Source organism: Neltuma alba, unplaced genomic scaffold (genome assembly GCF_004799145.2).
Source record: "Neltuma alba isolate B1F8T4 unplaced genomic scaffold, ASM479914v2 tig00012563_pilon, whole genome shotgun sequence".
Taxonomy (NCBI): Eukaryota; Viridiplantae; Streptophyta; class Magnoliopsida; order Fabales; family Fabaceae; genus Neltuma; species Neltuma alba.
Window position 1 is genome coordinate 8,180 of NW_021637018.1, and position 121,896 is coordinate 130,075.

At 36.6% G+C, this 121,896-nt stretch overlaps 14 protein-coding genes, 1 long non-coding RNA gene, 1 other non-coding gene and 1 pseudogene across 20 annotated transcripts in view; 5 read left to right on the forward strand and 12 right to left on the reverse strand.

Moving 5' to 3' along the window:
- The window catches only part of LOC114728616 (B3 domain-containing transcription factor FUS3-like), a 3,144-nt gene extending 2,744 nt beyond the window's left edge, over window positions 1–400 (reverse strand). Inside the window, exon 1 of the mRNA XM_028915535.1 lies at window positions 71–400. Coding sequence (XP_028771368.1) covers window positions 71–400 — 330 coding nt within the window. The remainder of the gene's footprint in view (window positions 1–70) is intronic.
- Window positions 401–13,651: 13,251 nt separating this feature from the next.
- On the forward strand, window positions 13,652–16,982 carry LOC114728617 (protein AUXIN SIGNALING F-BOX 2). The gene is made up of 3 exons (XM_028915536.1): window positions 13,652–14,737; window positions 15,489–15,984; window positions 16,072–16,982. Exons 1-3 carry the CDS (start codon window positions 14,286–14,288, stop codon window positions 16,837–16,839), a joined length of 1,716 nt encoding a protein of 571 aa, XP_028771369.1. The 5' UTR covers window positions 13,652–14,285; the 3' UTR covers window positions 16,840–16,982.
- An 876-nt stretch (window positions 16,983–17,858) lies between these two features.
- On the reverse strand, window positions 17,859–20,633 carry LOC114728618 (cysteine-rich and transmembrane domain-containing protein WIH2). 2 transcript variants are annotated; one of them, XM_028915538.1, is made up of 4 exons: window positions 20,460–20,633; window positions 20,262–20,305; window positions 20,029–20,231; window positions 17,859–18,291 (listed from the first exon to the last, which is right to left on the reverse strand). In XM_028915538.1, the coding sequence occupies exons 1-4, from the start codon at window positions 20,503–20,505 to the stop codon at window positions 18,240–18,242; spliced, it is 345 nt and encodes a 114-aa protein (XP_028771371.1). In that variant the 5' UTR covers window positions 20,506–20,633; the 3' UTR covers window positions 17,859–18,239. The 2 variants fall into 2 exon arrangements, with proteins under 2 accessions (XP_028771371.1, XP_028771370.1); XM_028915537.1 differs by having other exon boundaries at window positions 20,029–20,305; window positions 20,460–20,631.
- Window positions 20,634–23,111: 2,478 nt separating this feature from the next.
- On the reverse strand, window positions 23,112–25,666 carry LOC114728598 (translocon-associated protein subunit beta). The gene is made up of 6 exons (XM_028915508.1): window positions 25,377–25,666; window positions 24,438–24,536; window positions 24,222–24,330; window positions 24,068–24,139; window positions 23,922–23,927; window positions 23,112–23,532 (listed from the first exon to the last, which is right to left on the reverse strand). Exons 1-6 carry the CDS (start codon window positions 25,565–25,567, stop codon window positions 23,416–23,418), a joined length of 594 nt encoding a protein of 197 aa, XP_028771341.1. The 5' UTR covers window positions 25,568–25,666; the 3' UTR covers window positions 23,112–23,415.
- Window positions 25,667–28,903: 3,237 nt separating this feature from the next.
- LOC114728636 (BRO1 domain-containing protein BROX homolog) lies at window positions 28,904–32,718 on the forward strand. The gene is made up of 11 exons (XM_028915557.1): window positions 28,904–29,124; window positions 29,209–29,283; window positions 29,374–29,432; window positions 29,527–29,662; window positions 29,768–29,864; window positions 30,087–30,153; window positions 30,451–30,549; window positions 30,719–30,808; window positions 30,948–31,102; window positions 31,177–31,278; window positions 31,834–32,718. Exons 1-11 carry the CDS (start codon window positions 28,926–28,928, stop codon window positions 31,988–31,990), a joined length of 1,236 nt encoding a protein of 411 aa, XP_028771390.1. The 5' UTR covers window positions 28,904–28,925; the 3' UTR covers window positions 31,991–32,718.
- Window positions 32,719–33,059: 341 nt separating this feature from the next.
- On the reverse strand, window positions 33,060–34,586 carry LOC114728638 (CASP-like protein 1F2). Its single transcript, XM_028915558.1, has 3 exons — window positions 33,844–34,586; window positions 33,611–33,743; window positions 33,060–33,501 (listed from the first exon to the last, which is right to left on the reverse strand). Exons 1-3 carry the CDS (start codon window positions 34,080–34,082, stop codon window positions 33,274–33,276), a joined length of 600 nt encoding a protein of 199 aa, XP_028771391.1. The 5' UTR covers window positions 34,083–34,586; the 3' UTR covers window positions 33,060–33,273.
- Window positions 34,587–45,167: 10,581 nt separating this feature from the next.
- On the forward strand, window positions 45,168–54,074 carry LOC114728626 (acyltransferase-like protein At3g26840, chloroplastic). Its single transcript, XM_028915547.1, has 14 exons — window positions 45,168–45,540; window positions 49,350–49,401; window positions 49,524–49,579; window positions 49,709–49,867; window positions 50,276–50,380; window positions 50,635–50,741; window positions 51,063–51,184; window positions 51,685–51,793; window positions 51,910–52,040; window positions 52,363–52,732; window positions 52,937–53,050; window positions 53,360–53,445; window positions 53,569–53,678; window positions 53,771–54,074. Exons 1-14 carry the CDS (start codon window positions 45,168–45,170, stop codon window positions 53,959–53,961), a joined length of 2,085 nt encoding a protein of 694 aa, XP_028771380.1. The 3' UTR covers window positions 53,962–54,074.
- A 1,067-nt stretch (window positions 54,075–55,141) lies between these two features.
- Window positions 55,142–62,304, forward strand: LOC114728623 (acyltransferase-like protein At3g26840, chloroplastic). 2 transcript variants are annotated; one of them, XM_028915543.1, is made up of 14 exons: window positions 55,150–55,710; window positions 57,408–57,459; window positions 57,639–57,694; window positions 57,957–58,115; window positions 58,504–58,608; window positions 58,907–59,013; window positions 59,340–59,461; window positions 59,701–59,809; window positions 59,926–60,056; window positions 60,352–60,721; window positions 60,927–61,040; window positions 61,290–61,375; window positions 61,526–61,635; window positions 61,719–62,304. In XM_028915543.1, the coding sequence occupies exons 1-14, from the start codon at window positions 55,308–55,310 to the stop codon at window positions 61,907–61,909; spliced, it is 2,115 nt and encodes a 704-aa protein (XP_028771376.1). In that variant the 5' UTR covers window positions 55,150–55,307; the 3' UTR covers window positions 61,910–62,304. The 2 variants fall into 2 exon arrangements, with proteins under 2 accessions (XP_028771377.1, XP_028771376.1); XM_028915544.1 differs by lacking the exons at window positions 61,290–61,375; window positions 61,719–62,304 and having other exon boundaries at window positions 55,142–55,710; window positions 61,526–61,603.
- A 3,468-nt stretch (window positions 62,305–65,772) lies between these two features.
- Window positions 65,773–66,231, reverse strand: LOC114728627 (zinc finger protein 6-like). Its single transcript, XM_028915548.1, has one exon. It carries the CDS (start codon window positions 66,229–66,231, stop codon window positions 65,773–65,775), a length of 459 nt encoding a protein of 152 aa, XP_028771381.1.
- A 4,935-nt stretch (window positions 66,232–71,166) lies between these two features.
- Window positions 71,167–76,205, reverse strand: LOC114728599 (uncharacterized protein At2g33490). 3 transcript variants are annotated; one of them, XM_028915511.1, is made up of 11 exons: window positions 75,826–75,845; window positions 74,980–75,056; window positions 74,798–74,872; window positions 74,627–74,688; window positions 74,456–74,524; window positions 73,771–73,799; window positions 73,491–73,698; window positions 73,159–73,350; window positions 73,024–73,074; window positions 71,578–72,583; window positions 71,167–71,462 (listed from the first exon to the last, which is right to left on the reverse strand). In XM_028915511.1, exons 2-11 carry the CDS (start codon window positions 74,984–74,986, stop codon window positions 71,443–71,445), a joined length of 1,719 nt encoding a protein of 572 aa, XP_028771344.1. In that variant the 5' UTR covers window positions 74,987–75,056; window positions 75,826–75,845; the 3' UTR covers window positions 71,167–71,442. The 3 variants fall into 3 exon arrangements, with proteins under 3 accessions (XP_028771344.1, XP_028771343.1, XP_028771342.1); XM_028915510.1 differs by having other exon boundaries at window positions 71,174–71,453; window positions 74,984–75,056; window positions 75,826–76,205; XM_028915509.1 differs by having other exon boundaries at window positions 71,174–71,462; window positions 74,984–75,056; window positions 75,826–76,204.
- Window positions 76,206–85,851: 9,646 nt separating this feature from the next.
- On the reverse strand, window positions 85,852–87,424 carry LOC114728601 (NAC domain-containing protein 83). The gene is made up of 3 exons (XM_028915514.1): window positions 87,025–87,424; window positions 86,564–86,838; window positions 85,852–86,417 (listed from the first exon to the last, which is right to left on the reverse strand). Exons 1-3 carry the CDS (start codon window positions 87,206–87,208, stop codon window positions 86,187–86,189), a joined length of 690 nt encoding a protein of 229 aa, XP_028771347.1. The 5' UTR covers window positions 87,209–87,424; the 3' UTR covers window positions 85,852–86,186.
- Window positions 87,425–94,576: 7,152 nt separating this feature from the next.
- On the reverse strand, window positions 94,577–97,493 carry LOC114728603 (glycerophosphodiester phosphodiesterase GDPD2-like). The gene is made up of 7 exons (XM_028915515.1): window positions 97,284–97,493; window positions 97,003–97,184; window positions 95,954–96,013; window positions 95,585–95,866; window positions 95,373–95,468; window positions 95,097–95,293; window positions 94,577–94,992 (listed from the first exon to the last, which is right to left on the reverse strand). Exons 1-7 carry the CDS (start codon window positions 97,447–97,449, stop codon window positions 94,755–94,757), a joined length of 1,221 nt encoding a protein of 406 aa, XP_028771348.1. The 5' UTR covers window positions 97,450–97,493; the 3' UTR covers window positions 94,577–94,754.
- Window positions 97,494–99,079: 1,586 nt separating this feature from the next.
- LOC114728650 (U6 spliceosomal RNA) lies at window positions 99,080–99,182 on the reverse strand. The gene has a single exon (XR_003738683.1). It is a non-coding gene; the product is annotated as a U6 spliceosomal RNA (small nuclear RNA).
- A 2,475-nt stretch (window positions 99,183–101,657) lies between these two features.
- On the reverse strand, window positions 101,658–106,244 carry LOC114728600 (probable protein S-acyltransferase 7). The gene is made up of 5 exons (XM_028915513.1): window positions 105,760–106,244; window positions 104,521–104,703; window positions 103,665–103,961; window positions 102,536–102,769; window positions 101,658–102,441 (listed from the first exon to the last, which is right to left on the reverse strand). The coding sequence occupies exons 1-5, from the start codon at window positions 105,844–105,846 to the stop codon at window positions 101,923–101,925; spliced, it is 1,320 nt and encodes a 439-aa protein (XP_028771346.1). The 5' UTR covers window positions 105,847–106,244; the 3' UTR covers window positions 101,658–101,922.
- Window positions 106,245–108,284: 2,040 nt separating this feature from the next.
- LOC114728602 (uncharacterized) lies at window positions 108,285–111,061 on the reverse strand (annotated as a pseudogene).
- A 2-nt stretch (window positions 111,062–111,063) lies between these two features.
- Window positions 111,064–112,817, reverse strand: LOC114728604 (uncharacterized). Its single transcript, XR_003738679.1, has 3 exons — window positions 112,794–112,817; window positions 111,595–111,765; window positions 111,064–111,083 (listed from the first exon to the last, which is right to left on the reverse strand). It is a non-coding gene; the product is annotated as an uncharacterized LOC114728604 (long non-coding RNA).
- A 6,744-nt stretch (window positions 112,818–119,561) lies between these two features.
- Window positions 119,562–121,640, forward strand: LOC114728628 (exocyst complex component EXO70B1-like). The gene has a single exon (XM_028915549.1). The coding sequence runs from the start codon at window positions 119,562–119,564 to the stop codon at window positions 121,638–121,640; it is 2,079 nt and encodes a 692-aa protein (XP_028771382.1).
- The last annotated feature ends 256 nt before the right edge of the window (window positions 121,641–121,896 follow it).

The following is a 121,896-nucleotide window of genomic DNA, read 5'->3' on the forward strand; positions in this document are numbered from 1 at the left end:
GCTAGACACTAGATCTCCATGCCAAAGCACAATAAAATAGCAATAAAAAGGAAGAGAAAAGAGAGCTCACACGTGGAGGGGGGAGAGGATTGTTGTGAGATCGAAGCGGGGAGATTGGCACGTGCGAGGACGAGGAAGTAGGAGGAGGTGGCGGAGGGAGATTCATGGACACGGTGGAAGACCTCCTCTGCCTGGCCATCCTTTTCTTCCTGTGAACGGTCCCAAAAGCAGTGGTAACGGCAGCGACAAGGCCCAGGTCTCGGATCGGACGACGACCCGACCCGCGATTAATGGTGGTGTCTGCTGGGACGGTGACAAGGCCAAGCTCAGCGTCAACACCTGCCATCAAGGCACAGGCCTCGTTTTTGCGAAGCAGCTTCTCTCCCTGATCCATCATCATTAGCTTAGGGTTTTTCTCGCTCCCCTCAAACACCACAACTCACAGTGAGTGCTTTTGGTTTCTGTGATACTGTAGCGCTATCTCTTTCTCTCTCAGTCTGAGTGTGTGTGCAGAACGCGGGGGCAATGGACGCTCGGCAATCACGAAATGGTTGTGGGGTTTGGTGTTCAAAGAGTTCAATGGTGGACTCTCTCCCACTCTCTCCTCTTTTTCCTTTCCCTTTGGATTTTTTCTATTTTTGGCAAGCGTTTTTGTGATTACTCTCCCTGGTTTTCATGACATTTGTGCAATCTGCATTCATGCCTCTCTCCCCCCCTTCTTCCCTTCCTCTCTTTTACTTTTACCACTCTCACGCATACAGAGATATATTATAATTCTTCCCTCTTTTGGGTTTCGCCCTTGCCAGATTTTTACCTCTAAATGGGTTATGGGTAATGGGTTAGTCTCAGATCAGAATGGTGCGAGCTGCGACAAATGTTGAACTCGCATTGACGGCTGCGCTTTGCCTTGGCTCTTTCTTTGGTTGCTTTGTAAAGTAATAGAAAAGAAGCGAAACCATGGTTAAGGGGTTGGGTTGGGTTTGAGCATGGGATGGTTGGAGAGTGGCCAAGCAGGAAGAGACGGATGGAGGATGAATGGAGACGAAAGATGGACAACGAAGAGAGCCTCCAGGTGTTGCAAAAGTTCTGAGTCTCACAACAGAAATCAATGGCGTTTTTGGCTCTGTATTGGACTCTCCGTCTTTCTTTCATCTTTAATAAAACGACACCCTCTCTCTCTCTCTCTCTCTCTCTCTGTGTCTACTTTAGCGAGAGGAAGAAGCTAAGGAAGGAGGGAGGATGCTCTGTATTTGAAACCAGGTGCATGGGAAGACACAAACTGCCATAATTGGCTTCGTTCAACTGCGCTCTACCACTCGGAGACTTGTTTAGGGACCCGAAGGTTTATGATCTGCTGCTACGCTCTGTGTGAGCAGCCGGGGATGGGCTTGAAATATTCCACACGTGGAGGCTGTTCCGCAGTTTAACTATTGATGATTGTGATGTGGATCCGATTGGTGAATGTGTTATAGTAGGGTGCCAGGCAGAGTAAAATTGTGGGGAGGGTTGCTGTTGCTTCAGCTATACCAATATTCTTATTTATAAGTGAGGGAGATCTTAGCTGGATTCCCAGCCCCGCTTGCGATTCCACCTGGGCGCCATGCAGAGGTGGTGGAAGAGTGTCAATAAATGTGGTTACCACATAATTACCTGGCAATTGCGCCCTAACAGTATAATTTAATTTGGAAAAAGAAAGAGGAAAAAAAACAGGTAAAACTTATATACTTGTAATTAGATTTTTTTATGAAATATATAAATACGTAATAATAAAAGGTTTTGAAATTTATGTTACATTAATGAATTTATCTCCATGAGCTTATAAAAATTAAGTTTTCTTAATCGGATAAAAAATTTCGAAAAGAATTATATTATTCTTGACCATCACTTGGAGATAAGGCATCTAATACATGATATATATACACACACTGTTTCATCTTCTTAATATAAGAATTAATTGACTAATTTGAGTAGATTAAAAAAATTAGTTAAGTTATATATTTACAATAAATAAGTATTTTTGCTAATTATGTGTACTTGATCTAATATTTGATAAAATTTTTAACATGTGCAAATAAAGACTATTTTAAGAAAAAAAGATAAATATAAATAAAAAAGTGAATTAAGATATTATATTTAAGATCAAATTAAATATTAAATTAATTCTTATATTAAGGAGAGAGAGTAATATATACATGTATACACACTTTTCTGTTTTTGGCCAGCGTATATTTTTCATTCTGAACCCTTGCATCTGCGTGCAATCGGATCGGCAAAAATGGAGAAAGATCACTACCACAACAATGAGGTTTTTGGAAATGTGACCGTTCATGGCAGCAGCCAAAATGATTCATTCAAGTACAATATCAGCAGTCAGGTAGGAAAAATAAAGGTACAGCATCAGCAAGATTTGGGTATTACCTCTAATCCTATTTATAAGATATTGTTTATAATTATAAACGAGGTCTTATAAATAGGACCAGAGGTGGTATTAATCAGGGGAAGTAATTTATAAATAAGACTATAATTATATACTCCTCCGGTCCTTAATATAGAACCCAATTCTTGAGTTGGTTTTGGTTCTAAATGTAAGACCCATTTCTCATATTTATTAATTTTCTCTAAATTACCCCTATAGATACTCCCTCAACCATAATCAAGTAGAAGAGGGGGAGGAGGTATTAAGAAAGATGATTATGGTATTTTAAGAAAAATGTGTCACTTTTCTTATAATTAACTAACTTACCTAACTTCCTTAATCTAATCAAATTAGTTAAATGGGTCTTATATTAAGGACCGGAGGAGTATTGAGTATTAAAATAAATAATTAATGAGGTCAAAACAAGAAACTAATCAAAAAAATTTGAGATATCTTGCAAGCATTTCTTATAAATAAGGACAAAGTATATATAGTAATTATTACTCCTCCGGTCCTTAATATAGGATCTAATTATTGAGTTAGTTTTTATTCCAAATATAAGATCCTGATGAGCTCTCGAAATTCAATTCACCTAAACTTATTTTGTAACAAGAACAAAAATTGAAAGACGAACCTTAGGAGTTCGGTATTGGATAATTACTTATGTACCTGAATGCGAAAATACAGTCGGGGAAGATATAGAAATCTTCAGCTCCTAGACATAAGGGTGCGTAATGATTCTGCTTGCAGCAAAGAAACATGTGGATAAATAAAAGAAGCACCCGGAGGAAAAAAAGACACGCACGATCGCAAGAGAAGGACAAACAAACAGGTGAAATCTCAAGTTTGTTGCGATTATTACAGCAGAAGCAGTCCAGAATTTTGCTGAAGAAATGTCGAGTGTTAGATGATAATATATATGAAGTGTGGCTCGGCTGATATTCTGGTGGTGAGCTTAGTGGTTTTAGCTATAGTGTCCTTGGTGCTGTGTATTATTATTATTGATGCAGCTGGTAATGAATGGAAAACTCGGAGTTCGGAGTTTGGACGTTAGGTTTTATTTGTGGCCCACAGGACAGGAGTGACTCTTGCTTTGGTCAATCGTACTGCCTCCGGTTCTAATTAGAAGAGCCAGTTAACTAATTTGAGGAGATTAAGAAAATAGATTAAGTTAGCTATTTATAATAAATAGATGTTGTTTTTCCTAAAATATCATTGCTAATCAAGTGTGTTGACTAGAAATATCATTATTAGAAGGATTATTTTAGAAAAAAAATACTCCTCCGGTCCTTATTATAAGACCCAATTTGACTTTTTATTTGGTCCTAATTATAAGACCCAATCCATTTTTTCTTTTATATTTATGCATTTTTTTCCAAGATAATCCTTCTAATAATGATAGTTTTAGCCAATATACTTAATTAGCAAGGATATTTTAGGAATAACAACACTTATTTATTATAAATAACCAACTTAACTTACTTCCTTAATCTCCTCAAATAAGTCAATTGGGTCTTATAATTAGGACCGGAGGAGTACATAAATATTAGAGACAAAGTGGATTGGGGTCTTATATTTAGAATCAAAATAAAAATCAAATAAAAGACCGGAGGTAGTATTATAGAAAACAAATGACTATATATGGACTGAAACAAGTAAATGGAGGACCAGGAATGCTGAGCTGGAAATTGAAATTTGGTTTTCGGTGGTCATCGGCGATGAGGTTGATGCGTTCAGATTTAACTTCTTTTGTTAACTTTTATTTTTAAAAAATCAGAATACAAAACAACGATAATTTCTTAATTAGTAATTTTTCAAAAAATAATTTCCTAGTTAAAAATTATTAGTTTAGAATTTTAAATCTATATTACTAAACTTATATTAGAACGATACATATTTTTTTCCCCAGGTACAAACATTTTTTTTTATTAGAGATAATTTTAATCGAAACATTTTCAGTCACCAAACTTATATCATGATACTTATAATTGGTCCTGAAAATGGGTTAGAGTCCGGCACAAGCGGAGGAGGAGACCACCGCGGGCAACGAGGATTTTCTCCCAACTGCGGCCCCTTTTTGGGTAGTGCATATCACCCAATTGAATAATTATTTATTTTTAAGTCATGCTTCATAAAACAATTATTATGAGATATTTCTTTCTAAATAATTATAATATATTAAAATATTAAACGGATATATGTAAAAATCATTGAATTGAATATAATCAATAATTAGATGCTTTTTTTTTTTGTATACAATAATTGGGTGATCTGATATGACAGATGACGCGGGGGCCCAAATGTGATGTTCATTCAACCCCGGCTTGTGTCTTGTTCTTATGAATTGATGTCATTTGGGCCGAAGTGCGGCTTTAGGAAATATGGGCCCAATATGATGATTAGAAATAAAAAACAAGGAAAGCCCAATATGATGATTAATTCCGGAGCTTGTCTTCACCCCCCGATAAGCGTCCAGTTCTCCGCATTCTAGAGGCTGCTCTCTACGGTTCTCTGCCGGGGAGTTACCATGTAACAGCTTGCGTATTCTTTACGCGCACGCGCGTCTCGTTTGATGCCTTCTATTTATATGCCAGACCTGCAATTAAACAAAATCAAGCAATATTGAACCATGGGTTCTTGTTCATTCTCGGTTCAAATTTACCAAAGCACCCCTCGTAATTTTTTTGGGCACATAACCAGCCCCCGTTATCGGGCCTCAATAAACTGGGGATGATTGACAGGACGAAGCTCTGACATTAACGGGCTCACCCCGGCCCAAAGCAAAACTTCATTAACTCACTACTCTGTAGTTTTCAAGCCCGCGGCTTGGGAAACTGGATCCAAATTGCAGGAACCCTAGCGGACAGAAGTAGTTTAAATACAATTTAGATCTATCAGAAGGGTCAGTTCCTGGCAAATAAAATGTGCTTATATTTAATATCCAATAAATGCTAGTGTATTTTGAGGTATGTATTTCATTCTTTCTTAAAGTTATGATGTGTTTTATGAGGGGAAAAAACTTAGCAAGTGATCAAAGAACTATACATTTAGCAGATTAAAACTTTATGGATTAACGATAAATATGTAGAAATAAAAGGAGTTAATTAGGAGAGGAATGAAGGTGGAAAGAGCAAAAGAGAGAGGGGGGGGGGGAAGAGGAGAATAAAAGAAAGAGCACAAGGCTACAAGGCAGTTGACAACAAAACGGGGCAAGCACTGGCTCAGCCTTTTCAAAGCCAACGAAAGCAACTTCAATAGCAGCCTCCTCCTTATTTCTATATTTTCAATTCTACTGCCTCCATGGGGGCCACTCCTGTGGTCCTCCCCCATCCACTCCATCCAAATGGACTCCAGCCCCAATTATGAATATACCGAGTCATCCTTTCTCCAAAACTTGACATCACAACAGCTTATGTAGACCTATTTTTCTACATAATTTAAAATCACAAAGACATCTCTTTCGTGAGATCCAGAGTATCATCTGCTTGGAGAAAAGCAAGCCTCTCTCTATATGTGGAAGACAGAGGATAAATCCGTTTATATTATATACATATATATATATATATATCTCCCTCTCCCGTTTACAAAAGTCGATAATCAAACTTTCCCACAATAAGTTTTTCAAGCCCTCATGACTCTCACTCAAAACTAAGATGAATGAAGAAGATTGAAACTGTAGATTGTTATTATTATGATGATGGGGAGTCGACAATAATGGAGATCGTTATCCGCAACTATGAACAGGAACAGAATAGAATAGAGGGGAAGCGAAAGGGGAGGCAGGGAAGGAGCAAATGGGAACATGATCCATTGAACTTGCACTTTGGTTTGCGTATCTGAAATGGGTGGGAAGATACGAGTCAGGTGGGGGCACAGATATTATTAGGCAGCAAAACTGAACTGTGTGGAACAGTACTTCCTTATTCATAACTTGCTTTCCCTTTCCAACACACACACACACCAGTTTGCATCCCATGTATGTATGTATGTACATACATACATATGCGCACACATACATACATACATACATATGTTGTGCAGTTGATGAATGATGTGCCTCATCAAAGGCGGGACCACCTTCCCATGTCATGCGCCATCATGCCGCATGCTGTCCCGTTCCCTCCTTCTCTTCTCCATATATTTTGTAGCCTCCCTTTTACATCAATATATTATTATTATTCACACTCCTGCAACCTTATCCCTCATATTAATGATTTTATTTGTATATATATAATAAATTTGTAATAGATATATTTAAAATTTCGTCCACGCACTGCTGCCTAACCTGGTTCCATCGTCAAACTCGTGTTTCTTTTGGCTTCATTATTGGGGATATTGTTCTTGTTTCCCCGCAACTGTGTTTTTTCTTTTTTTAATTTTGGGTTTGGATGCAGAGGAATCTAAGGTGGTGGTGGGATAATCTCGTAATGCTGCTCATGTACTTCACATGGCTGCAGTTCTAGTTAATCATTGAAGGCCCAATATGAAAATGGGAATGATCATGAGCTCTCTCTTTCTCTCTCTTCTTTCTCAATAATAATAATAATAAATAATAATAATAATCCTCTTTCTTTTTCAATATTATTGGTTTTTCTTCTTCTTCTTCTTCTACACATATCAATCACAGGCGAGTGGAGCTACAGTGATGTCTATTTTATTATTCGCCCTTTTCGCCTGGCCACTCCTTTTTGGATGCAAATTGCACCACTCTCGCTGGATAACTCGTGGTGCTTATTGTGTATTAAGGATACGTCCTTGCGTATATTACGTGGAATATTGTGCATGTTCAGCGCAAATATTTGCCACCCCACCAACACGCTTTTTTAAATTCTTATTATTCTTATTATTATTATTAATAGTGAACCCAAAAAAGTGGTGTTGTTAACTTGAAACGCTTCTTCATCGTCGAATAGCAAAAAAGGAACTTTCTGGGTGAGTATTTATTTATGTACCATTCAGGCACTTTAATAGGGTAAGAAGGGCTCTAGGCTTGAGAGCGGAAGATGGAGTAGATTTTGTTTGGTAATAAGCTAGCTGTAGGTTTTCCTAGGACAGGTTGTTTCTTGTCAAATCGGATTTCTTCTGGTTCTGGAAGATGATTACTTAATTCCCATTAGTTAGCTCGATATCTATGAACAGAGGAAAAAAGTCAAGTGATTTCAGACGTCAGGGTCGTCACTGCTAGTCATGGACAGGCTAATCAGGATGAATTGTGCAAGAGAAAGGCCATGGAACGCCTCTGATGCAAGATCTCGAATTTGAATATACCAAGTAGGAAAACCACACAGAGAGAATTAGAATCCAAATGGCCTGGATGAATACGTGTATATATATATATATAAATAGGTTTTTAAATTTGGAGTGAAAAGTATGAATAATGGAGGCAGAGAGAAGAAAATGAAGGGAGGGGGGGGGGAGTGGGAAAAAGGCAGGAGGTAGTGAGGGAGACCCACCAAGCACATGGGAAAACGAGGATGGAGAAGGTGAGTGGTCCATAGGGAGAAGAAGATAGTCCCAGAAAAGAGAGGAGAATTAATTAGTAAACAAATGCAAAAGCAAACACAGTTTATTAGGTGAGTTGGCTTCTTGATTGGGGTAGATTTTCAGACTTAAAAAAAATACTTACCAAAATTCTTCCAAGTCAGGGATCAAATTCTTATCATTCTGATCAACTTTTATTGTTAATAATACCATGCTCTTTTATTTCTTTGGCTAAATATATCATTTGATCTCCGTACTTCAACATTGTCAATATTTTCCTTATCCTATGCCGGTTACAATTTCTATTTACTCTTTCACTTTGTAAGCTCGCTCTTCCAACTCAGTTTCCTGTCACTTATATCATTTTCTTGGCTCGCTCAAGCAGATGTTTTTCGTGCTGGTACAAGTCTATTTGAAAAAATATATGATACATGAGGCTAGTTTGAGACTGGGATGAGGAGCAGATAGAGGTCAAATGTTTACTTTCTCTTTGTCAAATGGGCTACATATAGATTAAGAAAACACTCCATTTGGTTCTTTTTATAGGATTGAAAATTTGAATGGTTTGACAAGATATTGTTTAGAGGTGTCTGAATATGAAACATGATTTTACTAATTTTGTTCATAATTACTTTTTTGTTTTTCTCTCCTCGTCCTTTTCTCATATTGTATTCTCTTTCATTCTATTATTTTATTACTAATATTTCTTTCTCTTATTAAATAAATATTAAAAATTTTAATTTTACATATTTATTATTTTTAATTATTTTTTAAATCATGTAATTTCACTGAAAAAATATGAGAGAGTAATAATAAAAAATTAATGAAGAAATATAAGTAAAAGGTTAGGTTTGGAAAGGTCATGTTTTTTTTTGGGGGGGGGGGTTTGATTGGGGGAGAATCTGATATGGAGGGAGACAGAATATGAAAAATCTCTGACTTACAAAACAAAAATAAGAAGAGAAGGAAAAAAAGAATAAATAATGGGGGGAGTGTTAAATTCCAAATGACAAAATCCAAAAGAGAGTGGTCATATTTCAGAAGGCAGTGTCCGTTGAATCCTGGCGATGCTTTTGGATTGCAGGGTCCCCGTTTCTCCCTCTGATGGCGACACTAAAGCATTTATTAATTCCCAAATCATACCTGCCATCAATTTTATGCCACAGTTAAAAGCATTTCGGTCAAAAAGTTTCCTTCCCCTTTTTCCATTATTCTACCATTTCTGTTTCCAAGTCAATTTGTTTTTTCTGCCATGCATCAGTATTTTTTTAACCAAAGACAATTCCATTCAAAATATTACCGGATAGTAAATGTAAATATTTTTTAGTAATAATTTGAATTTTGATTGGTTAATTTTTTTTGTTAGACCAGATTTTTATGACATGGCTTTAAATTACAAGCTTACTGGAGAAAGACCGAATGAAATATTTTTTTTTGGACTGAATGAAATATTTGATTGCTGTTCGTTACATATAGTATTGTTGAGCAACTAATAACTCTAATGAGTTCAGAGTTTGTTTGGATTAATATCGTGGAAAATTATTTTTATCCCAGCTGATTCGTACAAATTGAAACTGAAATAAAAATCAATTAGTATAATATGATTTACGTTTAAATGTGAATTTAATATAAATTCATTTCCATGATATATTAAAAAGTGAATTTCAAAGATTTAAATACTGAGAAAAAAAATCAGAAGCCAAGGAGATATTGAATAAAAAAAGGTTTCAACTTCAAATGATTTTCTAGCAAGAAAGTCAATTGCTCCCAAATCTCTTGATTTGGCCCAGCTGTGCTTTCAAAGTGTTGAGATTTGGGATGAAACTTGCAGGCTTTAATACTTGGTGCTATTAGTGATACGCAGTAAAAAGAAATGAAGTCATTTGGAGGGAGAAAGAGAATGTGTGGAGTAATTATTGAACACAGGAGAAAGAGGAGGAACCACACGTAATGATACAAATACGGGCAAGTGTAGTGAATCTGCGGAGATATAAAAGAGAGGACAAGACACAAGTACAGGTTGGATGTGAGGCAGGAGTGATTAAGCTAATTATACTTGTAATCAAGCAAAACGTAGTGAATATAATTCTGGCGCCCAAAATGAATGTGAATGAACATAAGCGTAAAAGTAAACAGGGTTGGAGTGGGATTTGTGGACCACAAATGGTGATTTCACAGAGAGATTAGAGGGCAAATCTGCTTTTGCCTAAAGTCAAGCTGCCAAATGATTCCCAAAACACTACTAATGGTCATTTGTTCCAGCCTCCTTTTTTGTTTTTTCTTCGTGAAATTTCACATTACCTTTTTAAACTTTTTAAGATAATTGGAAGTAAAACGCAAGCATATTTCTCGATTATCTTAGCAAATTACTACTTTGATCGGCCTCTAAAAAAAATCAAATACAATAAATGACAGAGAATGTAATAAAAGTACAACAATAAGTAGAGATATCATAAAATTTGAAATAATTATCTTTATACTACGTCCGATCCTAATTATAAGAGCTAGTTGATTAATTTAAACGGACTAAGAAAATAAGTTAAATTAATAAATATGAGTTATTTTTCCTAAAATATCCTTGATAATCAAGTGTGTTGGCTAAAACTATAATTATTAGAAGGACTATCTTAGAAAAAATTATATAAATATGAGAGACAGAGTGGATTGGGGTCTTATATTTATGATCAAAATAAAAGTCAAACAATATCTTATATTAAGGACAGGATGTAGTAGTTTATACCAATATTTAGGTAAGTTTTTCTATATACACCGTGTTAATTTTTCTGATCACGTATTTCTATGAGCGATAAGAAAATCTAACGAAGTTGATAACATAATGAGTAAAAATTCTATAAAATAACATTACACTTCATAAATTTTCTAAAGCATATGAAAGTAACATAACCTTGAAGCTGAAACAAAGGGCAGGTAGATAACAAGGAGCAAGATGGAGACCTGTGATGCTCTCTGCTCTGTTCTGAGTTCTGACCTTTAATACCCACCAATAACTGCACCCAAACATCATTTTCAACCACGAAACCACACTTCCTCTGCTTTCCAATAATGCAAAATCAGCAAACACAACTACTTGCCAAATACTAGTACTACTTTTATTTTATGCTATGAAAAATCAGTTCAAACTGTCTGGCCGCCCTTTGGTGTGACAAACTGATTCCCCCCCTTTGGCATTTGATTTTACCATAGCAAACGCACAAAGGCCTCTTTAGTAGTCATAACCATTAAGGGTCAGTTTGGGACCACGTTTGGGCCCCCAAACGTACGTCCCAATCTGACTTTTAATGTGACTGTGGTTTTACATGTTTGGATTTGCGATGGGACTATTTGACTTCTATCACTGAAACAGACTTATACAATAAGTTTAAAGAAGCTGCTTTTCTTCAATCTGACTTTTGTAAAAATCAAATTGAAAAAAAAATTACTTCCCCACCGTTAATCCAAACACACCCTGAAACGATGGGCATTTAACATTATATTGACACGAAATAGTGATGGGATGAGACGACATGAAAAGTAGCAGTAAAAGCCTTATGGGAATGAAAGTGGAGGGGTGATGATGCCGGGCTGCTTTAGGGCTGTGCGTGGGGACTCTGTTTCGAGTCAAGCAACATGGCTATGCCTTGAGCACAATAGCGTTTCCATATTAACTATACGCCAAACGCCTATAGCTACTCCCATAATAATGCCACTTTCTATATTCCCTTCTTCCCCAATTCCTCTCTGTACATTCACACACAGCTATTAGATTTCAACATTTCTACCAATGACTTTGTCATCTCAGTAATATAAAAGCTCTCTTATGAATAAAAGATCATATTTTGGTATACGTTTTTAAATTAAAAGAAATTTAACATTTCTTAATGCACTCAACGAACCCATTACTCTGATGTACATTCTCTCAAGGGAGAGAGAGGTGTGGCTGGATTTATCCTGTGGTGTTCAATAACAAGTGAATGTAAGGAATCTGAGGACTTTGTATTGATTTAAAATCCTCAATTTTTTTTTAAAAATCAGCTCATGTAAATTTCCTTTTTCTCCCACTCCTTCTTTTTTTTTTCAAGTTAAGGGAAAAAAAGAACCAGAAACAAAGAGGATGGAGTGGAAGGAAGTCTGTAAAGAGGTAATGGAAGCTCCACTAGAAATGGCTGTAGCAAAGACCAACAATGGAACAGCGTAGCCCCACCGTCCTCCTCCCTGCCATCTGCCTGTACGGCCTTCTCTGCCCTTTGGACCCTGATGTGATCCCTGAAGTGATGCGCCCCCTTGCCGCTCACTACTCACTATACACACGCTGCGCCTCCCCACACCCGATCACCCCCAGGGCTTCCTTCCCCATTATGCCCTGCTATCTTTACTATCCCTTCACACGCAATTGATTCTCTCATTTACCGCTTCGCCTTTTTATCCACACCCCAAGGACCTGACTTCCCCCACCCGTTCTCCCACATCAAACCCGAGGTTTTTGGTTTTGTACAGTATTTAATATTTAATAAATAATTAAAAGTAAATCCCCCCTATCTTACTTCTCAATGCCCTGGACTGTGCGATTTTACTGATAATAATTTTTGGATCAAGCTATATTCAACACTTTCAAAATATTTTTTTTAAGTGTATTTAATATTCTACAGAGTATTTAACATCATAAAATATTTTTTTGCCTCAGTATTGAATGTATAAAAAAATATTTTTGAATTCTAAACATACTTAAAAAATATTTTAGAGTGTAGAATACATAAAAAATACTTCAAGATGATAAAAACACTAAAAAAAATATTTTAGAATACTAAACTCACTGGAAAAAATATTTTGAAATACTAGATGGACCTTAACTCATATTTTTTGTAATTTTATCCATAATTTTTTTAATTTTGGTAAATATGAGACATAAGATCTGAATAAAATTATAAAAAATATGAGTAAAATTACACCAGCAAAATAATTAAGTTGTTGGGTGCTCTGAGAAATAAAATTAGAAACGAAATTACATTTTTATCCAATAAATTAATAGTAGTATAAATTAAAAATCCATGCGCTTGTATAGTCCTGCAAATGCCTTCTTCAAACCGCAAAACGATAAACAAAAAATTTCTTTTAATTCTGATAATCATTAGAATTTTATTCTTGAGTACTGAGTTCCTTAATCATTAGAATGCTATCATTCATATCTATACAGGAAAAAGAAATGAAAGGGAGGAGGGAAAGTTAAAAAAGAATTACAAAGAATATTCATTTAAAAAAAAATAGCTTGTATCCGCTTCTGATGAGTGCCACGTGTAACGGCGCGGTGAAAAAACAACGGGTCTACTACTACACTCGCCCCAGAGGGCGTCATTGTGAGTCTTATCTAACCCTGCGCTATGTCTTGTGGCCTTGTGTGGCATTTCCGTAATTCCAGATGAAAATGAGGTCATTCTTCTGATATCCTTTTAAACTTATGTTTTTTTTTACCGCTTTGGACTCTTTTCCGGGCAAAAAAGAAAGAAGCCCTTTTTTCTAGCATCAGAGTGCATTACCTTGGCAGAGGAGGCCTCACTTCGAAAGCAGTGACAAGGACGCATGCATGTTCACGCAATCAACGGTCAAGAATCTCTTAATCCCGTCATGAAACTCCATGCCTTTCGTACGATTCCAAGGCTTTAACTCAACCATGGTTAGGTTTATATCAGGCCCTCGGGTTCGGGTGTGTCCCTGAGCCTGACCCTAGTTCAGCTTTAACACAGCCATGTTACATGTAAGTGACGGGGGGAGGAGAGGAAGGGGTTCGGGTTGGTTTTCAATGCTCGCCTCTGGTCTTGTTTGGGATGTAAATTACTATATGTAGGAATCATAGATTGTAGATTCGGAGATCTATTAAGCTCATTTTTCCTTTCCTTCAAGGCTTTATTTTTATATAAATCGGATGTAATCATCACCTTTTGATTTGCAGAGTATCGCTGAGGAAATAATTTTCTTTCGAATTCTTCCTCACGATTCTAGCTTTTTCCTTGTAATTTTCTTGAGAATATTTGCTCCCTTTTATCCCTCCTCTCATGTCCAATCTGGAAAATGTAAAAAGAAAAAAATTACCCTCTTTTAGATCTCTCTTGTTGTCGGGGATTTGAAGCTATATTGTGAAGGTTTATTTTGGAGATCTTGTTTACTGACTCCTGTTTACGGGGAGATCTATTTTCCTGGTTAAGTTTTTCACTTTTTGTCTGCTATGGGGGCTTGATCTGGGGAATATCAGTGTTAGATCTGAAATTCTTTCACGTCGTTGCCGTACTTTCTATAGAAAGCACTATATTTTCTGCCTGCGCTTCGCCTCGCAACCTTTCGGGCCGGCAGATGAAAATTTTACGAAGTTGTCGAAATCGGTAGGTGGAGGATAAAGATGAATTATTTTCCAGACGAGGTATTAGAACATGTTTTCGACTACGTGACGTCTCACCGTGACCGGAACGCTGTGTCTTTAGTGTGCAAAAGCTGGTACAGAGTAGAAAGATGTAGTCGGCAGAGGGTGTTCATAGGGAATTGCTACTCGATCAGTCCGGAAAGAGTGATCCAGAGGTTTCCGGGTCTAAAATCCCTAACTCTGAAAGGAAAACCACATTTCGCGGACTTCAATTTGGTTCCTCATGAATGGGGAGGCTTTGTGCATCCATGGATTGAAGCGCTGGCTAGAAGCCAAGTTGGGTTGGAGGAGCTTAAGTTGAAGAGGATGGTGGTCTCGGATGATAGCCTTGAGCTACTTTCCTATTCGTTCCCAAATTTCAAATCTCTAGTTCTTGTTAGCTGTGAAGGGTTTACCACTGATGGTTTAGCAGCCATAGCTGCAAATTGCAGGTAAGGATTTCTGGGACCAGATTATATAATCATATATGATTACCCTTGATCTGATGTTGGTGTTGAAAGAGTACTATTCAATGTGTCATCTTGAATTGTTTATGTGGAGGTTATCTTGTTGATTTTGTTTGTTATATAGATAGTGGTTGATTCTTAGTTTTGTTTTGGAATCTCGCTTCTTTGACGAATGAATCGTGCCTTTTCGTATGATTAAAGGACGCATTTATTGAAACACTGGTATTTTACCATCCAATTTGATGAGGCGAATGTTGAGCTCTGTCCTATCATATGTATTTTGTTACAATTTGTAGTTCATATTTCTTTTCTGATTTAAAACATAACGCAGATAGCTTTTCGAAGCTGTTTCCGTATTTTTTTGTTCACCTTGACTTTTTATGCTGTTTGCTGCCTTTGTCTCGGTGTCTTGTGGAGTTTTGTTTTGGTATGGATATTTGTGAGCTTCACGGAAGTATATTTATAGCCTTAATGTACTATTTGGTTAAGTAGTCAATTGTTAGTTATCTTGATCGATTTGTCAACTCTTAATATATCGGATTTCTTGCTACTGTGGTTTTCTCCTGTATATTCTGTTGTTGTGTGGGATGGTTTGTGGTAGGGAGGAATGTGGTTGAGAAATCTGTTTTGCTGCTTCTAATAAGGAACGCCAAATGCATTCGGTTGATGGCAAAGATTGGCAGAATGATGAGCGTGTCACTGACTATCTATTTTGTGGCTTGTATATGAATTGCAGGTTACTGAGGGATCTGGACCTGCAAGAGAATGAAATTGATGATCACAGGGGTCAATGGTTGAATTGCTTTCCTGATAGTTGTACATCACTCGTCTCATTCAATATTGCTTGTCTTAAAGGGGATGTTAATCTGGGGGCTTTAGAGAGGCTTGTTGCCAGATCTCCTAATCTTAAGAGCTTAAAGTTAAACCGTGCTGTACCCCTTGACGCCCTCCAGAGGATATTGATGAGAGCACCTCAGCTGACAGACTTGGGTACTGGGTCCTTTGTCGATGATCCAGATTCTGAGGCCTACTCCAAGCTAAAGCATACGATTTCAAAGTGCAGATCAATAACTAGTTTGTCAGGGTTTTTGGAGGCTGCTCCTCAATGCTTACCTGCTGTATATCCTCTTTGCTCGAACTTAACATCCTTAAACCTGAGCTACGCAGTAGGGCTTCAGGGCAGTGATCTCATAAAGCTAATACGCCACTGTGTGAAGCTTCAGCGCTTATGGGTAAGTATATTTAGCTGTAGAGCTATTTTGTTTCATACTTTTTTCCTTTATATAGGGGGGATGCCAATAGTATCTACAATCATGCAGATATTGGATTCTATTGGGGATGACGGGCTCAGTGTCGTAGCTTCCACATGTAAAGATTTGCAGGAGTTGAGGGTTTTTCCATCTCTTCCTTTTGAAGCTGGACCTTCAGCTGTGACCGAACGTGGATTAGTGGCAATATCCGTGGGCTGTCCTAAGCTTCACTCATTGCTCTATTTCTGCCAGCAGATGACAAATGCTGCCCTCACAACGGTAGCAAAGAACTGTCCAAATTTCATTCGCTTTCGGCTGTGTACCCTTGATCCCACAAAACCTGACGCTGATACAATGCAGCCCCTGGATGAAGGTTTTGGAGCAATTGTTCAGTCTTGCAGGCGTCTCAGGCGATTGTCAATGTCTGGTTTACTGACTGATAAAGTTTTCCTGTATATTGGAACGTATGCTGAGCAACTTGAAATGCTCTCTGTTGCATTTGCGGGAGAAAGTGACGAAGGAATGCTCTATGTGCTGAATGGATGCAAGAAAATTCGCAAGCTTGAGATAAGAGATAGCCCTTTTGGCAATATGGCTCTTCTGAAGGACGTAGGGAAGTATGAGACAATGCGATCCCTTTGGATGTCGTCCTGTGAAGTGACCTTGGGAGCCTGCAAGACTTTAGCTAAGAAGATGCCGAGATTGAATGTGGAGATCATGAGTGAAAATGAACAAGAATTTAATCTGGATGATGGGCAGAAAGTAGATAGGATGTACTTGTATCGTTCATTGACTGGCAAGAGGAAGGATGCTCCAGATTTCGTCTGGACCCTGTAGGTGCATCTTTAGGGTATTTAATTTCTGGTTATTGGGCAGTTTGTACTTTATTTTTGCAGACTAATCAAAGGCAATAGTAGCCGGGTGTAGCGGTTTTGTTATATTAGTTTATCGCATGCCCTCCCCGATTTCATGCGCCGGTAGATAGTCAGGTACGTTGACTTACCCTTTATAAAATTCCATAATTGAACGTCAGAAGACCCGCATGGGTACCATTCGTCAGTACTCAATAGGCCATGTGCTCCCAAGATGCTAATGCGGGGTAGTAATACATTGAGGGAAGATGCAGTGTAAATGTTGAACAAGAGACCAATTGATCGGGTGTAGGAGGAGCCACTGGTAGATGATTAAGTTAGCATGAATCTTAATGCATGGACTGCTAAGGAAGATAGAAATTTCAGAAAATCTGTATTGACTCGGTTTAAATCTCCAATTTCCAGTCCCATTCGCTCAAATTGGATGAATCGGTATCTATCTAAAACCTTGATACTGCTACCAGATTCTCGACAAGCACTGGTCTATTGGCAAAATTTACAATTACATACTATTTGTGTTATTTGCAGCGTGACTTTCTATACATTCTACATTATTTTGAGTTTTTTTTTGGGGGGGGGGGTGAGGGTAATGTTTTCGTTGTTAAATTAAAAATGCGTGCTCAACTTTTTCATCCCTAGCCCAAAAGTTTAATTGTGCCACAACCTAACGAAATCTCAATTAAATGAAAACTTTGAACCAGTTAGAAATCGATTCATACTTTCGTCCAAACAAGCCTGAACACGAGCCCGACTCTAAAGAAACAAGAAGCCATCGCAGGAACCTCTCCGCCGACCGATCCGTTACCGCTAGCCGCCTCGAGTTTTGGGTTTTTAGGGGGACTGGGGGTCCGCCCCTTGGGAAAATCAGAATGACGATACTCCTGAGCAGAGCCCCAGTGAGACATAAAATTCCAATGGACGAGTCACCTATAGGCCTATGGGTTCTTGAAATAACAGGAATGCCAGGCATGTTATCCATATTTTAATCTAATTCTCTTGACCTTCTTTACGGTCCTCTGGCAAAAGTGACTTCTAAAACTGTCAAGCCCAGTACAATGGAAAGAGATTGGTCTTTAAAGATGAAAACAATCTATAACCACACCTTTGGCTGTTATTCCACATATTTTAGACAGCATAAATTTCCAATAAATATCACTGTGCATTCAGTGAGACTCATACACCAGAACAAGAACCTATGCACACGAGTTGGTTGAAAAGGGGGGAGGGGGTCAAAAGACCAAGAATTACAGGAATGACCAAAGACATCAGAACGCACACATATCAATCAGACCATCGAGCAACATTTCTCCAGAGAGCCATAATCAAGATCAACAAACTAAAGAAACAATCCTCTGAATCTGATCATCAGAAAAAGCAACACTCCTCCAGCACGCAGCAACAACAGAGAGCTGCCAAGCTGCACATGCAAAAAAAAAGGGGGGGGGGGGGGGGGAGGAATTATACACTTCAGTTGCCACCGTGAAACCAGACTGGGCAAGCGGTCAACGGAAGAGTATGACTCAATTAAAAAATAATACTAGTAGTTATTCAAAAAAGACCAGGACTTCAGAAATGAATTCACATCTCTTGTTAAAACAGCGGAAATCACAGGATGAAACAAAATAAATCCATAGAATCATACTAAGTGATATTTCACTAAAAGACTAAAAGGTGCTAGATTATTTAGTTCATTATGGATAATTTTATTGACTGGACATAATTCACCGTGAACCAGGGATGATGAAAAGTTGTCGAACTGATTTCCAAACAAAGCTTCTTGACAGACAAACTGACCAATTCAGGACCAGCAAATTTCACAAATAACACAATATGAAATTGTTAAGTAAATTAATAAAACGTACAAACCAACTGCAAGTAAACTGATAAGTAATTATCAAGTAGTGTGGTTTTAATGTATATGCATCTATAAACGCATATTTGACTTAATGACGTGCGAATTTGAAATTTATAGGTTACAATCTTGTACATTCAAAGCAGTTAATTATGTGAAATTGGGTTAGGATTGGAGTACACATCAAAGTGGTGGCGTAAACGAACTTTGTTACCAATCTCTCCCTGCATTACAAAAATGTGGGGAAAAAAAAGAAAGAAAGCATACTCAAGTGTCATCAGCAAGTATTGGCTCGAGCAGTTTAAACTGAAGGCCAACATTTAACATTTTGAACCAGGCATAAGCCCCTCGACTCTGCTAATTTTCACGCAATTTAATGGATAAATGCATTTACATTTCTTAATCCCAGCATTCTTTCATTTATGTATTTTGATTGGTACCATATCCTCCACTTTTCAACTTGAACTTTTAATTCAACTTTTAATCCCCCAGGTATGTTCAATTTATGGTTCAGTAACGACTTCCCTTGTAGATGATGAATTCCCCTGTAGGTCGTCATAAAGGCATTAATCAATTTAAAAAGAAATTCTAAGGTTACCAAAGTTGTTTGGAGAAACAAATAAAGGCGTTGCTAAATCTGCTACATAATAGTAGAATATGGCTAACGCATTGACCAGCTATTATTTGCTCACAATATTGACATTTGACAATGAGGGAAGAGGCAAACAGGCAGTTCATAAATGTTTGAGTTCTAGCAGACATGAAGACGGAGACATGAATCTGTGTTATCAAATCGGTACAAAATGCCTCCAGGTCTAGTTATTTAAATATTACCACCATTATGTTCTCAGGCCCTGAATCAAATGCTATTATCTTAAGGGGTGCCATTACAACTATTTTGAGACTTGAGGAGCGACACTGCTCAAATAAACACTTTAGGATACTCAATGCTTCTTCCAAACTATTTCAGGGTGAAAAAGCCCTTTTAACTCGTATCTTAAAAACCTTTGGTATTTGGCACAAAAAAAATAAAATAAAATAAAAACTGTGGTATGTTTGAGTAAAAGTCAATCAACTTCTAATTTGTAGAAAATGAAATTTATGATATTTGCTATCGTCAATAAACAAGTATCATCTCTTTCTCAGAAAGTTTTCAAACAGAGGAGAGAGGATGACTTTTATCACTTTATGAAAGGCATCTATGAAATAAAAGTTGAAAATGACCCTGTTCAAAAGCAATACACATATCTATCTATACATAACCTCAGCATGTTATAAAATAAATTAAAGTAAAATGCATACCAGCCTTGCAAGAATGAGGCACAACCGGTGGACCCGTCGTAATAATGATGTTCGCAGTGATGGTGTTGGTATGTTTGGGGAGGAGGAGGAGGCGGCGGCGGCGGATATCCGTTATTGAAATAACCCTGATAACCTTGATACGGGGGACATTGCTGAGGCGGCGGCGGCGGAGGGTACGCTGGATACCCAGGTGGCGGCGGTGGAGGGTACCCTTCATGTGGCGGCGGCGGTGGCGCCGATGGGTAACCTGGCGGTGGTGGAGCATAAGATCCGTACCCTGTATAAAATTCGCGAGTTTCGTTGATAATGGATATGATCAAACTGGAATAATAAATTTGGCACAAGAAAGGCAGAATTGAAAGCGGGAAAGGTAAGATTTCGTTTATTGTGAATTAATTTAATAAAGCGTAGAGGGATATCGGGAATCTTACCTGGAGGAGGGTAGGCTTCTTGAGGGACTCTCTGGTAGCTACTCATTGGCCTGACTCCGGAGAGGAAGATCACGAAGGAATAGTCTCACAAACCCCGCCATCGGGTAGGTTGATCAGCCCCTTATCAGGTGCCACTGGACCCCAAAAGCGACGTCGTATGCTTGTCGCACCCGACCATTTCGTGTTTTGGCTTTTATGGTCTTGGGCGTTGCAATACGATAAGAGAAGAAAGAGCACCCATCTTACTTTTATTTTATTTTATTTTTTTATTTTTCCTTTTAGAACGAATGATGCGTCCCAGGATCCTTTTCCCCCCCATCCGCCCAGTAACCTTTTTAAACTTTAGGAAAAATTAGATTTGGTGTCTTAAAATAATTAATTATGGCTTAGAGCAAAATTGAGAGACCTGGCAGATTTTTTTATTTATTTTTTGAACTTTCAGCCTGCCACATTATCCATACCTATGACCACCACGTCATAATAGCTTTGAACGCTGCAAGCGACTGGCTTCGTGAGAATTTCTTTTTATGCTTTTTTCAATCAGATGGATATGCAAGTGTATGAGAAATTGAGAATCGCACTTGAATACGTAATGCAAAGCTAATGGATGGTCCCCCGGAAGAAATCTCATCTGGAATGTCACAAGCCTGAACGACGAAATTACTAGAGCTGTAACTACAGAGAGAGCTATTGAAAGCTGAAAAACTGAACTCATTGAAAAGCACATCCTTCTACTTTTCTGCGTTGTTCACTGTGGGATTTGAAACTCCGTGCAGTGGGGAAATTTAGCACAAACTTTCTCCCGAATAAATAAAATTAAAAAAAAAAAAGAAAAAAAAAATTCATGACAAGTTACGTGGTTTACAATCAGTTCTCTCCTAGGGTTTTTTCCTTTGTGGGAGTTTGTTCCTCTCCTTTGTGAGAGCTAGGTTTCTGGCACCTCTCTTTGATCGCATTTGGGGGAAAGTGTTCGGCAGTGTGTGCGCGTTAGTTGTGAGTATGAGATCTGGTTTGCATCATTTTCTAGATTGGATGGATTTGATTGGGGATAAGAAGGAGGTTTGGAGATGTCAAAGGATAGAAGGGAAACAGAGTGCTCTGAGCCATTAGTGAAGAGATCAGGGACTGGGGATGAGAATCTCGGTTATGGATCAAGGAAATCGGAGCACGATGCAAAGAACCATGACCTTATTCTATTGTGTGAAGGTCAAGATTTAGTCGAAGTTGTAGAACATTTGAGGCCGCGAAGTTTATTGATCGCGATGAAGAATTCAAAGGATATCAAGTATAATCAAAATATCGATAAATATTCATGGCCGATTGAAGATGTATTTCTGATGAGTGATTCCTATCAGATAAGAGGCACATCAAGAACATTGTTCAATCGATCTGAATTTGATGAGCAATCAGAATGGATGTTGAAAGAAACCTCCCGACAGCAAGGCTATTGAACTTTAGTTCTATATTTGATTTTTGATTTTGCAAATGCCAATCATCAAGGGCAATGGACTTTGGAGGAGGAAATGAGCAATCAGACAAGGAGTTATGCTATGTTTAACCAATCCTTAGAGTCAACATGGTATGATTTCCTGGAGATTATTTCTGTGAGATTGATTGAATATTTGTGCCGATTTTATTGCATTGAAGTGGCAGATATATGTGGTGTAATAGAGTCTCTGGTTTTGACTTTAATGAATATGGTAATAGCTTGGGTTGTAACTCTAACTTTGATGGTGGATTTCTTGAGCTTAAACTTGCTGCAATTTTATTATCGGCTTGCTTTATTTGGGATGGAAGACTGTTTGGAATCTTTGCAATGATTGTTCAAAGGATAAAAGAGGATTTAAGATGGGTTCCACCAGGAGGTGAGGATTGCTCTGCTATCTTGATACTTTTGCAGCAACAACTAATCAACAGGATTTATCTTTTGGCTTTTGTAATAAAAATATTGTGTTGTTATAGCCTCAGTAAAGTCCATGTTAGTGTTCTTCTTTCCCTCTCCATTTGAGAGGGACTGTTAAAACTGCTAACAAATATACAGCATTAGTTTATAAAGGTTTGAACTCAATTTTAAACAAGTCAATGGACAACCACCCCTTTCCACCTTTTTCATAGATTCCAAGACAAAATTATACAGTGAGTTTGTTGTCCTTGATGTACTATGTGAATTTGTTTTGTTGTACTTTTTCATCTTCTAGTGTTTCAACGAGTTTTTTTGTAGCTAAAGGATTGAAGTTTGTTGTCTTGTTGGTTAGTTTTGTTTAGATTGGTGATTGTAATCTTGTTTACTTTGAATGAATGAATACTTCTTTTGGCAATTAAAAAAAAAATACATGGTTTACAGGTTATAAATCTCTGTAAAATACAAGCTCAATATCTAATTCATCAGACAACTTCAAGATTTGCAACGTGACAACAAAATATTAAATCGCTCATTTAGTTTCAAAATTTATGATTTTCAGTATAAATTGAACAGTAACTCAACTCAAATTCGGATAAAATGAAGAATGCGTCAAAATAACAAGCTTCGAATCCGTAAATATTTTCCCCTCCAACCTACCATACGGCAAAACCCCCAACCTCTTTTCCTCACCTTCCTCTTCAAACTCACCAAACACCTCATTACTTAATGAAGAAGTGGCAAGGAAATCATCAAAGCAGAAAGCAATACCATCGGGGGATCACTAGGTCTACTCAGCCAGCGACATATCGATATCATCCACAGTGAAAGCTGAAAACACCGGTTCAGGCTACGCAGATAAATTAATTCGTTCTCTCTCAGTAACTCGTTGTTGATAAGTCATTCAAAAAAAAAAAATTTCTAACATGTCGCACCAGCCAAATAAGAACCAAAGAAACCAACATCTTATGCTCTCTAGGTAAAGTCTAACAACTGACAGATTAGCATTCTCTAGCTTCAAAATGTCTGATTGCAAATGTATTAATCTGTCAATGTTTAACGCCTCTTCTTGCTTGCTTTTGAACTGGATTTTGATGGTGTAATTAACAGGTACACAAACAGAACCACGATGGTGATCACGGAGATAAGAGATCCATACTTTGCAAGCAATTTCTGCGCACATTAAAAGTTGAACATTAATATAATGAATTTATTTTTAAAATGACACATCAAGCAAGCCGCCAAAAAGAATAAAAACATTATGAAGATAAAAGTTTGTTGCGTTTCTTCAGCCCCAAGGCAGAGAAAGTTCAAGTACCAATAAATTTTTAAAAAAAAAAACCTATTTTTCCCCCACATATCAACAAGCACACAACTAATCAATCTATATGTTCCTCACGCCTAAATAGGGTAGCACCAGAAAGGTAAACGAGATCATTTTGCTCATGTTGACATGCTTGACTCTTTTACTGGCAAAGGTAACACGTCTTCAAAATTATATAATTAAGACAAAAGTTTGGAAATTGCAAGTACAAATAGCCCCCCAAAAAAATTGTCCATACCTTAACCTGAGAAATTGGATCCAATCGATGATTCCATGGAAGCACCAAAAAATTAAAAATGAAAAATAAAAAATTCGGTCAGCATAAGGAGTTGTCATGTAAATTGAGATTGGTTCATGAAACTAACAAGTGTACCAGATACATACCCAATCCAGCTTCTTCTCGGGAGGTCTGTCAGCAAGAACATCCAAAGGAAGAATAGGAGTTGAATACGCCTCCTAAAGGAAAGCAATCAGCAAAACGAGAAAGGTTTGTCCACCAGAAAAGAACAAAGAGAAACGGTGCCAAAAGATAGAGAACCTGCAAAGCAGCTTTTGTGGGTACGCGGAACTTAATAACCGCTGGTTCACCAGAATAGACTCCCTTTTGTGTGGCCTCCAATTCGAATGTGTGAGACAGAATACCACCACTGAAAGCAGCATAGTATGCTTTTCAGAAGATAGAAGGACTACAGAATAGAAGTGAGAGAAGGCAATCTAGATTGGTGAAGGCTATAATAAGCAATATAAAACTCACGCATCAAGCCTTTCCCATGTCTTCGACATGCTACCACTGACTACATTAAAAGCATCATTTGGCCAGCTATCATCCGTTAGACTTACATCATACGCCGTCCTTCCAGGGAAAAAATATAGTAAAAACCGGGTAAGTTCAACAGAAAAGTAGAAATAGATAAAATTGAAGGGCAGATTACTGATTACATAAGTTTTGGGCGACAATCCACAATATACTTGATAAATACATCAAAAGATTCACTTGTGCGAACTCGTCCAAAAATTGAGACCTCTCACTTCTGCTGTTAAGAATGCTTTACTTGCATGTCTTCACCTAGACTAGAACTACCTAATAACACCACGCTTAATAGAAATTTAAAAGCATTTCTCTGAGGCTAACAGCAGAAGTGGAATAACAAAGTGCAAAAAGGACCAAATTCCAGATCAGACGGGTATAAGAGCATCCCTTGACTCCATTCCTCCTTTGCATATCTCTCTCAGAGCCGTTGTTACTTTAATGGTTTCAGATTGTATTACTCCATTTGACATATGGGCCTTTTACATATTCCATCAGAATACGAATTGAAATTCCAATTGAAACAAGAGAGAGACAAAACTATTTCCCCCAATCGATGGTCCATCGAGTCATAAGCTCATGCCAACAAAAGAATCATGCATGAATCACGATGCCTAGTTGCTTATGAACTGAACCTCGCGCTTCAGATGTTTATATCTTCCCAATTGACCGATCATTTCCGAATTTCCTTTTCTCAGCGCGTTAGGCGATTAAACAGTAAATGCAAATGCTTAGTAATTTCAACATAAAAGCTCAATTTCTGACAATCAATCAAAGCATGCATGGGAGCGGGAAATTGAGATCTAAGCAATTATGAAAATTAACACCCATAAGAATCTGAAGATAAACAGATCGGATTAAGAGAAGGCCAAGAAGGGAACATACGAAGTTCCTTGGTTGTAGATTTCGATGGTGACGGCGACGCGTTCAGCTCCAGACTTGAGCCTGTTAAGGGTGGCCTTCTTGTGAGCCAGAATGAAAGGGACATCTGAGCTAGCACCAGCAAGTGATGAGCATAGCAATGAGGAAGCAAAGAGCGCAAGGGCAACCAGAGATTTGAAGATTAGATCGGCCATCTGACAGATTTCTGGGTTGGTGACTCCGGCTCTGATATGAATTGAATCGTGGGACTGGGTGTTGAATCTGTTTTTAGACCGAGTTTATGACCAACGACTCTGTTTAGGGTTTGGATCCACATGGATCCGCCCAAGGAAGATTGTTTGGAAAAGATCTAGATGTTTTTTTTTTTTCCCCGGTTCGTTTCTTTTAAAAAATATTTAATTTCAATTTTTTGCCTAAAATTTTTAATTTCAATCTTATCTCTTAAATTTAAAGATAATAATATACTACTATAAATTAAAAATTCTTTTTGACATGAAAAATACTTAAAATTAAAATTAACAGCACAAGAAACATACGATGACATAATATATATTTCCGACATATGTTATATCCTTCGAATCTAAATGTAATTTATTCGGTCCATTCATCCGTGTATTTGTCATGTTGCCAGCAAAAGAAGTAATTCCTCCAAACTCTTCCGTATAATAGTTTTTAATCATCTCCTATCTTACAATTTTCTAATTTCTAAGAACCACAAATTTGTTAATCTTCACTTTTTCAGTCTCTTGCTTTTTTTTTTTTCCCAATCTTTTGCTTATTTTTCATATTTAAAAGGTCTCTCCGCATCAGCATAAATATCAATTTAAGGTATTAATATTAATATATTTATTAAAATTAAAAATATTGAAAAGAATAGGGACTCCTATTATTTTTAAATTACCATCAGAACAACTCGAATTTCATACCACAAAATAAAAGAAAAATTCGGATCCAGCGGGGAGTGACAATTTCATTAGAGAAGAAGACAATGGACCAAGACATCAGAAAGATTTTTTTTTTTTGGGAATAAAAAAAACCTGGATACAAACTATACAATAACAAACGCTAATTAACAATGAAAAAACTTAAGCTCCCCCGTCACCTTTCACGTCTCGATTAAAAAAAGAAAAGAAAGTTGATCAAAGATTCGAAAAAAACTAGCAAGACTTTACGAAAATTTAACTGAGTAATCAGCTAAGAGGTTTACATCCTTATATACATGTTGAAACTTAACCTGCAAATCCCCGTTAAAGATACATTTGGCATCATCAATAACATCTTTAGATGAATGTTGGCCTTTACACCCGCTGGTGACCAGGTTGACAGCCTCCAAGCTGTTCAAATAAAGAAGGATCTTCTTAAAATTCCTATTGCAGCAGATGTTGAGACCATGAATGATACTAATTACTTCAGCAATCATGGGGCCACATTAGTGAGTTTACAAAACCACATATCTAGTTGTTTGCTTCACCCTTTAAGACTCCCCCACGCCCGCTTCTCCCATATTGTGAAACAGAACTGTCCGCTTTTTGACTAGACACCAGAAGATGATTGAAAAAATTTTGGGCCTCTTTTGTCCTTACAAAGAGGGGAAAAAAACTAATAGGACACAATCCGGATTCCTGACAATACCCCTGGAACCAGAAGCTTGAGCAGGGAAACACCATTGACTGTGCAATAACATGTCCATCTTATGTTAGAGTCAAGATCTCACAAACATTGTTAAGAATGAATAGGTTAATGAACTTGCATGCAACCGATTCAATCTTTCAGGGTTTCTGCATGGCTTACTCATAACTAATTACATGATTTTCTCACAGCTCACTCAGAACCATTACAGGTGTATGATCAAGATTTGTTTGGTTTGCTCTTACTTAATAAGCAGAACATATCACAAACTTGTAAATTCTCATAATATAAAGTATATTGCACAGTGTGTTTTCTTTGTTCTCCTTGTTTTCTTATCTATGTTCATGCTTCTTATACATCATATTGAACCATAATCTGAACGTTGGGGGCTGATATATTTATATTGTCTTCAACATCTTCTATCATTTGCATGCGTTTATGTAGCCTTAGCTTTTTTCCTTAGTCATGCAATGATCATTTTTCTAGCTTTCCTACGATTGCTTGGTCTCTTTGCCAATCTCAGATTATTTCAATTGCTACAGTCAAAAGAATATTTTAACTAGCTATAATAATTCCACGAATTTGATTGAAACAATTTAAGATCCTTTATGATAATCAAAATCGTTAAATGATCAACTAAAATCAAAGGGTGGATCTAATAGTATCAACCATATACATTTCACAATAATGATTTAAATAAAACATGTCATCCTACAAAACTTCAAAGACGCGGAGGGAACTGATTTCTAAGTCGCCTCAAACATGCCTAGGGACCCCAAGTTTATATTGTGCAATCTAAGAATGAAAAATGCTGCATGTTTCTAACATCTCATGTTGACATTATTTTTCAATGGCATCTGCTATTTTCTTTCACTTTTTCATTTTTCTTCACGAAGTAATTTTTTTTTCTTTTTGCCAATTCATGAAAATGTAATTAGTAGTTGACTTTGGAACCCATGCTGAGGCAAGAAGACAAAATAAAAAGTGGCTCTAGAGATTTGCCAAGAGGTGACGTGGTGTTTATGATATTATTACACTATTATTGCTATTGCAAATTTTAAGATTACGACTCACTTGCTTCTGTTTCTTCAGAATGGCAGTGCCACCGGCCGGGTTGCATACAATGAACAGGCGTGTAAGTTTAGTATGATCTTTAGTATTTTAATCTTTAAACCTAGGATTGAATCATTGACTTTTGACCTTACGTTATAGGACTCACCTTTCTCCCCACTTTTATCGGACACATAAGTCACTTGCTCGGTTGCTCCTTTTAACGAAGCAGAAACTTGAGAGAGTTGTACGCTATTCCCATGTGAGATATGCCTCGATTCCTGAGTTTCGTATTCCCAGGTCCTGCGTTTCACTTTGCCACTTGGTTGCCCATATTAACATCCTCTTTCCTTCTTCCAACATTCGCTTCCTCCTCCCTCTGCTTCTACACTTCCTCCACCCTGTAAGTCATGGATCCCAAGTTTCTTTCTCATCAAAATTATTACCTTGTCTCTTCTCGCTGTAACTTGATCGACTGTTCTTTTATATTCCATTGTCTCTCATCCCTTATTTGGGCTTTTAGTTATGAGCTTCTGATTTTTCTTCAACTGCTTTCACTAGGATGTCTGTCCCCCACATGACGAGGGTTTAATTGTTTTCATTTTTCACCTGCAAGTTCACGCCAGAAATTTCAATCAATGCATGTCATAAAAACTATGAGTAGTTTTCTCGCCCACTTCAGAAGAGTTCAATCATAGCAATGAAACTTAAATGTGCCAACTATGCTTATTTTCAAGTCCTCCACTTGCCCATATCTCGACTATCAATGCTCATTTTTGCACCACACAACCACTTTCTCGGACTTTACTTATGAACGTGGATGGTTTATTTATGCAGGATGTTATGCTTGAAAAAATTCCTTACCCAAAAGACATGGGCTGCACTTACTCTGCATGTGCACTTGGAAGAAAGAAATCTTCAAGCATCCCTGAAGTGGCGGTCTTTGTTCCGTCAATCAGAATTCCAGTACAAATTGATCTTCAAAGGGCTCTTAGAGGGGTAATTCCACGTGAACTAGCCGATAAATTGTCATCCCTTCGAAATCAGATAGTGTTGGTGGCAGAGGATACTGGTGAGAACTTGCTTAATGAAATACTACTTTTTCAATCATAAACAATCACATGAAAATCTAAATTATCTCGAGAATGAGTTGCAGGAGGATCAGCAATAGCAGAACTGCAGCGAACTTTGAGAGAATACTTGGCTGTTCTGATTGGGCTTACTAAGAAAGGTTCCACAAACTAACTCGCATCTCTCTTCCTTTCTTTTTCCTTCTCCCAAATGGATCGTAAACTTTGAATTTTTTCCCCCGTTATGTAAGAGTATGGTCTTGAGGGACTGATCGAGTTCAAGTGGAAGAACTTTGAGGAGGGGCGACAAGTATGATTCTGAGCAAACCCACTTTTAGAGTTTCTTTCGACATTGAGAATTTATGGTGCTGTTAAGTGTTAACCAGGTTAAGTGTAATTAATAGGATAGCTGTATACCTAGTGCTTGGTTTGAGGTGATCTCTGCGGTTCATCTCATGGCAATGCTGACATTGTCTGAGGCAGACTCCCTGATGATTCCCAAAGACCACTCAAGTTCTGGAATAAGAGTTGTATCTTCAGGTTATTTCCATTCCTCGCAAGTCATATGCTTGAACTTCAGATCCAGTTAATGTAAAGAGTGATCGTGCTCTTTTTTTTTTTTTTTTTTTGCCCTTCTAATGCCAGAGAATAAGAGGGAAGCAGTTGATTTGTTACTTAAGGCATCAGGTTACCTGGAGTTTTGTGTCAGGAATGTTCTTTCTCACATGCCACACGAGGTCAAGTACGTCCATTAATTTGGCTCCTCAGGAATATTTCATGGGATGAAATAGAGAGAAATATGAAGAAAACAATGGGCCCTACCTCTGCATATGTAGATTCCAAAGAATGTTCTATTTCTCTCTATTTCATCCAAATTCGTACTTCTTTTGTTACTCTATATATATTACATAAGTATTGGACAGGTTTTGAACACAACATTAAGATTTTTCTGAATAACATCCAGGAAGACTTTACCCCCCGACTTGCAGGATGGTGTCTTGGAAGCTATTTCCATTCAAGCACTGGGACAGGTGCATTTTAGCTTATATCTCTTATTTAGTTGCAAAAATCACGTATCAGCAATTCGGATAGCACAATGTGTTTGCAGATTTTTTTTCCCTTTTTTTTGGGGAAGAGGGGCAAATGTTTGTAGTTTATGCTGAAAAGCACGAAGGACTTTTATTAAAAGGTGGCCTTTGGTCGATATCTTACAAAACAAGCCACAAGCTAGCGCCAGTTATATTTAATAATTTACAATTAATATGATGTATAGAACATTAAGCAATGGATACACAGACATAATATCTCATCTCTTGATGACAATTCAGGTGACTGAAATTCAGCTTGGTCTTGCTGTTGAGGATCAGAAGGCAACTTTGTCTGTGAAGAGGAGGTTGGCATGTGAACAAGTAACCTATTTTAGTCAGGTCTTCCCTGCACTCCTTTGAGCATCAACTTAATTAAACCCATTAGTTTTAGCGCAATTCATTTTGCTTCAGAACCTTCTGGCTAAAGTAATAGTCCTTTTAGAACCAGACGCATAGAAGTCCGTAGTATATCATATTGTGACTTTCTTTGTATCACTTTCAAGTGCAGGCTTATCACTGCTTGTTGGGATGTGCCTTGAACAAAGGGTATGGGAAGAAGCATATCCGGTTCATAAAATGGAAATTCCTGGAAGCTAAGGTCCATAATACAGTCAACACTGAACTCTTATATTTAAAAGGGATAGAGGAGGAAAAATATCAACATTAGAAAATCGCATGTTATGTCTAGTGATACAGATGATGTGTTAGTGAACATTTGTACAATATTGTGACTTCAGGCTGCAGCCTATTACTACCATGGTCTGATCCTTGACAAGGGCAATGAACCAACAAGTCATATCGGTGCTGTATCTTGTTTTCTTGCTTCAGAAGAACTTCTAGCAGAGAGCAAGAAGGCCTGCTTAAGCTTTTGCCTTGCAGCTCCAGTGACCAGGTTGGTTTTGGTCTTTTTGATTATATCATGCGATTCACCCTTTTCTTCTTAATATTTAATTTTTCCTTGTAAAGGGCTCCTCCCCTCTGGGGCGTTATGAAGCGTTTGCATCAGAAAATTCCTGAAATTGCAGCAAGCAAGTCTCAGACGCATGGGCACCTCTTGGAGCGAGAGAAGTAAGACTCTTCCTTTCTGCCTTGTAGATAACTGAATTAGTACTCTTCTGATACGGTTCCTCATATTATCCAAATACATATACGAGGAGGTACAAGCACATCAGATAATCAAGGGATGCCTTAAAAAAGTAAAAATTATGTATTAGTATGGTTTCTTAACCTGAATAGCCGTTTATTAATGTTCATGTCATAGGTAGTTATGTTTCCATGTGTTGCTGTCAATTACAATGCCGTGTGTCAAGTGATTATGTATTTTAGTACGGATGTCAACTGTCTAAGAGCCAAGTGATGTCCCGCGTGCCAAGTGTCCTACCAAGTCATTTCTACGTGCCGTATATGTATGGATTGTGGAGCAGTAGAATATCATGTTAAGTATAGGAGATTCTCCTCATAGCTTCCTTAGACAACAAGTTTTATATTCCCTCATGTTCTAACAGATTTCCTTCTCTTCCTTTCTTTTTTTAATTTAGTTCCGTAACATCTACCTAAAGACCTGATTTCTTTAAAAGATGATGTAGTGACTCTTCATGACTTAGGACATTTGTGATGATGCAGGGGTATCCAAGAATTGCCTGAACTACCAGAATTCCAATTGTCATTAAGTCCAGATGATTATGAACTGCCTCAAATGGATCCAGCATGGGATACTAAAAACTGGGAAACTCTTGGGCAGCCCCTTAAAGATGGTGCAGATGAGATCCCAACCGAATGATACACTTAAGTAGCCTTCGCTCTTTCCATTTGTAGTTGAATTGAATGATCACCTACTTAACAATGTCAAACACCTATACGTTAAAAGCTTGCCTCAGAATGGTAGATCAGTACTTCATGACTTCAATTTCTACGTCAATCACAAAACTTTTCAACGTTCCTCCAGAATTTCTGGTGTCGAAACTGCGTCAAAAAATTGGTTCAAGCGGGTGACTGATTTTTATGTTCACGAGCTTTTGCGATGGTCACCAATCACCATCAAGCATCACCCTATCTTCTAAGTTAACAATCAGAAGCAGAACTAACGAATATTTTAAGGACACGTAAGGTCCCTTTCGCTTTCTGTAGCTCTCCTCGTTCGGTTGGTGCTTAGTTGGTTTGATTTGTCTTTTGCATAAGTAATGATATTTATTTCCCCTATCGATGTCCAGCTTCCAAACAAAAATGTCATCTCCCAACATCAATAATGCTACGGTTATCAGAATCTGACGAGTTAGAATGTCTAAATAAGTTATCTGATTCCTGTTTATATCGATTAACTAAACTTAATCTTCTTCTTCATATAAATCTTGTACCTATTGACCAAACAAAAAAACTATGCATCTGACAAATGGATCATTTAAAGTTTAGCCTCATCAAGCTGCAATAGTTTTCAATAATTTAGCGGTTATCTCGCCTGGAAAGAAAAGTTCTCCTATGGTTACATGAACTTTGAAAAAGGGAACAAATCCAAACAAGTTGAGCACAGAGCTTGAATCCAGTTTCTATGAAAAGTAGTATTGCTACCAAATTTTGCCAACATGATTGCCATATCCCTTGCTCTCGGTAAACAATTGTCGCATGTAAATAATCTACTGCGTCTTTACCAAGGTTTCCAGCACATGATCCCGAAATTATTCCACAGAAAAAGAGTAACCGCAAAAAAATACAAACGACAAAGTAGTTTTCAATGAGTTTATTTAATTTCTGGTCAAACCTCATGCCTGCTGCCCCGACAAAGAGGGCATCTTAATAAGTCGTCAATGAACAATTTCAGTCACAGGGAACCTTATCTTATGAAACTGAAAACGTAAGATCAAGTTAATGCCATGTAATTAATGAAGGTTGAAGTGGCTGATATATGATAATATCTGTTTCTCTACGACAGTTATTGAATACTATCCATAGTCACTAAACATTAACATCGCTGTTATAGCACCGAAACAGACACAAGGGGAAAAAATCTCAATTTCTGCAACATACAAGTAACTAGGAAAGGCTGTATAATCTACCAATGCTTTGAACCTAGTTCTTAGGAGGAGAAGACATGAGCTTGTAAGCCATTAAAATAGTAAGTCCCAGATAGGCAAAGAAAGCCAGATAAGAGAGAAAGAGGGAGACCATGTTTCTTTTGCAGAATTTGGGCACTCGGTCACAGATGGCCTGCCATCCCACATGCGATTCTCCATACTGACCGACGTATCCTATTGCAGTTGCCGCCGCACATCCTGATATAATCAGCACCGTCAGAAACTGCAAAAAGATTACATATTAATCAAACCGCTAATGTGCAATTTTCAGACCTGTTCTCTTTGATCATTGAATTAAAGGGAAAAGTCAAAGAGAATTTTAAAGAAATTACTATATCGTGCAGAATCAGGAAAAAGAAGGCGTAAGGGCGTTGCAACGATCCCTGACGTCTCAGCAGAAGGAGACTCATGATGAGTGTAAGCAGAGAAAAGCCACAGACTATGCCATTTGCAGCGACCAAGAATCTGTTACAACGGGGAGAAGAAAAACAGAGGAAATAATTCTTATCTTTTCGAAACGAAACTGGAAACTGGATTGGGGTTGAAATTGAGATGCGAATCTTACTTGAGAGAAGAGGAGTAATAGTAATGGGCTTCGTACTGGAACGAGAAGATGGTAACAGTTTGGCTATTGGTGACCATGACTGCAATTGAAGCTCCGGAAAGCAGGATGGCCAAGAGTCGAAGGATCTCGTGAGCCATAAGGAAATGCTTGTGATGAGATAGAGGTTGAGGAGTTGGAGGAGGAAATGATCCTTTCGGAGATTTAGCGTCAAGCATGAAGGAATCTTTGGCGTCGGCCATACATATGGAGAACCGTTTGGGTAACTTTATGTAAAGCAAATGGAAACAAGCTTAGAACGGCAAAAACGTGACCCAGAACGGAGAAGCTAGTGGCGCTGTCGCAAACTGACCGCGATACCGCTAGCTTTAAAGAGGTGGTGGTGCCGGAAATTGAGCCCAAGACCGCTTAACTTTAAGAGGACGAAATTACAGAGGGGCACGATGTGGGAGACGATGCAAGAAGCAGGAGGGCCTTTTATTTATTACGTACTGCAATCTGTTGCCGATTTGGACTTTTCTGGGCATTTGTGATGGGAGCACCCAAAAACTGTAATAATAGGAGAAACTGTAACTGGAAATGTCAAATACAAATCTCGTGGACACGAAAATATCATCTCAAACAATAGACTTCACTCTCTTTTCCTTCCTGACAAGGATTTCAGATCGACTTTGTTTCCGTCTCCATCTTCCTTCACAGTGTAAGGCCTCGTTTGGTTCATTGGAAGCATTTTCATAGGAACTGGAAATGAAAATGACAAAAGAATTTTGTCCGGTGCAAAATTTGGTAACTAAAGCCAGACATACAAAACGACTATATTGCCCCTAAGGAAAAATGGACATGTCTCCCTCTCAATTTCATCTTCCCCTCGACCACGTCTTTTTCAACAAGAAAAAAAAAATCCAAAATTTCAAAAATAAATAAGAACCATATCTTTTTTTTTGGGCCTGAATAAGAACCATATTTTGAGAAAGCATGGGAAAACTTAAGCTGCAAAAAAAAAAGGACTGTTGAAATTTAAAATAATAAAATAGGCATGCGAACATATGAAATAACTAAATAGGCGTGAGATATCAATCTGGAATTTTGACAATTTGATAGAAGGACTAAAATACCCCTGACATATATTTGGAGCCAATTTCACTACTCTAATAATGATAATGACAACGTTTGTAATGTGAATTATAATTTTCATAATAAGAGTTACCATCTCGCAATTATCATTTGCAACTCTTTTTTTTCAAACCCAAATAACATGTATTTGGAACCAATTTCAATACCCTGGTAATGATTATGACAACATTTATAATGTGAATTACAACTTTTTTAATGAGAGTTACCATCTCGCTATTGCCATTTGCAATTTGTTTATTTCAAATCCAAGTAATATGTATTTAGAACCAATTTCACTATTCCGATAATGATAATGACAATATTTATAATATAAATTACAACTTTCGTAATGAAAATTATCATTTCGCTATTGCCCTTTACAATTCGTTTATTTCAAATCCAAGTAACATGTATTTGGAACCAATTTTACTACCCTAATAATGATAATGACAATATTTGTAATGTGAATTACGACTTTCATATTGAGAGTTACCACATGTTCATGTCTTCAGAGAGGGTCAAGGGCATTTTAGTCTTTCACCCAAATTATCAAAATTTCAGATTGATACTTCATACTCATTTAGTCATACTCATTTGGTCATTTCATATATTCACACGCTGATTTTATCATTTCAAATTTCAACGGTCATTATTTTTGCTCATTTTCCAACAAAAAAAAAAAACATATCTGTGAACAAGTCAAGAACCAGGGTTTGCCATGAACCCGCACGAACCAAACCTCCCATGGAGCAGAATCATTTTCCTGGCAACCCTGGTCGGAAACCTTTGAACTTGATCGTCGCTGTTGGATAAAAACCTGAGGCTGCCGCACCGAACTTGAATCGCATCCACGAAGTTGGCCAATAATATTCAAACTAGATTTGTCATCGAAGAAGTCAAGAAGTTTGAAGAAAGAAAAGACAGTATAGTGACAGATTGAGGGAGGAGGAGAGAGGGTTGGAAGATGGAGGTGAGGTTGGCGATGGAGTTGGCACCCATATCTGAACAAAGAGGAATCGGAATAGGGCGCCGTCAGATGTCGGCAACGGAGGATCAGCGTCGGTGGGGCAGAGGCTGTGGCGGGACGAAGGTGGAGCCACGGATGGTAAGGTTAAAAATGAGGGTATTGTTGAGACAAATAAACTCACTTTCATTTGGAACAAGATAAATACAAACGTAAGAACCTTTGTGTTGTTTGATTTCTTTTCTTTTTTGTTGTAAAAATAGTGTTGTCCATATATACAAATGTGAGCAAGGTTCTAATTTGCAAGTTTCCGTAGGCAACAAGGAGAGCAAACAACATGCTTAAGCAAGGACTATTGGATCCCAAGGGGAGAAAATAGTCCCTGGACTTTCTTAAAAACAGTATTCTTTCTGAATTAATTGAAGTTCGGTTATATATACCATTTTTGAGAGATTTCTGGAACATGCTAATTTTTTTGCCGTCTCTAAAAGATGCTAAATTTGATTTAATTGCGAATAATTTTTTCTTCACTCAGCAATCTTTTAATAGACGTTTTAGCTAATATTGACGTTTGATTCAATCTTCACAGAAAAGCAGAAGAAAAATACATATTGAATATTTCCCAGCTACCAGCCTCCAGCATTGAAGGCTTCCTGTCAGAACACAAAGTGAACGGGAATCATAAAATCAGTACAGATTGCCATGGGAAGTAGAGCGGGTGGGGGAGAGAATTTTATTTGGGTATTTGGCCCAATGTTTTCTTAAATAAATAAAAAATAAAAAGAATGAATATTAACAGTCCAAAATTACAAGCTCTATCAAACCTTTTATAAACACCAGTTTATATGACGACAAGTGGATTTTCTACCTACCGAATACGTTGGGTTCTTTTGTGTCGGTAGAGAATTAATATGATATTGGGAAAATAACAAAAAAGACTGTCAAAATAAGAAAATTATAAATTAAGGCCCAGGATGATATTAGATTATTAGTATAGGTTTTAACGCAGGTTTTGATAATAATTTTTGCGAATAAGTCTCTCTGTGTAATTTTTTTATTGTAACTTTTTTTTTTAATTTTTTCAAAACTAATTTTGGCCAAAAAAATTACAAAAAAGGTGATGTGAACGAGGGTCTCTAAGTCTTGTGATTGTTCAGTGCTGTCCCCTCAGATGTTACATACAACTTCTTGTCCATCTGTCTCACCCAACTCTGATTAGAACCCGTCAACCTTTCACTTCCCCCACATCTAAATATCTAATGCCTGGTTGTTCAATCCATGGACTTTCGTACGAAGTTTTTTCCCCCCAAAAATTAACTAATAACTGCAGTAGAAGACGCGATTTTTTTAAAGGAAAAACCATATTGAAGGTACCTATATTTTCTCTCAATTTTTAATTTGGTACCTATGTGTTTTTTCCTTTTAATTAAACATTTAGTTTTATCTTTTTAGCAACATTAGCTCTTATAACTTTGTTCTATTGATATTTTTAGTCTCTACATAAGGATTAATGATGTTAATAGAGGAAAAATAAAGATTTAGTTAAAAACAAAAAACATATAGATACCAAATTGAAAATTAAAAAAAGTATAGGTACCTCCAATATGGTTTTCCCTTTTTTAAATAAGGCTGATGAAATCTTCCGTATAAAATTATTCATACGTGGCTTTCTGTTTCTCTGTTTCTGAACAATGGCATTCTTGGAGAGCAAGATTTTTCTTCTTTGGCGACAATCATATCTGATTATTATGTCACTGTCATAAATCTATATTAAAAAAGTGTTTGGACAGTAAGAAAAGTGTTTTTTAGGAATTTTTTTTACAAACCAATATAAACTTCTTCATATATTTATTTCGTATAGCGTAAAAATATTTTTAAAATTATAGTTTTAATTTTATTCAAACACCCCTTAAATATACAATCTCTTTCTTTTGAGCAATATGAAAGTGTAACCATGGCAAGATCAATTTTGAGTAGTAAAATTTTGAAACACTTGATGGAAAATTATTCATAATAATAATAATAGAATTTTACATTTTTTGATACGTAAATACTCCTCTGATCCTATTTATAAAATACTTTCAGCATATTTCATACAGACTAAGAAAAACCTTAAATTTCGTTAACTCTCATTTAAAATTTAATAACTTTTTAACTTTATCCCTATTTAACATACATTATGCTTCATACAAACAAAGTTAACACAATAATAAATGACGAATAAAATTGTACATCCATATAAAAAATTTCTCTCAGTATCCTATAAATAGGATTAAAAAATATCTTCTTTTTCTACCTTATAAATAGAACAAGAGGAGTAACTTTTATGCTTTCTTTCCTTTTAGTTTTTGTCGCTTCGTTTAACCTTCAATTGAAAACTCATATTAATTAGGACTATCATATTTAGATTTTTTTTATTTTTGACTTGGGTCTTATGACAAGGATATTGTGGACTTTCAGTGTTCTTTGGACGGTTCGTTTTTAATTTTTTTTTTGGATCGGTTGGTAATAATTGCATTATATATGGGACGATAACAAAGCCGAGAGTGACTACAAACAACGGCGACACGTTCTATTTAATATGATTGAACACTGATGAAAGATAGTTAAAGGGTATTTGAATAAAAATGAAATTATAATTTTAAAAATAATTTTACAACATACGAAATAAATATATAAAAAAATATTTTTTAAGAAGTACTTTTATAACTTCTCAGACACCTCAAGAGGTGTTTAATTGTAATATGTGCTTTCTATGTCCTTGGCTCATCATTTTATTTTTATGTCAATTCCTTCTCATCAGTCCCTCCTTATCGTCTTATTTAGCAACTTTTCAATTGACACGCCGTTCTATTTTTATGCGTTTGTGCGTGTGTTTGTCTGTCTTTAGTCATTTAAGTACGGATACAAGGTGGTTAGATAGCTTTATCATGTTGACCTGATTTCATTAATGAACCAAGAAGACGTCCTCAACTAACATGTTGGCATTCGTGTCAACAAGCAAACCTGTGAAGGCCGCAGATTTTATTTAAACCGTTTATCGGTTTTTTTTTTTTTGGGCTTAAAACTAATGTTAGTGGGTGGATATAAGAGATTTGAAATTTTGGATTAGAATTCATTTAGGGCTAGTTATTGATTTAGCATTAATAACCACCACCCTCTTAGACTTGCTCAGCCACTTTTTGACACCTAAATTTTTTATTGAAGCAGATGCCAAATATTTTTTTAAAATTTTCTCATATCTTTGTTTGGTGAACCAAGCTAAACCTGAATTTAATGAAGGAAAAGATGTGCTATAAATTAAAAAGTTTGAATTTTTATTAGAGGCAAAACCCGCTCAGTTGGCTAATTAATACTCTTCCGGTCCTTAATATAGGACCCAATTCTTAAGTTGGTTTTCGTTCTAAATATAAGACCCATTTCTCATATTTATTAATTTTCTCTAAATTACCCCTATGGATACTCCCTCAACCATAATCAAGTAGAAGGAGGAGAGGGGGTATTAAGAAAGATGATTGTAGTATTTTAGAAAAAATGTGTCACTTTTCTTATAATTAACTAACTTACCTAACTTCTTTAATCTAATCAAATTAGTTAAATGGATCTTATATTAAGGACCGGAGGAGTATTGAATTTCGTCGCTCATGAGTGGAAACAAAGTCAAGTCAATTATTTATTTTTAGGCTGAATTTTGGTTCTGATCTCATAACCCAGTCATGTCTAACGTGTGCATATGATCCCATTATCAATTGCTATATATTAGTTTAAGGAAAAATCACTAACAGATCCCACAGAGGCAATTTATTACTCTGAGGTCCCACGAAATGTCAAAATCACTGACAAGTCCCAAAGGACCTCAGAGTAATATTTTCGTTTTGTAAAATGACATTACTGCCCCTCATATTCCAGATTCACATTTGCTCTGTCATTACGATTTACAACCTCAGCAGCGACTATTAACAACCTAATGAGAGGGCGTTAACAACCCTAGCAGTATCCATTAACAACTTACTTTATAGAATTATATAACCTCTACATAAGAGTAAATTATAACCAAATAATATAATACAACAACTTTAACACTAAAATGGGAAGCTTTTTGATATCATTAAGAATTTTAACTAGATCCAATAGGATTATAGTAATATTTTAATGCGAAGATCCATTTACAACCTCAACAGTGACTATTAACAACCGAATGAGAAGGCATTAACAACCTAAGCAGTATCAGTTAACAACTTACTTTATAGAATATATAACATCCGCATAAGAGTAAATTATAACCAAATAGTATAATACAACAACTTTAATACTAAAATGGGAAGCTTTTTGATATCATTAAGAATTTTAACTAAACCCAATAGGATTATAGCAACATTTTAATGCAAAGATCCATTTACAGCCTCAATGGTGAGTATTAATAACCCAAAGAGAGCTGTTGACAATCTAGGCAGTATCTATTAACAATTGACTTTATATGATAATATAACCTCTAACAACTATATAAGATTAACTTTAACACTATTTAGTTATAGTTTAGTTAGTTATAGTTAGAAGTTATATTATCCGATAAAGTTAGTTGTTAACAGACACTGTTAAGGTTGTTAACAATTCTCCTTAGGTTATTAATACTTACTGTTGAGGTTGTAAATGGATTTTCGCATTAAAATGTTGCTATAATCCTATTGGGTTTGGTTAAAATTCTTAATGATATCAAAAAGCTTCCCATTTTAGTGTTAAAGTTGTTGTATTATACTATTTGGTTATAATTTACTCTTACGCGGAGGTTATATAATCCTATAAAGTAAGTTGTTAATGGATACTGCTTAGGTTGTTAATGCCTTCTCATTCGGTTGTTAATAGTCGCTATTGAGATTGTAAATAGATCTTCGCATTAAAATATTACTATAATCCTATTGGATTTAGTTAAAATTTTTAATGATATCAAAAAGCTTCCCATTTTAGTGTTAAAGTTGTTGTATTATACTATTTGGTTATAATTTACTCTTATGCAGAGGTTATATAATTCTATAAAGTAAGTTGTTAACGGCTACTGCTTAGGTTGTTAATGCCCTCTCATTCGGTTGTTAATAATCGCTGTTGAGATTGTAAATGGATATTCGCATTAAAATATTACTATAATCCTATTGGATCTAGTTAAAATTCTTAATGATATCAAAAAGCTTCCCATTTTAGTGTTAAAGTTGTTATATTATATTATTTGGTTATAATTTACTCTTATGTAGATGTTATATAATTCTATAAAGTAAGTTGTTAACGGATACTGCTAGGGTTGTTAACGCCCTCTCATTAGGTTGTTAATAGTCGCTGCTGATGTTGTAAATCGTAATGACAGAGCAAATGTGAATCTGGAATATGAGGGGCAGTAATGTCATTTTACAAAACGAAAATATTACTCTGAGGTCCCTTGGGACCTGTTAGTGATTTTGACATTTCGTGGGATTTCAGAGTAATAAATTGCCTTCTGCGAGACCTGTTAGTGATTTTCTCTTAGTTTAAATCTCAAGAAGTTGATTCTTATAGTGACTCACTCGATATTAAAATAATATACAGGGGATGAGAAAGCAATGCAGTTTCTTATCATGATATAGATACAGTCATACGGATGGCTGGAAAAAATGAAAAATTTTACTCTTAATAGAAGGAACTAGTATTATAATATGTCTAAAAACTGCCTTCTACTACCTCCGGTCCTTAATATAAGATTTTATTTGACTTTTATTTTGATCCTAAATATAAGACCCCAATCTACTTTGTCTCTCATATTTATACTTTTTTTTCAAAGTAGCCCTTCTAACAATGATAGTTCTAGTCAATACACTTAATTAGTAAAGATATTTTAGGAAAGACAACACCTATTTAGGACAAATAACTAATTCAACTTATTTCTTTAATCTTCTCAAATTAGTCAAGTGGTTCTTATAATTAGGACCGGAGGTAGTATTATTCTGTCACGTGTCACTTGGATACAGCGAACTTTCTATTTAATGGCCTTAGTTGGCGTATCTCTCTACGTGACTTTTTTCAGTGCTTATTTTGGAAAATCTTCATATTTAAAAGCAAATTCAAGACAACTTCATATAATGTAAAATCGTTTAAATAATATAATTCAAAGTTTCAAATATCCCTAGATGATCCCTCTGGTTCAAGATATAAGCTAAACTTTGTTAGATGAATTTGGTTTTTTTAATAAAATAACATTCACTCTTCTTTAAACATTTAATGAGTTTTTTTCAATTTTATCCCCATATATATTTTTTTCTTTTTGATTCATTTATTATATCTTTTATTTATTCTCTTCATTGATAAGGGCATATCTGGAAAGAAAAATACATGACCTACATATTTATTGTTTTAAACTGATTTTAACTAGTTTTTTTATAAACATAAATGGATAAAGTTTAGTTTATATTTTGAACCGGATGGAGTATCTCTACGTGCCTTTGAAGCACAGCAATAATAATAATAATACTATCTCCGGTTCTTAATATAAGATCTTGTTTGATTTTTATTTTAGTCTTAAATATAAGACCCTAATCCACTTTGTCCCTCATATAGTCATATTTATACTTTTTTTTTCTAAAGTAGTCATTCTAACAATTATAGTTCTAACCAATACACTTGATTAACGAGGATATTTTAAAAAAGACAACATCTATTTAAGACAAATAACTAACTCAATTTAATTTTTTCATCTTATCAAATTAGTCAACTAATTCTTATAATTTGAACCAGAGGTAGTAATAATGATAATAATGGTGGGCGGTGGTAGCGTGATTTAGGGCAAAAGCTCCCATTTAACGCTGTCCCCTCCTATTCTACACCGAGTTCTAACCATCGTCCTACAAATGCATGCTTAGCTCGTGCCGAACTGATTTATTAATGAACCAAAAACACGTCCCTCAATTTTGGATTAGAATTTATTGATTTAGGGCCAGTTATTACTTACTCCTATATAAAAATGATTTTGAAACGCGAAAAATTAGTTTTAGGGTTGGGAGGGGGGTTTGCAAATAACAAGACTTAAAATAATATATATTTATATTACTTGTAATTTCCCGAGTTCAGCACTATGCCTGAGACACTAACTTGATGAGATTTCCAAAGATGAGCACTGGATGCCCAGAGACACACTGGACTGGAAATACACATGACTTTTGTAAAATATAGTTCATAAATTTTGCAGAATGTACATTCTAAGGTCAATCTGCTATTATATATCGCAAATAGTTTTGTAATAAAATATGTTCAAGCCAAAAATCCGGGAGAATCCCGGGCCAATATGTCTAAATAATACTGCTTTTTTTGTCATTACCGTAAGAGTTAGTCTGACATTCAATCAATCAATAATCAACTATCAATCAACTATATTCTTAAAAACTTGTAATACATGATTCGTTTGAAAATGAGTCGGATATGATATTATTAGATATGAATATATTCAATTAATGAGATTTAAATAATCTATTGATTGAAATTTGAATATATTAAATTAAATAGTATACATTATAAATAAATGATATTTCAATTGGAGGCTCAAATGAAAAAAATTATTAATTAATTTTGAATTTGAATAATATCTTGACTGAGATTTGAATATATTGTATTAAATATAGAGTATCATAGTTAAAGAGCGTGTGAATTGGAGGCTTAAATAGAGAAATAAATAAATAATTTTAAATTTTCATCTATTCCTCATAAATTCAGCATCTCTCATTCAAGTTCTATTTGAATAAATAAAAAATTATACTCCTATAAAAAGTAAATCTTGAGCTACAGTAGATCATGCAATTTATTAGAATTTTAAATCTAATCAAATATGCTAATATGTGCATCGCACGGGATAAAAATTTCTAGTTTGGTCCTAAATTTAATATTCCAATCCACTTTATATCTCATATTTATCTTTTTTTAGAGGTAGTTTTTCAGTAGTGGCACATATTAAAGATTTCATCAAATAGTAGTTCTAACTAATACCTATGATTAGTAAAAGTATTTTAAGAAAGACAACATCTATTTATTATAAATAATTAACTTAACTAATTTTTTTAATATACTCAAATTAATTATTCTTGTATTAAAAACGGGTCACATTGACGTAATATCAGGACTTTGACGTCCCAGCTTTTACTTTCAGATTTCGATTATTTCTCAATCATCCAAATGCAATACACTTAGGACCCGTTTGGTTCAACCCCATTATATCATGAGGTGAGATGCGGTGCAATGTAATGGGAATACAATGCAATATGAATTACAAGAACAGCATTCGGCATGCTCTTTAAAGAGAGGTACAGTAAGTTAATTTAATAATTATTTAAAATTAATATATAACGGAAAGACTATTGTATCCTTATTATGCTCATTCACATCATCCTCCTCCTCTTTAAACCACGGCGCTTACGTTTCTCTTCTAGGTCTTGTTCCACCATCAAAGCTATTTTGTAATACCGATGTGGCACGCCACGATTGAAGGTTTCGTTATTCTAATGATTATTAAATAAATGAGTAAATTTTGAAGAAAACTATTGGATTGAATCGATTTAAATATGATTAGTTCCTGGAATATAATACCTATCCCACAGGACTTGAGAAAAAATATATTTGCAGAAAGTTTACATTTTTGTATGACATTGTTTTTTTAATCCAAATTTACAGACTGCTGATCATATTCACCTATAGGAATTCAATCATAATTTTGCTTGATTTATGGAGCAGGGTTTAGATTCTTGATTTAGAAGGTAGGTTCCATTAAACACTGCTGAATTCACAAAATACACTCTCTTGGTAGAGATGCTTTGATGGGAATGATATCCAATCCAGAAGTGCAGAGACTCATCCAATCTAGAGTGCAAGGAACAATCATCGATGAGGAGGACATCTCATCAGGCGAAGTTACAACTTGTAGTGAGGGATTCCGTCCCGTGGATAAATGAGATTTGTTTTTGAAGGGCAAATATTGTCTTTTCATATAAGTTATTGAGGACAGAATAGACATTTCATAAAAAATTGCAAGCCTGCAATGAGCATTCATAGGGTCTTCTTTGTGAATAGATATTACTAAAAAATGTGCAATCTTTTTTACTATTATTAAATCTAACCAAACAAGTCATTTATGGTAACGTAACAAGGATTATCATTATACACCTGCAATGCAATGCAATGTGGTTGAACCAGACGGGTTAGTCTTTGAATTCTCATTTGGTGCTTGGTTCCTCAACTTCTCATCATGTCGTATGCCATGTCTCAGTTACTCTCATCCTCCGAAGGTTGCCGTTTTCCCTGCAGCTCTTCCCCGGTGCTCCGCCGTCAGCCGACGTCAATGCCTGCGAAAAGCAATTATAATCGGGTCAGGAGCACAAGTCAGCGATTAGCGGTGTCAGTGGGCAATGTTCCGGCGATGCGGTCGACCGAGAAACGGAGGTTGGAGAAGGAAGAGAATGAACGGAAAGAGAAAGGGAAGACACGTAAGAGTGGCTGGAAGGATTACATCGAACAGTCAAAGGAGCTGATTAAATCGGACGGTGGACCGCCACGGTGGTTTTCGCCGTTGCACGGTGGTTCGCGGCTCAACAATTCTCCTCTCTTGCTCTACTTGCCAGGTCAGTCGTTTCCAATTCAATATTTTTTCAATGGCAGTCAGAACAAGAAGAAGAAAAACTCATAAGAAACAACAGATTCTCAAATGAAGTATCCAGTCTCGATTTGCATGGCAAGATGATATGCCGTGAGGCGACAATTGAACCCTGAATCAAAGATAACATCACTGTTATTAAGTTCCATTAACTCGCCGTCATATACCGTCGGCGATCTTCGAATGCAGAAGCATGCTCAGTTTCTTCCACTTGGATCCATTTGCTATTTACTTTTGATTACAAAACCCATTTACAACTAATTTTATTATTTATAATTATAATTTGGGGAAATTTAGTTTGGGAAAAAGACAAAAAAAAAAAGGAACTCAGAAATTGTGAAATCCTAATTCAGGCACCTAATAGGATAATATTTCAAAATTTCAGAGGAGGAAGTGGTACATCATCTAGTATTTTGTAAATGTAGTTAAATAATTAAAATGTCTTTGTTTTAGACTTGTCATTACTAGTAAATTTTTTGTTATTTACTATTCAACACTTGTTATTGTCAATTCACAACTTGTTAATAAATTTTTTTAAAATAAATACATTTTAGTTATTTAATTATATTTGTAAAATACCAGATCAAGCATCACTTCCTCCCTTAGAATTTTGAAGTACTAGGTACTTGAATTGAAATTTCACAATTTTCATATTTTTTTTGTCATTTTCCCATTTAGTTTTTGTTTTGTACAATAACAAATAAATCTCGTCAAACGTTGTAGTGCCGTTTAAAAAGTTTTTTCCCTTTTTTGGGCCACAGAGTTCTCCCTTCTTTAATTTGTACTTTTCATATATTTTTGTTTAATTTTTTATTAGTAACTTTGCTAATATTTTTGTTTAATTATTCGCTCATTAGTAACTAGGGCTGAGCAATGGGCGGGCTGGGCTAACCCAAGGGTTAGCCCATAGCCCGCCCATTTATGAATAAACGGGTATGGGCTAGCCCATAACCCGGTAGTAGCCCGTTTGAGCCCGTATTAAATGGGTTGTGGGGCAGCCCGTTTGGGCTGACCGGGTTATGGGTAACCCATTTATTTTTTTACTTTTTTTTTACAATTTTTTCAGCATAGTGTAATCTTATGAAGCTATTAATAAATTTTTCATACCAAATAACAAATCAAATATAAAATAACATCACATAATACTAATTATATTCAATCACATAACTTCACTTGAGTTGCTCATTTCTTCTATATTCCAAATCAATCACAATGACAATGAGAAATAACCAAGACAACTACAATCATGTTTATGTAGAAAACAAAGATAAAGCTAGTATTTCAAACATATTACTGTTTAGTTAACAACTTCAATTGTACGTCTAATACTGAAAGTATATTCAGGCATTGCCAACTTAAGACGGCAAATAAGACCAAGATTTGTATGCCATATTGGTTAGCCGGAGAGCCTATCTATGAAATGGAAATGCAAAGAGAAATCTCAATAAGTTGCTTTTAGTCGGCCCATTCATTCATTCCTAAGTTAATCTCTGTCCTACCAGTTGCCATGCTATGAAATGGAAATGCAAAGAGAAATCTCAATATGTTGCTTTTAGGCTAATAGACATATGTTTTAAACAGAAGCATCTATAATTCTTTAGTGAGATAGTGACCACTGACCAGCAAGCTACCGAAAGTCCAAAATGAAAGAACAAGAGAAGTCAAAAACAAAGTTTAAGTGTTTAACCGAAGCTACCGAGAAGCTGCCGTGAAGGAGAAGTCGAAGCCGAAGTCAGAGTGTCAGTGAGCTACCAGGCACCAGCAACAGTGACCTTTGCTTCAATCTTCAACAGATCGAAGGACGCCACCAGCTATAGCGACCTTTGTCTCAAAGACTCAAACTCTGAAACAGAGCTGGGCAAAGCGGCAAATCCGAAGACAGCAAGACGCAGTACAAACAGAGCTGGGCAAAGCGGCAAATCCGAAATCTCAAAGCCAAAATCACAGCCTCACTCTCTCGCAGACGAATTGATTAAAGTCCATAAATCGCTGGAGCTCGAAGCAAGCTGGGCAATTGGCTCGAAGTTGAATGGCAGAGACGCAGTCACACAGAGTCGCAAACACAGTGACAGAGTGACAGAGCAAGGGCGGTGGAGCCGTGGAGGCGTGGAGCGGCAGTCGGCAGAGCAAGTGAGTGACACTGAGAGAGTCGTTCAGTCGAAAGATTGAGAAATGCCGTCGCCGTCTCGCCGAAATGGAAACTGGAATGAACTATGAAGAAAGTCAAGAAGAAACGGATAATGAAAGTCGAAAGATTGAAAGGCTCAAGTGCTCAACGCAGCTGACCTAATTGACTAATTGCAATGAATAAAAATATTTTTTTTAAAAAATAAAACTTAAATGGGCGGGTATGGGCAGCCCGAAGCTCTGCCCATAGCCCGTCCCGTTTAATGGGCTGCCCGCCCATTTAAATCAGCCCGTTTATTATCTTCTATTTGGGCTAATTGGGCGGGCTTTAATGGGCAAAAAATTATTGGGTTATGGGCGGGCTAGCGGGTTATGGGCTATTTGCTCACCCCTATTAGTAACTTTGCTAATAATATATTCGCTATCATCTATTACTTCCATAAGCACATATAGCAGTTTTTTGTTTGTAATAATAAAATGTATTAAGCTTATAATAACAAAACAAAAGATATTTTTCCTCTGGTCCTAAATATAAGACTCACTTTGTAGTGTATAATATACACTACAAAGTGGGTCTTATATTTAGGACCGGAGGGGTACTGTTTTACTCTGAATTGAGTTGTATCAAGGAGTTTAAATTTTAGACCTTTTTTATACCTTAATTTTAGTTCTTTACTCTTATTTTATATCACCCCATTCTTTTACGGTTGCCATACAAAATGTATTGAATTTTATAATACTCATGGAATTATGGATTTATTTAAAAAAATAATGCGTTGGATTTGTTTTTGTTTAAGGCCACAATTGGGTTTGTTTAAACTATATAATATTATAGCTGGCAAAAAAAAAAAAAACTATATAATATTGTAAAATATCTGTCCTTCAGAGATTTAATCTCTCAACTAATGGAGATTGGGTTTAGTTCTCACAAGATATAGTAAATCAAAGTTTGAATTGTGTTGGACGCTTAACAATTTATCTTTAATTTTCGTATCACGCCTTTGTCAAGAATTTTGCTTTATTTCAGGCATAATTGTAAAATTTCAATATGCAACCACTTTTTATAGATTTAATTGCCATAATTTTTTTAAGCACGTAATATCTCTGATCTTTAATATAAGATCTTGTTTGACTTTTATGTTGATCCTAAATATAATACCTCAATTTATTTTATATCTTATATTTATATATTTTTTTAAGGTAGTCCTTCTAGTAATGATAACTTTAACCAATACATTTGATTAGCAATAATATTTTAAAAAAGACAATACGTATTTATTAAAAATAACTAATTTAATTTATTTTTTTAATCTATTTAAATTAGTTAACTAGTTCTTATATATATCCTAAGAGTTAGTATAAACGTTTTCGAACTTTATTTTTCAACAACGGAGTTCTTCGCAAAACCAATAAGCCATAATGTCTATACTTTAGATTCATCAGCTAAGCTCTCCGGTTGTTTTGTCATCCGTATCGCCCACAACGCAGGACGCGACCAGAGTTTATCTCCTCTATTTTGCTCGACGTTAAAAGAATGAATAGTTTCTACTCTACATGTTTTATGGCGTCAACGAGCATAACTATATTACTCGTGAAATATGACCCCTCCAAGAAACTCCTTATAACTAAACTATATCCTAAATTTTACAGGGATTGATGGCGTGGGACTTGGGCTTATTTTACATCATCAAAAACTGGGAAAGTACGTATCCACTTATCGATTCACAAGATGTAATTTGCAGCCCGCGAGTTTCTACTGGCTTGATGTTGTTCTGAATTGATTGGCTGAAATATAAGAAATTCTCTTTTTTGGCTTGAATGAAGGATTTTCGATATGTGGTGCCTGCATATTCCAGTTAAGGATCGAACGCCATTTACAGGTATCCTCTTTTTCTCTTTCACATTACATCATTTAGCTTTGCATGCTAACTAATAACAGTTATATTTTGCTGTGAAGCTCATAGTATGTTGTCTTTCATCAGCATAATATGTTGCTCTAAATATTGCAGAACTCGTGAAGATGGTTGAGAGAACTATTAGGTCCGAGAATCAAAGCTATCCAAACAGACCCATATATATTATCGGAGATTCTTTAGGAGCGTGCCTTGCATTGGCTGTTGCAGCACACAACCCTGATATTGATCTTGTGCTAATTTTGGCTAACCCAGGTAACTTTTAAGCATCGTCGATGGCATTTATGGTTTCGCCGATTATGGCTTGTTTAAATAGGACATCTCGGCATCACATTCACAAGCATGATCATACTAATAAAGTGAGGCCTGAAGTAATTGTGGGCTCTTGAGTATTCATGACGTATAATCCATTACTAGTATGCTGTTGTATGGGTACACCAATCAATAAATTTTGGCAATTACCAACTAATTATGGAAAGCCGCCTATGATTAAGTGGTTCTGGATTATATTCATAAGTGGCTAGTCAGATTATTCATAAGTGCTGGAATTAAAGGTATCGGATTTAGCAGATCAGAGATTTTTTTCAGTTGATTTCTGGGCAACTTAACATGTGCACAAAGAACTTTACTATTGCTCATCATCATCATCACACATTGGTGCAGCTACTTCATACAATAGGTCACAATTGCAACGTATAACACCATTATTGGAAGCTATGCCTCGCCAATTCTCTCCCGGCGTGCCTTATTTTCTTAGTTTGATGGCAGGTTTGTTGTCCCATTTCTACAAGTTTTGATATTTCATTTTTTTATTTTAAGCTCAAGATCTATATTACATGCGAGTTGCCCCACTTTTCCCCTCTAAAAGCTCTTGTATATTTTGATTTTCTTTCCCATCAAGGACATAAGGACCTCATGGTTGATGAGTTCCTCAATATATATCACCAAGCACTGTACTGATTTTTAGGACAGACACTTTAATCGTAGATCAAGAACCACATAAGGTGTCTTTTTTACTGCAGATGATCCTTCGAGGATGGTGTTGGATTATATGGTGAAGGGACTTCCCCTGCAAAATACAGCTAGAGAGTTATTGGGGGATCTTAGTATTTTGTCATCTTCCCTCCCTGTAAGATATATACAATTCTTGTATTTATTCTTAAAACAATCACATCCCTGTTAGTCACTGTTGCGTATACTTGCGTGAGATGTTTTTTACGTGTATTTTGTACTAGTTTAATGACATTAGTTTAAGCACACGCTGGAGTCTAAATTTAAAATTTGATGATATATTTTTTCCCTCCTTGTACAAGTAATTTCTATTAGTAAATATACTGGATTGGTGGAGGACATGTTCGGAGTTAGTTGCCTTTGCTGTGTACATGCCAGATTTGAATTTTCCATTCAGTTACTTATAGTATTAACAATTACTCGTTTATTGAACTCTTAGGTTTTTGCTGAGATATTGCCAAGAGAAACACTTCTGTGGAAATTACAGATGCTTAAGTCCTCTTCCACGTATGCTAATTCGCGCCTTCATTCCATCAAAGCTCAGATTTTGATGCTTAGCAGGTCCATTCTCCCTACCATCGTCCATCTTTATACAAGTCAGAGTATGGAATCATGTCATTCTCTCTCTCTATACATACACACACAAACTTAGTTAACATATGGTTTCCTGCAACAAAATTTGACCAAATTGCTCAAAGGAAACATGTTGCAATGGGGGAATATTCTGTCAACTGCAAGAATCATATTTTGACAATTTTCTGAGGCCTATTCCAGTTACTCTCCAACGTTGCAGCTTAGAAATACGATTTTAAACGGTAGAATTTGAAATCTATATATGCGGGGAAACTGGAATTTGTAATCAGAGCAGACTGTGATGAAACTGGCCGTAACCCTCCGATCTCTTTGTATCATACTCTCTATAACAGTGTCTGATATTTACTTTTACTGGTAAATTAATCCCATCTGTGTCGTGCATGCATATTATAATTGACTAGTTATCCTTTTAAACTTTACTTTTCTCTCTGACATGTTAGGCTGAGTTTTGGTATTTGTCATTTTAGTGGAAAGGATCAGTTACTGCCTAGTAAGCAAGAAGGTGAAAAGCTATACCGTTTACTACCAAAATGTGAGCTTCGTAAGTTTGATGACAGCGGTCATTTCCTTTTCTTGGTATGGTTCTCTCCTCCTGAGCTTTGTTATGACCTTTTGATGGGAAAGATAGAATAATCTAAGTTGGAACTCTTAGAAGGAATGCTAATATGGTTTTCTTCGTTCACTGGTAACAGGACGACAGCGTTGACTTATTGACGATCATCAAAAGCACTTGTTTCTACCGTCGTGGCAAGTATCGTGATTATGTTTCAGATTTTATACCACCGTCACCTGATGAACTTCAAAAAATAATGGAAACATTCAGGTAAATAATGTGTTAATTGGAAACATTTGCAAATTGCTTGGGCGTCTTGCCAAATGAAGTTGAAAGAAGACCAGTGGTGGTAAGGGTATTATTTGTTGAATAAGTTGACTGATAAACCACATCTGTATAAATATTTAATATATTTCCTCATGTCCTTATTTTAAGCACCTAATCACAATATATATTATTACATGATTAGTTTACATTAGTTATTTCCTATAAACTATATTAATTACCCTTAGTAAGAGCTATTAGTGAGAATAGTTTGGTTCATTGTCATTAGTTAGGAAGTTTTATTAAGTTACATTTATCTTGTTTCCAGATTGTTCAACAGCCTAACAAGTTCTGTAATGTTGTCAACTTTGGAGGATGGAACGATTGTTAGAGGCCTTGATGGAATCCCTTGGGAAGGGCCTGTCCTGCTAGTTGGATATCACATGCTATTAACATTGGATGTAATCCCTCTGGTGACCAAGATTGCTTCTGAGAAAAAAATCTTAGTACGAGGAGTGGCACATCCATCGTTTTTTGAGAAACCAAAAAACGGAAAATTGCCTGAATTATCTTTATACGACTCGTACAGGCTTATGGGTGCTGTTCCTGTGGCTGCGAGTAATTTCTATAAGCTTTTCTCTTCCAAGGCTCATGTCCTGCTTTTTCCAGGAGGGATGCGCGAGGCTCTACATCGGAAGGTAATTGCCAATGGGATGTGACTTGTATTGCTATCACAAGCTTGTGGTTCACAAATTCAAGGGGAGCTGGTGAAACTTGCAGAAAAAGTTTATCCATTTTCACATCCTTTGTCTTAGTGGGAAATTCTTTTAATGGATTAATTGTATAGGCATTTGATATATGTCAGTATAATGAGTAATCTCCAGCTCTTAAATAATTTCCAGGGTGAGGAATACAAATTATTCTGGCCTGAACAAGCAGAGTTTGTTAGGATGGCGGCCAGATTTGGAGCCAAGATTGTGCCTTTTGGCACTGTTGGAGAGGATGACTTTGGTCAGGTATATATATATGTTTCAAAAAAGCGATCCTTATAGCTCTTCTTCAATGTTAATGAAAAAGAATTTACTAGTGCAGGAGTCCTTAACTACTTGTGTGACTCATCAATATGGTTTTAAACTTTTAATGAGGTGTAAAAGCATCATCACGTACATTTAAGTCTGTATTTATGTCACGATGGGACTACCTGAAGATATAAAGATTATTTTTCAATCTTCGTGTGGCCTATCTAACTTAACTATGATCCATTGCTTTAATTTTTTGGATTCATTAGCTGTAGCGTGAACAGGTATATATCACTTTGCTTCCAGGTTGTTATTGATTATGATGACTTGATCAAGATTCCTTACTTTGGGGCTGAAATAGAAAGTTTAGCAAAGGAGGCTGTGATGTTGAGGTATGTCCTAATAATTAAGTTGCGCCAGTCGTTTTTCTAAACCAAAGAACCAAACTTCAATAATTACCTCTCTGTCATTTTTCCTTCTTCAGTTGCTTACAAAAGCTACTGTATCTTTTCTAGAGGCGATGCTGAAGGTGAAGTGGCAAATCAACCAATTCATCTTCCAGGAATACTGCCCAAATTTCCAGGCCGATTCTACTTTTACTTTGGAAAACCAATTGAAACCCGAGGTACAAACAATCCTAATAGTCAAGTTCGATTATTTTAACTCAATATCCAGAATTGTATATTGAATTGAAAGTTAATATGTATTGTTCGAAAGGGAGGGAGAAGGAACTGAGAGACAGAGACAAGGCACATAAGGTGTACGTGGAAGTGAAGTCTGAGGTTGAGAAATGCATCGCTTATCTGAAGGAGAAAAGGGAGAGCGATCCTTACAGATGTTTGATACCTCGGCTTCTATACCAAGCCACGCATGGATTCACACACGATATTCCAACTTTTGAAATTTGATTGTTCCGTGTAACTTAATTAGTTCATATGAGTGGACCCCAACTTACCATCCCAAATGGGTTAGACGCAGTTAATAATAATATAATGATGGGATAGCTACGTGTTACCAAAAATATATGATGATATCTATATATAAACTATCTTTTGTTCATCATTTATACGACTTTATTTTGGAGGAGCTCTTGTTATGATATTCTCTTTTCCTCTGATAGTTTAATGATAGGAGACTCCAACCTTTTTCATAGTCTTTTGAGTTCTCTTTTTTTGGCTGATTTGGTGGTGGCCGCTTCATTTGAAAATGTTTTTTCACATGTATGTTCTTTAAGCCGCTTTGCTGTACGATCACTTTTTTCTTGACATTTATTTTATTATGTTAAATGATATTGAGGATATCTTGCATAAATTAAAGAAGACATCTTATCATCTTTCTTTAAAAGGTGCTCTCAGTAAAGTTAAAAACAAGTATTTTTATCCTCAAAACCCTGGGGGGGGGGGGGATTTGTCTCGGGGTATTGGAAATGCTTTGCTTTAGGCGGCAAGGGCAACGCAGCGCAACACAAGTCTGGCCCAGTGGCCCAACCCATCCATCGACTGAAAGTACACGGACAAATCCGGGAGAATCCAGCACCAATGTCAAAAATATTAATATCTTGTATTTTTATTATAAATTTTAAATAACTAACTTGTGAACAATGAGTAATTAGTTAAAATTAGTAAAAAGTAATATGATTATTATAATTTTTGGTCTCTTAAATTTGTTCTCATTAGTTTTGATTCATCAAATTTCAAATTATAGTTTTTGGTTCCTTAAAAGATAAAATGATTTAGGTTTTTATTGAATTATAGGGACTAATATTTTAAATGAAATAATACTTAAGGGATCAAAACCTACGTTTTAAAATTTGAGAGATTAAAACTAAAATGAAAATAAATTTAAAGAACTAAAAGTTGTGTTAATTCTAAAATAATAAATAAGTTAGAAATATATTTTTGTTTTTAAATATGTTATTATAATAAATAAAAAGATAAAAAAAATAGGCCAAAAATATGACAAGTGGGAGTATGTCAAATGAATAGAATAAATAATTAAGTAACAAACTTTGCTAAAAAAAATAATAATTAAGTAACAAACGTTACATTGAAACTTTGATGCTACAAGCTTATAAATAGTACTACTGAGTATTTCATACCAATGCCCAATACACATAATATTTGATACTTGATGCCTCTCGCTCTTTACTTTCAGATTTCGACTTTTCAATTATTGAATTGAATTGTAATAAAGTCTCTGAATCTGTTTGTTGACTTTGTTCCTGATTGGCAATTGGCATCCTCAATTTCTCATCATGCCGTCTGCCATCTCACAGTTTATCTCTCCCACCGAAGCTTGTCTTTTCCTCAGCGGCTCTTCCCCGGCGTTCCGCCGTCATCCGTCGTCAGCGCCGGCCATAAGTAAATCTAATCGGGTCGGAGGCGTCACTAAGAGATTGGCGGTGTCGGTGGACGAGGTGCCGGCGACGAGGTCTATCGAGAAACGGGGGTTGGAGAAGGAAGGGATTGAATGGAGAGGGGAAGAAGAAGGAGAAGGGGAGGAGGAAGGAGAAGGGGAGAGACCTATGAGTGGCTGGAAAGCTTATTTCGAAGAGTCAAAGGAGTTAATAAAATCCGAAGGGGGACCGCCTCGCTGGTTTTCACCGTTGTACGGCGGTTCGCGGCTCAACAATTCTCCTCTCCTCCTCTTCTTGCCTGGTTAGTTCTTTTATTTATTTATGTATATACCAATATTCTTATACTTTTTTTTTTGGTAACATATTCTTATACTTTTATATGCACATTCACGCACGCACGAGAGCATCAGGCCCAAGGAAGTTTCAAGCTTTTTACTGCTAGATTTAAAAGGTGTTTGGTTGAAAAATCGTTAAGAGTTTTGTTATTTTTTTAAAGTGATTTTGGGTATACCAATCATTTCCTTATACTGTATAATTTTTCTTAGTGTGAAGCTAATATGATTGAAGGATGCTAGCTATTTGATATATGTGAATTACTTTGGATTTATTTATCCATAATAAATTTTCTCTGAGCTTTTTTTTCCCGTCCTTTCTAAATTTTTAATAAAAAAATTAATTTCGAAAAATAATTTGTTATCAGTCCAATTATCAGGTCATGTTCGGTTTTTTTTTTTCAATACTTATGTTCAGGTTGCAATTGCTGCTGAAAATGATTCAAAAAAGAGAGAGAGAGAGAGAGTACATTTTTCATAGATATAAATATCTAAAATTTTTTGGTTTATTTTAAAAATATTCTTAAAATATTTTGAATAAATTCATGATTTCAACAAATGTATTTTTTTTTGTTACTTATATTCGTATATAATAGTAAGTGCGATTTTTTTTCAATGTGAAGATGTGAATTTTTTTTATCTCAAATTAAAAAATTATTTATATTAAAATTAAAAAATTCTGGTAAATAAAAAGGAAGACAACTTTTTTTATTTTGGGTGGGGAAAGGAAAACAATTTTTAAATTGTCAATCTACACTCATTGTGAAGATTGAGTAATATTCAACTTTATTTAGAGCAGTACTTTTTGGTATGAGATTAATAGATTATGCTGGTCTCACTTTACATTTATTTATATATAAGATTTATTTTAATAAAAAAATTGCTTAAATTAAGATAAAGAGATATTGTTACTATTCATCACCAGTGAAAAAAGTGTCAGTACTGCTATTCTTACTTTGGATTTTCTCGATCTGTTTCCAACTTTCCTGATATTTTTGAAGTTCACAATAATTGAATAAATGTGAAGTATATATTGCTGCTTCCTGGCTAGTCATGTAATAATAAATAGTTATTATACGGTACTTATTGCTGTTGAGAAAAATACATTTTGTAAGTTGAAGCATACTAAGGATTATGCAAGTTCTTATGATATTAGGAGATATCCTACTTTTAGGAGATTAATGCCCTTCTTCCCATAAGCTTCATGTAAACGATGCAAGAGTTTCTGTGCTACTTAGAGACTCTGTTTTTCCTACTTGTTGATTACATTTTCCTCTAATTTTGGCTTTACGTCTCATCGTCGGAACTTCAGCATCCATCTAGCTTCTGTCAAGAATTTTGTTTATTTTAGGATCTTTAAGTAATTGTGAAGTAAATTTATGTTGTAATTTTATTTTTCAATACTTTAATTTCCAGCGTTGCATCCATCTACCTGTGTTTTGAATGCATTAGTTAAACTCTCCAGCTGTTATGTCATCTCTGACAATGTGTCGCATGCAGCTCGCATGCGGGACAAAAGCAAAGTTTTTCTTCTCAATATCTCTCCGGTTAAAGAATGGATGGTTTCTATTATTCATGTCTATGGCGTCAAGCAACAGGCTTACTGATGAAATATGACCCTCCAAAAAAATCTTCGTAGAAATAAATTATATTCTTAATTTTACAGGGATTGATGGCGTGGGACTTGGACTTATTTTAAACCATCAGAAGCTGGGAAAGTACGTATTCACTTATTGTAAATGCTTGGCTTACTATGTCTTTTAACTGTTAGTTATTCTGGGAATGCACCTTTTGATTCGTAAGATGAAATTTGAAGCCTACAGTTTCTGCTAACTTGATGTTACTCTGATTTGATTAGCTGAAATATAATCACTTCTCTTTTTCCGCTTGAATGAAGGGTTTTTGATATGTGGTGCTTGCATATTCCGGTCATGGATCGAACGCCATTTACAGGTCTCCTCTTTTTCTCTTCCTCATTACATCATTTAGTTTTGTACATTAGCCATTGGTTTACCATGTCGTGGAGCTCCAGTTAAATATAACCGCCTTAATAGAATCGATACAAAATGGGGAAGCGCATGTTCAATTCGTTGAAAATGGGATCACACGTTTCTCTCCTAACATGCTCTGGTAATGCAAACAAGAGGAAAATTGAATGCTAATAGCATGTTGTCTTTCAACATAATATGTTGCTCTACATATTTACTCGTTGCAGAACTCGTGAAGATGGTTGAGAGAACTGTTAGATCCGAGAATCAAAGCTGTCCAAACAGACCGATATATCTTGTTGGAGATTCTTTAGGGGCATGCCTTGCACTGGCTGTTGCAGCCCGCAACCCTGATATTGATCTCGTACTAATTTTGGCTAACCCAGGTAACTTTTTACTTTTAAGCATTGTCGATAACATTTGGTTTCGTTGTTTATGGTTAGTTGGATTAGGATATCTCGGCACTACAAGCATGAACATGATTGAATGGGAGGGTCGAACTTATAGGCTCTTGAGAAGTCATGCAGCATAAATTATTCCTGGTTTGCTGTTCTTGTGCATCATCAATCGGTATATTTTGACAATCACCGTACTGATAAAAAGCCACCTCTGGGTAATTGTGGCCTCGGATTATTGATTCAGGAGCAGCTAGTCTAGTTATTCATCGGTAATGGTGTCAGATTTAGTAGGGGTTCTTTCGGTTGATTTCTGTACAACAATGAAGTTGGTTTAGCTGTAATATGAATCTGAGTTCACTTTGACTCATTGTTGCAGCTACTTCATACTGTAGATCACAGTTGCAACAGTTAACCCCGTTATTGGAAGCTATGCCTGGCCAACTCTCTCCTGGTGTGCCTTATTTTCTTAGTTTAATGGCAGGTTTGTTTTCCTAGTTCTAAGTTGCTATTTCATTTTTGACTATGTGCTCAAGACCTATATTACATGCGCTTTGACGCAGTTTTCCATTCTAGAAGCTCGTATGTATTTTTAAATTCTTTCCCATCAATGTCGTAAGGATCCTACGGCCTAGTTCCTCAATATCATCAAGTACAGTGATTATCTTTAGGGCAAAAGCTAGTACCATGGATCAAGAAACAATATGGTCTCTTTTGCTTTTTCCAAATTAAAATGGTGTCTCTTCCAATTGGTGCCTTCAAAAATTTTCTACTTACTTTAGGTGATCCTCTGAGGATGGTGTTGGAAAATATGGTGAAAGGACTTTCCCTGCAAAATACAGCTAGAGAGCTTTCGGAGGATCTTAGTATATTGTCTTCCTCCCTCCCTGTAAGATATAACTCTTGTTTTTATCCTCAAAATAATGGCATCCTTGCCGTTACAACAGTGTGAGAGTTTATTTATTTATGTATATGGTTATGCAATGGATTTTATGATAGTTCAATGGCATTGCTTAAAGCACATGCCAGAAGAAGTCTAGAATTTTAAAGGATATTCATTTCCTTCTTGCAAAAATAACTTTCACAAGCAACTATGCTGGATTGTTTAAGAAGATGTTCGGAGTTGCTGCCTTTACTTCCGTTTGTCCGGGCAGATTTTTGTTCTTCATTCAGTATCTTTCAGTATTGAAAATTAGCTGTCGATTGAGTTTTCAGGTTCTTGCTGATATATTGCCAAGAGAAACACTTCTGTGGAAACTACAGATGCTTAGGTCTGCTTCTGCTTATGCTAGTTCGCGTCTTCATTCCATCAAGACTCAGATTTTGATACTTAGCAGGTCCATCCTCCCTACGTTGAACTCTGAAATCTACATTGAGAAACTGGAATCCGTAATCAGAACAGACTATGATGAAATTGGTCGTACCTCCCCCTGTATTCTGGTCATTATTGCGATGTCCAACTTTTACTGATAAATTAATCCCATCTTTGTCATAAATGCATTTTATAATTGTCTTTTTAAACTCTGCAATTCTATCTATAGGATGCTGGGCTGAGTTTTGATATTTGTATTGTCAGTGGAAAGGATCAGTTACTACCTAGTCAGCAAGAAGGTGAGAGGCTATATCGTTTACTGCCAAAATGTGACCTTCGTAAGTTTGATGACAGGGGTCACTTCCTTTTCCTGGTACGGTTCCCTCCATGGGAGCTTTGTTTTATGTACCTTTTGATTGGAAAGATATGGAATAAGTTGGAACTCTTTGGAGGGATCCTCATATGACTGCCTTTGTTCATGGCTTACAGGAAGGCGGTTTTGACTTATTAACGATCATCAAGAGCACTTCTTTCTACCGCCGCGGCAAGTATCATGACTATGCTTTAGATTTTATACCACCATCACCTGATGAACTTAAAAACGTATTGGAAACAAACAGGTAAATACTGTGTTCTTGGAAACACATTCTTGGATGTAAACATTTGTAAACACTTTGGGCATCTGACGAAAGAAGTTGAAAGAAAACCACTGGTAATGGTAAGGGTTTTTTGGGACAAGGTTATAAGATAAGCTATATATATGTGCATAAAGTGTAGAAGTCTAGATAACTGACATTACATTTTACCAAACTGGTCATCTCCATCAAGTTATTTCTCTTCAGATGGATTGAATTGCATATAAGGAAAATAGTTCAAAAACGGCCAGGTGCTGATTTTCGTTCATATTTTTTCCAGATTGTTCAACAACCTCACAAGTGCCGTAATGCTCTCGACTTTGGAGGATGGAACGATTGTAAGAGGCCTTGATGGAATCCCTTCGGAAGGGCCCGTCCTGCTAGTTGGGTATCACATGCTTCTGGGATGGGATTTAGTTCCTCTGGCTACCAAGATTGCTTCAGAGAAAAAAATTTTAGTACGAGGAATAGCACATCCAATGATGTTCGAGAGATCAAAAACCGGAAAATTGCCTGAATTATCTTCATATGACTCGTACAGGCTTATGGGTGCTGTTCCTGTGGCTGCGAGTAATTTCTATAAGCTTTTCTCTTCCAAGGCTCATGTCCTGCTTTATCCAGGAGGGATGCGTGAGGCTCTACATCGGAAGGTAATTGCCAATGGGATGTTGCTATCATAAGCTTGAAACGGCTCGTGGCTCAAAAATTCAAGAGGAGCTGGTGAAACTTGCAGAAAAAGTTTATCCATTTTCACGTCCCTTGTCTGAGTGGGAAATTCTTATAATGGATTAATTGTAAAGGCATTTGATATATGTCAGTATAATGTGTAATCTCCATCTCTTGAATAATTTCCAGGGTGAGGAATACAAATTATTCTGGCCTGAACAAGCAGAGTTTGTTAGGATGGCAGCCAGATTTGGAGCCAAGATTGTACCTTTTGGCAGTGTTGGAGAAGATGACTTGGGCCAGGTAAGTTTCAGAAAAATTGATACATAGGTCTTTTGTACAATACAATTTACAACCACAGGAGTCCTCGACTACTTGTAGCGTCTCATGGATAAGCTTTAATGGGGTGTAAAGTATTGCGGCATTTAATGACACTTTATACATTCATATTCACATGGGGGTTTGAAGACAGAGAATAGTTGCATTAGCTCGTGATCTATTGCTATCTTGGATTTGTTGGCTATAGCGTAATAGATATGACGTTGTCTTCAGGTTGTTATTGATTATGATGACTTGATCAAGGTTCCTTACTTTAGGACCGAAATAGAAAGCTTAACAAAGGAGGCTGCCATGTTGAGGTATCTGATAGTTGCCATTAGTTTTTGTAAACCAAAGAATCATCCATTTTGTGCACTATTTCAATAGATCCAGTAGTTCTGTTTCTAGTCTTGACCGTTGGATTGAATTAGTCAAATAAGAAAATCTACTTTAATTGGTATCTTTTCCAGAGGTGATGCTCAGGGTGAAGTGGCCAATCAACAAGTTCATCTTCCAGGAATTCTACCCAAATATCCTGGCCGGTTCTACTATTATTTTGGAAAACCAATTGAAACTAAAGGTACTGCCAACTTAAAGTTAAATTATTTTTGCAGATTGTTAATTATGGGTGATTGAATTGAAAGTTGATAAACTGTTTGAAAGGGAGGGAGCGGGAGCTGAGAGATAGAGGCAAATCTCATGAATTGTATATGGCAGTGAAATCTGAGGTTGAGAGATGCATTGCCTATCTAAAGGAGAAAAGAGAAAGTGATCCCTACAGATATTTGTTACCTCGGCTTCTATACCAAGCCACGCATGGATTTACATCTGATGTTCCAACCTTTGAAATTTGATTGCTCCCTGTATTAAGCACAGATGAGTGGGCCATAAGTTACCTTCATCTGCTGTAGAAGTTAGATGGTATCAAGAGAGATTATAGTTGGAAGAATATTTAGTTATGGGTCTCTTCTTCTCTTCGGTTCTTGTTGATGGCGAATGGAAGCAAATGCAAGTTCTGGGACTAGAGCCTAGAGGGAAGAATTCATTAATTATAGTTTTATTGCAACTATGTCGATTCACTCGATAAATGTCAGTTTTGGAACACTTGAGGGAAATGTCTTGTTAAATACTGAGGCACGCCTCACGCACAAACAGCTTTAGTCACCTAATAATACATAATATTGTAAACCAACCCCTACTTTGTTTCTCTATCATATTTTTGCGGTTTTCCTTCTTTTTTTGGGTCAAATTTGGTGGCCACACTTTGTCGAACTATTCTTACATTTCTTATTTGGTATTTTTCCATCAGAAAAAATATCTCTGTCTCCAGCTTACAAGAGCATGGTAATCTCGTGGGGCTCATTAGATGCAAATGCTATGCCTTGTGAACTGATGAGAACTGGCATAAGAAGTAGGAATATATGTATGATTTCTGGTCGAGTTTGTCCCAGCCTCGACCATTCTTCCTATTCCAAATTGTTCACATGGACAGTTTACGGAGAATTTAAATATACAGGCTTGAACCAGAACAGTCGCCTTCCATAAAATTTCTATATTTCTTTTTTAATTCATGTTTAATAAAAATTCCCTCTTTCTTTCTGCTTTTCTCAAAGGAAACAACACTAAAAGAATAAAAGCAATAAATATATAAAAAAACTATAACTTCACAAAAACATCCTTATTTATGAGGGAAGTGTAAAAAAGAAAATTTATCATTTAAATAATTTATCTTGATATAATAAATGTAATGATATCAATATGAATAATTACATGAGATAAAATGAGAAATTAATAAATAAAAAATAAAAACAACTTCTAAATATTCCTAATGAATAGAAACAAATCGTGCCCTAAAACTATTTCTTTTGGGGGGAAAAAAGACAGGGGGAGTGTGTAACATTAAATAAAAATAAATATGGAAGGAACTCAAGAAAGGCTGCAGGGTAGGAGTAACTGGAGATCCTCGGAATATGTGAGTTCACGTGTCAAGCTTTGGACTGAGAATCGAAATTCTTTTTTTGCCAGCGAGAATCTAAAATTCAGCAACGACACGCCTCTTATCATTTTACCACTACCATTACGGGAAAAAAAAAAATACTAGCATCAAATTTTCTTTATCATTGTTAAATTTTCTAATGGCGCATACTTATATGTTCTATCTTTTAAAGTGTGAATCTAGTTTTAGATGATGATGTTAAAAAACAGAATACATGTCAAAGTATACTTGGAAAATCTGATGTAATGATTATAAGAAACGTTTGATCCTTTTAAAAAAATATATAATTTTTTATATGTTTGTTATCTTTATCTAATTTTAATCAATTATTGATCACGACCTACTCTTGAAGGCCTTAAAAAACGAGGAAGAACTAATGGCACGGAACAATATAAGTGTGCGGGTTAAAGTACGGCAATCAATGACGATCTGACGTCTCATTGAAATTGATGGAGTTACTGCTGCCTTAGCTGAATGCCTGAATGTCACTGACACTACTTTGGTTAATGTTGTAAGTTTTATACCCAACACCGACACAAAAAGTAAACGCCATTTCCCTTTGCTCTCAAAATACTCCACCTGTTTCTTTTTATTAAAAAATATAAGGAGTATTTTTTTAATCTTAAATAAAGTAATTTGAATTAATTATATTATAAACTTTAAATATAGAGTAATTGACAAGCAGTACTTCATTTAGTGGGGAAGAAGACATTTTTCTTTCTCCATGGATGTCCATTATCTCCCGTACCAGCAGTATATATTAAAAACCGGCATGCTCAAGGAAACACTTGTTTAAAATAGCCAATTAAGAACAAGCCCTCCGATATTATGGATTAAGGGAATTAATAATTCACCCATACATCATAATAATTAAGGAGTGTCGCTCAAAATCCTGACATCACCTATCTATGCTTCCTGGGTTGTTAGGACCAGTGACGACATAGCTAGCCAGTCATGGAATGGGAATTTATCAAAACAATGCGAGTCTCAAACTTGCATGCATGGTGTCTGAAAGTACAAGACCAGACCAGTCATAAGAATGAAGGCAAATTCAGCGTGCGTCGTTAGTCCTGGCAATGTGTGTGCCATAAATATGCCTACGCTTATAACTTAAGCCATATGCTATACTATCAATACTGTTTCATATATATATATATATATATATATAACTGAGTACCATATATAAAAGGAGTGATCGAGTTGTTTCAAAACAAGGGTTTTTGTCCCTTCAATTCTAGTTGAACCCCCTGGATTTCATTTCATCAGTACTTCTTCTCTGAGCCAAAATTGAGAGTCCACAGATCAATTAAGATGATGATGATGATGTGCTTTCAGCAAAAAGGGGTGGGAAAGAGATGGAAAAGAGCGACCTTTTTCAAAAACAAGAGAAAGAGAAGTAAACGGAGGGAGGAAATTAATGGATCCAAACGTTGCACCCAGCAACAAGGACGACACTGCATTTATGATCCATTCTCGTAACTGAGTCTTGCCTCTGACTGACTCTGCCCCACCAAATACCTATAAAGAAAAAAACATATGCCTTCAAATCAATCACGTTAGATGATGGACGTCCAACATGGGTGATGATTCATCAAAGTTTATGACTTCCTTTACACAACCTTCTCTAATTCCAGTTTATTCACATCATTTCATCATTATAAATCATGTGGCCATGCCAAGCTTTTCCTTTCCCTTTGTCTCCCAAGGAGCCGTGGAAATTTACTTGATCATAATATGCGTCTTTTCACGACATTCTTAGTTTTAAAAATGCTTATGGGAAAACAAGAGAGAAAATTAACTCATTTCCCAGAGAAAATGGGAATGACATATATGCATATATGTACTACTATATACATGTAGAGGCGAAGTTGCAGGAGAAGTGATGATTAAATGAAAACATTCCAGTTAGGATTCACGAAGACCCAAATTTCATAGTTTTGGTAATGATGAGTAGGAAAATTAGCCTTGAATTCCTTGAACATATTCATATATAGGGATTTGTACCCATTAATAGGTATTAGGGTAAAATAACTGTTTTATTTTACCCTAATAATAGGGCGATTGGCCTAACGCACGATGTCAACATCACAGTCAACGACCAATGGCGGTTTAACCTCTACTTTTACTTAATCAGAATAAAAAGGGAGCGATTGAGTTCTTAAATTAGCTAGGCATTTGAACGATGAACTAAAGATGATTCACCGATATAATGGTTTTTATTAGGCTATCAGAAGCAGATCTGGAGCTCATGAGAAAGAGGAGAAATAGAGCACTCAAGCTAAACACCAGTAACAAGTACGGAACCAACGGGCAAGCATCTAATTAGAGCTGAAGAAGCAGGAAAACCGTTGTAATTAGCAATACATAGAGAATAATACATACATACATATATATGGTGAGTGATGAAACTACAGGGAAAACATCACAAGTAGAGCTACATAGGGATAGCTAGCCAGAAATTAACTTTATAGGGAAATTTAATGGACCAAGCTTTATGGTCTGCAATTAACAGGAAAAAAAAAAAAAACCCTTTCATCCACAATGGGAGTATACCACATATCCCAGAAAGCCATGAAGAGGGAGAAAAAAAGGAAGGGATGGGGACAAGTAATTCGTAGCCAAAAAGAACTTTGTTGCTGCTGCTGCTACTATGACTCTAGTTAGTACTACGTACAATGAAAATAGCAAAGAAAAGGCAGCAACAGAGAAAACGTGGAGGAGTCACAGGTGGAGAGTAAGGTCAAGCTTTACGTGGTCGAGCTCAACAGCAGCGGAATCGGGTACGCTAGGGTTAGGGCAGAGAAATTCAGGGACGGAACCGCCATGAGAGACTAAGGGAAGAGGATTTGGACAGACGTGGTGGTGAGCTTGCATGGCTTGCTCATTCATCCGCTTGTGGTCCATATTCCAACGACACCGGTCGTCGACGAAGAAATGATTGGGAGGCTGAGGTCTGGTAATCAAGATGGGGAGAGAGTGCTGATGATGACGAGTGTTGGTGGTTCTGCGCAGGGCGGCACGTTCCTTCTTGTGGGCATTCTGGTGGCCGCCGAGAGCTTGGGAGGAGAAGAACCTCCGGTGACAGTAGTGGCAGTGGAAAAGACGGTGAGGGGGAGAGTTAGGAGGAGAAGCAGAGGGAGGAGTCATGAAATCGTACAATGGAGGCTCTGAGGATGACATGGCTGAAGGTGGGAGTGGGAGGAGTAGCGTCGTTGTGAAGTTTCGTCCCTACCTGCAAGTAAAGGCTCGAGAGTGAATAAATAAAGCAAAGATGACTGATGAATTGACGGCCATGCCCTTGTATTATAATCAAGCATTTATATATATACTATCCCGTTCTTAATATAAGACCTTGTGACTAATTTGAGAAAATTAAAAATTTTTAAAAATTGCCTAATTATAACAAATGTTATATGATCTTTCTATAATACTTATATGTGCATCATATATTAGTCTATAAGTCAGGCAAACTAGTTTAGAAAAAAATAATAAATATAAATATTTTAAAGTAATTTTTTAATTTTATTAATTTCTCCAAATTACTCAACCGAGTTTTATATGTAATACTACTACCAGTTCTTAATATAAGATCTAATTAACTAATTTGAGTAAATTGAGAAAATTAGTTATGTTAGTTATTTTGTACTACCTCCAGTTCTTAATATAAGAACTAGTTGACTAATATTGAGTAGATTAAAAAAACTAGTTGAGTTAGTTATTTATAACGAATAGGTGTTGTATTTTCTAAAATATCTTTGTTAATTAAGTGTATTGGCTATAACTATTATTATTAGAAAAACCATATTGAGAAAAAATAAATAAATATGAGAGACAAAATAGGTTAGAGACTTATATTTAGAACCAAAATAAATCAAACGAACTATTATACTAAGGATTAGAGGTGGTAATAAATAGGTGTTGTCTTTTATAAAATACCTTCACTGATCATGTGAATCAACTATAATTACTATTTGATGAAACTGTTAATTAATATGTATAACTATTATAAGGATTACCCAAAAAAATCAAGATTTAAGCTAACTCTTATATTAAGAATCTTAACATTGGCAAAAAAAAAAAAAAGAATCTTAACAACTAGAAATAGTGTGTGTGTATAAATGGAACGGTGCGCGTGCAACCTGAGGATTATATATGCACGAGCTATTATAACTTGATAAGCCCTGGCCAATTGCTTCCATGGGATGGTGGGCATTTGAATGAGATGAACAAAGATGCAAGAAAAACAATGAATATGCATGTTACCTGCTGTTTTTAATATAATATTTCATTTAATTTTTATTTTGATTTTAAATATAAGATTCTAACTTATTTTGTCTCTCATATTAATTAAATTAGTCAACTAGTTTTTATATTTAGAATTAAATACTTGTTTTCTTAAGTGGGTGATGTGAGAGAAACCCCTGTGAGAGATCGACAACACATCAGTACGGTTGGGACATTCCGTAACACTCAACATCATGTCCTGCTTTGCCATCTATCCCATCCGCTTCCACCCACTTCAACAAAACCATCATTACTAGTTCCTAAGAACCCCCTCAGTACTTCAGTTTCCCCTTAGTTCCCCTTTGTTAATTATTCTGAACTTTTCTCTTTTCTCGAAACGACCTCCCCATCCTGCTGCCCACATGTCAGATTACATATGGCACTGATTAACTAACACTGAAACCCACATCAGATGGCTCACAGTTCTATGCTCGCTCATTTCATATTTCGCATTATTCCTTCTCCCTCCTTTCCATCCTCTCTGCAACTCGATTCATTAATGCAGAAAGCATATCCCTTCTTATCTTAATTACGCCCTCATGCACCTTCCATGCATCTTCACCACTTTAATTTATAGACAGACAGATCGGTTTAGTCTTCGTAGTAATAAGCTCATCATCAAGTTTTTGGTTTCGAGCTCCTCAAGTCGAGTGTTATATATTACTACCTCCGATTGTTATTATAAGAGTTAACTGACTAATTTGAATAGATTAAGAAAATTTTATTTGTAATAAATAGGTGTTGTATTTCTTAAAATATCCTTACTAATCAAATGTATTGGCTAAAACTATCATTATTATAAAGACTATCTTAGAAAATAAAGAATATATACGGAAGACAAAGTGGATTAGAGTCTTATATTCAGGACCAATATAAAAGTTAAATAAAATCTTATATTAAAAGTCGGAAGTAGTATGTATTAACTGACGTGAGACGTTTTGACATTCAAAGACCCCAAACCATGACATTTGCGAGAAATGGATTGGAGTCGCTATACCTTTTAGTTATATAGTCATCAACTAACAAATGCCACCTTCTCCAAATTCCAAGCTGAAGTCAGTAAATATGTGCGTGTGTGTTCGTCAGAATAAGCAAGTCAAAAATTGGGTCAATATAGTTTACACTAATTTTTAATTTTAGTTATCTAAGTTTTAAATCATAAGTTTCGATTCTCTTAAAAAGCAAAATAATCCAGATTTTTATTAAATTATACAATTATAAAAAATAATATTTTAAATAAAAAAATTTAAGAGACCAGAAACTATGACTTATATTAATATCTTTCATCAGAACAGACGTGCCAGAATCTGTAATCGTATTTTTCTCCAAAAGAGGCCCGGTTATAATGTTAATATAAATAATCACATGATTATTTCAGTGAGAATATTTTAACTCACCTCAGAAATTAGCACGTAATACCTAGCTTCTAGAACTCTTCTTTATATATATATATATATATATTGCCATCTGTGTGTATATATATATATATATCTTAATTATTTTTCCTTTAAAAAAGTTGATATGTTTTCTCGTTCATTTTTGATGAGGGAAAATATTAAAAAAAAAAAAAAAGGGCTCACAGTCTTCTTCAGCTTTTCCACCTCTTCTGGTCGTCAGCGCAATAATTGGCCAATTGCTACGAGGTTCTTCTTATGAAGAAGATAAATAAAATTAAAAAAAAAAAAAAACAGAAAATGCCTTTCCTTTCTTAGGCCGAGGAAGATTCGAATGCAGCATTATTGGATTGTTGAATGGATCTCCATGTGAATTCTTGAACTTCGTGCATTGTCCTAGAAAATATATTATTGACTTGCCACGGAAAAATTCTAATTAAATTATATTCAATATTTTTTATCAGAAATATTACTTTATTTGGTGACATTTAATATATATTATAAAATTATGAAATGTTCCTATTATTTATTTTTATTAATTTTTAGCACGACAAGTATATTCTTAAGATAAAAATAAAATCAGCTTTTAAACAAATGCATACTTTATTTTATTAAAATATTTTAATTTTGATAATAGTTGGTAAATCAGCGCGAGTTCCGAAATCTTAGGATTCAGGACAAGATGCTCTGAAAACTAAGGTGTTTTAGGATTGCCGATATCGTGATAATTAGCAAACGATGAGGCAGGAGTGTCACGGAATTTTGCATTTTTTCCCCCCCAATTTATAAGGGGAAAAACACGAGAAATATAGTACTCCTCCAATCATTAATATAATACTCCTCTAATCCTTAATATAGGATCCAATTCTTGAGTTGGTTTTGGTCTTAAATATAAAACTCATTTTTCATATTTATCAATTTTCTATAAATTACCCTTATGGATACTCCCTTAACCATAATCAAGTAGAAGAGGGAAATGAGTATTAAAAAAAGATAATTATGGTATTTTAGGAAAAATGTGTCACTTTTCTTATAATTAACTAACTTACCTAATTTTCTTAATCTAATCAAATTAGTTAAATGGACCTTATATTAAGGACCGGAGGAGTATCTAATTTTTGAATTGGTTTTGGTCCTAAATATAAGACCCATTTCTCATGTTTATTAATTTTCTCTAAATTACCTCTATAGATACTCATTCAACTATAATCAAGTAGAAGATGGAAGGGGCATTAAAAAAAATAATTATGGTGTTTTAGGAAAAATATGTCATTTTTCTTATAATTAACTAACTTACCTAATTTCTTTAATTTAATTAAATTAGTTAAATGGGTTTTATATTAAGGATCGGAGGAGTAATTAGTAAATCCACTTCTCCCTATCCTTTGATTTCATGTTCTCATCCGAATTTTTGTCATATGGTTTGATTCGAATGTTTTCTGGTTAAATTAGGATGAAAAATGGCACCCAGAAAAGGGCAAGCACTTAAAATTACCAAATTCACTTTTACTTTATTCAATGCATATATTCATGTCCATTAACAGTTTATTTAATGAGTGTTTGAGTGAAAACCAAACCATAATTTTAAAAATAATTTGATGGTATACGAAGTAAATAAACTAAGGAGCTTATCTAGATTTATAAAAAAAGTAATTTTTAAAAGTACTTTTAGAATGTTATAAACATCCATTTTAAATCAATTAGTATACAGGTTATTATCCGTCAGGGGTTTTTCTTTTTCACAATGTTATTAAAAAAAGAAAAGGATAATAAAGGTCACACGTACATACATGACATTGTTAACCCAAAACAGAAAAACTTAGTCAACAGATTTTTAATGAACAATCAGACAAATTGAGTTTACAATTTAGTACTACTTCTTGTTCTTAATATAAAAAATAATTGATTAATTTAAATAGATTAAAAAAATTACTTAAATTAATCATTTATAATAAATATGTATTGTCTTTCTTAAAATATTCTTATTAATCAAGTATATTAATTAAAACTATCATTATTATAAAAACTATTTTGACAAAAAAAGATAAATATAGAAAATAAAGTGAATTGAAATTTTATATATAAAACCAAAATAAAAATTTAAAAAACTTTTATATTAAGAATAAAAAGTAGAATAATATAACAAATCCCTAAATTGAGATAGGACCCTAAACTTCAGAATTAACATGTGAAGAAATTTCACTAAATCCATACAGAATTTGAAATCAAAGGAGAACCCGCGTGGCTTCAAACTGATTTTGATAATTTAAGTCTGCCATAATGCTAAACATTTCATGGAAATAAAATAGCATAAGCATCCCAAATCTGATATGCAGCATCCAATAGCAGCGAACGTAGATAATGCAGCTGGATTTTGTTAAACACTATAATTAGTGAACAAAAATATAAAATTAAAATTCGTACAAAAAGATCAACGTGACACATAATCGCGCAATTGTGTGGAGTTTAAATTTAATTTTCATAATCACCGGTTCTAGTGGAGTCAGTACAATTTGTGACGAGGAACTATACATAAACATCGTATGTACAAAAACTTGCCTGAAAATTATGAGACAGAACCCTAAACAACGTTCTGCTGAGCAAGACCCTAAAACTCTACACAGCCAACGCGAAAGTACACTCGCAAGAAATCAAAGCCCTCATACTAACATTCGCTCCCCAGAATTACACTGCGTCTACAGAAGCAACAGATTTAGCTCCCACCTGCATCCACTGAAAATCCTCAAGCTCAGAACAGAATCAGTTGACAAGGTAAACCCCAATACAGAATAATCAAACGCGTGCTAAGATAACAAAAGCACGAACAGCAGAAATTACAATAACACACCTTGGATTTCCTTGGAGCGAGAAGCCAGGTCAGATATGCTTGGTACCCTCTCGCTGTCTGAGAGGGATATAGGATTCAATGGAGGAGACACAACTTCAGCCTTCTCAGGAACTTGGGAAGTATCTAAAATCTTAGCAACGTGTAATGACATTCCTCTCTGACTGCTAGGGGGTATAGAAAAACTCCGAGAAACAATTAAGGGTGGGGTTGGAAGTGGGGATGCGGCAGTGGATGCTGCAGAGGGAATTTTATTAGTCGCAGAACCCTCCTGATTTCTTGACACCAATGGAGCAGAGTGAGCTACTTGCGAAGATTTTGCAGGCTTGGTGATTTGATTATTAGGAGGTCTAGGAAGCTCATGAAGCTCACTCATCCTCGTTGAAGCAACAAAGGAAGGTAAAGCACTAGATGATGCTTTTGGAGATAAAGGCTGAGGCATTGAAAAACGTGAAGGCACCCCAGAAACAAGCGGCGGTGTTTCAGCAAGTCCAATGGAATTGCCAGATGAAAGAGGTTTTACTGACACCGGTTTACTAGTCAATGGACCTGAGAAAGCTTGTCTTTTGACCTTCTTAGTGTCAAAAGCAACGTCGACTTGTGGAGGTGTCAGTCCCTCTGATGAAGGACGCGGTAGCTGAGTGGAAGTGGAATCCGTGTTGCTTTCTTTGAGGACAGAAGGAGCCCCACGGTTAGCTCGTTCAGAAGATTTACCATCACCACAATCTTTCTCGTTTTTCTCATCTAACGGAGAAGAATGCCTCAAATTATGTGAGCGCCCACTTGAACTTGTGCGGGTGGCTGCGTAACTTGATTTTGTGATATTTGTTTCTTTTATGTCAACAGGTGTAGGAAGTACGTAAGCATTAGACTTTGCTGTAGATGGTGTTACCAGTTGTCTAACTTTGTCAGCAGGGTCAAACTTCTTTTCTGCAAATATTGGAGCTGAATAGCTGCTGAATCTATGCTCTCTAGTAGAGACTTTAAGATCTCCTCTGTCTAAACTGGCCTACCAGAAGAAAAATTGAAAATTGATACAATTTTTAAACATTGACCCCAAGTGAAACTACGGGATCTTTTTCACTTAATGATCAACTAGAACAACGAGGCTACAACGAAAATTGAAATAGGCAACAATATCATGCGAGGCCAACATCTCTAAGGTTTCTTATGCTACCTTAGGCGCTTATAAGGGAGCTAAGGAATCATTCAAATACAGTATCTCATAATCAAGCAACCATTTGTTTAAGCTTTTTTTGGGGGAAATAATTTGAAAATCACCTTTTCTCCTCCCTTAAGCTCAAAAAAACATGCCCTAAATTTGATTTTTGAATGTTATGCTCAAAAGCAGATTCAGAAGTATATTATTGTGAGCAGTTTAGCAAAAGTAATTTAAGATTTAAATTACAGTTTTGAATTAGATAAAATAAAAGGAGAAAGAGATAACACCTCTGAAGTTTCTGTTGTTGTAGCTTGAACATATGAACCTGATTCCTCCATCTGATAAAAAATCAACAACAATTATATCATTATAATATGAATTAATTATTCAAGTTACACATTAACATGATATCACTGTGATACCTCTGTAGAGTTCCGTGATGTTGCAACATCGAGTCCCTGCTTATATTCACCCGCTTCAGTTGCCTCACAGTCATACTCACCATCACCCTCAAGTCCACTGAGTTGGTAATCAATATGTTGTTGTTTGGTAACCATCCTAACATGAGGCTCAGCAGCCTCAAGTGACTGGAGCCCCTTGCGAAAGAAGCTCAACTATATTTGAAGCAGAATAAGAAGAAAAAAAAGATACATCAATAGCTGCATTTAACAAAATAAAATGGTACAAACTCAAAGGTAGGGTTGAAGTTCCAGAAGAAGGTAATGATGTGAAACTTCACAGGTTTGAAGAAAACCTGAGCAGCGTAGTGGCGGGCTGCTTGAGTTAGGAGACTTCGGGACTGCCCCTGCTTCAGAGATTTTAACCGAAAAGCATAAAGGGTTGCTTCCTCTTCATATTCATCCTGAGCTGCTTGCAACTGCTGTGGAGTGATACTTTCACCCTTTGCACCTTTTGACTTCCCCTTTTCTTTCTGTTGGGCAATCCTGTATTCATAAACTTCTCTGAAGACAATGAACCAGAATCAGGAAGCATTCGCTTAGATGAAGTAAAATAACACATGGAAATGCACAGACCTTTTTTCTTCACATTGCCGCTTCATATTCTGCATCAGGAATAATGGATAATTGAGAAGCAGCACTATTACATTTTATATGCCATAATTATAAACCAACATGTCATTATACATATGGTTTTAATTTCTTTTTCATTAGGGAATCTTTATCACAGATAAGAGAAAAACACAAATACAGGCGTGCAAGATATCCTCACTCAAAAGTTAAAAATACAACCCCCCGCCCCCTTGGGGGGGGGGGTGGTTGAAAGGCCACGATAGCTCATAAATGCGGTAGAGCTGATCAATCTGTCAGCTTGTCCTCAAGGTACCAATGTCCATGGCACCAAACGGGAAGCCATGTAAACAACACTCTCCCATAAAATATGTAGGGGCGACTAGGCCCCAAGATGCAGGGATTCCTTTTCAACCAAACCAACCAGAGAATCCCAAAACCCAACTTTACCCCAGTACTTAAATAAACTATGCATGTTAATAAAGGACAAGGGGTCCTGATACATTCTGTTCTGTCCCGATAACAATTACTCTTCCCTCGTATTAACCATTTTTAATAGCAGTGCGTCATAATTCAAGTGCTAGAGTAATGAAATAGATTCATAAAAGGCCAAATAAATGTACATATTGCATTCATAACGTAACCATTTAGGAGTTAAACAAATGATAAAAAGAAAAGTAAATAAACAAACCTCAACAGTTCCTAGTTCTGAGAGAAGAATCTCTGCAGGGTTTGCTATTGTCAGAAATATGTGAGAACGCTGAGGAACAAGAAGCATAGAGTCAGCACAGATTATGTGTAAAAGCATCATGGTAAAATAAGAGCAAATAATTCAAAAGCTTTCATCCAATCAAAGACTCACATAGCTATCAAGGAGTTGTTTAAGTTCAAGCTGCACTCTGCCAAGCCTCCCCAAAAGTTTGCCTGGATATGTTGCACAGATACTAACCAACTATAACACACACCATGCATGAATTGAAACAATTATCATAATGGCTCAGTTGCTTGAATAGGGCAGTAATGACCCACTTACCGCTTTCTTCATCATCATACAGTGAAGTTTTCTCCAACAGAAAAGTACCCATTTCCTGCAGCGACTCAGAGAACTCTGGAGAACCCATGTATCATGTCCAAGTTATAAAATTGGAAAAATAGATAAGCAAATAAAAACAGGATGGCCAATCAGCAGAATTTTAGGGATGAATAAATGTTTACCTACCATAAGCACTGTTTGCAGTAGCAGCGGCAGCTGCTAGCAAGCTATCGTAGCAATTTTTCATCTCTTGCATATCCTGCCCAGTGAAAAAGAAAACCTATAATGTACTTGGAATCAAAGAGCCACAGAGGGAAAAAGGAAAGAAATGAAACTCTACGAGATGTCACCGGATAGAAGCAAGAAAAGCTTTTAAATTTCCATATACACAAAGTAATTCAAAGAATGTTAATTGGGCAATAGGCACAAGTATATAAAGGGGCAATCAAAGGGAAAGAATTCTCGCATCTGAAACACATTAGCCATTGATTATCCTTGGAACAAACTTCCCTCCTCATACGTAAGAGTATATATTATGAAGGAGGCATTATCAATATAATCTATTACTTCCCCTACCAAAGACGAGCTTTAATGGTGTTTTGTCAGTAAAGCACATTTTACTAGTTGCAGCAAAACAAGTATTTATCCCACCAAATGGATAATAAAAGCAACATTTAGCAAATATCGTGACACACTATGAGCATCATCCTTTCAGCAGCAATTCACCGGCCACGCTAGCAAATCCTCGCCAATAATTGGAATTCAAAGATGGTCCACTCAAGTTTCCAAACTCAACTGGAGAGATCAACTATCTCCTGAATCATTTCAGGAGAATTATAATTGCAACCTTTAAACCAAAAATGGAAGCCCTCATATGCAAAGACGATAAGGCCTTTTTGGACAAGTGCATTATCTAATTCCATTTTTCAGGTCACATTTGCCAGCAAGTGATTAAGTTGGAAAGAACCATCGCGTAAGATAACACACGGAGCAACTCAAAGACAAGAGGAAACAAGTCGCACGAGTACCTTAGCAGCCTGAGCAAGCTCATCGAACTTGGACGAAGGCTGAGCGTCCGTCTTCTCCTTCTCAGCGCTCTTGTGAAGTGCAATTCTCTTCAATTTACTGAGAGAGGATTTCATTTCCGGGAAACCCTAAGGCAATGGCCCAACCACGACAGAGCAAAGCGGGGAAGAAGAGAACGGAGGCCTCTTCTTTCCTTGGCAATTCGGAGAGAATCTCAACTCCAAGTCCCCAAACAAAGTCCAGAATTCAATTCCATACTCTCAGCGACATGGAAGAAGCTTGCTCAATTGAGTCAAAATGACACCGGACAGATGAGTGAAGAAAAAGACGAGAGTGAGAGATGAAAATTGCAGAAACGGGAAGAATGACCAAATTATGCATCCGGGAGGAAAGGGAAAGAGAGCATCATTCAGGCGTCATGCCCCAGTTGTTCTCAGCCTACACGCTCGTGAACCGGCGAGTGCGCCCAGTGGGCAATTTCCTGATTTCACGCTACCCTCTGAATCGGACGGCTCACAGAGTGAAACGTGGGAGCAGATGGAGACTTTAATGAGAACGAAAACGTAAAAACTAATTTATAAAATGTAGATTTAAGGTGCAAATTTGCTAGGAAAATATTATCCTAGCTCAGAATTACTCTGAAAGTAGTATCTGATTTTTAATATAAGAATTAGTTTAATTTTTAATTTGATTTTAAATATAAATTCTAATTTATTTTGTCTTTTATGTTTAATTATTTTTTAAAATAATTTTTATAATAGTTACACATGTTAAAAGTTCAATTAAATAGTTATTTTAATTAATTAAAAATATTTTTAAAAAATAATATCTAATTATTATAAATAACTAACTTAACAAATTTTAATTATTTAAATTAGGTAACTAATTTTTATATTATCTCCTGTCTTAATTCTTGTTATGACAGGAGGTATATTCAGTACAAAAAGTAGTATTAAAATAAAACAATATTATTTCTTATTATTAAAAAGTTTCCAAAACAATATTGCTGACAAATTTGAAAGTAAGATTTATCAACGGGAAGAAAATGTGAGGAGACCGTGGTGGTAAAAAGAAAAAGAGCAGACTGTTGCGCTTGGGAGAGGAAGGAGTTGTACGTATGAGACAAGATGATTACGATCGGAATAGGAAGGAATCGGAAGTTGGTGGCGTCAAGACCTGCAGTCAGTGTGTTGACTGTGGAATTGGTTCGACCAAAGGGCGCCTCCTGACGTGGCAGCATGCACTGGGCCCCACGTCTACCACGTCTACCACGTCCACATCACACCTCGTCACGGTTCCATCTTCTCCGGTCAAACCAAACTTTTTACCTTCTTTTTGACTCCCTCCGTGCCCCGCTCCTCACCCTTTTACATTTCTCTCCTCCGTGATCCGTGAATCCCATCCTGTTTCTTTTTTCCTTGACAAAATCCCATCTTTGGGGCTACGTACTTGTACATATGCATCTTCTTTTCTTTCAGGAAATGATAATACCTCTGATTTTAATTATAAGAGCTAGTTAACTAATTTGAAGAGATTAAAAAAAAGTTAAGTTAATTATTTGTAATAAATAGGTATTATGTTTCTTAAAATATCTATACTAACCAAGTGTATTGGCTAGAACTATCATTATTAAAAAAGCTACCTTAGAAAAAATATATAAATACGAGAGATAAAATAAATTAGGGTCTTACAGTTAGGATCAAAATAAAAATTAAACAAGATCTTATATTAAGGATCGAAAGTAAGAGTAATAAACATGAGTGACAGCCACTATCATTTTTTTTTCTTGAGTCTTATCTCTCCCTATATAAATCCACGTACTCGACTGCAACACAAGCATGGCTGAAAGGAATTGGAAAAGGAGGGTATTTTGGAGAATCTGAAAGAGTTAGGAAAGTTGAGTCATCGTAAGCGAAAAGCATGGAAGGAGAGAGTGCAGTCATACGGCAGATGAGGAGGGGTAGACGCAACATTTCTGTCTGATGACCAAAGTATTTACGGGAAGCATTCTGCAGCTTTTCTTTCACACAAACGCAACAAAAAGACTAGTGAATTTGAAGACACACCACATCGTACACAACAAGCTTTTGCTTTACATCACCACTACCCCCAGCTCTCCCCACAGGGTCGATGTTTCTCAATTGGATCATGGTTTAATTAATTAATTAATTTTTTTTGGGGTTTTATTTGTTCTGATTTGTACAAGTCAGGTCGAACCTGCAACTTCATATTTACAGCTATGGATTTTGTATTTGATTATTTAGAAGATTAAAGATGGTAAAGCAGTGATGATGATGATGAAGGAAGAGGTGTTCAAAATATGAATGTTGAAAATATTTTCTCCGGTCAACAATACGTGTTGCTTGATGTTGAAGGATGAATGAGGAAGAGTGCTGATTAAAAAAGGAACAAAATCAGACTTGATTATTGTGGTCTTCTCCCATTTTCAAAAGCGAGTAAGACAAAGAAAGCCCAAGACTCACTGTTGCCCACCATGCACCGTCCAAGAATTTGCCTCCCTTCGTTATCCTATATTCCTTTTCTTTTTGGCAACGAAACTCGAAACATCATTGGTGGGCTTTTCGTATTATATATATCTTCATATATGTGTTTGTGTGTATATATATATGTCCTCTATCTCTCTCTCTAAAATCATTAGTTTTTAAAAAATTAAATCTTAACTGTTTATATTAAATTTCAACAGTTGAGATTTGATAAGGACCAAAACTGATACATAAGTAAATCTGACACAAGCAGCACTTCTAGTTTTCCTTCTCTGTATAAGAATGAAGCACTTGTCATTGAAGTTATGAAACGCTATGATATACATATCTTTTATATGATTAAAAGTATTCTCAAATCATTTTGGGTTTGAAATTAATTCTATAGAACCAGGAGAGTTAAGATTAAAACCTTTTTAATGAGTGTATTTTCTGAAATTCGAACTGACGTAACTTTTTTAACATGTATTCTAACCCTTGAGCATGGCCTTTTTGGGGAAATGGCCAACCTTCTATTTGCTGCAAATGTCTTTTTTGTTCTCCTTAATTTACCCATAACATCCAGAGTTGGAATTCATAACATTGCACTGGTATCAATTGTTAGGGCTGATGAAATACTTATTATTTATCATTATATACAGAAACTGCCGTTGTTAATTGTTAACCAAACTATACTTTCTTCGTATGATAGACCAAATTTCGATGTTCCAATTCTAATACGAATAGAGTTGATAGACGCACGCCATAAAGCCGTATATCGATATAACTGCCCGATTTGGCCCACTACGACTTTATATGTACCCATCTGCTTAATTATACTTCCATATATGTGCCTTGGCCGCGGGCAGGAGCTTTTCTAGAAATATTGGATAGAATGTAGCAGTGCCATTGCTGCTCTTAATTTTGTTCGTGGTGAAGTACAAATTGCAGGATATATATAAGGTTGGGTTTCGGCGTATCAGTTCCGAATCTAATATCACGTACGTGTGTCTCGTAATTCTGTGAAGATAACAAAAGTGGCATGTTGCATAAATCAAACAAGACAATAAGTATACAAGAAATGCAGCTAACTAATGAAGGGGAGGAAGCAGAATTTGAATAAGCAATGTCCTCATCAGAATCTCAGGTTTCGCTTAATTATAGTCATAGTATTTGAGTATAGAAACTTTTCTTCTGACCCCTAAACTGGCGTGTCAAATATCATATGAGAATTAAGATATTCAGGATTTTAAAAAGCAATCCTGATTCTTCTAGTCCACGAGGCATTCGCAAGGTGGATGAAAATTAAGGATCTGCTCTTAACCCTTTTTTTTCAACTTTCTCACGTGAGTCTTCCAGCTCTATTGTCAGATCTATGGCGAACGATGCCCATTTTCTTCCCACCTGCTCTTCCCTTGTTTATAACATCCCTAAGTTTTCCCCCTTTTCTTTCTTTCTTCTCACCCTCCTGCCAAATGAGTAGTGCATTTAACAGAACACGATGCAATTAATGAATGTCAGAACTAATTTATGAACTTAAAGATTTTTTTAACCATATATATTCTCAAAAATACCTTTTTGGGATTAGGGATTTCCTTCATTGCTGGTTTACTCTTGCCCGCCATTGTTGGCTCATCATCGCCTGCACAAAGAGAAGCAACACCATCAAAAGACAGCCTTGATTTGTTCACCCAGATCTAAAACCTGGGATTATGATATGTTTGTTCACCCATGTTGTCGGTGGTTTCCACCGTGTCGGCTTCGTCTATGTCAATGGAAGATCCGGAATTGTAGCAGTATTCCCTAAAACTAGGGGAGGCGGCTCCGGTGATGGCGTCATCCCTCTCACCAATGGTGTGAGCCTCGTTCTGTGCAGCGAGGGACGGAGGCTTTGCATGGCCACCTTTCTTGAGCTCTTGCACCCCCACGCCCTCATGGTCGGCCTCCTTGACGTGGAAGGAGAAAACGGCGTCGTTCTTGAGGGGCGGAGGAGGGGCTTTAGGGGGCTCCTCGTGGATGGGTCGGACGACTTTGTAATGGAAGGGTTGGTTGTGATGGTCTTCAGGACGCAGGGCTGAAGCGCCACAACCCATGACGGAATCGGAGGGGATGGATGACGGAGGCGGTGAGAGGAAGGTGTGGTGTTGGGAAGAGAGGGGGAGGTACGTGCATTTCTGTAAAGACACACAAATGAGGGACGCAACGACGTTTACGGAGTTTGATCATATACGAATGGCGTCTCTCTGTTTGATTTAGCGTTCCTCTGATTAAAGATTTTTTTTGGGGGGGAAATACTGGGTTTATAATAAGAAGTCAAGTATATTAAGCGAGTAATTTATAAATAGTATTTAACAATATTTCACTAATCAACTTGATATATACCCGTATTTAATATAAGACCTTGTTTTTTACTTTTATTTTAGTTCTAATTATAAGACCCCAATCCACTTTGTCTCTCATATTTATGTATTATTTCCAAGGTAGTCCTTCCAATAATAGTGGTTTTAACCAATAAACTTGATTAGCAAAGATATTTTATGAAAGATAATACATATTTATTACAAATAACTAACTTAACTTATTTTCTTAATATCTTCAAATTGGTCAACTAACTCTTATAATTAGAATCAGAGATAATATATATATAGTGTTATAGAAGTGGTCTATTATACATGCAAGATAATAAGATAATGGATTATAAAATCCGTTTTTTGGGGGGGGGGGTTTTGAGAATTCAAAATAGTTTCAGGTAACGTATTTATAAACATAAATGAATGCATCCTACCAAAAAAAAAAAAACGAATGCAGTTGTACAGATCCCCTGCCACGCAGCTCACGTGCTGCGCACCAGAAGATGGCTCACTGGGCCTTCTTCGTGTTTTGAGTGCAGCTAATATAGGGAACGTTACTTGTTCCCTCTCTTTTTTTTTTACCAGCCGTTACTTGTTCCCTCTTAAATCTTAATACCTCCACCCCGTGACATAATTACAATATCTAAGCCAACAAAATTTTATTTCTTCATAAATTTTGCAAAATAACTTATACATAAAAGCGCAAAAGTAAAACAATCTATAACTACGGAGGTAGTATTTAAATGAAATTCCGTCGCTGCGATGGAAGACATGCTTGCGCAAGCTGAACTCAATCCGTGACTGTTTAATTATTTCCTTTACCCTTTTTTAAATTTAACTAGGTATGTCCTATAAGTATTCTGATAATTTCAGCATTTTATTGTTTCTTTACGTTAGTATTAATTGTTTCTAAGATTCATATTTATGCAATATTTAAAACCCACGTAACTCATGATTGCTTACTATATATTATGACTTTTCTTGTATGTTACAAGTTTACGAAACGGTTTTCCATATTGTTTCCCTTTATTTTTTGCTCATCTTTAATTTGTTTAAATTTTTTCTTATAGCTTATTAATTACTTTTCCTTTGAAAATAATTTAATACACACGTCTAATTGAGGAATTCAATCTATAATAATGACAGTAGCATTCCTAACAAAACACATTTCAGTAACCATTTATCAGTGTGCAGTGGCTCAAAAGTTGTAATAACAGAGAAAAGAAAGAAAGAACGAAAGAAAGTCACTGTAAATATGTGACACATTATGCAAAGATACATATTGAGCACATATAGTACGCGTAAGGAGGATAGGATTTTTTTTTTTTGGAGAATTAAAAGCAGTCCAAAAACCTAATATGAGCAAGCAAAGAATATCTTTCATGTAATGGACTCTTCATCGAACAACTCGTTTCATATCCATTTGACGATTCCAAACTAATAGCACTGATTGTCCCGTGTATATTATAAGGTATGATCTAGTTCTATAAATATGAACTAGCAAAATACTGTCTCCACTCTTTAATACAGAACCTTGTTTGACTTTTATTTTAATTCTAAATATAAAACCCTAATCCACTTTATCTCTTATATTTATCCTTTTTTTCAAGATAATCATTTAAATAATGATAGTTCTAGTCAATAAACTTAATTAGCAGTGATATTTTAAGAAAGATAACACCTATTTATTACAAAAAACTAACTTAACTTATTTTTTTAATTTATTTAAATTAGTCAACTATCTCGTATATTTAAAATAAAGGTAGTAATAATGATGGTTCCCCAAGTCTGTTGAAAACCGTCGGCTATGGGCTATGGTGGAGCTAGCAGATAGGCAGAGGAATGATGTGGCAGCGATATATATGGGGAAAAAGTGATTGATATAGCAATAGTAAAAGTTGGTGAAATTTAGTAAAACTGTGCGTAGAACTGGTGGAGGGTGACATATCGTAGCGTTCTGTGCAATTCAGTGATCATAGCTGATGAATAGCTGATGATCTCTCAACAAGTTCACATATTTTTCTTGCGCTTCTCTTTCACCTGCTCCTTCTTAGCTTGTCTCACAAAATAGCATACGTACTATGTATGTTCCAATGATCAAATCTGGTGATGAATCTTTATCTCTTTGAATTCTGCGGGCATTTCACTTCTAAAAGCTTCATTCCATATCTTGTGCCCATTCCTTACTTATTCCATATCTTGCGGGTTCTGGTACCAAATCTTAGAGAACAGTTCATACAGCAGCTATTCTACATATGCATAAATAGACTTATTGCAGTCTCTCTTCTTTCTCAGTTCCCACCACCTTTATAGCGATAGAGCTGTAAGTTAAAAACCCTTGAGATCTCCTGCATCGCACGAGCAATTCCTACTCCGTTGTGTTTCTGGTTTCTACCCCGAGATTTCTGCAACAAAGTTCGTGCAATTTGTAGAAAAATGAATCTGAATCATAAGAAGACAGTGACAATACAAAGGATGGCTGATGGAATGAATCTGTGATTGGATTGGGCGTAGAAAAATACAACAAAGTTCTATGTTAGTTGGTGAACAACACGAGATATTGCTTTTATTAACTCAAGCTACTCATACTTTCTAAGCGTCTGTGCTGCACATCGCAAAGTTACTACTCTTCGGGAATGTGACAGTTGCTTCTGTTGAAATCGCAGCGTTTCTTTCTTAGATTTGCAAGACTATATATGTAGTGTTATTAACTCCAACAAGTATTCCTGTTGGAAATAGCTTCTATTATGATCATCGACTCATTACTACGTACGTTCATAGGTGTGCCAAATATAAGAGAATGGTGGGGGAACAAAATCTGGGTAGGAGGAAGTAAAATCAGCAACAACATCATAGCACAGTGTCCTAGGCCCAACATGTGTGGTCTACGAATAGGTTTTCTGGTGTGCTTCATTCACAACAATGATGGCCCGTAAAGTCTGCATTATTATACGACGCTCCCAATGGCCACTGCATTCTGCCTTGCAAGTATGACATGTGCGCCACAAAAACACAGGATTTTATTATCTCCGGTATTTAATATAAAAGTTAATTAATATTAAGTTAATTATTTGTAATAAATAGCTATTATCTTTCTTAAAGTATCCTTACTAATCAAGTATATTGGTTAAAACTACTATTATTAAAAGAATAATTCTAAAAAAATGAATAAATATAAAAGACAATATAGATTAAGATCTTATATTTAGAATCAAAATAACAGTCAAATAAGCTCTTATATTAAGAATAAGAGTTAGTACTACATACCACAGTCCACTGCCACCACAAAACTCTGTTCCCCACTTATTTCTTAACTGCGCTCAACCTAGTATTTCATTTCCTACGAACTTACACCTAAGAAATCCACGTGATTGTTCATGAAATAATATTCATGAATTTATAGTTTGCAGATACATATTGTGCTCGCATTCCTTTTTTTTTTTTGGGGGGGGGGCACAAGGACAAAGAAACAGAAAATTAAGATGGATAAGAGATGGAGCAAACATGGCTATATAGGAATTCTCTAATATTGATGAGCTTTTAGTAACATAAAAGTTAATTAAACAACTAATTTAAGAAGATTAAAAAAATTAGTTAAGTTTGTTAGTTATAATAAATGTGTGTTAATTTTTCTAAAATATACTCTTTAATTATGTGCATTAGGGATATTTTAGAGAAAACATTATAAATTTAAGAAACAAAATGAATTAAGATCTTATATTTAGAATCAAATTCAATCTTTAGTTAGTTTTTATTCATTATGAAGAACTATAACTAGGCATGATTTGGCCGTGTTTTCTTAATACACAATCTTTCTATGCACACAAGTGCTTGTTCATTACAGAAGCTTATAGGAAGTGCTACTCATATTATAATTAGATTGATTTTATTTCAGTTTTATAACATTTAATCTGTAGTTCGTTAAATAAGTCAAGTTAGCAATCATTAAGTTATTTCACTTTCATTGCTAAAGTCTTGTTTGAATTATATATATACTATTTGCCCACTTGGAAACGCAAGCCTCTTCTTCAATCGCACGTATAGCTGTATCTGAATTATTCGGATTGGATTTTTCTTAGCTGGATCAAAAACATGTCTTTCTTTATATACATACTGCCTACCTAATACAGTACAATAACTAAATTAAAACAGATCCATGAGGGGATGTTCTAATTATGTTTCCAGATAAAAACATTTAATTTGATTCATCGTCACCAACCATATATGAAACAAAATAAATATGTCCTCATCCTCCAGCACCAATAATAAGGCAGCGGGATCTAATTACAAGATGCTGATACATGCATGCGTGTCTGGATTTTGCCTACTCTCTTAACACTATTCCTATTTCTCATCATGTATATATATTTATAGAGATTACTATATATGTGTTTGTTAATGTTTTCCTTTTTGGTTATATTAATCCATACCTTGCACCGCCTAAATAATTTTTCTTCGATGTCGGCATTATTGCGAAAAGGAATCTTTTTTTGTCAACAGCGATGAAGAAGTAATATAGAGAATTTGATGTAATGTCTTGCTTGCTTGCTTGCTTCCCCAACTTAACCGACGCATAGTGTTCTTTTCCCCTCCTTTTCTTTATCTTTCTCCTGTTTAATTTGCGCCTTGTTCCCATTACTAACCCAACCAACACCAGATCAATTTAAAATTCAAACGCCTTAATCATTTCGAATATTTAGATTCACCATTACATCAAGAATATTGGATGGTCGAGTCTGATAGAATTATGCAAACGTTCGCTGTTTTTGTTTGCACTCTGAGGCATCTCTTTTATCATATCATCATTTATCCCAGAAAGGGACTTCTTCTTATTCTTTTTTCTCCTTTTTTTCTTATAACTTTCGATGTGCAACGAAACTATTCATGAATGGAGGAGTATTGAGTTCTTGAAACTGAAAGACAGATTCTTTCAACCCCATGTGCAGATGCCTCAATGTTGTGGTCGTGTATGTTTATGCTTTTTTACCCATATGGTATCTCTGGTTTTCTTTCACAAAGATTATGATTAGATCCTTCATAACCTCTTTTCTACTTTCTTTGGATGCCTCCCCTTTGTATGTTTCTTTCTATCATTATTTTATACTTTGGATCATCTTTTTGTCTTTAAAAAAATATCCCTGGCTTTTGATAATAATAGAGGCCCACATTCTGATTAGCAATATCAGGCAATTATATATATATAACTATCAGATTGACTTTTTATTTATTCATTCATTTGTTCTCTCCCCCCACTACAATGATTCCCACATGATAATTATTATCGACGGGCCAAGCTAAAGAGGATTAGGAATGCTAAAACAAACTAAGTTGCTTGTTTAAACCAGTTTCTTGAACCCACTGAAGAGAGAAAACCCCACCTATGCCATTCTCATTAACTCTAGCATATGTAACAGTCGAAAGGAAAAAGGCAAAAGAGATAAACAGGTTTTCAGGAACTAGATGCTTCTCCTCCATCGGTTCTCAGCAGAATTTCAGGAAAGTTAATTCATATCACCGCTTGGACTAATCTAGCTAGTTAGAAGCGATGGTGTCACTGCCTTCGCTGACACTCGGAGACGACGGCGGGGGCGGGGCTTCGTCGGAGTCATTGCCATCAACAGTGAAATCAATGAAACTGGGTTTGGCTCCCTCAAGCTTCTGAACTTTCTCCATGTTGGACTGCTTCTTAGACCTCTTTCTCTTGGGCTTCTTCTTCTTCTGAAAAACGCGGTAGACAGCCCACTTCGCCCAAGCCATGATCATCTACATTTAGTTTCAACACACAAATCAAATATCAGACACTGATAAATAAGACAAGATAACACAAATCATCAAATGCTGACAAATAAGACAACATGGTGCAGAACTTTCAGGGGATTGCTCTGGATAATTACTGTTCTATTCTTTACCTGAGTTGGGAAAACAGTCATTCCGGGGCCGGCGAGGCGCAGCTCATGCATAACCCATTGGGTTTCAGTCTCGTCGGAATAGTCGCCTCCACAGAAAACCAGGGTCTGCCTAGTACCAACCACCAGGTTGGTGACAGGAGAAACAATTGGTTTCACTTTCCCGGTTGGCTTCCAGAAGCCAGTGCCATCAGCGATCACGATTATGCCTCCATAGAAAATATCCTTCTTCTCGCAGAAAAAATATCCCTTTTCGACGGAATCTGTCTCGCCCACACCTACGGTCCACCAAACACAAATCTGACATCAGTGCATCGTTTTGATGGGATTTAATTAACACCCATGCGAAGAACACAAATTTGTCTCATCAGACGAGGAAATTTTGAGTCTTTGAGAGACATTGAGGGAACAGAGTGAACCTCGACACAGGAAAATGGAGAAAACGACGAGTATATGTCACGAACCTGGGAGGTTCCAAGGATCAATCTGGAAAACATCGAGGACAGGAATCACTGCCGCAGGTAATGGCAGGCCTAAGACCAACTTCCGGAGATAGTGAACGATGAGCTCTTCGTCGGTGGGACAGAACCTGTAGCCAATAGGCAGTTTAACGCCTCCACTGACAACAAAGCTCGGAAGCATCTCCATTCCAGAGAATCTCACACGCACACTCGAGAGACAGAGAGAGAAGGGGGCTATATATCTCAGTCTCAATCTGGGATTTGGGATCGTAAGATTGATTCAAAGGAGACCCATTTTAAGGAGAACGCACACAGGAAAGAAGGGCAGAAAGGGAAGGAAAAGAGACCAGAAAATAGGGAATGCTCGCGATGTGGCCAGGCTTGGGGTTTGAGGGGCGAGGAAGGAGCGGGCAAGTGTAATTTATACAAGGCAGGGGGGTTGAGTGTGGAAGTGAGCAAGAAATCCAAAACATTAACTCCCCTTCATAATTATGACTCAAAAACGTCCTTGACTTTTTAAAGCATTGCCTCCCTTTGACGGTCTTGGGCGAAGGTTTTCACAAGAAGCGTGTACGGGACATATAGAGTGTGGATAGTGAAACCATGTATTGCTTGGCTGCTTTTGGTCAAGATGCATGTGCCCTGTTTTTGAAAAAATATTTCTGTATATACAGTGAACCTCATGTGTACCACGTTTGCAAATCCTGTTTATACTTGTTAAGAGCCATTTATTTCCACTGATTTCCTACCCCTCTCCTTCAATTTCTGATTTCCTTCCTCTTTCTCATTTGGGTTTTCTGAGGCCAATCAATATTGCTTGTATTCTTGTGGAAAATTTTTACACTGTTTTTGGACCCGACTATCTAAATAATTGATAACTTACCAAGCAAGGGTTTCAATAAATGTAGCAAATTGATAGGCTGATCTTTACAGAAATACAATTTTTTCATATATTACTTTAATTTGTATCTTTATCGGAACTTAACCAAACGGCAATAAACCTTATCCAAATAAATAGAGTTGACTGCATAGGTATTTTGCGCCTTTTTGTTCAGAAAGTTATCTTGCATATAATGTAAAATCAGCAAATTATGAAGGGTTAAGGTGCGCCCAGCACCCCGAACTATTTACCTAGGTGCGTCCAGTGGCCTAAAGTAATTTTGGGTGCGTCCAGTGGCCTAAAGTAATTTTGGGTGCGTTCAGTGGCTTAAAGTAATTAAAATGGTGCGTCCATATCCCAGGCTAACAGAAATGTTATGTTTAACTGTTACTTTTCAGACTCGGCTTAAAGTTTACCCCAGATATTCTACATGATAGACACATGGGTACCCGATGTGTATTATTCTTACTCAAAAGTCAATTTATTTAGAAGAAGAGGAAGGAAATAAATTCAATTTTGAGTAAGAATAATACATATCAAATGTCCATATGCGTACCATTTAGAATATCTGGGGTTAACTTTAAACTGAGTCAGGAAAATAATAGTTAAACATAACATTTCTGTTAGCCTGGGATATTGACGCACCATTTTAATTAGTTTAGGACACTGGATGCACCCAAAATTACTTTAAGCCACTGGACGCACCTGGATAAATAGTTCAGGGTACTGGGCGCACTTTAGCCCAATTATGAATATTGAAATGCAAACTTCAAATATTTGGGTGGGCCACAAACACAAGTGCCAAGATGTGTAGCCAATCACAATTACACTGTCTCCTTAAATGCTACCCCTTCAGTGTTTAAATTTATAAATATTAAAAAAGTTACTTAAGTGGATTATTTATTAAAAATATGTATTTTTTAAAATATTATCTTTAATCACTTATGTTGATACTATCCTTTGATAAAAAAAATTTCAACAAATACAAATAATATAATTGATTTTAAAAAATCATAAATTTGATTGGAAAGTCAGAGAATATTCCAATTAAATGGAACAACCAATTAAGATTATGTTTCGGTTGATTGAGTCAATTAATTGGGTTAGCCACCCGCTTAAATATAATATAAATGAAATAAGTGATTTAATTTATATTATTCAGATAGTCTATATATATTATATGGATATATATAATTATGATATCTATGGATTAAGCAAGAATTTAATCCAAAATAAATCGATATTGAGAATATATGATAAAGATTTAAGTCAATTTTAAATCCAAATCATAATCTTAATGATTAAGACAGAATGATATTAAGAATACATCTAAATTGATACATGTATTTTGGATATTTTGCTTGAGGCTCTGATCCATCATTTCAACTCACCCTAATCATTGTGTTTTCTACTTCCATTCTTAGCTATATTTGTTTATCTAACAATTTCTTTTCACATCTAAAAAATCAAAACAAACTTTTTTATGTTTAGAATAAAAATCAAATGTTTTTTTTTTGCCAGCAAATAAAAATGAAATGTTGTAACACTAATTTTGACTTTTTATTTTTAAGTTTGGTGTGAATGGGTTAGATATATGATGTAATGAGATTTAGCTCATCCTAATATGCTATATACACATTGTGTGATCTTTCCTTTTTCAACACACCGGATTGTGTACACATTTGTGATTTGCCTATCATTAAAGGCTCAAAGTGACATCGAGTCCTCTGTTCTGCACTCATGATAGCTTCCATGTTCTTTCTTTCATTTTCCTTTTGACCAAAAAGTGTCTTCTAAATAACACGTGCGCCTTCAGTCCTACGTAGTATGTAGTTCTCAGCTGAATTGTTCACAGTCACCATGACAAAACGACTGTGTTTTATGTTTTTGCCAAACAGAGGTCAAACAATCGGATTAGAGTCGCAAAGATTCCGCAGTCATAAAAGCCTCAGAAAAGTTGACGCTAAAATACGCGGGAAGGTCAACCCCTGAAGATTGACTACACGCTTAATTTGAAAGTCTTGTTTATTAAAATACATCAAAACCTCACGTTGCTTAATTGCAAAATAATTAAAACTACGTAATTTTCGGGTAAGTCCCATCAAATTGGCTCAAGCTATTTTTGATGAGAAAAAAAGCAGCCTAATATACATATACACTCAAAAGAAGCACGAGCCCCAGATAAATAGAAAAAAAAAATGAAATTAAAAAAAAAAAAGTAGCAAGAGGGATATCCGAATATATATTAAAATCGCACGTTAATTAACTAGGGGATGAATTGAAGATAAATCATATGAAATTAGCTAACACTATTTGAATACTCTTTCTGGTTGGAGGAAGTCCCAGGTCTCACAAGCCTAAAATTCCAGGAAAAAAGAAACTGCGAAAACATTGCTGAAACTGATAGAATAATAAATTAATCACTCCATCACAACCGGGGAACTGATAGATCTCTATAATTCACAGAGTACTGAGTATGTACACACAAATTTAGAAAGGTTTCAAGCTCTGGTTTTGACCTGGGGAGCCAAAAACATTAGAGAATTACAGAGTTCCCCTGTTGAACAGGTCGGGTTGTGACCAAATTTACACATGATGATAATACAACATTATTGTCCCGCTCTTTTGTATTTTTGTGTGTGTATCTTTCTTAAGCAACTAGGTGTGATTTGACTATTCAGTTTGTTTTGTTTGCTTTGCATTTCTTGGAGTTATCTTTACTCTGATATTTCTCAGAGGTTTGATTTGTCTAAATTAATTATCTTTTTTTTTATTTTTTATTTCAGTGCCTTATGATAGCCTGCACTTGTTAATTAATTAGTTACACCTTCTATGATTATTTTGATATTAGCTTGTTCCTCAACGTTTGCTGGAGCTAGAAGAGACGATAAATAAATAAATGTAAAATAAAATAGAAATCACTTCCTACGACTTAAATGAAACAGGTTACCTTCATGGGACTCTACCTGATGATTCTTTTAAAATTTTGTTAAAGCGTATTACATCACCGTACTAATTTAATTAGAAAGGCTGTACAAGTTACATTATTTAAATGTTTACCGTTAAATTAAAGAGGCTGTGTGTTGCTCTGCAGCAAATCATGAAGTGCCACATATGAACTTTTGCAGACCAAGGGCCTCAGCTGAAATGATGGGCTAATAATAAAGTATTAATTAATCGACCACGACAACAAAACCATAATTTAATTATTATGTATGCTGTGTTTTTATTTTATTGGATTTTGCATTTGAAGAGAACCACGCGTCTAGATGCGTGAGGGAACATATCCTTTTGTTTTCTTCGGAGTTTCTCACGAGCATGTTTGCCTTGTACTGCTTATCAATAATCAAAAGGCACTTCATGATGAGAAAACCAATAAAGAATGATCATAATGCATCAATCGCATAAGGCATATATGCATATAAATTGATTATTATTATTATTATTGAAAAGCCAAAAACAATCCAAATGTAGATCAAAGATGTATAACATTGTTACCTGTGCTGTTGTCCGGTTGAAATAGCCTGTTAATTAAAGATTCGTTGTGAAGGTCACGTAATTAATTAATTTGTGATCTACTATAACTTTGCCTCTCTGTATTATAACATTATAATAATGAATGCAACAGATTATCTAAACCTTCTTTAATTAGCGCCATCATTAAGTTGTTCAAGGAACCCCATACCTGCCTTTCTTTCCGCTCTTATTTTTATCATCAATCATCTCCTTTCCTGTGTCTCTGATATCATTTATTAAAATTCAAACGCCATGTTCAAGAAAGCGGCTGCCTTATTCCATATACGTGAATCAAGAATAATAATATATTTGGTAAATCATCAGAAGAAATCAAATCAAATGGCGAATAGATATCAAGGATAATTCCTAACTTATTCACATATGCTTAGGATTTGGTGGTGTGCTGAGGCTGTTCTGTCCACAAAGCTAGCTAGGTTATATTCCCAATATAAGCAACAAGCAAGAGTATGTTGTTGGAGACGACGTGAATCTGAATATCTGATACCCTAACAGCGAGGGAAAGATAAGTAGATAAGGCAGTGCCTTTGCGTCTGGGGACTTCAAAGTTTAGGCCAGGCATGAAGACAGAACTAATAATCCACCGCAAACTTTCCTTTCCATTTTCTGATTCCCCCCCCCCCCCCCATTAATGGAGAACCAACACAATATCTTCTTTCATGAAGTGAATTGTAATATCTGTCTGAAATCTCGACATTGTGAACAAGTAGGTAACTATAAAGGGGAATGGAATCCTGACCTGCTGAACTTTTTTTTCCCTTCTAATGTTGATTATTAGCTTTAGATGATACTAGCTATAGGAGGGTTCAGAAGTTGGGATTTGCTTTATATAACAAAAGAAGCTTGGAATTTATTTTTCAATTTTCATCTGTATCATTTTTATTACTGAGTAAACATTGTGATTTAAAAGACTGCACTGAACTGTGAGACTCTCTGTAGATGCGAGTTTTCAAATGTTTTGCGAGGCACTGAAGTAAGCGCTTTAAGGTTTGAGTTTGTTTTTGAAATATTTGGTATCTAGCTGGTTTTGTGATGGCCATGGATGCGATGTGGAAGGTTTGATCAGTTCTTTTACCCATTTAATTGTAGTGAGATGATTCTCATGCTCATCATGTGATATATAATACGAAAACCTCACCAGGTCATGTGGGATATCAAGGTTCAAGCCCTCAAATCTAAAGTTTCCCGAATATGGCACTTCAAAATTTAAAGGAAGGCTTTAATTACAAACGCAAAGCTTGCTTTAAATAAGCATAAGATCAATTGGTAGTGATAGTCATAATAGCTATAGGTGGCAGATTTGGGTACTTGGAAATGTTGCAATGGGGTCCAAATTCAAAAGAGGAGGAGGAGGAGGAGAAAGAAGAATGAGCGTGAGGGGACCGCAAAATCATAATCATCATTATCTGATTACCACTCATTATTCACATCCACTTGATTGCTAAGAGAGACACAATCATGATGGATCGGATCTCATGGGAACTACTTTGAAATGTGTGTGTGTGTGTGTGTGTATTTTATCAAGGAGTGTGATATGATGGTTACTTTGGCCACTTTTATCGTCAAAAAGTTTACCCAAAAAGGGGATGTGATTAAGTATGTTGGAACTTGGAATCGTCTATGTCTGCGTACAACTTTGACTGTTTAAAAACTTCCTAGGCCTTTTTACAGCCTTTATGTCAGTACATTGTTATGTCCAGTATATACATGGCTGCTTGGTTGATGAGGCTGTCTTGTGAGTTTGATGGTCTCTCAAGAAGTGTTGTTCATGATTTTGAAGGCTCTTTCAGTTGCAGAGGTACCTTCCTTGTAAACAAGTTGGCATCATTATCATGCTTTCTAGATTGTTGTATTTCTATATCCTTATCTTTTGAATGCTCATTTCTTACTCCAGATTCTAAGTGAACCTCTCGGGCGTGTATGTGTATTTTTTTCAAATTACTCGTTAATATATTTATCGTTTTCACCCCAGAAAGAAAAGGTACGAGACTCTCGCTTAATGTATCATGTTTCTACTTAGAGCAATTTGGTGATGATTGATAAGTAACCTGCTGGGGCTCCTTGACTGAGAAAATGAACTACTGCATTTTATAGGCTCTAGTTATAAACTAGTGGATTCTGCCCGGGAATTATCACAGCCAAGTCATAAGGTTGAAAATCCTTTTCAGATATTTTGATTCTATCAATTTATAAAACTGTTCTTTTCGAGTGGTGTCTTGAGATCAAACTGGGCTTTATCGCTTTAATTGTTTGTCTTCGAGGTTCAGGATTTTGCCGGGAAGCATTTCTGAATCAAAAATTGCAGGGGGGCATTTTTCGTTAATGGTTAAGTGATTGAGTAGATCCACATGCAATCTCTTCTTATTTAGGAGAATATTTAGTTAATGAAGTAGTGGGACAAGGATCATGAAAGTTGTAGTCCTATATAAAAGAATTTAATTATTAAATGATTCTTGTGAATATATTCTTTATCACACTATTAAGATAACCACCAAGAAATGCAAGGGGGCTCTACACGCAATCAAGTGGAAATAAAATCTTGGGCTGACATCACAATATGAATCAAGAGCTAGAATTAACATCCAAGAACCAGATGCTACTTAATTTTCAAAGACCCAGAAAAATAAAAAAAAAGGCCCCCTACCCGCAGTAGATTCCCATTGGAAACAATGATGCGCTTTGTTATCGTCATCCATAAACTTCGTCTGCAGATTCTGACTTTCATTGAAACCGACATTTTCAGGGAAATACTTTGAAATTATAGAACCAGAAACTACTTAATTTTCATTTGACTCTAAAAACCGTGCCTGTAATGAATTCCAGTAATAAATGCTATGTTTCCACACATCAACATGCAAGCTTCGCCTCCAGATTCTCCCTTTTATGGTTTTTCTTTGACTCGGCGGCTGACATATCTTGCAGCATATAGCCAGCTTACGTATAAAACGATACAAACTTGTCAATGCATCCCGACATTTAACTTCTGAAGCACCCACAGTAATAGATTATTATTAACTTTGATTATACATGTATCCCAACATTGTTGATGCTGCTTCCAATACAACCAACCATTTTCGCTGACTCTGTTTATTATGATCTGCCAGAAGATACCACTGATCATTTAATGATCCTCAAAATATTTTGTGTCAAACTTTGATTCCCAGAGAGATTAGACTGAAAATATATGTACATGGGTTTTGTTGTCATTGCATGGCATTCTCTGCCATTTTAGGCTTAAAGAAAAAGAAAAACTCGGATGGAAAGTTGCAGAACTAAATAAAGTAAGAGAGAGGCTAAAATTACAAGACGGATGTCTTGGTTAGCGCTGCATCAATTTTGGAATAAGATTCAAAAGAAAAGACATTTCCTCCCGCGAGAATTGAGGCTTTAAGTTAACATGCGTCTTCCCCTTCCCTTCAGCCAAACCCTCTTCATCTCCATCATCTTTTGATTGCTTTATTGTGTTTGAAACTGCTTCTGTTATTTCTTCCACAAAATCAACTATTACCCCATCAATCCCCATCAGGTATTGCATGTAGACTGCTTCTGAAACATTGCTGCACAATTTATGACCAAATCACATGAGTTCTAGAATAATCGCAATAGTTAGGTACTTTCAAGCAACAAGGAACAAGAAAAATGCTGAAGGGGGCCTAGATACTTTAGTTTTCCATAGGTAAGGAGAGTAAGTTTAGAATCTTTGATCCTTGTTATTGCTCCAGGGTTCCTAAATATTGCTTCAACATCGGACACTATTCCTTGCAATCCATTCTCCAAACAGAGTTTTATAGCCTCGTCCAGGGAGTTTCTTCTTACATCGTAGTATAGTTCAGTTCCTCCTTCAGTCAAGAAATATACCTGGCATATGACATGAATTCGAGTTCAGAAGGAGAATTGCAGACTTTCAGCAATCAACAAAAGCCAAGAAAGGGCTTACAGGATAGGTGCTTTGCAATTTTCCAACGAGTTGTGCAGCATCTGGTTGAAATGTCGAGAAGATGATGGGTCTGTCCTTGGCATACTCGAAAAGGATCTGTTCCACAAAATTCCAGTGTTTGATTAGGTAAACAAAGAAAAGATAAGAGTGAAATAGAGCTCATTTTAAGGATGAAGTGAATCAAATGCTATAAAAGGATATTAATATCATACCTTCAATATAGCTTGGAGATTATGGACGAGATGGGCTTGCTCATAGACCAGGTAGTCGTCAAATTTCAGCTCAATGTTGAAACCCAACGAAGGTTCCACCTCCTGAAACGCTTCTTGGAGGGTACAGAGTGGGTCATCTTGTTCAACGTTCCAGCTCACTATTTTCCCATCATATGTTTTCCTAAGTAATGGTTTTCCTTCCTTCTCTAAATCTCGCTGAGGACCATAGCAGAGGAACTCCGACAGACAAAGATCTGTGACTCTCTTCTCGAACACAGTCCCCTGAAAATCACACCTCAGATTTATTGGAATGTTCAACATTGTTAACTATAAGGAGGACTAAGGAGAAGCTTCAAAGGCTGCACTTACATTCTCTTGAGAAAGGATGAAGTCGTCGTGGAAAATAACTGGACAGTTATCTTTTGTCACCTGTACAAAAAACCACATTTCCAGTTTTGCTTTAACTTTTTCTGCGTTTGCCTCATTCACCTTCATACCCTCTAAAGCCAAATGAATTTTCAAACAGAAAAACCCCCATAGAAAACGGGAAGAAAACCAGGAAGTAGGAAATCAGTACTCTTGTAGATTAATTGAAGCAATATGAAGGAGTAGAAAATTCAGAGCACAAGCAACCGAGACCTAACAACAATGAAGTAATCTACCTAAGCGCCAGAGTAAAACCCAGAGCTATGTTTTATTAACCCAGAAGAAAAGAAAACTTCTACATAAACACGCAGAAGTACATCACTAAAATAAGTAAATGCTGTGAATTAACTCACAGTATCAGTTTGATTAAAATTATGTAAGATAAATTTAATGGTTTAAACCTTTTTCATGTCAAATGCCTAATGCTCCAAAGAATTCAAGGAAAATATATATTCAGTGGCTACCGGACACCGCATAGAATCAAGAAAGGAAGATTAAACTTCGGTGATCGTAAATTAAAAATCGAGTCAAGAAAGGAAAATTACATTGTGGTGATCGAAAATTGAAAATCGAGTCAAGAAAGGAAAATTACATTGTGGTGATCGAAAATTAAAAATCGAATCATTTTAAAGGTTTTTTTAAAAATATTTTTTTTCAATAGTGGAGAGAAAGTCCTCAATAGTTCCGAAGAAGTATGAAAGAAAATAATGAATAAAGAATAAAAAATTATAAATGCTGTCGTATGAAACTTCCGATACTTTTTATCTTTAAAATAACTAAAATTATGATTCATTCCTACAACTACTTTCAAGCTGACCAACATTTTTCCAAACAAGAATACGTCTGAGAAAAGCCAAACGTTCAGGTGAACAAGACTTATCGTCACACAACAACTGGGAAATAATTCAATGAAAACTAGAATACACAAGAAAAAGCAATCACACAAATCGCCGGCGGCGGAAAAGCGATAAGATGGGACGATGAACACCCACCTGAACGTCAAACTCGATGAAATCGACGGAGAACTTGGCAGCGGCGTTGAAAGACACGATGGAGTTCTCCTTGATGGCTCGCATTCTCCGATCCGACGACTGCAAGGCGTTCATGCCGTTCCCTCTGTGCCCAATGACCGGAAACTTTGGCATCTGATATTCAGTCCCAGTCGTAACCACGCCTGGAATCCCCAATCCCCAAAACCAAACACCACACATTCAGCAAAACCAGCGAGAAAGAACATCGCAGTGCAAATCAAAACAAGAACGAAAGAACGAACCATCGGAGTAGCATGCGGTGGAGTAGAGGGCGAGAGGGGCGTTCTCAAGGCACGGGACGTCGGAAACATGAATAGCCTTGACAGCCATTCTCACAGAACGCCGGAGAGAGGAGGGGAGTGAAGGAGGAGAGGATATAGCAGGTATTTTGAAGATTGTTTCAGCCATGACTATGGATTTGAGGGATATTTATTATATAAACAAAGCCATACATAATACTTTTCCTGTTTCCGTAGCCAATACACTACACTCTCTTTCTGAGTCATATTCTTTGGGATATTCTCTCCCCCCCCCCCGGGGGGCCCAACCTACCATCATTATCGTCTTCTAAATTTGCAAAATCCACGTCAATTAAATTAACTGATTATCATTTACGAGTTATTATCACGTTCGGCAAAAATCGATTTTTGCAATTAGGGTTTGCTTGGTCCGATGTCTTCGGAGAAGATTCGTTGTCTCATTGAATTGGAGGGCCGGAGGTACGAATGGTGAGAGGGCAATGAGCTGGCAAAGGGACTGGGATGAGATGAGATTTTTTTTTTTTTTTTTGGGGAGCCAAAAAGATGAGATTGATAATAATGTAACAACAAACAAATTGAATCATTATGAAACGATTTGACCCGAAAAAGCTATCAAAATAATTTCTTACATGCATGTATCTTCCATTTGGACTTGATCGATATCATTAGTCCCCCGCTTGTCCTTGCTACGTCCTCCCGCCGCTGCTAATTATCTTTCCTTAATTACTTTATTATAAATTTTAAATACCTAATTCATAAATAATAATAAATTAATTATAAATATAATTTTTTAAAATATACTTTATAATAAATGAGAAAAAAATAAAAGAAAACATATGCATGATAAGAAAATACGTAAAAAAATAATTAAGAAAAAAATTTAAAAAAAATACATCAAATATTTACACATATTTTAAACTGCAGTTTATAAAATGAATCACATTTTCCTTTAAATTTAAAATTTATAATAAATCCCTAAATTTAAAACTCATAAATAAATAGGACAGGAGGGAGTACAATGCTAATTTTGGCTTTTCATTGATTGGTCGGACACTGTTGAAATTTACCAATCACGGGAACTCCTTTTCATCAAGAACTTCATTATTAGAAGGACCGCCGAAGCCGGGCTTCTTCAATGGGCAAATGTAGTTGGAACCGAGAACTACTGATTATATGATTATATAGTTATTAGTATTAATACACATAATTTATTGGCTCAACATGCTGATATTATTATTAAAAAAAATTACATCTCACAAGGAAATTAGATCCCATAATGACTATCGAATTTCAGTAAAGTAATAAATTCGTGCAATAAGTACTTAATTTAATATATAATATAAATCCAAAGACAATCAATTACTATATCAATAAAATTTGGAGGAAAAAAAATCATATTCCATTCTATTAACCCCTGTCTTCAGCCAAGGAAGGCACACAAGGATGAAGACGTAGCAGAGACAAGGAGCCTAACTTTAGATTGGCTCGTGGAGAAATGGAATGGGAAAAAATTGAAATAATAGGCATTCGCCAACACGAATAGAAGCAGTAAAATACTAAACTTGTAATAACCATTCACCCAGAAGCACACAAAGAAAAGCAGAGTAAGCGCAAGGATGAAGATCACAGGCGGAGACAGAGGATTGAACTAAAACTGAAGTAATAGCCATTCAGCAACAGCAGTCGAAGAGAAGCACGAAAAACGTAAAAACCACTCACCCCAGAGAAAATGGAGAAGAACCCCAGAAACACACAGAGAATGGAGGAGAATTTGAGAAAAAAATTTGGACCATTTCTCGATTTGTGCGTGTCATCCTTGCGCAGGGGCCATGCTAATCTTCTCTGTATCGTTCCAATTTTATCGGATGTCCCCGAAGGGACGCTCTTGGCTGCTGCAGCGATCCTATATAAACAACGGGACGGTGATAATCATCAGCGATGTGGGACTTCTGAGGATACACCAACTCGCCTCCCGGAGCTGGAAAGAAAGCAGTGAAACATATGAATGTGATGGAAGGAAGACGTAGTTCGGGAAGGAAGGATGGAAAACGAACTAATGAACGGAGAAAACAGTTTTTGTCGCCTTTTTTTTCCAATGATATTTTAGGAATAGGAAGTAGGAATATAAATACCTCTATCTGTAGGCATCCTGTAGCCTTGCTGGTTTTCTTGTAAGTCCTGATTTGACGCTTCGTTTCCTGAATGGTCTGCCCAAATCCCCATGCTCAAATGGCTTGAGTACGTGTCAAGTCACAGAAGGGAAACATAACTGGTTCAACTTAACCTAAATATAACAGTGTTAAAGCTCAAGAAAATCTCAATTACATCCTAACTAGATAGAACTCTCCCTTTTTCAGTTCCCTCGCTTTCTCAGTCAGCGGACCCGGATCCTTGACTGACAAAGAATTGAAATGAAAGGTCACGGGAGACGTGAGTTGTTAGAAAACAAAATTCCAAGGCGTACAAAATACAGAAGCACTCTTGACCCTTTGACCTATGCCATGTTGATATTCCGGCCGAAGCAGAGGCTATCATACGAAGACTTCTAGGCAAGTGACTGGAGTGATCCCAAAACATCCCAAGGCGCTTGGCTAACATTATTGGACGAAGACTTTAGGCAAGGAACTGTTGTACAAGAACAGTAAAGAAGAATTATAACTGCAGTTTCAAACTTTTTTTTTTTTTGGGAACTGAAAGGTGAGTATATATTAGTTTCAAACATTTTTTCGTCTGCTATTCCTTTCCCTTTTGAACATTGCCATTATGGCAAACCAAAAATCTCGCATGCGTTTATGAAAGACATGCCCTGAAGAAAGGTGGTTGAAATATGCCCATTTGCCCAAGAAGCAGTGAAACACGATGCAGAAGCATGGAGGAGCGATCAGTTTCCAAGGAATCACAAAATCAGTAGAAAATCAAAACCGCAAAGGAGAACGTTAAAACACCGGAAGCAGCGTCGACGGGGAACACAAGAGACTTTGACCCGCCTATCCGTTTGAGCTTTTCATCCTTGCGCGGTGGCGATGCTAGTTTTCTCTCAGGTGAGAGTCATATATGAACTTCAATATCGCGTCGGTGATGGGTGATATGGAACTCAGACTGAAGGAAACACTCTAGGCTGATTAAACTAAAGCAAGCTCTCGAATGCTCAGTACGTGTCACCCTGATAGTGACTGGATTAAGGGGTTCGAAAGAAGCTGAAGGGGCGGGTTACGAAACAATCCTTTTGCACCAAAGTTTCTGCGGGTTGTACGCGAACGCTTCTGGATGACAAGCATAGTTACAGTTAGCACCCTTTCTCTTTTGTTGTAATTTTCGCAGAAATTGTTATAGGAAAAATCTGTGTGAATTTTAAAATTTCAATTCAAATCTCTTATATTATTTTAAAATATTGTAAAATTAGTAAATATTTTTACTTTTTTTTTTGAAAATATTGCCACTTCAGCACCCTTAGTTAGTTTTTGACTATCAGAGCAGACAGAGCTCCAGTGCTGGTAATCCTGTCAGTGGCCAGCCGCCAGAACTTTGGTGACATGATATTGGAACTTTGGTAATCAGTCACCGGAATTTCGGTGACTACTCTTTTTAAGCATTGACTATTTTTGTTTTTAGAATTCTGATGACTACTCTTATTTAACTACAGATTACTCTAATATTATAATTAACTACTTTTATTTTTAAAATTTTGGTGATTACTCTTATTTACCTATGACTATTTTAGTTTTGTTATTGACTACTTTTGTTTCAAAACTTTCAAAAATACATTAAATATTATTGGAGATCTAATAACTACTATTTTTTTTAGTTATTTACTATTATCATGTAATCAATAACTATATACAAATAATCACTGGAATTTTAAAAACAAAAATAGCCAAAAATTAAAATAAAGTAGTTATAAACTATATGAAAATAGTCACCTCAAATAAGTACAATATTATCATTTGACAATATTTTAAAATTCTAAATAATACAAGAGGTTTGATTTGAAATTTTGAAATTTACCCATTCCAATTTGTCTTTTAACATTTTAAAGGTATTTTATTATCTTTTTGCCAAAAAAAAACTTATCTGCATATAAATATGAATATATTATTACTAGACACGCTTTTTATTTATTTATTTAATACTAAGACAGGACTATATTTTTTTGTGAAATTCTCTTACGAATATATAATGCGGACATGTTTAATACAACACTTATTAGATCCATTACCAAAAATATTACTTCAAGTCTTATAGTTCAATTGAATGACTTGATAATAAATTTTTAAAGCTGCGCGTAACTATTGTCCCCCCGCTTTGATCCCACTATGACCAACCGGTTAGCAACCAGAAAGAGAGCAGCACCAGCTATTTTCACAGGCACGGACTGCAAATAAATCGGTAAACGTAAGATAACACCAGGCAAAATAACAATCACTCTCAGAACTAACAATTCCATTCCTAATAGAACAACGGCTAAAACGACACTTACAAGCATCCTGCAAATGCCCGCAACCCCATATCGCACATACCATGATTTTACATTAGAATTACCATATATCACATGAATTCCTGATCATCACTGGCAAATCAGATCCCATTATGTCCATTAGCCAGACTATTCTTGGCAGAATGGCTATGTATGCTGGTTTTGGGTTGTCAAGCTGCTGCTGCTACCTCCGCCCACACGATTGGGTTCTCCCACCCGCTGTGCTAATGCAAGAACTTCAGGGGACATTTCCCAGCTCCCACTTTTTCTTCCCCAGCTGGATCGCCGAGGATGTATCCCGACACGGTCACCCTCGTCCACTGTAGTCCTTACTTCAGGTGACAACTCTCCCAGTTCACCTTCCTTTATAGTTGAACGATCATTGATCAATTGACCTTCAGAATGATCTACTCCGGGGCCCGTGTCCCCCCAGACGCCTTTTCTGCCCATCTCTACATCTTCCACAGCCTTTCCCATACTTGGGCTCATAAAACCCCCAGCCACCGATCTAGCAGGTAATGCTGGTTCCCTTGCCACCGTTGCCCTGAAATTGTTCTTTGATGGGGGAATGTTGCTGCAGAATATCTCTCCAAAATTATTCAACACTCCTTTGTTATAAGGATTGGCCCGTCGATCATACCTGTATCTGAAATTCTCATATGTAGTCTGCAGGAGCAACAGACATAAATAATTGTAAGATCATTTTGGAATATAACTTCTTTGTTCGCACCAAGAGAAAATTCCAAAATGCAGTTGTTACCTGATTGGTACTTATCAGATATAAATGGAAGGCAGTAAGACCACCAACAAACCACATTGCTATGAAAGTGTAAATTATTAAAACTATGGATGCCGGTGTTTTGATCATTGCCTTCCAAATTGTTATCTCCTCTGACTTCATAATTCTTCTAATGTAGACCCAGCAAAATGCAAAAACATATATACAAAGTAGCGTAGTTGAGAAGACGAACATGAAGAAGAAGCGATAATTACGCTGCATAACAATATAATAAGTGTTCAGATAATGTAACACAGATATTCAAGAACGACATGCAGCAACTAACTGAAAAGCCATTAAACCGATAAATGTCGTTTTATAATAGAAATGAACAGTTGTTTTGGGCTTCGCATCATATGCCAAAAAAGAAGTGAATAATTCACCAAGGAAGAAAACATAAAGTCAGCAAAAACAATCCTTAAATGTGAAAGAAAAAAGAAAGCTACCAACAAATCCCTTCTGCTTGAGGAGAAATGGAAATCCTTCGGAAACCCGGTAATCAATCAGTGCTGCATTATGAGTGCATGTTGGGATTGGCAACTCACAAATTCAAGTTGTCCAACCCAACCTGTGGCTACATCAATGGAGTCGAATCAAGTTTGTGATTTAGGTTGGATCAGATCAAGCCAGAAGACCCGCACAATTCATTGTACTTGGTTGAATTTGCAGATTTCAATATTTCGACTGTATAAAATCAGCCCACGTCTAAAACCCACAATTATGTGCCGAGAAGACTAAATTAACACTTGGTTAATTAACACATAACCTGACCTGCATATGCATGGTGAGTTTGGTCTGTGTCGAGTAGACAACATTAACACTGGGTTTGCATTTGAGACTCCTCTTTGCAACTGTCTGAATTGATATTTGCAACTCATTTTTCAGAAAATTTTGTTGAGGACCTAATTATCATTTAATCAGTATTTTGGTATCTAACTATCGTTCTCCCTAAATTAAAGTCTCGTCTACCACATGCCAAAGAACACGAGCATGACAACAAATAGAAACTACCCAGCGAAATTATCAATCTTTCTGAGCAACATTCGCCACTTTGCAAACTGGGTTCACAGTTGACAGAAGACAACTAAATAAAACAAAAAATCCAACTTACCAGCCCAATACACTGTCCAACCCAGGGGCAGTGGTGATCAAATCGTTCTACACAGTTATTGCAGATTGAGCAGTGTGAGCATCGAGGAGGCCTGTAGAGCATGCAAGTATCACAATATTTGACTTTGACAATATTGCCATTGACCTGAACCTCCTTAAAGCGAGGCAACCGTAGTTGAGGAGTTTGACCAGCTCCAACATCCAAATTGCCATCAAGAACTTCTGGCTCTGGAGGATGTGCATTGCGTGGAATTATACCAGGGTCTCTGCCAGAAGTTAACAATAGAAGACCTAAGACCTGAAAAGATTAAATCAGCACAAGGCTCAAAAGAACATATTTTTATGTGCATGGCAGAGATCATGACCAATAAAATCCAAGAAATTGGAGAATTTGGGCCTCCTAAAGCTTTGATTACAAAATCACCCAAAAAAAAAAAAAGACAGCAATTATAAAGTCAAAGGCAGTGAACAAAACTACTCCATTGTGGCAACTAGTGAGCCCAGAATCAAAAGAATTTGAAGATACTTGTAGACATAGGACCGCCTAGGGAATGTCATGGCCTTTTGTCCCCACACCCTTGACATCAACCCACATCCTACCCTGTCTTTGTCACCCCAGGTGGCAACGTCATGGCTCTCTCAAGAAACATGAAATTCCACCAATTTTTGGGTAGGGCAGTCCAGAGACGGAAATGAAATCAACAAGATGTATGATTGAAAGAGATCTCCTGAAGGGTACCTTGTTTCAAGCCAAAAACACAAAACAAAAAGCAATGCTTCTCATGGTATAAACAAATAACATTATCACCATGCGGTACATTGATTCAGAAGGAGATAATTGATGTAGAGAGACTCACATAAACTGTGAATATAACAGCAACAACCTCTATGGTTATCCCCCAGTGGTCAGAAAAATCGTCCATCAGTTTTCTGGCAACAAAGACACAGAAAACTGCCACGGGAGCAACAAGAAGGAAAATGGTCAGCACCAGTGATCTTACATCTGGTCCAAATACGAACCTCCCCTGAAGAAAAAATTTCTGCAAGAAAATGTTCTATGTAAGAACCATCACAACCACAAAACGTCCAATTACAGTAACATGTTTCAGATAAAGCGCAGCAAAGGTAATTATTATTTTTCTATTATCTATGAACATTGTGCTAGTCCATAAATAATAAGAAATATAGTCTAGCAAAGTTTTTCCTAACAAAGCAAACAAGTTCCCTTAACAATATCAATGTTGATATCATATAGATTCTGTGACAAAAGTAAGTCAGATTCAAGATGTCAAGAGGGGGGAAAGCAGCTGTTTTCTAGTTTACACATGTAACGCTGCAGCCCATAAATCACAAAGCCTGCCACAATCTCTTTCATTTATTCAGCTTTTCCAAATTTTGGCCTAGTTTTGACTTTTAAGTGCCTAAAAATTCAGAATTCATTTTGACTTGTCCAATATCAAGAACCAGGTGCAATAGCAGTGAGGTGACTTTATGATTTGTCAATTCTCATAGCTAGTTGTATATTAAATAAAAGCTAAATGGTACTACAACTGAAATCTGAAACGCCAACAAGCTAAATGTATCCAATTAAGTTTCTTGGTTGCTATAATGGTAATTTACTGACGTTGCTTCATAACTTAACGGAAAGAGTACCCTCAAAAACTTGAATAGTCATAAATCAGGCAATCCCTCAGCTCCTTGGCGAGAGAGATTTCCTTTTTGCTAAGCTCGCTTGCTTTCATTCTGCAGAGTTCGTAATCACCACAGACCCCGGAACCCCTCTTAGGGTAATAAAATTGATTCAACAGGAGAGCAAGAAAAAATAAGAACAATCAATGAAGGAGGATCGACCTAGGATATCATTGGACTTAAGAGAAGAAAGAGAGGACTTTGCTAAACGCAGAATGAGATTGATTTAATAAGTTAGACTTAAGAAGAAAAAGAGAGAAAGATTTGCCTAGGCCTGAGAGCAGAATGCAATGGACTACATAAGCTCGAACAATATCATGAATTCGACATACATGACAGAAAGTGTGAGACAAAAACCCAATAACAGAAAAAGAAAAAAGAACAAAAAACTAGAAGTAAAAACTCACATTACTCCCTTTCCATGTTTGGTAAACCCGCAAATCGCTGGATCCCGACCCAGGATCGGTCTGCTGGGGTGGAGGCACCACGTACATATCGTATTGGAAGAAGATAGTCCAGTCACAGTCAGTCCAGAATCCTCAAATAGCATATAAAATCCGCAGTGACCCCCAGAAACGAAACTCACGAAGCCAAAACGCAAGATATAGAAAGGCAGGAACTTGAAGGCTCTCTGAGGTTAAAAATCCATGGCCGACGACGAAAGCAGAGACCCTTATAGCTCAGAATACCGGCGAGGTGGAAGGGAGAGTGGTAAATCGGCGACAAGGCATGAGAGGTAGGGCCAAGGGGCAGCGAGTGCTCAGTTTTTTTTTTTTTTAAAAGTTGGGTGCCTTTCACTTCCGAAGCTGGGGATTCAATACATGCTTTTGGTGAGCAAGGGACTCTCCCAACTGTTACTGCTACTGTCACTGTATGTGTCTGCGCTTGACAGCATATAGAAAATGACATGGCCCGTTTTCATTGGAACTGACCATGATTGACCGGTTTCATGGCTCCGCTGGCTGTTTCTGCCACTCTCTTTCTTGCGTCCTAATAATTTACCCTAGCAGGACCTTTCTTCCGTTCAAGGTTTCTCTCACATTAATTACCTAATAACGCACCCAACATTAGTTGAATTTAATTAATACCAAACATTCATTTAATAATATAAAATATATTATTTATAATAGATAGATAATTCTCACTAATACAAATTATATACACTTCACCAAAAAAAATTATATACAGCAAGAGAATCCAATTAAATATAAATGCTCTTTATTTTTATTGTAGTGGGATATTAATCTGCTGGATTTTAAGGTGAGTTTCACTAACTTATCATGGTATATTTTTTAATAAATTTATATTATGTATAGAATATATGACAATAAAAATTTGTCATAGAACTAGCCTGATCAAGCCTACTCATTCAGTTGGTGCTGCAAAATTTTGCAAATTTGGGGATGAAAAAATTGATTGAGAAATGAGGCATAGATTTGGATATGAGCTTTTGAGCTTTCCAAAGGAATTGAACGGCTAATAGTTGTTAAGACTTTGGCTTTGGCATCATATATAGGCGGATTTCTGGAAAAAAAAAAAGATAATTAATTTTTTTAAAAAAACTCTTTTATGCTGTATGAGATAAAAATTTTTTTACATATTTATTTCATATAGTGTAATACTACCTCCGATAAATATAAGATTACAATCTACTTTGTTTTCAATATTTATACATTTTTTTCAAGATAGTCCTTCTAACAATAATAGTTTTAGCTAATATACTTGATTAGTAAGGATATTTTAGGAAAAACAATACCTATTTATTACAAATAACTAACTTAAGTTCTTTTTTTAATCTCCTTGAATTAGTTAATTAGCTCTTATATTTAGGACTGGTTATAGTATTTAAAATAAATTAATCCAAACCACCATTAAAATATGGGAGATGAAAGAAAAAAGCGCGGAGAATTATCATGAAAGAAAAAGGGGGAGATTGGTTGTTGTGGACAGTTGCTTTATGGGCGGCTAATTGATATTGCTAACCTAAACTCCAACTAATCCACTACTTGGCATTATTCCGCTTTTTCGTATTCTTCGCTCTCAAGTCAGAGACCGGAGAAAATGGACAGCGCGGTAATGCTTTTTGTGGTCAAAATTCAACTTATTTTGTCAATTATCTTTTTAAAAAATAATACGAGGACAGTTGAAACGATGATGGATAATTTGGCACTGCTAAGCCACCAGCTTTACTCGGTATTGATTGTACAGGCGCCTTTGCGCTTGCGCCAGCGTCAGGGTAATTTCAGAAAAAATTATAATAAAATCCAGAATTAAATAACTTTTTTAAAAAAAGTTGTTAAATTATTCTAAAGTTTCCAAAAACTTGCAAGAGATTTTATTTATTTAATTATCAAATTATCTTTTTTTTAGTATGCATTGAAATAGTAATCATTAACAACTTAATGTGAAATAAATAACAACTATAATAACAAGTATTAACAACATATTTTTCAACACATCACAAAAATAAAACTCATAAGTTATCAATATGTCACAATAATTATTAATTGTTATACTTTAGATTGTAAACGCATGTACTTTCAGTGATCAATACATACTTTAAAAAATAAAAACAAACTGATAATTAGACAAATAGAATTTCTTATAATGAAATATTTTAATACTTCAGATTAATTTAATAATTTTAAAAGTTTTTTTTGTACTTAATTCTTTTGGATGAGACCTTTTTGTAATTTTTCCATAATTCCATGCATGCGTCAGCAAACTGACAAGACCAGGAATATACTATCAGTTCCCCACGCCATGACTCATACGTTAATCTCCTTTGCCAAGGTTACGACCTAACGACTCTGTTTCTGCCTATGAAGTATATCAGTTTATAAACACAGTACACGAGCTCCTTTTGAATTTTCACAGGCGACGACCAAAACCAAACAAAAGAAATCATTTCAGAGTTGCCATACGGACACAGTCCTAAGGCGCTTGCCAAAAATTGCACGGAGCTTTGATTAGGGGGGTCACTTGTACGCTGAAAGGAAAGGATGAGTAACTAATTCTGTTATGCTACTAGTATGGTAATCCTAAAGCATATGATTACAATGAAATGTTACTCCCACACACTACAACTTGAATTTAACGGTTCTCACAACATTTTTCCTCGAATTACAGTAATTTTGAAGAGAGACGTCATTAACAGTACCAAGACCAGACAGTTTAACGCCATAAGAAGCCAGGCGATTGATATCCCGCGGAATGGGAGACTGCCAAAGGCCATCCCACCAACCTGGAGGAAGAAGTGGAGTGAAGGCGCATTGGTTGGCCTGGCTACGACAACTCAAAGGACCAGCAAATCTGTTCCACACGTGACCCCAGCCGATCTGATTCTTCAGACCCGCCGTTAACAAATTGCTCTGGAAACTGCTAAAAAATGCAAAATTTGACGTAGTCGTATTATCCCCTGAAAGAAACAATTATCAGATGCTTCATCCTTCAGCAGAATGTGACATACAGGCTTATGTATGCATGCATGTCTATGTATATGTAAGGAAATGAGAGGGGAAGTACCCAGGTTGCGCGTTGCAGCCAGTGCAGCAACTAATTGAGCATAGGTAGTCCCAACACGCCGGTGAGCTCCAGAAACAACAGCATATTTTGCACGAGATGCAAGGAAAAAGTCCACAAAAGCAACCCATCGAGGTGCTGAACCCCAGTCCTTCACTCTAAAATCTGATTTCAGAAATTCTTTATGTATATTCCCCCGGAAATGTTCATAGTTGAAATGAAGAACCTGGGTAGCAGAGATTAATAAGCGTCAAAAGCACCTATCTTCGTCGTGTTTTGTGTTTGGAAAAGGCCAGAGTGCCTTTTTTGACCCGAAGTTTTGGATGAGTTCTAATATCGCCCTAAATGTTTTATTTGATTACTGTTGTTTGGAAAAGGCTATAGTGCACTTCATCCAAAACAAAAATAAATTAAGTAAATAAAACATTGAGGCCAAACCAAAATTCGAACTTAAATGAGGAAAGTGTACTTTGCCCGATGGGTCAACGGTAGACCCGAAGGACTGACAATGTTGGGAGATGGGGTTCAGTAACGCGAAAGTAGTGGTGGATGAATCCTTTAAGTTTCATGATTAGACAGTGAAAAAGTAAATAATCAGAAGATGGGGAATCTATGAAGGACTTAGACAATGTTGGGAGATGGGGTTCAGTAGAGTAGAGGTAAAAAAATGACGCGAAAGTAGTGGTGGATGGAATCCTTTAAGTTTCATGAAATGAGGTGCAACCTGTGCTGATATCAGAGATACGAGAACTACTGAAAAGCGAATGGATGGTGAAAATCAGGCATGTCTTCAGAGAAGCCAATGGAGTGGCAGATCGACTAGCAAAAGTGGGATTGAACCAGGAACAACGAAAAATCACATGGACAAACCCCCCAATAGAAGCCTGAGAGACCCTACACCAGGATAGTATTGAACGGGGAAGCATCCGTAGAGTCAGTCTAAATTAGTTTGTTTGTGTCTTCTTGTACTTCACCCAAAAAAGAAGAAGCAAATAATCAAGCAAATCATTATTCAACATATGAAATTAGCCCCAAGGAAAACAACATATTTTCTGTTTTAAGCATCACTGACTAGTGGCAGGAGAAAGAATATTTCATCCATACATTCCATGCTCCAGAGACACGTACACACTAACATACTAAGCACACAATAAGAATCAAGAGATCACCTCTGCAAATTCACTTATGTTGCGAATCATACTTTTAACAACAGAAGGCGTATCAGACACCAAAACCACCTTTGGCCTTAACCTTAGATTTTGATTTCGAATGGCCTTTTTAATGCACCGTAATGCTGCTTGTACAGCTCTCACAGACCTGAATCAGAGGGTGCAAGAATCACGATCAATTAATTAAAGCCACAACTAAGAAAAGGTTGCGATACTTCATGAATCTTGTGTTAACTATGCATCATGCACATTAATGAAGAATCAATATATTCCTCCACAGCATTCAGGGGGGTACAAATGTGATGTATAAATTGTAATTAACATAAGGTTAGATAGGTACATGTGTAAGCCAGTTAGACGGTAGTTATAATGAAATAGCCGTTAGAGGCTAGTGGTTAGAAGCCTTTATAAGGAGGTGCGATTGTAATTAGGGGCTTTTGTTTTGAGTAATATCCAATGCAACATTAGCTACCTCTCTCGTTCTTTCTGTCTACTAGTATTCATCGTAATAGATCCTTCAATTACCTGTTCATAAACATTCGCATATGTATTGAAATGTCAGGATCCTCCCTGCCATCAATAACCCAATTAACAGCTGCTTCAACATCTTTGGAAGGTGATATGAGAACTCTCATTAGCTCCCCAAATACATTAGGACGTGATCCTAGAACTAGTGGATCACCAAATAAATCAGAAGCAGCAGTTCTCATCTCATGGTGAATATTTTTCAAGAAAAATTGTGCTGCCACAGCATCTGTAGTTCCTTGAAACCTACAACATAACGCTATTAGTTATTTGACAAAGCTTGAGAAATAGATACGCAGAGATAGCATTCTCACTATACCATATAATAGGTTGCTTCCATTTCTTCCAATTGCCACAAAGAACATTAGTTTGAGCCGGCTTTTCAAAATCATCTGTTCTCATAATAAGATGCCTCCCATATTTCTTTCAAAACTATTTTGTCTCCCAGGTGCTTGATTTCTTTCATCGTAAAGGTAAAGGGGATAAGAAATATAATCCCGAAAGGATATTTACCTCTGAAACTAGAAGAGAGCTAATAAGATAATGGGAAGACAAGTGCACTTGATTATAACATTACTCTTTTGCATGGTTAAAGTCGTTTGACAAATCCATCAATGACAGGCTGTTAGGATTTGACATTTCAGCGGCCATAAAAATTGCAATATGTCAAAACTTCATTAACCTAGGCTGTTATTGTATCTGCATGATGTTTTAGGTACGAGAAACATTTAAAAAAGTTAATGCAGACAGAAGAACCATAGCAATTGAACACTCAAACTGGAACTATCAACCAGCTCTCAGCAAGAAACCAAAACGTGCGAGTATGTAAATGTCCAAATTGCATAAAACTAAGTTTTTATTTGTAACTGCACAATATTTCTGGACAAGATATTCATAAAAGCTAAAATAGATATAAGATCATTAGTAACTGAAAGCTCTAAAAGAAAATGTTCATCAGAAAACAGGTTGTCAGCAAGAAAGCAACGTTGAGTTCTTGAATTGAAAAAGAAAGGCTTGAGGGGGAACCAATATGCCTGGTTTGGCCAATGATAAGGGACCGGTTTAACATCACACTCAGTGCCGCGGCAGTTAAGACCTTGTACATTTCATTCCCAAAACCTGCCTCTGAGGTCTTACCCAGAACAAACCCATGACTACAAAATTGCTCTGGGGGTAGATCCCTGATTCTTGACGCCCCTGAAACAAATAAATCAACGTCATCTTCTGATTTCACAACAACTCTCCAAAATAACAATATTGCTACTTTTCAGATGTTTATGCCTCCAATGCCACCGGAAGGTACATGGACAAAATAAGCTTAATTGCACTTTCATTCCCTCTACCTCACTCAAGAGAACAATTTTCTCTATCTTGCTTCAATTAGAGCTAATTTTCCCCTTTTCTATATTTATTAGTCCTTCAGATGTTTATGCCTCCAATGCCACAGGAAGGCACATGGACAAAATAAGCTTAATTGCACTTTCATTCCCTCTACCTCACTCAAGAGAGCAATTTTCTCTATCTTGCTTCAGTTAGAGCTAATTTGCCTCTTTTCTATATTTATTAGTCCTTCTAGCGTTAAGGTTATATTATATTTCTATTTATTGTAATAAGGCAAGTTAAATAATTAGGGGAGAAAGATTGTATCAGTAGAAATAAGCTATAAAATTGAAATAATAAATAAATCTGAGGAATAACATTGCTCGAATTGACGCTAAAGAGGCTGAATTGGTCACTCAAGTAAGTTGGATGGATTGAAAGTGTTGAGTAAATTAGATGGACAGAAGCATAAGTAGGTCAATACACTCGAAACAGAAATAGTGATTTCTGTATATGACTGGGAAGACTCCCAGGTCACTACTATAGTCCTAGTTATGACACATAAACCCCGCAACGACAACAACCTTCTTGATAAAGAATCTTGCAAACGGAATATGCTAATGTCAGTAAATGGTTAAGTTCCCAATATATCTATCAAAGCGTGCTAACGCACTAACTCCAGATATTCGAAATTGACAAAGCTTTGCGCAGTTTGTTAAATTGTTCTCGCTACTCGCTCTCCAAATGCCACTGCTCCTAACACAACTATGCTTCATAAGAGAAATGAGCTACCTAAAGATGTAAACATCACATGCATCCTGCTAATCGTCCTGGATATCTAAGGGCCTAGTAAGAGCCACCAAATTTACAAACAAAGCAGAAATAACCGGAAGTAGTCAAAGTACCATTCACAATAAAATGATTTTCGAGAATTCTTCTCACTCTCAGATTTTCTTTCCAATCAACGCTTCTGAAATCGTGCCCCATCTCTTCCACCGTGGCGCATGATTTCTCTACCCTGTTCCCTAAGCGCTCAGAGGCCACCACAATGCCGCCATCAATACTTGAGACTTTTGAGTCTCCAAGCCCAACTTGTATGGGGAAATCGACCACAATAGGAGGATCCAACGGTCTAAGCGCAAGCGTCAGCAGGCCAAAACCAGCAACCAATGCGCATAAAAAAAGAAATGGTTGCAGTAACATTTGCCCCCGTCTAACTCCACCATATCTCACTTTCTCTCTGTCTCTCATCCTTCCTAACTTCATTTTCGTCTACTATTGAACGCTTGGAAGTCAGCTTCTACAATTGAACTGGATCTCAACTAACAACACTGACGCCGGTGAGGCGTATCCCTTTCGGTTATCTTCCTGCGGTTGCGTGAGCCTGTGAGCATATATTCTCCGCGCTACCTTTTTTTTTTTTTTGGGTCGGCTCCGCGCTGTCTTTGTTTGCTCGGCAACAAAAGGTGAAACAGACCTGGCATGTTTTGTAATTTATCCGCGCTATCTTTGTTATATATTTTCCAGTCTTGTACGGAGGCCTGGCTTAATCTAAAACCTGTTAAAAAAACTGTTTTTAAAAAATTTAAATTACAGTTGATAAGTTTCTGAATATTATTGATGAATAGGTCCACAGGACCAATAATCCATACATGAGCAGTCGGACCTGACCCCTTTTATAGACACTACTGGGCCAAGGCCCAACCACTAACTATCTACACGTTTACTTTAACACTCCCCCTCAAGTTTGGGGGCATACAGATTTATGGTCCCTAACTTGCTCATGATTCGTCGATGGTCTTCCTTTCCCAATCCTTTCGTAAATATATCTGCTTGTTGATCTTTACTCCTCACATGCTGCAGTTTTATCATCCCCTGCTGCAACTTTTCCCTTACAAAATGGCAATCTATTTCAATATGTTTGGTTCTCTCATGGAAAACCGGATTACTAGCAATGTGTATTGCAGATTTGCTGTCACAAAATATTTCAACAGGTTCCAAACCGTCAATACCAAGATCTTTCAACAGTCTAGTAACCCAGATCACTTCTGAAATTGCACTCCCTAGAGCTCTGTATTCTGCCTCAGCTGAAGACCATGAGACAGTATTCTGTTTCTTCGATTTCCATGAAACCAGTGATCCTCCAAGCTTAATTGCATATCCCGTCACAGACTTTCTTGTGTCCGGACACGTGCCCCAGTCAGAATCAACATAGCACTCCAGACGACAACTCTTTAACCCAGTAAGAATGATCCCAAGTCCAGGAGTTCCTTTAAGATACTTCACCACCCTCAAGGCTGCATTCATGTGTGACCTTCTGGGTCCATTCAGAAATTGACTCAACCCCTGCACAGCAAAACTTATGTCAGGTCTGGTAACCGTGAGATATGACAACTTACCTATCAACCGTCTATATGATGTTGACTCGGATAGCAGAGGATCATTGGTTTCAGCCGAAGGGTTGCAAGTCAACCTTGCATTTCGTTCCAAAGGAACACTGAGAGGTTTTGCTGCAGTTAGTCCTACATCAGACAAAATATCTAAAGCATATTTACGTTGGTTGAGAATCAAGCCTTTCTTTGACCTAGCCACTTCTATCCCTAGAAAATATCTAAGCTGTCCTAAGTCTTTAATTTTGAATCTATTATGTAGAAACTCTTTGACTTCTTGTATCTTATCTGATTTATTTCCTGTAATCACTAAATCATCAACATACACTAATATGAAAGTAGTTTCAGATTCTGTTTGCCTTATAAACAGTGAGTAATCATACATGCATTGCCTAAAACCTGCCTGTAAAAGGGCTTCTGTGAGCTTAGCATTCCACTGCCTTGATGCTTGCTTGAGACCATAAAGAGATTTGGTCAGTTTGCACACTTTGTTATGTGCAAAATTCCCAAATCCTTGAGGGATGGTCATATACACCTCTTCCTTCAAATCCCCTTGAAGGAAGGCATTATGAACATCCATCTGAAAAAGGTCCCAACCATTCATCACTGCAAGATTTAGAACTATTCTCACAGTCACCATTTTTACTACCGGGGAAAAGGTTTCAAAAAAATCCACTCCTTCTCTTTGGGTATAACCCTTTGCAACTAATCTTGCCTTAAACCTATCTACTTTACCATCAGCACTATACTTCACCTTATAGACCCATTTGCACCCTATGGGTTTCTTTCCCTTTGGCAAATCAACCAGCTCCCAAGTGCCATTATCTTGTAGTGCCTCCATTTCTGCTTTCATTGCATCAACCCATCGCTGGTCTTTAGCTGCTTCTTCATAGCTATAGGGCTCAGCAATGTTGTCAATATTGGATAGAACATATTTATAATCAAATGACACATGTGAGTAGGATAAAAAAGATTGCATAGGGTACTTTACCTTTGCTTTACCTCTTACAATGTCATCAAGTGGTTTATCACAGGCATATCCCACTAAAGCTTTGAAACAAATATCATTAGTGCAAGCATAATCTTTCATCCATGCTGGTGATTTTCTTTCACGTACAGGCCTTCCTAAATCAGTTTCAGGACTAATTTCATTTCCATCATCTTCTCTATGTATTATGTCATCTTTTGGGTTCTGTTGCCTAACCGTTATAACTGGAGGTGATTCATTATCATATCTAAAAGGGTCAATCATAGATGCACTATCTCCCCCTTGATTGATACGGTTAGCATCCTTAAAGGGAAAACGGGTCTCATCAAAAGTGACATGGCGATTAACAGTAATACTCTGAGTTTGTAGATTATAAAGAAGATATCCCTTTTGTGTCCCAGGATAACCAAGAAATATGCAAGGATCAGAACGGTTTTGGAACTTATCAAGTGGCTGTAAATTCGTAGCAAAAGCTAAGCAACCAAAAACCCTCAAAAAAGATAGATCTGGTTGATGGCCATATATCATTTCATAGGGAGTTTTATGAGCCAATACAGTAGAGGGGGTTCTATTAATTAAAAAAGTGGCTGTCTTAATAGCATCTCCCCAGAATTTCAAAGGAATACCGGATTGAAAAATTAAACTTCTTGCCACTTCTAAAAGGTGTCTATGCTTGCGCTCCACAATCCCATTTTGTTGGGGTGTGTAAGGGCAAGTGGTCTCATGAACAGTCCCGTGAGCATTAAGATACAGTTTCAAGTCAGAATTCATGAACTCTAAACCATTGTCAGTCCTAATTCGTTTAACAGTAGCAGAAAATTGGGTAGCAGTATAAGCAAAGAAATTTTTCAGATGAGCAACAGATTCACTTTTATTGATCATAAGAAATGTCCAAGTACAACGAGAGAAATCATCAACTATTGTAAGGAAGTATCTATGACCCATATAAGTAGGTTCCTTGTAGGGCCCCCAGACATCAATATGTAACAATTCAAAACAGCAAGATGACCTAGATTTGCTAGAAGGAAAAGGCAACCTAGTTTGTTTTGATCGAGGACAAACAGTACATTTCTCACTGTGATTTAGTACAGGAATGTCTTTTCCTATTTGGTCTAAGTATTTGAATTTATCTATAGGAGTGTGTCCTAATCTAAGATGCCAAAGAGTTTGTGTTTGCTTAGCAGTAGCATGCATAACAGAGTCCTCATTCTTTATCCTCTCAATGATGTAAAGACCACTAATGAGCCTACCAATCTCCCTTGTCTTTCCATGAAGGATATCCTGCAAAGTACAATGATGAGAGTAAAAGGAGACGACAAATTCTTTACTGGCAGTCAGTTTAGACACAGATACTAAATTGTAACAACAGCCAGGTGCATAAAACACATCCCTTAAAATTATATTCTCAAGAATCCGAACCGTGCCTACATGGGTAATTAACATTCTATTTCCATTTGGGACTTTAATCACTCTAATGGGTCCTTTATAATCAGTGACAGTGTCAAACATATCCAGACTATTGACTACATGACAGGTGGCACCAGAATCTAAAACCCAATGTAGTTCACAAAAGGATTTAGGGAGAGCATTAACAGCACCTGAGATTGTTTCTTCTACCAGGTCGGTGGCACTAACGGCAATGTCCATCTGCTCCTTCTGTAGTAACTTGAGGATCTGGTCATATTGTTGTTGAGTAAGTGTGGCCTGTCCATGGAGGGAGGATGATGAGGAAGTGTTGGCCGACTGTTCAGGAGCTGAAGGAGAAAATGATGCTTGTCTGCCACGAAAATTTGAAGGGAATCCCACCAGGTGGTAACAGTTCTCCCTTTTGTGACCCTTTCTATGGCAGTGCGAGCACTCCTCCTGAGACCGTCCTCTTCCTCTGCCCCGTCCTGGACGTCCACCTCTAGCACTCATAGTAACTCCTTCTACCGGATGATTAGGGACATGGGAAGATATCATTTGTTGGGATTCATCTTGGGATATCATAGAATAAGCCTGATTTACTGTAGGGAGAGGAGATTGTAGTAAAATCTGGGTTCTGGCTTGATGATAGTTATCGTTGAGACCAGTGAGGAATTGCAAGAGCCTTTGCTGTTGTATCATTCTAGCATATTCCTGCGTGGTGAGACATTGACAGGAAGGCAAAGGTGCCAATGCATCATATTCTTCCCAGAGATCCCTTAACCGTGTAAAATACTCAGAAACAGACATAGACCCTTGAATCAATGAACTAATGGCCTTATGAATGGCAAAAATTCTCAGTCCATCCGCTTTGTGAAAGCGTTCTTTTAAATCTAACCAAACCGCTCTAGCACTATTTGAGAATACAAGGCCATTAGCAATACGCTTATCTACAGAATTTACCAGCCATGATAATACGATGGCATTGCACCGGTCCCATAAAGCACAGAGGTCTGGTTCTTGTTTCTCCCGAAGGCATGAACCGTCGATTATCCCCAATTTGTTCTTGGCAAACAAAGTGAGGCACATTGAACGGCTCCATACCTCGTAATTCTCGGAACCCCGAAGCACCTGTGATACAAGAGTCACGGCTTGTGTGTCTGACGGATGCAGGTATAATGGGTGTGTGAAATCGATGCTTGGAGAGGAGTGTGAGGTGCTTTCTTCCTGTTTTCCCATTTTTTTCAGGCGTGAATCTTGACTTTCAACAATCGCCGAACGGAAGAGATACGTGTTGAGTGGAGAAAGAAAGACGGCGGACGATTTTATCAACCGGACAATCAGACGCAATCTCTGATCAAGATTTATGAATTCTTGATCGACAAATGCGAGCAAAACCAGCGATGAGGTTTTCGACCTCAAGAACGAACAGCTGAGGGTACTCTGATGCTTCTTTGAGGATCAGAGGACGAAACGACAGGGAGCAACTTTGCTTTCCCTTTCCCTTTGCAAAACGATGACGTAGGAACAAAGGGGACGTGGGCAAACGATGCCCTTTCACGAATTGGGCTAGCTCTTCTCAACCAACCGAGCAACCTGGAGCTCTGGATACCATGATAAGTTTCTGAATATTATTGATGAATAGGTCCACAGGACCAATAATCCATACATGAGCAGTCGGACCTGACCCCTTTTATAGACACTACTGGGCCAAGGCCCAACCACTAACTATCTACACATATTTACTTTAACAACAGTTATATATTTTTTAAAAAAGTGAACATAATAATTAATTTTTTAGTTTTGTCTTTTATTTAAATTTTAGTATTACAAATACTATTTTAAATCTTAATTACAATTTACAAGAATATTATTAAAAATTAGTTATAATTGTATGTTAAAATTTAAAACAAAACTATGTTTAAGTACACACAAAAAATTAAAATTAAGACAAATAAATAAAAAAACTATTAATTTTACAACGAATAAAAAAGGTATCATAATTTAATTAACATAACACATAAGTTAATTAATTTATCATTCTTAGAACAAATTTTTTTTCCTATTTTATTTATATTTTTTAAGATTTAAAGACCACATTATTTATTGATTTTATTATTTTAAATTATATTTTTTTCTTCACATGTCGACTAAATTTCAAAATCTAAAGAATGATTAAACTATTAACTATATATTAAAATTAAAAAATAAATTAAAAGAACACATTAATAATAATACTATTAACTAATTTTTTTATATATTAATTATAAATTTTTAAGAACCTCAGACTAGCCTAACAGGCTTAATCGGCCATGTAGAGAGCCTACGTTAGATCTGTTTAGTTAAACAAGCTTTTAAACGGCTTGAACTTATCTCTTTTAAAAAACAAGTCAGGCCAAATGGAGGTCATTCTTAATGGACTCTCTGATCTGTTTTCACCCTTATCATCTTGCCCGAACTGAACCTTACTGTTTTTACCCGGACCTAAACTGATTTTTGTGGGTGGCGCGCATTGCACACTGAACACCGATATAAAAGGGCTAAAATATGTTAGCGGGGAACCAGAAAACGACGTTAACTTGAGAAAAATAGGGTCAACGGTCAACCCTCGCCTTAACAGAATTTGCATCTTTGTATCTATCTCTCGCGGGAGCTCAAACACAAGATTCTGTCCGTTCGTTTCCCTTGCCCTTCTCGTACAGAAGTGCCCCCTAACAAGGGGAAAAACCAACAACGACCATTTCCATCCCATCCCCTGAAAATACAATCATACCAAGAAAACTAAAAGGGAAAAAAACAAAAAAAACAAAAAGAAAAAGAAAAACTGTTAATTCCTCTCTGTTTCCGAAGATCTCATTTTGGAGCGATTCTCCTATACCTTCACAGCCATTATGGAGAAGAACCTTGCTGAATCAGGCAGTTTCGCTCGCATAGACGAGAAGAAGAAGGAAGGCGAGACACCACGTGCGCCTTTACCAGATTCCGGAGAGACCGATGCCAAAGAGGTTGAAGCAAAAACGGATGATGAGGCAAAGCCACCTGCTGCAGATGCAGAGATCAGCGAGCCCGTTGAGAAGGAGGAGGAAGATGCTCCCATTGAGGTTGCAGAATCTCCACCTCCCAGCCTCGAGAAGGTTTCAGAAGATATCGATCAATATCTTGAGACACTCACCAAGAATGCAGACGTTGAAGAAGCTTCTTTAGAGATCCCTGATTTCATTGACAAGTTCTTGGAGCTTGTTGAAGAGAAAATCGCCGTGTACGACTCGGGTGGAGTTAAAGGCAAATGGGGTGAGGTTGCAGAGGAAGATTCGTCACTATTTGGAGCTCTGCATCAGGTTTCCAAATTAATGAAACTGCTGAGCCAGTCTCAATCCTCCTCGGAAGAGATCAGTAAAAGAAAGGATGCGTTGGTCAATCACATCGGTACGCTTCAGCACCGAGCGATGTCGTATTTCGAGGAAGAGTTCCGATTTCTTATGGAAGAATCTCGAAATCCGGGTGAATCCAACCCCTGTGGTCATGACCCGAAAGGGAAGCAAGTGGAACAGGACCAGTCCTCTGATCCGGAATCCATCGAGTTGGAGCCCGAGTTTCCGAGTTACCCCGACGAGACCATTGCGAAATTGAAACAGATAGCGAAAGTGATGAAATCAGGTGGTTACCAATACGAAAGCGGCCAGATTTATTTGGTTTGCAGGAGGTGCACATTTGAAGAGAACTTGAACAAAATAGGATTCGAGAAAATGAGCATCGATGAGATTCTGAAAATACAATGGAAAATATTGGAGAGAGATATTCCAGCTTGGATCAAAACCTTCAAGGATTCCGCCACCGTCTATTTGTCCGGCGAACGGAAGCTGGCAGAGTCGGTGTTCGAAGAAGATCCGTCGCTAGCAGTGAGCCTATACAGCGATCTCTCTCGGTGCATTGTCCTACAGCTTCTCAACTTCGCGGAAGGGGTGGCCATGACGAAGCGAGCGGCAGAGAAGCTATTCAAAACCATTGACATGTACGAGACCTTGCGTGATGCAGTCCCCATTTTCGAGGAACTGTTACCGGAAGCGGTTGCGAACGAGCTCAAGACGGAGGCGACCTTAACGAAATGCAGACTTGGCGAGAACGTGATCAGCACATTCGGTGATCTAGAAATTGCCATCAAGACAGATGCCGAGAAAACTTTGGTTCCTGGCGGTGCGGTCCATCCATTGACTCGCTACTTCATGAACTACCTTCCATTCGCATGCGAGTACAAGGACACGTTAGAGCAAGTGTTCAAGGAGCACTCAAAGATTGAACGCGCCGACTCGACAAGTAGGCCCCGCTACGAAGGGGAAGGGAATTCTCAACAGAATGTTAACGCCAACAATTCCGGCACTGAGAATGAATCGCCGTTTGCGGCGCAGGTGACTAGGTTGATGTCTCATCTGGACACAAATCTGGAAGGGAAGGCGAAGCTGTACAGGGACGTGGCCTTGAGCTGCATCTTCATGATGAACAATGGTAGGTACATACTCCAAAAGATCAAAGGGTCAAAAGAGATGTACAGCTTGATGGGAGAGACATGGTGTCGGAAGAGGTCGTCGTATCTGAGGACGTACCATAAGAATTATCAGAGAGAGACATGGAGTAAGATTCTAAATTGCCTGAGCCCCGAGGGCTTGAGCGTGCACGGGAAGGTGCAGAAGCCAGTGCTCAAAGAGAGGTTCAAGAGCTTCAACGCAATATTCGATGAGATACACAAAACGCAGAGCACGTGGATTGTGAACGACGAGCAGCTTCAATCGGAGCTGAGGGTGTCCATAACAGCGGTGGTGATTCCGGCGTACAGAGCATTCTTGGGGAGGTTTTCTCAGATTTTGGACCCAGGAAGACAAACAGAGAAGTACATAAAATATCAGGCTGATGATATAGAAACCTTAATCGACGAGCTTTTTGATGGAAATAATGCAGCTAGAAGAAGACCATGATCAGACCAAAATTTAAACCCAAAAAAAAATTAAAAGCGAAGAAGGGTTCAATCTGCACGGAGGTCGTAGAAAGGGCCATGCACGTGCATTAGAGTTCGTGTGCTGTGCTCGGTCGTGTCTCGAGCTAGAGCGACACTATGTATCCACTTCCTTTCTTCTCTGATCTTTTCTTTTCTTTTCTTTTTTCGTCCCTCCTAAAAGGTGTTTCGATTGAGTTAATTAATTTTCATTCTTTGTTATTATATATGTTTAATGT

Coding starts and splice junctions, on each gene's coding strand:
- LOC114728627 (XM_028915548.1), bottom strand. CDS start 66,231: ATGTCATCCTCAGAGCCTCCATTGTACGATTTCATGACTCCTCCCTCT.
- LOC114728638 (XM_028915558.1), bottom strand. CDS start 34,082: ATGGCCGACGCCAAAGATTCCTTCATGCTTGACGCTAAATCTCCGAAA. Junction 33,744..33,843: donor TATTACTCCTCTTCTCTCAA/GTAAGATTCGCA, acceptor CCGTTGTAACAG/ATTCTTGGTCGCTGCAAATG. Junction 33,502..33,610: donor TCCTGATTCTGCACGATATA/GTAATTTCTTTA, acceptor ATCTTTTTGCAG/TTTCTGACGGTGCTGATTAT.
- LOC114728600 (XM_028915513.1), bottom strand. CDS start 105,846: ATGTACGTGGTGCCTCCACCCCAGCAGACCGATCCTGGGTCGGGATCC. Junction 103,962..104,520: donor CTGTTATATTCACAGTTTAT/GTGAGTCTCTCT, acceptor TAATCTTTTCAG/GTCTTAGGTCTTCTATTGTT. Junction 102,770..103,664: donor TTGGACAGTGTATTGGGCTG/GTAAGTTGGATT, acceptor ATTGTTATGCAG/CGTAATTATCGCTTCTTCTT.
- LOC114728618 (XM_028915537.1), bottom strand. CDS start 20,505: ATGAGTAGCTACCAGAGAGTCCCTCAAGAAGCCTACCCTCCTCCAG. Junction 20,306..20,459: donor AGAAGCCTACCCTCCTCCAG/GTAAGATTCCCG, acceptor AATTTTATACAG/GGTACGGATCTTATGCTCCA. Junction 18,292..20,028: donor GCCTCATTCTTGCAAGGCTG/GTATGCATTTTA, acceptor TTGCATGTGCAG/CTTGGCAGCTCTCTGTTGTT.
- LOC114728628 (XM_028915549.1), top strand. CDS start 119,562: ATGGAGAAGAACCTTGCTGAATCAGGCAGTTTCGCTCGCATAGACGAG.
- LOC114728599 (XM_028915509.1), bottom strand. CDS start 75,939: ATGAAATCCTCTCTCAGTAAATTGAAGAGAATTGCACTTCACAAGAGC. Junction 73,800..74,455: donor CAGAACTAGGAACTGTTGAG/GTTTGTTTATTT, acceptor TTCCTGATGCAG/AATATGAAGCGGCAATGTGA. Junction 72,584..73,023: donor CAACAACAGAAACTTCAGAG/GTGTTATCTCTT, acceptor TTCTTCTGGTAG/GCCAGTTTAGACAGAGGAGA.
- LOC114728598 (XM_028915508.1), bottom strand. CDS start 25,567: ATGGCCGATCTAATCTTCAAATCTCTGGTTGCCCTTGCGCTCTTTGCT. Junction 24,537..25,376: donor ATCTACAACCAAGGAACTTC/GTATGTTCCCTT, acceptor TTTCCCTGGAAG/GACGGCGTATGATGTAAGTC. Junction 24,331..24,437: donor ACATGGGAAAGGCTTGATGC/GTGAGTTTTATA, acceptor TGCTGCTTTCAG/TGGTGGTATTCTGTCTCACA.
- LOC114728623 (XM_028915543.1), top strand. CDS start 55,308: ATGCCGTCTGCCATCTCACAGTTTATCTCTCCCACCGAAGCTTGTCTT. Junction 58,116..58,503: donor ACTAATTTTGGCTAACCCAG/GTAACTTTTTAC, acceptor TCATTGTTGCAG/CTACTTCATACTGTAGATCA. Junction 58,609..58,906: donor TTTTCTTAGTTTAATGGCAG/GTTTGTTTTCCT, acceptor TACTTACTTTAG/GTGATCCTCTGAGGATGGTG.
- LOC114728617 (XM_028915536.1), top strand. CDS start 14,286: ATGAATTATTTTCCAGACGAGGTATTAGAACATGTTTTCGACTACGTG. Junction 14,738..15,488: donor GCCATAGCTGCAAATTGCAG/GTAAGGATTTCT, acceptor TATGAATTGCAG/GTTACTGAGGGATCTGGACC. Junction 15,985..16,071: donor TGAAGCTTCAGCGCTTATGG/GTAAGTATATTT, acceptor ACAATCATGCAG/ATATTGGATTCTATTGGGGA.
- LOC114728601 (XM_028915514.1), bottom strand. CDS start 87,208: ATGGAGATGCTTCCGAGCTTTGTTGTCAGTGGAGGCGTTAAACTGCCT. Junction 86,839..87,024: donor TGATCCTTGGAACCTCCCAG/GTTCGTGACATA, acceptor GGTGGACCGTAG/GTGTGGGCGAGACAGATTCC. Junction 86,418..86,563: donor TGACTGTTTTCCCAACTCAG/GTAAAGAATAGA, acceptor AACTAAATGTAG/ATGATCATGGCTTGGGCGAA.
- LOC114728626 (XM_028915547.1), top strand. CDS start 45,168: ATGTCGTATGCCATGTCTCAGTTACTCTCATCCTCCGAAGGTTGCCGT. Junction 52,041..52,362: donor AAAATAATGGAAACATTCAG/GTAAATAATGTG, acceptor TCTTGTTTCCAG/ATTGTTCAACAGCCTAACAA. Junction 53,051..53,359: donor GAGAGGATGACTTTGGTCAG/GTATATATATAT, acceptor CTTTGCTTCCAG/GTTGTTATTGATTATGATGA.
- LOC114728603 (XM_028915515.1), bottom strand. CDS start 97,449: ATGGCTGAAACAATCTTCAAAATACCTGCTATATCCTCTCCTCCTTCA. Junction 97,185..97,283: donor CACCGCATGCTACTCCGATG/GTTCGTTCTTTC, acceptor TGGGGATTCCAG/GCGTGGTTACGACTGGGACT. Junction 95,294..95,372: donor AATTGCAAAGCACCTATCCT/GTAAGCCCTTTC, acceptor GTCATATGCCAG/GTATATTTCTTGACTGAAGG.
- LOC114728636 (XM_028915557.1), top strand. CDS start 28,926: ATGGGCTGCACTTACTCTGCATGTGCACTTGGAAGAAAGAAATCTTCA. Junction 29,284..29,373: donor GATTGGGCTTACTAAGAAAG/GTTCCACAAACT, acceptor CCGTTATGTAAG/AGTATGGTCTTGAGGGACTG. Junction 29,865..30,086: donor CACATGCCACACGAGGTCAA/GTACGTCCATTA, acceptor AATAACATCCAG/GAAGACTTTACCCCCCGACT.